This window comes from Leuresthes tenuis, unplaced genomic scaffold (genome assembly GCF_036924035.1).
Source record: "Leuresthes tenuis unplaced genomic scaffold, fLeuTen1.0.hap1 SCAF_23, whole genome shotgun sequence".
NCBI lineage: Eukaryota > Metazoa > Chordata > Actinopteri > Atheriniformes > Atherinopsidae > Leuresthes > Leuresthes tenuis.
In genome coordinates this window covers 1,266,640-1,408,057 of record NW_027325377.1, presented here as the reverse complement: position 1 = coordinate 1,408,057, position 141,418 = coordinate 1,266,640, and the positions used below count along the sequence as shown (strand labels likewise).

The following is a 141,418-nucleotide window of genomic DNA, read 5'->3' as shown; positions in this document are numbered from 1 at the left end:
CTGGGAAAAGTAATCACACGTGGCTGTACAGTACACAGTGTGTGCTCACCTCCACACACACTCTCATAAATCAGAGCTGGGATCCTTTAGAGTGCAGAGTTTTAATCAGGAAGGTTTTAATGAGGCGAACCGGTTAAACTCAGCCGGTACCGTCTGAAGAGCTGTGGTCCAGCTGTTTTCAGGAGTCTCCCTGAACAGGGAAAGCAGCTCAGCCTGGTTGGGAACGGGTGAATCAGCGGGTGATTGGCTGAATTTAGGGCTGAGCAGGAACATGGATGATGCTGTTGAATGTAATCTGATTACTGTTGACGTCTGTGTGTTGCAGGATGAACGGATACGAACCTTCAGCTCTCGCCTCGGGGGTTTTCAGCTCCTACAGCTCGCCCATCAAGTGAGTCCTCAATGGTTCACACATCAGTGTTTTTATGGAAGTTATACATTGAATAAACAGTGTTTTTATTTGAAAAACCTTGGCTACAGATGGTTATTTTTCAACTTGGACAAAGAAAGTTTTGGATAAAACTGGGCTGCAGCAGACGGTTATTTAGGTAATCGATTCTTCTTCTTCCCTCGATCAGGGCCACAGCGAGTCGATCTCGATGACCCGTAATCGATTATTCCAGAGTAATCGGACGATAAATACTTGTTTAAAAGCATGAACCACTGGTTTAAACTTTCAGCTGCAGGTGAAAAGAACAAGAGGACGATATAATGCTGGTGTTAGAGTAGTTCTGCTGACATTTAAACAGAAATTAGACACAAAAGTTGTCCGACAAGTTGCTTTTTCAGAAAGAAAAAGTGTCTCTCTGCACAGTCCAAGCCTCGGCTTCCTTCTCAGTTTTAAGAAAGAGGACCAGAGAGTGTGTCCCAGCTTCAGGGCATCAGATACTCAGCCTCCCTGGAAAAGCTGAGTCCAGGGTTCTGGAGAGGTGGTTCAGACCGATTATCTGACCTCAGATCAGATCTTTACCCTCTGAGTCACTGAGGCATCATGGGAGTTTAACCAGAACAGTCTACATGTGTTTGTGACTTAAAGAAGGTTCATGATCCCTGATCTATCCTCATTCTGGGTCCAACCATCCAACACATTTAAACTTTCAGCTCTTATCACCTCTCAGCTGAGTTATCAGTGTTCTGTAGCTCATATTCTCCTGTTGGGTTTTCAGCAGATGCATCAGTTCAGTGTGAGCAGGACAGGACGGACAGCCTCTGTCCGAAGGTCCTAAAGCTTCATCAGTCCATCTGTTAAAATCTGTTTAACCACATCTGCCTCCTGAGAAAGTTTGTGAAAACACTGGATGAAAAATGAGCCGGGTGTTGATGGTGGTCCTGAAGACATTAAGCAGCGGCTTTGAAGCTAAGTCTAAGCTAATTAAGCAGCTTTACAGTTGTTGTTATGGCGATTTTAGCTGTGAAAAGCAATGTTTGGCTTTCAAAATGTCTTAAAATGGCCAGAGAGCACTTTATACAAGCTAAACATCCATCCATTTATCCATTTACCCATTTAATTCAACTCAGGGCCGTCCCAGCCCTGTCCCAGCTGTCATTGGGTGAGAGGTAGAGAAGAAAAATGAGCCGGGTGTTGATGGTGGTCCTGAAGACATTAAGCAGCGACTTTGAAGCTAAGTCTAAGCTAAGCTAAGCTAATTAAGCAGCTTCACAGTTGTTGTTATGGCGATTTTAGCTGTGAAAAGCAATGTTTGGGTTTCAAAATGTCTTAAAATGACCAGAGAGCACTTTATACAAGCTAAACATCCATCCATTTACCCGTTTAATTCAACTCAGGGTCATCCCAGCCCTGTCCCAGCTGTCATTGGGTGAGAGGTAGAGAAGAAAAATGAGCCGGGTGTTGATGGTGGTCCTGAAGACATTAAGCAGCGGCTTTGAAGCTAAGTCTAAGCTAAGCTAAGCTAATTAAGCAGCTTCACAGTTGTTGTTATGGCGATTTTAGCTGTGAAAAGCAATGTTTGGGTTTCAAAATGTCTTAAAATGACCAGAGAGCACTTTATACAAGCTAAACATCCATCCATTTACCCGTTTAATTCAACTCGGGGTCATCCCAGCCCTGTCCCAGCTGTCATTGGGTGAGAGGTAGAGAAGAAAAATGAGCCGGGTGTTGATGGTGGTCCTGAAGACATTAAGCAGCGGCTTTGAAGCTAAGTCTAAGCTAAGCTAAGCTAATTAAGCAGCTTCACAGTTGTTGTTATGGCGATTTTAGCTGTGAAAAGGAATGTTTGGCTTTCAAAATGTCTTAAAATGGCCAGAGAGCACTTTATACAAGCTAAACATCCATCCATTTATCCATTTACCCATTTAATTCAACTCAGGGCCGTCCCAGCCCTGTCCCAGCTGTCATTGGGTGACAGGTAGAGAAGAAAAATGAGCCGGGTGTTGATGGTGGTCCTAAAGACATTAAGCAGCGACTTTGAAGCTAAGTCTAAGCTAAGCTAAGCTAATTAAGCAGCTTTACAGTTGTTGTTATGGCGATTTTAGCTGTGAAAAGCAATGTTTGGCTTTCAAAATGTCTTAAAATGGCCAGAGAGCACTTTATACAAGCTAAACATCCATCCATTTATCCATTTACCCGTTTAATTCAACTCAGCCAGCCCTGTCCCAGCTGTCATTGGGTGGGAGGCAGAGATAAAGTGCTTTGTGTAGGCTTTAAATCACAAGAGACTGAGGTTATCCAAGTTAAACCTGTTGAATAACGACTTTAGTTTTCTTATTTTATTTTAGGCCGAAATGTCTCTGGTCTGAGAATAAATTGCTTTTAATTTCTGCCTAAATGAACGTTTTCTTTAGATTAACAGCGAAATTTATCTCAGATGAAATGATGGATCGATTCTGGACTTGTGTTGGTGTCCCTCTGAGGAGCAGAAGTTAAATGTTGTTGCAGCTCAGTTTCTTTCCAAGAAAACTTCAAATGAATTTTTAATGAAACTGAAACCTGAGACGAAACTGTGTCAGTTTGTGTTTAACTGATCTGTTAAACCGGCTCCTGTTTTAAAGTTTATTTAAACTTAAAGTTTAAACCTTAATTTGAACTTCTTTGTCTTTAGAAAATAAAATAAAAGTAGAATCCGATGCAGCAAAAGTTGTTCTGGAGCCAAAGAAAGTTCTCAGGTTTCCTGGTTCTGGTTTGAACTTCTCCAGGAGGATCTTCCTCAGTAATGATGTCATATAAAAGGATCCAGTAGGATCTTCCTCAGTAATGATGTCATATAAAAGGATCCAGGAGGATCTTCCTCAGTAATGATGTCATATAAAAGGATCCAGGAGGATCTTCCTCAGTAATGATGTCATATAAAAGGATCCAGGAGGATCTTCCTCAGTAATGATGTCATATAAAAGGATCCAGGAGGATCTTCCTCAGTAATGATGTCATATAAAAGGATCCAGGAGGCTCTTCCTCAGTAATGATGTCATATAAAAGGATCCAGGAGGATCTTCCTCAGTAATGATGTCATATAAAAGGATCCCGGAGGATCTTCCTCAGTAATGATGTCATATTAAAGGATCCAGGAGGATCTTCCTCAGTAATGATGTCATATAAAAGGATCCAGTAGGATCTTCCTCAGTAATGATGTCATATAAAAGGATCCAGTAGGATCTTCCTCAGTAATGATGTCATATAAAAGGATCCAGGAGGATCTTCCTCAGTAATGATGTCATATAAAAGGATCCAGGAGGATCTTCCTCAGTAATGATGTCATATAAAAGGATCCAGGAGGATCTTCCTCAGTAATGATGTCATATAAAAGGATCCAGGAGGCTCTTCCTCAGTAATGATGTCATATAAAAGGATCCAGGAGGATCTTCCTCAGTAATGATGTCATATAAAAGGATCCCGGAGGATCTTCCTCAGTAATGATGTCATATTAAAGGATCCAGGAGGATCTTCCTCAGTAATGATGTCATATAAAAGGATCCAGGAGGATCTTCCTCAGTAATGATGTCATATAAAAGGATCCAAGAGGATCTTCCTCAGTAATGATGTCATATAAAAGGATCCCGGAGGCTCTTCTTCAGTAATGATGTCATATAAAAGGATCCCGGAGGCTCTTCTTCAGTAATGATGTCATATAAAAGGATCCAGGAGGCTCTTCCTCAGTAATGATGTCATATAAAAGGATCCAGGAGGCTCTTCCTCAGTAATGATGTCATATAAAAGGATCCAGGAGGATCTTCCTCAGTAATGATGTCATATAAAAGGATCCAGGAGGCTCTTCCTCAGTAATGATGTCATATAAAAGGATCCAGGAGGATCTTCTTCAGTAATGATGTCATATAAAAGGATCCAGGAGGATCTTCCTCAGTAATAATGTCATATAAAAGGATCCAGGAGGCTCTTCCTCAGTAATGATGTCATATAAAAGGATCCAGGAGGATCTTCTTCAGTAATGATGTCATATAAAAGGATCCAGGAGGCTCTTCCTCAGTAATGATGTCATATAAAAGGATCCAGGAGGATCTTCCTCAGTAATGATGTCATATAAAAGGATCCCGGAGGATCTTCCTCAGTAATGATGTCATATAAAAGGATCCAGGAGGATCTTCTTCAGTAATAATGTCATATAAAAGGATCCCGGAGGATCTTCCTCAGGAGGGACAACTGCAGTTTTTAAAGATTTGGGGAAAGTTTGGTTGGTAGAGCTTCTAAACACGGTTTTAATGAGGTCGTGGCTGAAGTTTAGTGGATTTCTCAGCATCACACTGATGAGCTGTGTGCTGGTGTCAGATTGGACGGCTGTCACCAGTGTTAATCGCCCCCGTTCATTATGAATGAACTCAGAATAAGGTGTGAACATCTCCAGTTTCCTGCCGTCGTGTCGCACGTTACTTAGTGCAGAGCTGGTCTGAGATCAGCACCAAGTTTACTTCACATGGGATCAGTCAATCTGACCGGAACCAGAACAATATTATCAAAATAATGGGACAGGGTTCATGAACAGAGCTGGTTAGAAATATAATGATCAATAATCAGAACCAGTTTGGTTAAAGGTGACATATTCTGCCTTTTTTTTAACCATTTTAAACAACTTTCTGAGGTTTTATTGAGACGTTTGAGACAGACTTTGGTGTAAATACTGCTGGTTTAAGCTCAGCAGCTCTCTGTCTCAGCCCTGTTTTAACACCTCTTTATCTGTTTTCCGGGTGGAGACTCAGTTCGTTTGTTATCCAGAGATAATGAAGCTGTTCCTCCAGTCACACCAGAAACACTCCAGCTCTACAGATATAGTTACTCTATTGATCCCAGAGGGAAATAGTTTAGCAGTTAGCTGTAAGTTAGCAGTTAGCTGTAAGTTAGCAGTTAGCTGTAAGTTAGCAGTTAGCTGTAAGTTAGCAGTTAGCTGTAAGTCAGCAGTGAGCTGTAAGTCAGCAGTGAGCTGTAAGTTAGCAGTTAGCTGTAAGTCAACAGTTAGCTGTAAGTTAGCAGTTAGCTGTAAGTTAGCAGTTAGCTGTAAGTCAGCAGTGAGCTGTAAGTTAGCAGTTAGCTGTAAGTTAGCAGTTAGCTGTAAGTTAGCAGTTAGCTGTAAGTCAGCAGTGAGCTGTAAGTCAGCAGTGAGCTGTAAGTTAGCAGTTAGCTGTAAGTCAGCAGTGAGCTGTAAGTTAGCAGTTAGCTTTAAGTTAGCAGTTAGCTGTAAGTCAGCATTTAGCTGCAAGTCAGCAGTGAGCTGTAAGTTAGCAGTTAGCTGTAAGTTAGCAGTTAGCTGTAAGTCAGCAGTGAGCTGTAAATCAGCAGTTAGCTGTAAGTTAGCAGTTAGCTGTAAGTCAGCAGTTAGCTGTAAGTCAGCAGTTAGCTGTAAGTCAGCAGTGAGCTGTAAGTTAGCAGTTAGCTTTAAGTTAGCAGTTAGCTGTAAGTCAGCATTTAGCTGTAAGTCAGCAGTGAGCTGTAAGTTAGCAGTTAGCTGTAAGTTAGCAGTTAGCTGTAAGTTAGCAGTTAGCTGTAAGTCAGCAGTGAGCTGTAAGTCATTAGTTAGCTGTAAGTCGGCAGTTAGCTGTAAGTTGGCAGTTAGCTGTAAGTTGGCAGTTAGCTGTAAGTCGGCAGTTAGCTGTAAGTCGGCAGTTAGCTGTAAGTCGGCAGTTAGCTGTAAGTTAGCAGTTAGCTGTAAGTCAGCAGTTAGCTGTAAGTTAGCAGTTAGCTGTAAGTTAGCATAAGATGCTAGCAAACAATGCTTTCTCATCAACCGTAATGGACCAACACATTGAGAGTAATCTTAGCTTAGCAGAGGAGGCGGAGCCAACTTAAGGAGTGACGTACTTTACAAATGAAAATCAGAACGACTCGTTAAATGAGGAACTTTCAAACAAAGAAGAACTAAATAAATCCCAGGGTTGTGTTTTTGGGGAGTTTTACACCTGCTGGTGACCTCAGATGCCCTGATATATGCTCCCAGGAGCAGGAAGAAGGGATTTTTCCCATATAGGAGGTGCTGCACATATATTTAACTAAAATAAATTAGACTTTAGTCACATTTAGTTTTTGATGACAGCAAAACTGTTAATTTTGTGTTAAGCTGTAGCCTGTTGCACATGATGCTGAACAGTAGGGCTGTAGTGATACACTCATCTCATGATACGGTACACGGCATTCAGCCAATGATTCGATACGATTAGATTCGATACACATCATTTTCTGAAAGATTTTAAAGGGACGGTGTGATTTGACATGAATCGTTGCTGATTGGACCGGTGACCTTTGAACTGAGAGGAAAACACCGGCAGACAAATGGAAACTAACAAACATGTCTTCAGCTACTCATGTTTATGTTGTCAATATTACATCATCAACATGCTTGTTTTACTTGCTAAATACCATAAACAAAAATCCTAATTCTCTAATCACAAACCATCTTTTTTTTTATTTTAGAGGACCTAAAACAACATTACAACGATCCCACATTCTATAAACAGAAAAGCCATAAAAACACAGAGCTATGCACTCTATTTAACATTTTTATGAACTAATTTATCACTGTTTTGTATAATGTGGCCCCCCCGGGCATTGTTTTGTATTATGTTAATGTTCTGTGTTTTCACTAATTTTGAAGAAAATTTGCTAAAAATATATATCGCGATATATATCGATATATATCGCGGTATCGATAAAATCGCTTTTTCACAAATTTTTAAGAAAGTTTGCTAAAAAAGAGAAAAAAATTCAAAAACGATACTTGCAGCTGAAAAATCGACTTTATCGGGAAACAAAATATCGATATATATCGCGATATATATCGCGGTATCGATAAAATCGCTCAGCCCTACTGAACAGATCATAATTCCATTGATAATTTTTACTGGTTCACGTAGAGAATGTAAAAACACGTGGTTTTCTAAATGAAAATAAGGTTTTATCTCTATTTTTATGATGAAATTATTAGTTTTACTTTCTTTACCACAGAAAACTGTCCTCAGTTTCTTGTTTTAAGTGTTTTTTCGGGGGTTGGTCACTGTATTTGGGGTTACGTTTTAGGTTGGGTTACCGTTTTTTTTTTTTTTTTTTTTAAACTATTTTTTTGTGTTTTCGGTTTCTTTTTAAGGGGAAATCACTGTATTTAGTTTATTTGAATTTGTTCTATTGTTTTTTTTTCTCCATTTCCATTTTTATTCGTCTTCTTTTTGTTGTTTTTATATTTACTTTTTCCTCTTTTTACATCAGTTTTTTTACGTCTGTTTTAGCGCGTCTGTTTTAGCGCGTCTGTTTTAGCGCGTCCGTTTTAACGCGTCCGTTTTAGCGCGTCCGTTTTAGCGCGTCCGTTTTAGCGCGTCCGTTTTAGCGCGTCCGTTTTAACGCGTCCGTTTTAGCGCGTCTGTTTTAACGCGTCCGTTTTAGCGCGTCCGTTTTAGCGCGTCCGTTTTAGCGCGTCCGTTTTAGCGCGTCCGTTTTAGCGCGTCCGTTTTAACGCGTCCGTTTTAGCGCGTCCGTTTTAACGCGTCCGTTTTAGCGCGTCCGTTTTAGCGCGTCCGTTTTAGCGCGTCCGTTTTAACGCGTCCGTTTTAGCGCGTCTGTTTTAACGCGTCCGTTTTAGCGCTGAAGCATCAGCCAATTAGTCTTAGTAACAACCATCCATATGATGGACGATGACCAAACCCGCCTCCCAGCCAATCAGAAGCCAGCGATGACTGTTGAATCTGTAAAATCAGTTTTTATTGGCAGTCTAACACCGTCTGTGTGTGTTTCAGTGGCCACGACTCTCCGTCTCCGGAGCCTCCCAGGAACAAAGCCAAGTCCAGTGCCAAAGCTCTGTACGGTGAGTAGTTCTGCTTCAAACACACCTTTACAGATGTTGGCTTCATCAGACCGACACGAGCTTTGGGTGGCGCTGGTACCGAACCAGATCGGCTGTTTTAAATCTGAACCATCTGTCGTTTGTCAGCAGGATCGGATGAAATGTATTTCCTGCGTCCATCTTCCAAACATAAAAAGAAAAGTAAAAGTGAGACATCAGAGTGTGTGTGTGTGTGTTGTTGGTCTTTTGGACGTTTAATTCTGTGGGAAAATGTATTTTTTTCTTGAAATTAAGCCGAACAAACGTCCAAACCGACCAAATTGTTGCTTCTGTTGTTCGATCTGAATGTGGAGCTGAAACATCTAACGTTTCCATTTCTTCCTGCTTAAAGCAGCTCTGTGCAGAAGTTTGAGCTCCTAATCAATAAGTTTGAACTTCTCAGCCATTTTACTGGTTTTCTGTGCAAACGTTCCTCTTGGAAAAGTCCAAAGTGGGCTGAATGGATGTTTGTATCAGCTCCAGCTTGAACCCTCCATGCTGCTGTGGTTTGATTCCTCTTAAAGTTCAGCTTTCTTTGCTGTTACTTCTTCTTTTTGACGTGTTCTTAGCTCATTTTTGAAGTCGTAAAACTGTTGCAGTGTTGGTTTTCGTCACAGTTTACACCCACAGCAGCACGCCTCACATGTGAGCTTCACTTCATTACAGGAAGCAGATGGCATTCGAATCAAATCGGAGCAAAAAGAAACCCTCCCAGCTAAGTCTGTCAAAGACTGAGGGTAAAACCGCTCATAGAAAGTCCAACATGAAGACAAAGCCGAGGTTTTTAGCTCCTTTCAGATGTGACCTTGGGTTCTTTAGCTTGTTAAAGGTTAGGGTTAAGCTTCTGATTGGGAAGGTTATCAGAAGGTTATACAGCAGGGTTGCTAAAGGCTGCAGATTAAAAGTGCTCAGAGATAAAGTGACACTTTGAACGTTAAGATACTTTAATTCAGGGATAATTCGGATAAAACACGTCTGTTATCTGTTTGGAAGTGAGTAGAAACTAGGTTTGAAGTGTTATGTGGGACTTTTTGACCAGTGTGGGGGTGGTGAAGGGGTTAAAAGAGGTAATAATTCATCTGAAGCTGCACCACTGAAAGTCGCTGGTTCATTCGGACCAAGTCACACAAACTGGGTTTGGTCACTTTGGACCTTTTTGTTTCCTTGGAAAAATGGAACCACAACTTCGTTCAAAGAAATTGGCCTTTAGCACAACAGATGGGATTAGAACCAGGAGTCTGCCCCCCCCCCCCCCCCCCCCCCACTGTGCAGCTGTTATTACAGATGAATAACAAAATAAAACATAAATCAGCTGACAAACGTGTAGAAAGCTGAAGTGCAGCAGAGAGGAAGGTGTGGTAGGAACCTTCAGATCTATATCAATGGGTTGGGCTGTTGTTTCTGTTGCTTAGCAACAACTCAGCTGATGATGTCACACACGGCGTCAGCAGGTAACTCAGGTGAAGTCTCAGCAGACAACATGGACAGAAACTCACAGCCAGCAGTTCAACATCTGGGCTGCAGAGACGCTCCAGGATTCCACCATCTGTGGTTAACCAGCTCTGTGATCCTCCTCCTTTACTGTTAGCGCTCTGTCTGCAGTCTCTGTCTGCCCGGATAGTCTTAAAGCTGAGCAGAGAGCTGTTAGAGTTGTTCCTGCAGCCAGGTCCAGGATTCCACCATCTGTTGTTAACCAGCTCTGTGATCCTCCTCCTTTACTGTTAGCGCTCTGTCTGCAGTCTCTGTCTGCCCGGTCCAAGCTCGTCCATTTTATCCACCAGAGATCTCATATTTCCCCTGATGATTAAAGGAAGAAATGGTTTAAACTTCCTCCTTTTCCTCCATTTTGTTCCTGCTCTGATCTCCTCTTCAGCTCATCTTGAGTTCATGCTTCTAGTTTCTAACCTTAAAAAGTTTACAGGAAAGCTTCAGGTCTTTAAATAGCTTTAAAAAGACGGTCTGTAGAATAATTTGGTGACTGTTTGTCACCTCGAAGCGTTCAGAGGGTAAAAATGTCCGGTCAGGGTTACGGAGTGTCTTTGAACACATCAGCTGAGCCTGTTTCCAGGCAGAGACGCCTCAGGTGAGCTGGGTCCCGCAGAGTCGTGGACATCAGGCTTTTTTATCTTCAGCTGATAAATTCTCAGCTGACCCAATGACGGCTTCTTTTTCTGGAGGGTCGTGAACAATGTGGAGCAGCTGCTGAGGGCAGATAGTGAAACAGTGACTGATTTATTGATCCGTGTGGACGAGATGCGACTTTGTTGATGTCATTAAGGTTGTCGTGTGACTGCTGCAGTTTGTTTAGAGCAAAGATAAAGAAGAACCCAGAAATAAAAACCCTGAGAACAAACGAAACTAACAGACATGAACACCAGTTCTTGGCCTGTTTCTAATCTGCAGCCTGTTGGATGGGAGGTTTTCTTTAAAAACACCAGTTTAAATGGTTAAAAGTTTAACTTTAATCAGTTTGTGAAGATGAAGTGTCCTGTCAGAGGTGCTCTTAAACTAGCTTAAACGCTTCTCATCTCCTGCCTTGGTGGAGGATCATAGTTTCCCAGAGTCTCTGGGCCTAACCCTAACTGTTTGTTCTGTTCTCCCACCAGAACAAAGAAAACATTTCACCAAAACCAGCATCAACAGCCTGACGGACACCTCTCAGTACCACGTGGAGGTGAGTACCGCCACCCGCCACCGCCAGGATTTCCCAGTGGAACGCAGAATGACGCTCGCTCTGTTTCAGCACCTGACCACGTTCGTGTTGGACCGCAAAGACGGGATGATCACGGTGGACGACGGGATCAGACGACTGCGCCTGCTGGACGCCAAAGGGAAGGTGTGGACTCAGGAGATGCTGCTGCAGGTGGAGGAGCGGGCGGTCAGTCTCATTGACCTGGAGACAAAGGTGAGACTGTAGAGGTTCTGCAGAAATCTGCCAATCTTAGCACAAATGAACCAGAACCTGCAAACGGATCTTTACTGAGGCATCATGGGAGTTTAACCAGAACAGTCTACATGTGTTTGACTTAAAGAAGGTTCATGATCCCTGAGGGATTGTGTTGGGGGGGGGCTGTGAGGTCCGATCTATCCTCATTCTGGGTCCAAAGTGGTTCTGGTTCACGTCGGTGTTGGACTCCACTTTCAGCTTTCAGGTTCCTGCTCCATCTTTGTTCCAACCCTCACCTGTACTCACAGATCTGGGTTCTGACCCAAAGAACGAGGTCGTGGTTTCCTTCAGAGGGGGGCGGGGCTCAGCCTTAGAGACAGGGGGAGGAGCTCCATCGTTTAGAGGGAGGGGCTCCATCATCCAGTGGGGAGGAGCTCCATCATTCAGGGGGAGAGGCTTCATCGTTCAGGGGGAGGAGCTCCATCATCCGGAGGGAGGGGCTCCATTGTTCAGGGGGAGGGGCTCCATCGTTCAGGGGGAGGGGCTCCATCGTTCAGGGGGAGGGGCTCCATCGTTCAGGGGGAGGGGCTCCATCGTTCAGGGGGAGGGGCTCCACCGTTCTGGGGGAGGGGCTCCACCATCCAGGGGGAGGAACTCCATCATCCGGAAGGAGGAGCTCCATCGTTCAGGGGGAGGGGCTCCACCATCCAGGGGGAGGAGCTCCATCATCCAGGGGGGGAGGGGCTCCACCATCCAGGGGGAGGAGCTAAATCATCCAGTGGGGAGGAGCTCCATCATCTGGAGGGGAGGAAGCTCAGAGTAGAGCCGCTGCTCCTCCACATAGAAAGGAGTCAGCTGAGGTGGTTCCTCGGGTCAGAACCAGAACTCACTGGACGGATTATATATCCCATCTGACCTGGGAACACCTCAGGCTGCTCCAGGAGGAGCTGGAGCGGGATGTCTGGACACACCCACATTAGACCTGATAAATGGACTAATTATACAGCACTTTTCTGGTCTTTCACACCACTTCTTTGTTCCACATGAACCTCATGAAACTGATGGACGCATCAGTTTCATGAGGTTCAGTGTTTTGTCCAAGGAACCACCGATCCTGTGACTGGCTCCTCCTCTTTTTTGTGTTTTTAGTGTAAAAACCGACTGTTGTTGATGTTTCTGATGAATGGACTGAAGTAATTCTTGCTGATATGAGCTTCATCAGTCCGTTCGGTTCAGTCTGACCCGACTGTTTTTCAGAACGAGCTGGAGAACTTCCCCGTCAGCTCCATCCAGCACTGCCAGGCGGTGATGAACGCCTGCAGCTACGACTCCATCCTGGCTCTGGTGTGTAAGGAGTCGGGTCAGAGCAAACCGGACCTGCACCTGTTCCAGTGTGACGACATCAAGGTAAACATCAGACATGAACCCTAACCCTGACCCTCAGGTTGAGACGGTTTGTTGCTACAGCAGAGAAAGTCCGAGTCAAAAACCCTCAAAACGTAAGAAAAAGAAAATGATTTGGGACGAAAGTGACCTTAAGGGTCCGAGAGCAGAGCCCTGTGGTTCTCCACAGATTCATAAACCTGCAGCTTGACCAGACGAATAAAGCTGAGATGTTTCAGAGTTCCTGTTTGATCCTGATAAAAGAGAGAAATCCTGTTTCCAACAGGCGAATCTGATCCACGCGGACATCGAGAGTGCCATGATCGACGCCAAAGGAGGGCGAGTGAAGAAGCGACCGGAGGCTCTGAGGTAAGAACGCTGCTTTGGTGCTTCAGTGTTTAATGCTGGCGTCTGATTGGCTGATCCGTCTGCCTGTCTGCAGGATGATCCTGAAGAGCGACGGCGTGATCCCGCCTCCCCCCTCAGCGCCCGCCCCTGAACTGCCGCCACCGTGCAACCTGATGGACCACAAGGGTCGGGCGACCGCCTGGTCGGCCTGGAACCCTGGACTCAATGAGCAGCAAGACAGTGAGTGATGTCACAGGAAGGGTGACCAATGAGGGGGTCAATGGTTCTGGATATTTGGAGCCACTAAGTGGCCTTAAAAGCTTCCTTTTGGAGGTTTTGGTCGAGCCTTCCAGCTGAAAACTGACTCATGTTACATCTCAGGGACAGTTTAAGGTACAAAACCTGTGGCAACATACGGAGGAAGCCAAGAAAAGGGCTGCTCTGACTCTGTTTTACTCTTATTTAGAGAACAAACAGCAGAATCAGAGTATTAAACACACCATGAAGCAGTTCAAACGTGGTTCACAGCCACAGTAACGGCCAATAACTTCGGTCTGATCTGGAGAAGCTTTAAAGAGCTTTAAAGGGGAACTCCCCATTCAAAGGACCCTTGTTTTTATCCACAGGGTTGCATCCCTTCTTCATTTCCCAAGCCAGGGGGCGGGGCCAAGGGTCACCTGTCAGTTTAACTCCGCCCTCACCTGGAGAAACGTTCCACAGGAAGCTGGAGAAAAGTTACAGATGATTAAAAATACTGCAAAACACATAAAAAGTATAAAACAAAAATAAAACCCTGCTAAAGTAATCAGACCCTGACCCTCAGCTTCATTAATGCAGCTCACAACTACATTACCCACAATGCCCTCTGCTTACTGGTGTATTTCAAACAGATTTTGGACAATTTAAATTGGAATTAATCCCTTTTTTAGGTTTTGTCTCTTTGAATAAAAGAGAACTTTTGTGTTCAAGAAACGTTTCCTGATAAAAGACGTGAATCTGACCTTTGACGTGCTGTCAGACGGGTCGTTTCCTGCTCACTGAACTCGGTTATACATCATTTCCTTTGTTTGGTGTCTGATGTTCTGGTCGTTTCAGGCGAGAAGCAGCAGCCGCTCTCGCAGGACGACGGGCCGAGCTTTAAAGGGGAACTCCCCATTCAAAGGACCCTTGTTTTTATCCACAGGGCTGCATCCCTTCTTCATTTCCCAAGCCAGGGGGCGGGGCCAAGGGTCACCTGCAGGTTTAACTCCGCCCTCACCTGGAGAAACGTTCCACAGGAAGCTGGACAAAAGTTACAGATGATTAGAAATACTGCAAAACACATAAAAAGTATAAAACATATCTGCTAAAGTAATCAGACCCTGACCCTCAGCTTCATTAATGCAGCTCACAACTACATTACCCACAATGCCCTCTGCTTACTGGTGTATTTCAAACAGATTTTGGACAATTTAAATTGGAATTAATCCCTTTTTTAGGTTTTGTCTCTTTGAATAAAAGAAAACTGAGTTTAACTTTGTGTTCAAGAAACGTTTCCTGATAAAAGACGTGAATCTGACCTTTGACCTGCTGTCAGACGGGTCATTTCCTGCTCTCTGAACTCGGTTATACATCATTTCCTTTGCTTGGTGTCTGATGTTCTGGTCATTTCAGGCGAGACGCAGCAGCCGCTCTCGCAGGACGACGGGCCGAGCTTTAAAGGGGAACTCCCCATTCAAAGGACCCTTGTTTTTATCCACAGGGCTGCATCCCTTCTTCATTTCCCAAGCCAGGGGGCGGGGCCAAGGGTCACCTGCAGGTTTAACTCCGCCCTCACCTGGAGAAACGTTCCACAGGAAGCTGGAGAAAAGTTACAGATGATTAAAAATACTGCAAAACACATAAAAAGTATAAAACATATCTGCTAAAGTGATCAGACCCTGACCCTCAGCTTCATTAATGCAGCTCACAACTACATTACCCAGAATGCCCTCTGCTTACTGGTGTATTTCAAACAGATTTAAATTGGAATTAATCCCTTTTTTAGGTTTTGTCTCTTTGAATAAAAGAGAACTTTTGTGTTCAAGAAACGTTTCCTGATAAAAGACGTGAATCTGACCTTTGACCTGCTGTCAGACGGGTCGTTTCCTGCTCACTGAACTCGGTTATACATCATTTCCTTTGCTTGGTGTCTGATGTTCTGGTCGTTTCAGGCGAGAAGCAGCGGCCGCTCTCGCAGGACGACGGGCCGAGCTTTAAAGGGGAACTCCCCATTCAAAGGACCCTTGTTTTCATCCACAGGGCTGCATCCCTTCTTCATTTCCCAAGCCAGGGGGCGGGGCCAAGGGTCACCTGCAGGTTTAACTCCGCCCTCACCTGGAGAAACGTTCCACAGGAAGCTGGAGAAAAGTTACAAAACACATAAAAAGTATAAAACAAAAATAAAACCCTGCTAAAGTAATCAGACCCTGACCCTCAGCTTCATTAATGCAGCTCACAACTACATTACCCAGAATGCCCTCTGCTTACTGGTGTATTTCAAACAGATTTTGGACAATTTAAATTGGAATTAATCCCTTTTTTAGGTTTTGTCTCTTTGAATTAAAGACAACTTTTGTGTTCAAGAAACGTTTCCTGATAAAAGACGTGAATCTGACCTTTGACCTGCTGTCACACGGGTCATTTCCTGCTCTCTGAACTCGGTTATACATCATTTCCTTTGCTTGGTGTCTGATGTTCTGGTCGTTTCAGGCGAGAAGCAGCGGGACGACGGGCCGGTGGACGTGGCGGCGGCCCGGGTGGACCGAGACGTGGTGAGTCTCTGCTTTGAAGCTGATCCCAGAGCAGCTGGAGGTTGCTCCAGTTCGCAGCACAATGGATGAGAGTTAAGCCGATTGAAGGGGCGGTTTGATGTAAACATAATCAGAGTTTGGAGGCTTTGGAGGGAAAATCTGCTTACATAAAGAAGTTTCTGGTGTTTTCACAGCAAATCCTCAACCACATCCTGGACGACATCGAGTTCTTCATCACCAAGCTTCAGAAGGCCGGCGAGGCGTTTAACGAGCTGTCCAAGAGGAAGAAGGTGAAGAAAAGCAAGAAGAAGAGTCCCGGAGGTGAGGCACGCCATTCAGGAAGGGTTCCACTTATTTTAGTGAATTCATCTGCTGTTTGTTTTCACATGAAATCATTTTTAGAACAAACCTCCATCTAATTCAATTCAGTTTTATTTATAAAGCGCCAGATTACAACAACTATCATCTCAAGGCACTTAAGTAATATAGTCCAATTCAAGCCAATTGGAATTCAATTAATTGTAATCATAATCCAATTAATTCATATGGAGCCAATTCAAAAATAATATCCGATCTAAGGAAACCAACAGATTGGACCGAAACTGGTCTTCAGTCCAATCTCCCGTCCTGAGCCTGAGGGACTGTGGAAAGGAACGACTCCCTTTAACAGGAAGAAACCTCTGGCAGAACCAGAACCAGGAAGAACCCTCTAGCAGAACCAGAACCAGGAAGAAACCTCTGGCAGAACCAGAACCAGGAAGAAACCTCTGCCAGAACCAGGAAGAAACTTCTGGCAGAACCAGAACCAGGAAGAAACCTCTGGCAGAACCAGAACCAGGAAGAAACCTCTGGCAGAACCAGAACCAGGAAGAAACCTCTGGCAGAGCCAGGAAGAAACCTCTGGCAGAACCAGAACCAGGAAGAAACCTCTGGCAGAACTAGAACCAGGAAGAAACCTCTGGAAGAACCAGACTCAGGAAGAAACCTCTGACAGAACCAGGAAGAAACCTCTGGCAGAACCAGAACCAGGAAGAAACCTCTGGCAGAACCAGACTCAGGAAGAAACCTCTGACAGAACCAGGAAGAAACCTCTGGCAGAACCAGACTCAGGAAGAAACCTCTGGCAGAACCAGACTCAGGAAGAAACCTCTGGCAGAACCAGGAAGAAACCTCTGGCAGAACCAGACTCAGGAAGAAACCTCTGGCAGAACCAGACTCAGGAAGAAACCTCTGGCAGAACCAGACTCAGGAAGAAACCTCTGGCAGAACCAGAACCAGGAAGAAACCTCTGGCAGAACCAGGAAGAAACCTCTGGCAGAACCAGAACCAGGAAGAAACCTCTGGCAGAACCAGGAAGGGTGTCCATCCGCCTCGACCAGCTGGGGTTTGAGAAGACAGAAAAGAGGGAAAAGAGGGGGGAAAAACACCATAACACCATTCAAAGGATACCTGCTGGAACAGGGAAACACAAGTTAATAACCACAATAATGTCACATGGACATAAAATCATCTGAGAAATTAAACAGGGGGGAAAGAGAGAAGAAGAATCTTAAATTCTATTCTTTATCGTGGTCAGAACTGTTCAAATCAAAGCTGATTAACTGCAGTGTTCTAAAGTTTGTTCTGGTTTGTGTCCACCAGAGGGCGTCCTGACGCTGAGGTCCAAGGCTCCCACCGAGGAGGAGTTCATCGACTGTCTGCAGAAGTTCAAACACGCCTTCAACCAGCTGGTACCTGTGGCTCCTCCCACTCTGATCACACATTCACACACGGACCTTTGAACCGATTAGTTTCACCTGCTGCTTTAAGGAATTATTGGGTGTTTTTATCATAGATTTGATCATTTTTATGGGGAGAGACTTTAGAGAAACTGTTACTGAGGTTGAACCAGAAACATATTGGACCTGACATGTTGTTCACAGACAGAAATGTAGAACCCGCTCAGTGTGAGTTTGTTCTGACCCGCAGGGGAAGCTGAAGGACCAAATCCAGAACCCGAGTGCCGTGGAACTGGTTCACTTCCTGTTCGCCCCACTGGGGATGGTGAGTCACAGTTTACCTGTCCAGACTGTGGTGGTTGGGATGAAACGTTCCACCTGCTGATAGGAGGATGAGGGTGGAGGTGTGGGACCCCGAGGGTGGAGGTGTGGGACCCCGAGGGTGGAGGTGTGGGACCCCGAGGGTGGAGGTGTGGGACCTGTGGGTGGAGATGTGGGACCCCTGGGTGGAGATGTGGGACCCCGTGGGTGGAGGTGTGGGACCCCGAGGGTGGAGATGTGGGACCCCGTGGGTGGAGATGTGGGACCCCGTGGGTGGAGATGTGGGACCCCGAGGGTGGAGATGTGGGACCCCGAGGGGGTAGATGTGGGACCCCGAGGGTGGAGATGTGGGACCCCGAGGGTGGAGATGTGGGATCCCGAGGGTGGAGATGTAGGACCCTGTGGGTGGAGATGTGGGACGAGATGTGGGACCCCGAGGGGGTAGATGTGGGACCCCGAGGGGGAGATGTGGGTGGAGATGTGGGACCCTGAGGGGGTAGATGTGGGACCCCGAGGGTGGAGGTGTGGGACCCCGAGGGTGGAGATGTGGGATCTGTGGGTGGAGATGTGGGACCCCGAGGGTGGAGATGTGGGACCCCGAGGGGGTAGATGTGGGACCCCGTGGGTGGAGATGTGGGATCCCGTGGGTGGAGATGTGGGATCCCGAGGGTGGAGATGTGGGACCCTGAGGGGGTAGATGTGGGACCCTGTGGGTGGAGATGTGGGACCCCGAGGGTGGAGATGTGGGACCCAGAGGGTGGAGATGTAGGACCCCGAGGGTGGAGATGTAGGACCCTGTGGGTGGAGATGTGGGACCCCGAGGGGGTAGATGTGGGACCCCGAGGGGGAGATGTGGGTGGAGATGTGGGACCCCGAGGGGGAGATGTGGGTGGAGATGTGGGACCCCGAGGGGGAGATGTGGGTGGAGATGTGGGACCCCGAGGGGGAGATGTGGGACCCCGAGGGTGGAGATGTGGGACCCCGAGGGGGTAGATGTGGGACCCCGAGGGGGTAGATGTGGGACCCCGAGTGTGGAGATGTGGGACCCTGAGGGTGGAGATGTGGGACCCCAAGGGTGGAGATGAGGTCACTTATTGTGATTTACACCTGAAGAGAAAAACACGAGAACGGTTGTGATTAGAGCCCAAACTGAGGCTTCAGAACACCTTCTCCTCCTCTTTCTGCTCAGGTGATTCAGGCGTCTGGTGGTGCGGACCTGGCTCGGAGCGTTGTGGTTCCACTGCTTACCAGAGATGCCATCGACTTCCTCCACGCCACGGGGACGGCGGAGGAGAGACACCTGTGGGTGACTCTCGGAGACGGATGGACCAAATGCAGGTGAGTGTAGCTGAGCAGGCCGTGTTCTGCTGGGTTCACTTTGTCATGTTCTGTTGTTTCCGTGAGGTTCTCTCCCTGTTTTAGTCCACAGCGTCTGCTAATGTTCTCATGTCAGGACGTTCTCTCATCACGTTATGTTCTCCTTATCTGCCGTCCCCTCGTGGCGTGCAGTTTCCACCATATCAACGTCAGGTTCTCATTCCCGTGTCCTTCAATCATCTTTTGTCGTGTGTCTCGTGTTCTGCTCGTTTCAAAATTGTTCTCATGATGTCATCATGTTCTCTTTGTCGGTGTCTCGGGGTTCTCATCGTGTTCTCGTTGTCGGTTTCTCTGGGTTCTCATCGTGTTCTCTTTGTCGGTTTCTCTGGGTTCTCATCGTGTTCTTGTCGTCTGTGTCTCTGGGTTCTCATCGTGTTCTCGTCGTCGGTTTCTCTAGGTTCTCATCGTGTTCTCGTCGTCGGTTTCTCTGGGTTCTCGTCGTCGGTTTCTCTAGGTTCTCATGTTCTCGTCGTCGGTTTCTCTGGGTTCTCATCGTGTTCTCGTCGTCGGTTTCTCTGGGTTCTCATCATGTTCTAGTCGTCGGTGTCTCTGGGTTCTCGTCGTCGGTGTCTCTGGGTTCTCATCGTGTTCTCGTTGTCGGTTTCTCTGGGTTCTCATCATGTTCTCGTCGTCGGTTTCTCTAGGTTCTCATCGTGTTCTCGTTGTCGGTTTCTCTAGGTTCTCATCATGTTCTCGTTGTCGGTTTCTCTGGGTTCTCATCGTGTTCTCGTCGTCGGTGTCTCGGGGTTCTCATCGTGTTCTTGTCGTCTGTGTCTCTGGGTTCTCATCGTGTTCTCGTCGTCGGTTTCTCTAGGTTCTCATCATGTTCTCTTTGTCGTGTCTCTGGGTTCTCATCATGTTCTCTTTGTCGGTTTCTCTGGGTTCTCATCGTGTTCTCGTTGTCGGTTTCTCTGGGTTCTCATCGTGTTCTCGTCGTCGGTTTCTCTGGGTTCTCATGTTCTCGTCGTCGGTTTCTCTGGGTTCTCATCGTGTTCTCGTCGTCGGTTTCTCTGGGTTCTCATCATGTTCTAGTCGTCGGTGTCTCTGGGTTCTCATCGTGTTCTCGTCGTCGGTGTCTCTGGGTTCTCATCGTGTTCTCGTTGTCGGTTTCTCTGGGTTCTCATCGTGTTCTCGTTGTCGGTTTCTCTGGGTTCTCATCGTGTTCTCGTTGTCGGTGTCTCTGGGTTCTCATCATGTTCTAGTTGTCGGTGTCTCTGGGTTCTCATCGTGTTCTCGTCGTCGGTGTCTCTGGGTTCTCATCGTGTTCTCGTCGTCGGTGTCTCTGGGTTCTCATCGTGTTCTCGTTGTCGGTTTCTCTGGGTTCTCATCGTGTTCTCGTTGTCGGGTTCTCTGGGTTCTCATCATGTTCTCTTTGTCGGTGTCTCGGGGTTCTCATCGTGTTCTCGTTGTCGGTTTCTCTGGGTTCTCATCGTGTTCTCTTTGTCGGTGTCTCTGGGTTCTCATCGTGTTCTCGTCGTCGGTTTCTCTAGGTTCTCATCGTGTTCTCGTCGTCGGTTTCTCTGGGTTCTCGTCGTCGGTTTCTCTAGGTTCTCATCGTGTTCTCGTTGTCGGTTTCTCTGGGTTCTCATCATGTTCTCGTCGTCGGTTTCTCTAGGTTCTCATCGTGTTCTCGTTGTCGGTTTCTCTAGGTTCTCATCATGTTCTCGTTGTCGGTTTCTCTGGGTTCTCATCGTGTTCTCGTCGTCGGTGTCTCGGGGTTCTCATCGTGTTCTTGTCGTCTGTGTCTCTGGGTTCTCATCGTGTTCTCGTCGTCGGTTTCTCTAGGTTCTCATCATGTTCTCTTTGTCGTGTCTCTGGGTTCTCATCATGTTCTCTTTGTCGGTTTCTCTGGGTTCTCATCGTGTTCTCGTTGTCGGTTTCTCTGGGTTCTCATCGTGTTCTCGTCGTCGGTTTCTCTGGGTTCTCATGTTCTCGTCGTCGGTTTCTCTGGGTTCTCATCGTGTTCTCGTCGTCGGTTTCTCTGGGTTCTCATCATGTTCTAGTCGTCGGTGTCTCTGGGTTCTCATCGTGTTCTCGTCGTCGGTGTCTCTGGGTTCTCATCGTGTTCTCGTTGTCGGTTTCTCTGGGTTCTCATCGTGTTCTCGTTGTCGGTTTCTCTGGGTTCTCATCGTGTTCTCGTTGTCGGTGTCTCTGGGTTCTCATCATGTTCTAGTTGTCGGTGTCTCTGGGTTCTCATCGTGTTCTCGTCGTCGGTGTCTCTGGGTTCTCATCGTGTTCTCGTCGTCGGTGTCTCTGGGTTCTCATCGTGTTCTCGTTGTCGGTTTCTCTGGGTTCTCATCGTGTTCTCGTTGTCGGGTTCTCTGGGTTCTCATCGTTTTCTCGTTGTCGGTTTCTCTGGGTTCTCATCATGTTCTCTTTGTCGTGTCTCTGGGTTCTCATCATGTTCTCTTTGTCGTGTCTCTGGGTTCTCATCATGTTCTCTTTGTCGGGTTCTCTGGGTTCTCATCATGTTCTCTTTGTCAGTTTCTCTGGGTTCTCATCATGTTCTCTTTGTCGGTTTCTCTGGGTTCTCATCATGTTCTCTTTGTCGGTTTCTCTGGGTTCTCATCATGTTCTAGTCGTCGGTGTCTCGGGGTTCTCATCATGTTCTCTTTTTCGGTTTCTCTGGGTTCTCATTGTGTTCTTGTTGTCGGTTTCTCTGGGTTCTCATCGTGTTCTAGTTGTCGGTGTCTCGGGGTTCTCATCATGTTCTCTTTGTCGGTTTCTCTGGGTTCTCATCATGTTCTAGTCGTCGGTGTCTCGGGGTTCTCATCATGTTCTCTTTTTCGGTTTCTCTGGGTTCTCATTGTGTTCTTGTTGTCGGTTTCTCTGGGTTCTCATCGTGTTCTAGTTGTCGGTTTCTCTGGGTTCTCATCGTGTTCTCGTCGTCGGTGTCTCTGGGTTCTCATCGTGTTCTCGTCGTCGGTGTCTCTGGGTTCTCATCATGTTCTCTTTGTCGGTTTCTCTGGGTTCTCATCATGTTCTAGTTGTCGGTGTCTCGGGGTTCTCATCATGTTCTCTTTGTCGGTTTCTCTGGGTTCTCATCATGTTCTCTTTGTCGGTTTCTCTGGGTTCTCATCATGTTCTCTTTGTCGGTTTCTCTGGGTTCTCATCGTGTTCTTGTCGTCGGTGTCTCTGGGTTCTCATCATGTTCTAGTTGTCGGTTTCTCTGGGTTCTCATCATGTTCTCTTTGTCGGTGTCTCGGGGTTCTCATCGTGTTCTCGTCGTCGGTGTCTCTGGGTTCTCATCGTGTTCTCGTCGTCGGTGTCTCTGGGTTCTCATCATGTTCTCTTTGTCGGTTTCTCTGGGTTCTCATCATGTTCTAGTTGTCGGTGTCTCTGGGTTCTCATCATGTTCTCTTTGTCGGTTTCTCTGGGTTCTCATCATGTTCTAGTCGTCGGTGTCTCGGTGTTCTCATCATGTTCTCTTTGTCGGTTTCTCTGGGTTCTCATCATGTTCTAGTCGTCGGTGTCTCGGTGTTCTCATCATGTTCTAGTTGTCGGTTTCTCTGGGTTCTCATCATGTTCTAGTCGTCGGTGTCTCTGGGTTCTCATCGTGTTCTCGTCGTCGGTGTCTCGGTGTTCTCATCATGTTCTCTTTGTCGGTTTCTCTGGGTTCTCATCATGTTCTAGTCGTCGGTGTCTCGGTGTTCTCATCATGTTCTAGTTGTCGGTTTCTCTGGGTTCTCATCATGTTCTAGTTGTCGGTTTCTCTGGGTTCTCATCATGTTCTCTTTGTCGGTTTCTCTGGGTTCTCATCATGTTCTAGTCGTCGGTGTCTCGGTGTTCTCATCATGTTCTCTTTGTCGGTTTCTCTGGGTTCTCATCATGTTCTAGTCGTCGGTGTCTCGGTGTTCTCATCATGTTCTAGTTGTCGGTTTCTCTGGGTTCTCATCATGTTCTAGTCGTCGGTGTCTCTGGGTTCTCATCGTGTTCTCTTTGTCGGTGTCTCTGGGTTCTCATCATGTTCTCTTTGTCGGTGTCTCTGGGTTCTCATCATGTTCTTGTCGTCGGTGTCTCTGGGTTCTCATCATGTTCTTGTCGTCGGTGTCTCTGGGTTCTCATTATGTTCTTGTCGTCGGTGTCTCTGGGTTCTCATCATGTTCTTGTCGTCGGTTTCTCTGGGTTCTAATCATGTTCTTGTCGTCAGTGTCTCGCGGTTCTCATCATGTTCTCTTTGTCAGTTTGTCTGGGTTCTCATCATGTTCTCTTTGTCGGGTTCTCTGTGTTCTTATCATGTTCTCTTTGTCGGTTTCTCTGGGTTCTCATCATGTTCTCTTTGTCGGTTTCTCTGGGTTCTCATCATGTTCTCTTTGTCGGTTTCTCTGGGTTCTCATCATGTTCTAGTCGTCGGTGTCTCGGGGTTCTCATCATGTTCTAGTTGTCGGTTTCTCTGGGTTCTCATCATGTTCTCTTTGTCGGTGTCTCGGGGTTGTCATCGTGTTCTCGTCGTCGGTGTCTCTGGGTTCTCATCGTGTTCTCGTCGTCGGTGTCTCTGGGTTCTCATCATGTTCTCTTTGTCGGTTTCTCTGGGTTCTCATCATGTTCTAGTTGTCGGTGTCTCTGGGTTCTCATCATGTTCTCTTTGTCGGTTTCTCTGGGTTCTCATCATGTTCTCTTTGTCGGTTTCTCTGGGTTCTCATCATGTTCTAGTCGTCGGTGTCTCGGTGTTCTCATCATGTTCTAGTTGTCGGTTTCTCTGGGTTCTCATCATGTTCTAGTTGTCGGTGTCTCGGGGTTCTCATCGTGTTCTAGTCGTCGGTGTCTCTGGGTTCTCATCGTGTTCTCTTTGTCGGTGTCTCTGGGTTCTCATCATGTTCTCTTTGTCGGTGTCTCTGGGTTCTCATCATGTTCATGTCGTCGGTGTCTCTGGGTTCTCATCATGTTCTTGTCGTCGGTGTCTCTGGGTTCTCATTATGTTCTTGTCGTCGGTGTCTCTGGGTTCTCATCATGTTCTTGTCGTCGGTGTCTCTGGGTTCTCATCATGTTCTTGTCGTAGGTGTCTCGCGGTTCTCATCATGTTCTCTTCGTCGGTTTCTCTGGGTTCTAATCATGTTCTCGTCGTCGGTTTCTCTGGGTTCTCATCATGTTCTCTTTGTCGGTTTCTCTGGGTTCTCATCGTGTTCTCATCGTCGGTTTCTCTGGGTTCTCATCATGTTCTCTTTGTCGGTTTCTCTGGGTTCTCATCATGTTCTAGTCGTCGGTGTCTCGGTGTTCTCATCATGTTCTCTTTGTCGGTTTCTCTGGGTTCTCATCGTGTTCTCATCGTCGGTTTCTCTGGGTTCTCATCATGTTCTCGTCGTCGGTTTCTCTGGGTTCTCATCATGTTCTAGTCGTCGGTGTCTCGCGGTTCTCATCATGTTCTCTTTGTCGGTTTCTCTGGGTTCTCATCGTGTTCTCATCGTCGGTTTCTCTGGGTTCTCATCATGTTCTCTTTGTCGGTTTCTCTGGGTTCTCATCATGTTCTTGTCGTCGGTGTCTCTGGGTTCTCATCATGTTCTTGTCGTCGGTGTCTCGCGGTTCTCATCATGTTCTCTTTGTCGGTTTCTCTGGGTTCTCATCGTGTTCTCATCGTCGGTTTCTCTGGGTTCTCATCATGTTCTCTTTGTCGGTTTCTCTGGGTTCTCATCATGTTCTTGTCGTCGGTGTCTCTGGGTTCTCATCATGTTCTTGTCGTCGGTGTCTCGCGGTTCTCATCATGTTCTCTTTGTCGGTTTCTCTGGGTTCTCATCGTGTTCTCGTTGTCGGTGTCTCTGGGTTCTCATCATGTTCTCTTTGTCGGTTTCTCTGGGTTCTCATCATGTTCTAGTTGTCGGTGTCTCAGGGTTCTCATCATGTTCTTGTCGTCGGTGTCTCTGGGTTCTCATCATGTTCTTGTCGTCGGTGTCTCTGGGTTCTCATCATGTTCTTGTCGTCGGTGTCTCGCGGTTCTCATCATGTTCTCTTCGTCGGTTTCTCTGGGTTCTAATCATGTTCTTGTCGTCGGTGTCTCTGGGTTCTCATCATGTTCTTGTCGTCGGTGTCTCTGGGTTCTCATTATGTTCTTGTCGTCGGTGTCTCTGGGTTCTCATCATGTTCTTGTCGTCGGTGTCTCTGGGTTCTCATCATGTTCTTGTCGTCGGTGTCTCTGGGTTCTCATCATGTTCTTGTCGTCGGTGTCTCGCGGTTCTCATCATGTTCTCTTTGTCGGTGTCTCTGGGTTCTCATCATGTTCTTGTCGTCGGTGTCTCTGGGTTCTCATTATGTTCTTGTCGTCGGTGTCTCTGGGTTCTCATCATGTTCTTGTCGTCGGTGTCTCTGGGTTCTCATCATGTTCTCTTTGTCGGTTTCTCTGGGTTCTCATCATGTTCTTGTCGTCGGTGTCTCTGGGTTCTCATCATGTTCTTGTCGTCGGTGTCTCGCGGTTCTCATCATGTTCTCTTTGTCGGTGTCTCTGGGTTCTCATCATGTTCTTGTCGTCGGTGTCTCTGGGTTCTCATCATGTTCTTGTCGTCGGTGTCTCTGGGTTCTCATTATGTTCTTGTCGTCGGTGTCTCTGGGTTCTCATCATGTTCTTGTCGTCGGTTTCTCTGGGTTCTCATCATGTTCTCTTTGTCGGTTTCTCTGGGTTCTCATCATGTTCTAGTTGTCGGTGTCTCAGGGTTCTCATCGTGTTCTCGTTGTCGGTTTCTCGGGGTTCTCATCGTGTTCTCGTTGTCGGTTTCTCTGGGTTCTCATCATGTTCTCGTCGTCTGTGTCTCGCGGTTCTCATCATGTTCTCTTTGTCGGTGTCTCTGGGTTCTCATCATGTTTTTGTCGTCGGTGTCTCTGGGTTCTCATCATGTTCTCTTTGTCGGTGTCTCTGGGTTCTCATCATGTTTTTGTCGTCGGTGTCTCTGGGTTCTCATCATGTTCTTGTCGTCGGTGTCTCGCGGTTCTCATCATGTTCTCTTTGTCGGTTTCTCTGGGTTCTCATCGTGTTCTCATTGTCGGTTTCTCTGGGTTCTCATCATGTTCTCTCTGTCCTCTCCAGGTTGGAGTGGCCGAAGGACCACTACTTTCCTCCCTGTGAGCTGCGGTTCCGTGACGGTTGGGAACCTCCGGTGTTACTGGACGTGACTCCGGGTCGAGAGCTGGATCTGATGCAGCTCGCCGAAAGCCTCGTCGGCGCCGACATCACGAGGCAAGACGACCTGCGGCTGCGACTGGCTCAGGAGGTGAGCGACCAGAACCAAACGCTGACTTACCGCCGCTGTTTACGCCGCTGTTAACTCCGCTGTTTACGCCGCTGTTTACGCCGCTGTTTACGCCGCTGTTTACGCCGCTGTTAACGCCGCTGTTTACGCCGCTGTTTACGCCGCTGTTAACTCCGCTGTTTACGCCGCTGTTTACGCCGCTGTTTACGCCGCTGTTTACGCCGCTGTTTACGCCGCTGTTAACTCCGCTGTTTACGCCGCTGTTTACGCCGCTGTTAACTCCGCTGTTTACGTCCCTGTTAACGCCCCTGTTTACGCCGCTGTTTACGCCGCTGTTTACGCCGCTGTTAACGCCCCTGTTAACGCCGCTGTTAACGCCGCTGTTTACGCCGCTGTTTACGCCCCTGTTTACGCCGCTGTTTACGCCGCTGTTTACGCCGCTGTTTACGCCGCTGTTTACGCCCCTGTTTACGCCGCTGTTTACGCCGCTGTTTACGCCCCTGTTAACGCCGCTGTTTACGCCGCTGTTTACGCCGCTGTTTACGCCCCTGTTGACGCCGCTGTTGACGCCGCTGTTTACGCCGCTGTTTACGCCCCTGTTGACGCCGCTGTTTACGCCGCTGTTTACGCCGCTGTTTACGCCCCTGTTTACGCCGCTGTTTACGCCGCTGTTTACGCCGCTGTTTACGCCGCTGTTTACGCCCCTGTTTACGCCGCTGTTTACGCCGCTGTTTACGCCCCTGTTAACGCCGCTGTTTACGCCGCTGTTTACGCCGCTGTTTACGCCCCTGTTGACGCCGCTGTTTACGCCGCTGTTTACGCCGCTGTTTACGCCCCTGTTGACGCCGCTGTTTACGCCGCTGTTTACGCCGCTGTTTACGCCGCTGTTTACGCCGCTGTTTACGCCCCTGTTAACGCCGCTGTTTACGCCGCTGTTTACGCCGCTGTTTACGCCCCTGTTGACGCCGCTGTTTACGCCCCTGTTTACGCCGCTGTTTACGCCGCTGTTAACGCCGCTGTTTACGCCGCTGTTTACGCCGCTGTTAACGCCCCTGTTAACTCCGCTGTTTACGCCGCTGTTTACGCCGCTGTTAACTCCGCTGTTTACGTCCCTGTTAACGCCCCTGTTTACGCCGCTGTTTACGCCGCTGTTTACGCCGCTGTTAACGCCCCTGTTAACGCCGCTGTTAACGCCGCTGTTTACGCCGCTGTTTACGCCCCTGTTTACGCCGCTGTTTACGCCGCTGTTTACGCCGCTGTTTACGCCGCTGTTTACGCCCCTGTTTACGCCGCTGTTTACGCCGCTGTTTACGCCCCTGTTAACGCCGCTGTTTACGCCGCTGTTTACGCCGCTGTTTACGCCCCTGTTGACGCCGCTGTTGACGCCGCTGTTAACGCCGCTGTTTACGCCGCTGTTTACGCCGCTGTTTACGCCGCTGTTTACGCCGCTGTTTACGCCGCTGTTTACGCCCCTGTTGACGCCGCTGTTGACGCCGCTGTTAACGCCCCTGTTTACGCCGCTGTTAACGCCGCTGTTTACGCCGCTGTTTACGCCGCTGTTAACGCCCCTGTTTACGCCGCTGTTAACGCCCCTGTTTACGCCGCTGTTAACGCCCCTGTTAACGCCCTGTTAACGCCCCTGTTAACGCCGCTGTTTACGCCGCTGTTAACGCCGCTGTTAACGCCGCTGTTTACGCCGCTGTTAACGCCGCTGTTTACGCCGCTGTTAACGCCGCTGTTTACGCCGCTGTTTACGCCGCTGTTAACGCCGCTGTTTACGCCCCTGTTAACGCCGCTGTTAACGCCGCTGTTAACGCCGCTGTTTACGCCGCTGTTTACGCCGCTGTTTACGCCCCTGTTTACGCCCCTGTTTACGCCCCTGTTAACGCCGCTGTTTACGCCGCTGTTAACGCCGCTGTTAACGCCGCTGTTTACGCCGCTGTTAACGCCGCTGTTTACGCCCTGTTAACGCCGCTGTTAACGCCCCTGTTTACGCCCCTGTTTACGCCCCTGTTAACGCCGCTGTTAACGCCGCTGTTTGCGCCGCTGTTAACGCCGCTGTTAACGCCGCTGTTTACGCCGCTGTTAACGCCGCTGTTTACGCCGCTGTTTACGCCGCTGTTTACGCCGCTGTTAACTCCGCTGTTTACGCCGCTGTTTACGCCGCTGTTAACTCCGCTGTTTACGTCCCTGTTAACGCCCCTGTTTACGCCGCTGTTTACGCCGCTGTTTACGCCGCTGTTAACGCCCCTGTTAACGCCGCTGTTAACGCCGCTGTTTACGCCGCTGTTTACGCCCCTGTTTACGCCGCTGTTTACGCCGCTGTTTACGCCGCTGTTTACGCCGCTGTTTACGCCCCTGTTTACGCCGCTGTTTACGCCGCTGTTTACGCCCCTGTTGACGCCGCTGTTGACGCCGCTGTTAACGCCGCTGTTTACGTCGCTGTTTACGCCGCTGTTTACGCCGCTGTTTACGCCCCTGTTGACGCCGCTGTTGACGCCGCTGTTAACGCCCCTGTTTACGCCGCTGTTAACGCCGCTGTTTACGCCGCTGTTTACGCCGCTGTTAACGCCCCTGTTTACGCCGCTGTTAACGCCCCTGTTTACGCCGCTGTTAACGCCCCTGTTAACGCCCTGTTAACGCCCCTGTTAACGCCGCTGTTTACGCCGCTGTTAACGCCGCTGTTAACGCCGCTGTTTACGCCGCTGTTAACGCCGCTGTTTACGCCGCTGTTTACGCCGCTGTTAACGCCGCTGTTTACGCCCCTGTTAACGCCGCTGTTAACGCCGCTGTTAACGCCGCTGTTTACGCCGCTGTTTACGCCGCTGTTAACGCCGCTGTTAACGCCCCTGTTAACGCCCCTGTTAACGCCGCTGTTAACGCCGCTGTTAACGCCGCTGTTTACGCCGCTGTTAACGCCGCTGTTAACGCCGCTGTTTACGCCGCTGTTAACGCCGCTGTTAACGCCGCTGTTTACGCCGCTGTTAACGCCGCTGTTAACGCCGCTGTTAACGCCGCTGTTAACGCCGCTGTTAACGCCGCTGTTTACGCCGCTGTTTACGCCGCTGTTTACGCCGCTGTTAACGCCGCTGTTTACGCCGCTGTTAACGCCGCTGTTTACGCCGCTGTTAACGCCGCTGTTTACGCCCCTGTTAACGCCCCTGTTAACGCCGCTGTTAACGCCGCTGTTAACGCCGCTGTTAACGCCGCTGTTTACGCCGCTGTTAACGCCGCTGTTTACGCCCCTGTTAACGCCGCTGTTTACGCCGCTGTTTACGCCGCTGTTTACGCCCCTGTTAACGCCGCTGTTTACGCCCCTGTTAACGCCGCTGTTTACGCCGCTGTTAACGCCGCTGTTTACGCCGCTGTTGACGCCGCTGTTAACGCCGTGTTGCTTGTGTCTCCGCAGCAGACGGCGGTCCAAAGGTTCCCTCCAGCTGACGGGTACGCCTTCTCCAACTCCTCCTACAAACGCTTGCAGATGCTGGATCAGGACACGGCCATGGCTGCTTTTAAACACGCCGTCAGCCGCCGTGTGGACCGGTAACTCCTGGGTCACATGACGCCCTGGAGAACTGATCCCATCGTGTTAATCGGTTCATCTTTGATTCATCAGAAAATTAATCTGATCATTGATTTTCAATCTTTACAATGAAAATCAATAAGTATGATTTTAGCAGTAATTAGTTACAGAAAATGATGATTATTTCCATCATTAATAGTTTAAAATAAATCCATTAAATAATAAATGAATTGAAGGTTGATCGTCACCATGGTGATGATGAGTTTATGATGAATATTAATGAAACATTTAAACTGATGAAGATTAAATAATATCCTTTTTTAAATTAAAAACAGAGACTCGTATATTAAATAATCACAAATAAACAAAAGTTTTGTGTTTTTATAAATATAATAAGTTTAGATATGAAATGTATAATAATCTATGAAAGATTGCGCTTCTTTATAATTACTTTTTATTCTAATTCTACATTTTATTTCCAAAACATTTCCTAATCTCAGTATTTCTAATTAAACCGAGTTTCTCTTCTGCTTCCTGTGGAAACTTCTTTCACTTCTTCTTCTTTGCTGCTGATTCGTTTCTTCTTCTGGGATTTTTCAGACTGATTTGCTGATTCAGCCCTTAAAATCTAACCTTTTTTCTCACCTCTGAGCCTGAAACTGGGCGATTTCCCTCTCGTTGAACTTTGGGACGTTTCTCCACGGCCGGAAATGTGTTCGCATCAAACAGAAGTTCACTTTCAAATAGTTTTATCTAGTTCTCTGTTGGACTTTGTGACTCATTTGAGTTTTATTTACCGTAAGTAGAACTGATTCACAGTGAAAGAGGTTTATCCAGTTGATTAAAGAACCTTTTAGAGGTCATTTGTGATGCTTGTTGGTCTGATTCTGAAGCTGAGGCGCCTGCTGCTCTCTGCTTTTTCTGTAATTATCATCTGCTTGTGTTGCAGAAGTTTTGATGCCGACAGCAGAGTTCACCAGAAACTTTTTGCCAAATCCGGATACGACTTTGTGGCGAGGAACCACTCGGAGCTGTCGGTCCTGAAAGACGAGGTGGTCGAGGTAAACGCCAGAATCCTCCGTTTGAAATGAGACAGAAGTGGAGAAAGAACAGACCTTCTGTCATAAAATGAAGAAATTCTGGTGGCCGGTGGTTCTGTTTATATCCTATGTCTTTGTTTAACTGAAGGAAACATCTGGATCATCCAGATGTTTAAAGCCCCGAGGCCCACAGAGGTCAGAAATGGGCCCAGACTGATGACAGAACCAGTCACATGACAAAGTTAACGGGTTCTGGTTCAGTTGTAACCGACCTCGGGTCAGATTTACTCACATTTTTAAACGTTCCTCTTTGTCTCCAAAGACCAAAAACCTCAGTTTAGTCTTTGTTTAACTGAAGGAAACATCTGGATCATCCAGATGTTTAAAGCCCAGAGGCCCAGACTGATGACAGAACCAGTCACATGACAAAGCTAACGGGTTCTGGTTCAGTTGTAACCGACCTCGGGTCAGATTTACTCACATTTTTAAACGTTCCTCTTTGTCTCCAAAGACCAAAAACCTCAGTTTAGTCTTTGTTTAACTGAAGGAAACATCTGGATCATCCAGATGTTTAAAGCCCAGAGGCCCAGACTGATGACAGAACCAGTCACATGACAAAGCTAACGGGTTCTGGTTCAGTTGTAACCGACCTCGGGTCAGATTTACTCACATTTTTAAACGTTCCTCTTTGTCTCCAAAGACCAAAAACCTCAGTTTAGTCTTTGTTTAACTGAAGGAAACATCTGGATCATCCAGATGTTTAAAGCCCAGAGGCCCAGACTGATGACAGAACCAGTCACATGACAAAGCTAACGGGTTCTGGTTCAGTTGTAACCGACCTCGGGTCAGATTTACTCACATTTTTAAACGTTCCTCTTTGTCTCCAAAGACCAAAAACCTCAGTTTAGTCTTTGTTTAACTGAAGGAAACATCTGGATCATCCAGATGTTTAAAGCCCAGAGGCCCAGACTGATGACAGAACCAGTCACATGACAAAGCTAACGGGTTCTGGTTCAGTTGTAACCGACCTCGGGTCAGATTTACTCACATTTTTAAACGTTCCTCTTTGTCTCCAAAGACCAAAAACCTCAGTTTAGTCTTTGTTTAACTGAAGGAAACATCTGGATCATCCAGATGTTTAAAGCCCCGAGGCCCAGACTGATGTTAGAACCAGTCACATGACAAAGCTAACGGGTTCTGGTTCAGTTGTAACCGACCTCGGGTCAGATTTACTCACATTTTTAAACGTTCCTCTTTGTCTCCAAAGACCAAAAACCTCAGTTTAGTCTTTGTTTAACTGAAGGAAACATCTGGATCATCCAGATGTTTAAAGCCTGAGGCCCAGACTGATGTCAGAACCAGTCACATGACAAAGCTAACGGGTTCTGGTTCAGTTGTAACCGACCTCGGGTCAGATTTACTCACATTTTTAAACGTTCCTCTTTGTCTCCAAAGACCAAAAACCTCAGTTTAGTCTTTGTTTAACTGAAGGAAACATCTGGATCATCCAGATGTTTAAAGCCCCGAGGCCCAGACTGATGACAGAACCAGTCACATGACAAAGCTAACGGGTTCTGGTTCAGTTGTAACCGACCTCGGGTCAGATTTACTCACATTTTTAAACGTTCCTCTTTGTCTCCAAAGACCAAAAACCTCAGTTTAGTCTTTGTTTAACTGAAGGAAACATCTGGATCATCCAGATGTTTAAAGCCTGAGGCCCACAGAGGTCAGAAATGGGCCCAGACTGATGTCAGAACCAGTCACATGACAAAGCTAACGGGTTCTGGTTCAGTTGTAACCGACCTCGGGTCAGATTTACTCACATTTTTAAACGTTCCTCTTTGTCTCCAAAGACCAAAAACCTCAGTTTAGTCTTTGTTTAACTGAAGGAAACATCTGGATCATCCAGATGTTTAAAGCCCCGAGGCCCACAGAGGTCAGAAATGGGCCCAGACTGATGACAGAACCAGTCACATGACAAAGCTAACGGGTTCTGGTTCAGTTGTAACCGACCTCGGGTCAGATTTACTCACATTTTTAAACGTTCCTCTTTGTCTCCAAAGACCAAAAACCTCAGTTTAGTCTTTGTTTAACTGAAGGAAACATCTGGATCATCCAGATGTTTAAAGCCTGAGGCCCACAGATGACAGAACCAGTCACATGACAAAGCTAACGGGTTCTGGTTCAGTTTTAACCGACCTCGGGTCAGATTTACTCACATTTTTAAACGTTCCTCTTTGTCTCCAAAGACCAAAAACCTCAGTTTAGTCTTTGTTTAACTGAAGGAAACATCTGGATCATCCAGATGTTTAAAGCCCCGAGGCCCACAGAGGTCAGAAATGGGCCCAGACTGATGTCAGAACCAGTCACATGACAAAGCTAACGGGTTCTGGTTCAGTTGTAACCGACCTCGGGTCAGATTTACTCACATTTTTAAACGTTCCTCTTTGTCTCCAAAGACCAAAAACCTCAGTTTAGTCTTTGTTTAACTGAAGGAAACATCTGGATCATCCAGATGTTTAAAGCCCCGAGGCCATATGGTGACGTAGAAGGTGGATGAAAAAGGGTTTTAAAGAAAGAACTTCCATATTTATCCAAGTATAGGCTGGTTTTCTCATGTCAAGTGATGATTTCAGCAAATTTTAGTTACTTTTATGGAAATGAGCAGGTTCCGTCTCTGATGCCCTGAGCTTTGTCTGTCAGGTTGTTGATGACAGGAAGCAGTGGTGGAAGGTTCGTAACGGCTGTGGGGCGACTGGCTATGTGCCAAGCAACATCCTGGAGATCACCAAAGCGTTGGACATGAACAGCCGAGGAGAACCCATCTACAGCCACACCATACAGGTAGCACAGACTGACCGCGGTTTGGCCCCTGATTCATCTTTCCGCTGCCGCCTCACCTTCATTCGTGTTTTATTTCTCATAATTAAAGCTCATGATGCCAAAGAAGGAGTTTGAGCTGTTTAAGGTAGGACGAGTCGGGCTGTGTGGTTCTTAGTTTGCAGGTTTCTGTCCAGTAGTTCCACCTCCTGTCGTTTGCTTTGCTGTGAACCTTTAAAGGAACAGTCCAACATTTTGGGGGCATATTGCTGTCATGTTGGTGCTAATGTGATGCCAATTTCAACTAAATTTGAAGCAAAAGGTCCAGATAAAGAAGGCAGCTGATCCCTGGCGGTGGATGTTTGAAGTCCTTTGTCCTGGTCTTGGGGGGCAGACTAAGACCACGATGGAGCTCAGCTGGGCTCAGCCTAAAGAATCAGTATGAACTGGGTGCCAGGCGACGGATTCTGGCTCTTGGGAAGTGGAATGATGGCCGAGAAAGTGTGTAAGGTGGAGCGGTACCAACTAGATATGGTTGATAACTCCTGGGGAGGGGTTGGATTCGCTGATTCTCCAGAGTTTCCCTGGGGGAGAGGTGTCCAGCATGTTTGGGGAACCTTACAAGCACCCGGCTTAGAGCCTTGGGGTTGGGGGTCTCCTCGGTGTGCCACAGGGTCGCAGTTTCAGCTCAGATTACCCGGCCTGGAGGGGGGATTCCTGGGGATTCCTTTACTCTTCTGGGGGACTTCAATGCCCATGTTGGCAATGATGGCGTGACCTGGAAGGGTGTTGGGGTACCATGGCTACCATTCCCTCCATCCAGGGGGAGGAGCTTCACCATCCAGGGGGAGGAGCTTCACCATCCAGGGGAGGAGCTCCACCTTCCAGGGGGAGGAGCTGAGGTGGTTCCTCTGGTTAGGATGCCTCCTGGGAGGTATAACCCGGCCTTCTTGGAGTCTCTGGGTGGTGTCCTGGAGGGGGGGATTCCTGGGGATTCCATTACTCTTCTGGGGGACTTCAATGCCCATGATAGCGTGACCTGGAAGGGTGTTGGGCTACCATGACTACCATTCCCTTCAGAGGGTGGCTGAGATGGAGGAGCCCCACCATCTCTGGTTAGGATGCCTCCTGGGAGGAGGCCCCGGGTCAGAACCAGGACTGGAGGAGTTCCCATCAGGCCTGGGATCGCCTCAGGATCCCCAGGAGGAGCTGGAGAGGGATATCTGGGTCTCAGATAAGCTTAAGATAATGGCTGGACATATAAAAACACTCCTGACAGGAATGATTAACTGAATGTGGGACTGTTCCTTTAAGAGCTTTTGAATGATAAACTACTAAACTGTAGAACGCAGTAGAACGCCTCCGATGATGGTCAGAGTGAATCTGTAGTTTGTACTGTAGTTATTACGGCATGTTGCTCCATCTCACCACCATCTTTGTTTCATTTTACATCAGCAGCAGTTACTGGGGGAGTTAAACGAGGTAAACAGACTCTGAAAAGAAACTTTGTTCATGTCTCAGTCTGTGTGGACAGAGATGCTTTTTCTGTTTGGTTCGTCTTTGCTCTGACATGATAAATCCTTTCCCACGTTGTCATCCCTTTAAAATGTGCTGCAAAACATGCAAAGGTTAGCATTTAAATACTTTCCTGCTCTATATTTAGATTCTGTGGCTTCCTGTTTTCCAGTTTTTCTCCTCACGGTCATTGGCTTTGTTTTTAATGAGCTCCTGTCTCTTTAAGTTTAGCCAAAGGGGGCATTTGGTGCATTTTATCAGCTTAAACTTTACTCGTTAGCATGCTAATGTGTGCACACTTAGCATTTCAGCTTTCCAACTTGAGGGAATAAACATTTTTATGAGATCCGGCACGTTGTCTGTCTGTTGTCAACTAACGGCTAACTAACAGCAGACGCTACGTTTGTTAGCATGCTACTTAGCATGTGTTCAGTAACACGTTTGCATCATTATCGTGAAGATTGAGTTTGAGGATATCAAAGGTTCTGATCAGCTTAAACCAACCAGCTCGGTATGAAAATGACTCATTAGCATGCTAATGTGTGCACAGTTAGCATTTCAGCTTTCCAACTTGAGGGAATAAACATTTTTATGAGATCCGGCACGTTGTCTGTCTCTTGTTAACTAAACGTCTAAAGTTTGGCAGTAAAAACAGCAGACGCTACATTTGTTAGCATGCTACTTAGCATGTGTTCAGTAACACGTTTGCATCATTATCGTGAAGATTGAGTTTGAGGATATTGTTCTATATCAAAGGTTCTGATCAGCTTAAACCAACCAGCTCGGTATGAAAATGACTCGTTAGCATGCTAACATTCAATTAACAAGAATAAACTCATTTTCACGGATGATGATGATGGAATATTTTTGTAGTATTTAGAGATGTGTTGCGCTTGTTTTATGACAAAGTAATTGAACTTACTGCATTTAACAGGCTATTAGCACAGCTAGAAGGTTGTTGTTTACATGGTGAAACACAATAAGTCCTGTTTAGTTTGTGATGGAGCTCCATCATTAGCATTATGCATTAGCATGCTAATGTGTGCACAGTTAGCATTTCAGCTTTCCAACTTGAGGGAATAAACATTTTTATGAGATCCGGCACGTTGTCTGTCTGTTGTTAACTAAATGGCTAAAGTTTGGCAGTAAAAACAGCAGACGCTACGTTTGTTAGCATGCTACTTAGCATGTGTTCAGTAACTTCTCGTGCTGCTTGACTTGTGACACGTTTGCATCATTATCGTGAAGATTGAGTTTGAGGATATCGAAGGTTCTGATCAGCTTAAACCAACCAGCTCGGTATGAAAATGACTCGTTAGCATGCTAATGTGTGCACAGTTAGCATTTCAGCTTTCCAACTTGAGGAAATAAACATTTTTATGAGATCCGGCACGTTGTCTGTCTCTTGTTAACTAAACGGCTAAAGTTTGGCAGTAGAAACAGCAGACGCTACGTTTGTTAGCATGCTACTTAGCATGTGTTCAGTAAGACATTTGCATCATTATCGTGAATATTGAGTTTGAGGATAACGAAGGTTCTGATCAGCTTAAACCAACCAGCTCGGTGTGAAAATGACTCGTTAGCATGCTAACATTCAATTAACAAGAATAAACTCATTTTCACGGATGATGGAATATTTTTGTAATATTTAGAGATGTGTTGTCTTTGTTTTATGACAAAGTAATTGAACTTACTGCTTAACAGGCTATTAGCACAGCTGGAAGGTTGTTGTTTGCATGGTGAAACACAATAAGTCCTGTTTGGTTTGTGATGGAGCTCCATCATTAGCATTATGCATTGGCATGCTAATGTGTGCACAGTTAGCATTTCAGCTTTCCAACTTGAGGGAATAAACATTTTTATGAGATCCGGCACGTTGTCTGTCTCTTGTTAACTAAACGGCTAAAGTTTGGCAGTAGAAACAGCAGACGCTACGTTTGTTAGCATGCTACTTAGCATGTGTTCAGTAACACATTTGCATCATTATCGTGAAGATTGAGTTTGAGGATATTGTTCTATATCTAAGGTTCTGATCAGCTTAAACCAACCAGCTCGGTATGAAAATGACTCGTTAGCATGCTAACATTCAATTAACAAGAATAAACTCATTTTCACGGATGATGATGGAATATTTTTATAGTATTTCGAGGTGTGTTGCGCTTGTTTTATGACATAAAGTAATTGAACTTACTGCATTTAACAGGCTATTAGCACAGCTGGAAGGTTGTTGTTTGCATGGTGAAACACAACAAGTCCTGTTTGGTTTGTGATGGAGCTTCATCATTAGCATTATGCATTAGCATGCTAATGTGTGCACAGTTAGCATGCATTAGCATGCATCAGTTTGATTTAACCTCCAGCAGACGTTCAGCTCTACTTGTGTCCTCCGACAGAAGCAGACCTCAAAGACAGACCCCCTCCCGGCTAAACCTGCAGCCGCTCCGGTGCCCCTTCCCCCCACTCCACCGCCTCCTGCCCCTGCCAGACTCCCCACGCCACCGCTGCCTCCTCCAATCCCAGAGCCCGCCAAGCCGGCCGCCGGCAGCAGCTCCATCAGCCGGCAGAACAGCAGCACGTCCAGCGACGCCGGCAGCGTCGTCACGAGGGAGCGAAGCAACCAGAATCCTGCAGCTGGAGGCCGTGAGTATTTAGGAAAATGACTTTTTAATGACTCGTTATTAGGCTTCCTTCACTTTCTCCCATATTAGGATGATGACATTTCTGTAAACGATGAGAAATAAAGCGAAGGTCATGAAGCTGTGATTTAGTTTGGTAATAAAATTGGAACATAAACGTTCAAAGTTATGGGAAAAGGCATTTCTCGCCATTCATTATTATGGGAAGAGACGTTCAATGTTATGGGAAAAGGCATTTCTCGCCATTTAATGTTATGGTAAGAGACGTTCAATGTTATGGGAAAAGGCATTTCTCGCCATTTAATATTATGGGAAGAGACGTTCAAAGTTATGGGAAAAGGCATTTCTCGCCATTCATTATTATGGGAAGAGACGTTCAATGTTATGGGAAAAAGCATTTCTCGCCATTTAATGTTATGGGAAGAGACGTTCAATGTTATGGGAAAAGACATTTCTCGCCATTTAATATTATGGGAAAAGGCATTTCTCGCCATTCATTATTATGGGAAGAGACGTTCAAAGTTATGGGAAAAGACATTTCTCGCCATTCATTATTATGGGAAGAGACGTTCAAAGTTATGGGAAAAGACATTTCTCGCCATTTAATATTATGGGAAAAGGCATTTCTCGCCATTCATTATTATGGGAAGAGATGTTCAAAGTTATGGGAAAAGGCATTTCTCGCCATTTAATATTATGGGAAGAGACGTTCAAAGTTATGGGAAAAGGCATTTCTCGCCATTTAATATTATGGGAAGAGACGTTCAATGTTATGGGAAAAAGCATTTCTCGCCATTTAATATTATGGGAAGAGACGTTCAAAGTTATGGGAAAAGGCATTTCTCGCCATTTAATATTATGGTTTGGTAATAAAGTTGGAACATAAACGTTTCTAAATGCTAAATTACAGCTTCTCTCTAATGTAGTTTTATTCTTTCTTTTAGTTTCCTCATTAAGATAAAACCTTTTTATCCATAAATGTAGAGATTTTTAACTCTTCCAGACTAAAAAGAACAAAAATCATCTGAAATATATTTGATATTTTAAGATCCTGAGTTTTTTTCCACGTGTTATGGGGCTGGTAGAGGCTCCTCGTCCTTCTCCGGTGAGGTTTCACTTCTCCGTCTGTTGCTCGTCTGCAGGCAGGAAGTCCAACATGGAGGAGGTTCAGGACGAGCTGGTGCACAGGCTGACTTTGGGTCGCAGCGCTCAGAAGAAGTTTCAGATTCCGTCTCGCAGCAGCAGCCTGCCGGGCATCAACATCAGCTACGACTCGTCTCCAGATGAAGTCAAAGCCTGGCTGGAGGCCAAAGGCTTCAGCCCAGTGTGAGTGTGTCGGTGTGTCAGAGTCCACCTTAAAACGTCTTCTTCACGCTAACGTGGCGCTTTGTGCGTGCAGCACCATCAGCAGCCTCGGCGTGCTGACCGGAGCTCAGCTGTTCTCCCTCAACAAGGAGGAGCTGAGGACGGTTTGTCCCGACGACGGAGCGCGAGTCTTCAGTCAGGTCAGCGTGCAGAAGGCGGCGCTGGAGGTGGGTGTCACATGACTGCTGAGATCACATGACTAAAGTGGAGTAAAATCTCATAAAACCAGCTGCAGGTTTCCAAATAACTCAGTTTTCAGACTGAGCCATAAAATTAGGATTAAATCTGTAAAACGATGAAGTCCTGACATGTTAACAAGCATCTGAAAAAGGTATATTTAAACAATAATAACTGTAATATTCAGTAGGTTCATTTTTAGAGCCGGAAAAGATGAAACTGGAAAAGCTGCAGTGACTCGGTTTGAATAAAATATTTAAGATTCAGGAAAAAATGTGTCAGAATTTCCAGGTTTTAGTTGGAAAACTTTCATAATCTGAGAAAGCAGCTGGAATATTTAAAAAAGAACCATAAAAAAGACCCAGTTTCATCAGCTTTAATGAGCTGAAAACACCTTCTGCTGCAGAAAAAGGTCCAAACATCTGAATCTTTAGTAAACGTGGGGATATGGGAAGAGACGTTCAAAGTTATGGGAAAAGGCATTTCTCGCCATTTAATATTATGGGAAGAGACGTTCAAAGTTATGGGAAAAGGCATTTCTCGCCATTTAATGTTATGGGAAGAGACGTTCAATGTTATGGGAAAAGGCATTTCTCGCCATTTAATGTTATGGGAAGAGACGTTCACTGTTATGGGAAAAGGCAATTCTGGCAATTCATTATTATGGGAAGAGACGTTCAATATTATGGGAAAAGGTGCATTTCTCGCCATTTAATATTATGGGAAGAGACGTTCAAAGTTATGGGAAAAGGCATTTCTCACCATTTAATATTATGGGAAGAGACGTTCAAAGTTATGGGAAAAGGCATTTCTCGCCATTTAATGTTATGGGAAGAGACGTTCAATGTTATGGGAAAAGGCATTTCTCGCCATTTAATGTTATGGGAAGAGACGTTCAAAGTTATGGGAAAAGGCATTTCTCGCCATTTAATATTATGGGAAGAGACGTTCAAAGTTATGGGAAAAGGCATTTCTCGCCATTTAATATTATGGGAAGAGACGTTCAAAGTTATGGGAAAAGGCATTTCTCGCCATTTAATGTTATGGGAAGAGACGTTCAATGTTATGGGAAAAGGCATTTCTCGCCATTTAATGTTATGGGAAGAGACGTTCACTGTTATGGGAAAAGGCAATTCTGGCAATTCATTATTATGGGAAGAGACGTTCAATATTATGGGAAAAGGTGCATTTCTCGCCATTTAATATTATGGGAAGAGACGTTCAAAGTTATGGGAAAAGGCATTTCTCACCATTTAATATTATGGGAAGAGACGTTCAAAGTTATGGGAAAAGGCATTTCTCGCCATTTAATGTTATGGGAAGAGACGTTCAATGTTATGGGAAAAGGCATTTCTCGCCATTTAATGTTATGGGAAGAGACGTTCACTGTTATGGGAAAAGGCAATTCTGGCAATTCATTATTATGGGAAGAGACGTTCAAAGGCATTTCTCACCATTTATTAATATGGGAAGAGACGTTGAAAAATGAAATTTTTACGTTTGAAAAATGTTGCAGCGTTGGAATGTTTTTACTCATGAGTTTTAGAGCCAGAAACATTCCTGATATTTAAAGGATGTTTTGTAATGTAATAAATGAGATAATCTGAGAACACGTTTTTAATTTTCCTTCCTGCTCAGCACATCTGTCAGTCATCATGGGAAATGCTGTTTGTTGGATGTTTCTGGATTTATTGGCTCTTTTTGTTGTTGTTTTCTGATGCGAGTCGAGACCGAGCTTCCAGCCCGCTGATTGGTTCATCAAACACGACCTGCGGCGAACAGAGACGAGCTCAAACAGGCGTTTTCAACCAGGACTCCAAGTCTAATCAATTATTATCTGATCAGGAGAGAGGATCAGATGTAGTTCCACATTTTATAGAAGAATTTGTCAAAATGTTTCCTGTGTGTGAAAAATCATTTGTCCACCAGGGGGCTCCAACGAGTTCAGACTCAGGTGATGAGGGAGGAGCTTATCTCTAAGTTAAGGGGTAAAGAATGAAGGCTTTTAGCCTTTTCTATTTGTTCAATGTTGAGTTAAAAACTTTTATCCCATCATAGATCAGTTTAATGAATAATTACAGCTGTGATCCTGGTCTGAGACGCTTAATGTCCTGGAGGTAAACGTGACCTCGGCCCTGTTTGCTGCAGAGTGTTGGTCCCTGGAAGCTGAAGGCCTCTTTTCTGTCTTTAAGCTTTCTATCCCCCAACTCTGCCAAGGTCTGGTGTGTGGTGTCTATTTCCCACCTGCAGGTTTTCTTCTGACCCTCCTTTGATCTTCTGATTGTGTTACCACATTCATTAAGGTATCGTTTCACATCACCGTGTTCACAGCCTCGTTCTGTTGGCCAGAGCTTATTTTAAAGTGACTCAGCAGATTTTATGTGGGGTGAGTCGGCTCCTCTGATTTAAAATTAGAAATATAGAAGAGCTCTTAAAGTAAAAGCAGCACGATTCGTGACTTTACTTTGACTTGAGCCTTTTGATGGGAAATAACTCCTAAAGCCAAAGATTAAAAACCCAGGCAGCGGTTCTACTCTTACATACGACTTTCACCTTGGACTCGACTTCGGTGACAAACAGGACGTGGGAATGACCGGACAGGACTCGTTGGTTTTGACTCGTCTGGACTTGTTTTTGGTTGCTGGCTTGTGGGCCAACAACCTACCAAGGAGGCAAAGTCACCTTCTTTTTTGATTTTTGGATCTCCGGATCTTTGGATCCCTAGATCTTTAGATCTTTGGATCTCTGGGTCTTTGGATCTTTGGATCTTTGGATCTCTGGATCTTTAGATCTCTGGGTCTTTGGATCTTTGGGTCTTTGGATCTCTGGATCTTTAGATCTCTGGGTCTTTGGGTCTTTGGGTCTTTGGGTCTTTGGATCTCTGGATCTCTGGATCTTTGGATCTCTGGGTCTTTGGATCTTAGGATCTTTGGATCTCTGGATCTTTAGATCTCTGGATCTTTAGATCTTTGGATCTCTGGGTCTTTGGATCTCTGGGCCTTTGGATCTCTGGGCCTTTGGATCTCTGGATCTCTGGATCTTTGGATCTCTGGGTCTTTGGATCTTAGGATCTTTGGATCTCTGGATCTTTGGATCTCTGGGTCTTTGGATCTTTGGATCTTTGGATCTTTGGATCTCTGGATCTTTAGATCTCTGGGTCTTTGGATCTTTGGGTCTTTGGATCTCTGGATCTTTAGATCTCTGGGTCTTTGGGTCTTTGGGTCTTTGGATCTCTGGATCTCTGGATCTTTGGATCTCTGGGTCTTTGGATCTTAGGATCTTTAGATCTCTGGATCTTTGGATCTTAGGATCTTTAGATCTTTGGATCTCTGGGTCTTTGGATCTCTGGGCCTTTGGATCTCTGGGTCTTTGGATCTTAGGATCTTTGGATCTCTGGATCTTTAGATCTTTGGATCTCTGGATCTTTGGATCTCTGGATCTTTGGATCTCTGGGTCTTTGGATCTTTGGATCTTTGGATCTTTAGATCTTTGGATCTCTGGATCTCTGGGTCTTTGGATCTTTGGGTCTTTGGATCTCTGGATCTTTAGATCTCTGGGTCTTTAGATCTCTGGGTCTTTGGATCTTTGGGTCTTTGGATCTCTGGATCTTTAGATCTCTGGGTCTTTGGATCTTTGGGTCTTTGGATCTCTGGATCTTTGGATCTTTGGGTCTTTGGATCTCTGGGCCTTTTGATCTCTGGGTCTTTGGATCTCTGGGTCTTTGGATCTCTGGATCTCTGGGTCTTTGGATCTCTGGATCTTTGGATCTCTGGGTCTTTGGATCTTAGGATCTTTGGATCTCTGGATCTTTAGATCTCTGGATCTTTAGATCTTTGGATCTCTGGGTCTTTGGATCTCTGGGTCTTTGGATCTCTGGATCTTTAGATCTCTGGATCTTTAGATCTTTGGATCTCTGGGTCTTTGGATCTCTGGGCCTTTGGATCTCTGGATCTCTGGATCTTTGGATCTCTGGGTCTTTGGATCTTAGGATCTTTGGATCTCTGGATCTCTGGATCTTTGGATCTCTGGGTCTTTGGATCTTTGGATCTTTGGATCTTTGGATCTCTGGATCTTTAGATCTCTGGGTCTTTGGATCTTTGGGTCTTTGGATCTCTGGATCTTTAGATCTCTGGGTCTTTGGGTCTTTGGGTCTTTGGATCTCTGGATCTCTGGATCTTTGGATCTCTGGGTCTTTGGATCTTAGGATCTTTAGATCTCTGGATCTTTAGATCTTTGGATCTCTGGGTCTTTGGATCTCTGGGCCTTTGGATCTCTGGGTCTTTGGATCTTAGGATCTTTGGATCTCTGGATCTTTAGATCTTTGGATCTCTGGATCTTTGGATCTCTGGATCTTTGGATCTCTGGGTCTTTGGATCTTTGGATCTTTGGATCTTTAGATCTTTGGATCTCTGGATCTCTGGGTCTTTGGATCTTTGGGTCTTTGGATCTCTGGATCTTTAGATCTCTGGGTCTTTGGATCTTTGGGTCTTTGGATCTCTGGATCTTTAGATCTCTGGGTCTTTGGATCTTTGGGTCTTTGGATCTCTGGATCTTTGGATCTTTGGGTCTTTGGATCTTTGGGTCTTTGGATCTCTGGATCTTTAGATCTCTGGGTCTTTGGATCTTTGGGTCTTTGGATCTCTGGGTCTTTGGATCTTAGGATCTTTGGATCTCTGGATCTTTAGATCTCTGGATCTTTAGATCTTTGGATCTCTGGGTCTTTGGATCTCTGGGTCTTTGGATCTCTGGGCCTTTGGATCTCTGGGTCTTTGGATCTTAGGATCTTTGGATCTCTGGATCTTTAGATCTCTGGATCTTTAGATCTTTGGATCTCTGGATCTTTGGATCTCTGGATCTTTGGATCTCTGGGTCTTTGGATCTTTGGATCTTTGGATCTCTGGATCTTTGGATCTCTGGATCTCTGGATCTTTGGATCTCTGGGTCTCTGGATCTTTGGATCTCTGGATCTTTGGATCTCTGGATCTTTGGGTCTTTGGATCTCTGGATCTTTGGATCTCTGGATCTTTGGATCTCTGGGTCTCTGGATCTTTGGATCTCTGGATCTTTGGGTCTTTGGATCTTTGGATCTTGTTGGTTCAGACTTGGGAACGACAGTGTTTCTGACCTAAGAGTTGGGTTCTTGACTTGAGAAAGTTGGTCCTGACTTGGACTGTTTCGTCATGAACGTTTTGCAATAATAATTATTATTCATAATTATTTTTTAATAAGTGCATGAAATCCTGTATCTGGCCATCAGAATGAGGCTCCATGTCTATCAGCATTTAAGGTAACGCCAGTATGTCCCGCTGTGGCTGTGCAGTAAGTCCGCCTTAAGCTCCCTAAGAACCAGCTCCAGAACTTCCCCTTTATCTGGAACCCCACCCCCCACCCCTGCACCCCCACCCACCTGTACAGGATGTAGATGTATTCACTGGCAGGAGTGAAATGTGAAGAGACAAACCTGATTCTGTCTGAATTAGCTTAGATCTCATGTCTTCTGTGGTGTAAGTTTAAGTAAAACCAACTTTAGAGAAATTCCCTGATTGTGAGGGTTTGTGCTGAAGATGGTAAGTATGGTTGGTTTGTATCTGGTCTGATTTCTGGATCAGGAGTTCACCTGAAAAGCTTTTTCACCTGCTGCTGGTTGCACAAAGATCAGATTCAGTCATAATTCAGACATTTTCGCTTCACATTCTCCTCCTGGTCTGGGTAAGAATGTCGAGCTCTGCAACTAAACTGGTGAAACTCGGATGTTTGTGCAGCCAGTGGTAAGAAGTCCTCCAGTTACCCAGCATGCCTCCTGACTCACCAGCTGACCCACGCTGTAGATAATCTCATCCACATGCTCCTTGCAGCTCGCAGCAGCCGTCACCGAAGGCTTCCTGAGGTTGGTTGAGGCCCCTGGCTGAGATTACATGGAGTTACCTTCAGTTGAAACACCATCTAACCGCAGCCAGTGCTGTCAGGCTCCGACTCAGGAGACTTTGCTGATAAAATCTTCTGGTTCAGTGTGTAAAGACGCAGCAGAGGCGCTCAGTAGATCTTTGTCTAACAGACGCTCAGTCGCTTCAGAAGCAGTGAGGAGGTCTGGGGAGACTCTCTGGGGGTGCCACGACTTATTGAGGCAGCCCAACAAATCTGTCAGAGGCTTGTAGGAGAACGCCTGGTAGGAAACTGTTTTAGAGACGGTGAGAGTGTGAAGGAGCAGCGCTCAGTCCACAAGTACCACAAACAATCTACAAAAAGTCGTAACTTTGCGACGCAGAAGTTCAGGAGACTGAAAGTCCAACATGGATGCAGCTCAGTTCGGCAAAAATTAAAAACCAACACGTTCTGGATTGATTTGCTTTTATTTAACAGTTAACGTCACGTTAACTCACTGCTCTGAAGTCGGAGTCGACTCAGCATGTCGAATGAAGCCATCGACGAGTTCTGAGGCCCAACAGAACAAACAAACGGCACCACTGCAGGTTATATGACTCAATACTGAGTGAATGAAGAGGAATTCTGCACTTTTAGTCAGTTACACCAAAGCAGTCAGTCATTGAACAGTTTAAACTGGTCTAAACTGGTTTAAGCTGGTGTAAACCGGTTTATTCTGGTGTAAACCGGTGTAAACTGGTGTAAAACAGTTTAAACTGGTCTAAGCTGGTGTAAACCAGTTTAAAATGGTATTCACCTACATTCAGTGAAGAGGAATTCTGCACTTTTAGTCAGTTACACCAAAGCAGTCAGTCATTGAACAGTTGCTGGTGTAAACCGGTTTAAACTGGTGTAAATTGGTTTTAACTGGTGTAAACTGGTTTTAACTGGTGTAAACCGGTGTAAACTTGTGTAAACTGGTCTAAACTGGTTTAAACCGGTGTAAACCGGTTTATACTGGTGTAAACCGGTGTAAACTTGTGTAAACTGGTGTAAACCGGTTTAAAATGGTATTCACCTACATTCAGTCGAGTCAGACAGGAGTATATAAATCAGTTGTTTCCCCCTGAGAGTCTCCTCAGATCAGATCTACATTTTGAGGTTGTATTTCTGCCTTCTAACCATCTCTCATCCCCTCTTTCTCTCTCTCTCCTTGTCTTCCTGGACTTCTCTGCTCCTCCAGAAGAGTTCAGGCTCTGAGCTCCAGGAGATCATGAGGAGGCGGCAGGAGAAACTGGCAGCCAGTACCTGTGATTCAGGGGTGGAGTCTTTTGATGAAGGCAGCACCCACTGAGCACCACGAGCCTTCGTCCCTTTACTCTTTATCTGTTCAAACTGCAGCCTGCTGTCTTCTCACGCTCTTGATCCTCAGGCGGCGGCGGACCGCGCAGAGTTCGTGGAGATCATGCGGCGCAGGCAGGAACTCCTCAGCTCGTCTCCGTAGAACAAACTCAAACTGACCGGCCGACTGACCTCCGGACGTCCTGTATGTTCGAACCACAGAATATTCTGCCATGTTTGCCTGAAGTTCACATGAACACTTTGGGGACTCGTTTGTTGGTAAAAAGTGGAGAAAAGCCGATTTATTTTCCAAAGCAAAGCCTCTCAGTATTAATGTTAGAACGGCTGGAAGCTCCTCAGCTTCACGTTGTGCCTCTCAGCTTCTATCCTGCGTCCAGTCACCATGTGGAGAATCTGTTCTCTGATCATCTGGATCAACGAATATTCATCCTGCTGCATCCCCTCCATTTTACTTTTCATAACAGTTACCTTAAATTTATCATATTCCTCCAGTACTTCATTTTATACAAACATTTTTCCTTCGGTTTCCAAACCAACAACAACCGCAGATTTATGCAAAGCTTTTTCTGAAGTTTGAATTTCACGGAGCTGATGCAATAAGGTGGGCGGAGCCACTGGATCAGACCACTGCAGCTGACCAATCAGAGCAGACCGGGTCATCTGGGGGGCGGGGCCTCGGCAGCTGCTGTTGCTACTCATTAATGTGTGAAGCAAATGGCTTTAACTGAAGGTAAATGAGGCAACATTTTTTTTTTTTTTACAAATGATTGTTTATTATGATTGTGACAAATTGATTTAAATTTTTCACAGTGACTGAATGTAGTAAAAATCCTTGAGAGGCACAAACTGAGGCTGATAGTTTATATAATAACCGACGAGTGAATATAGTATTGTAGAAAATGCACGAATAGACTGATAAAATATGTGTTTCAGAGTTCTGGGGCCAAGCGCTATATCATATTCATATAATATAACCTTATTTTAAGATGATCTGAAAAACTTTTTAAACTAATTGATAGAGCTGATGATGAAATGCACAAGAAGTTTCTGATGATTTATGATCAATATGTGCTGTAGAGGAGTGATCAATCTAACCGATAAGATGTTTTAAGGCTGCTTCATCGAAATCAAAGGTTGTTAAAGTGCTTCATCGACGTTTCCTTCAAGCTCCGCCCACCTCAACAGGTAACCGCACAGCCCGAGAAAAATGGTGTCGCGAATAACTTCCCATCGTATTGATGATCAGAGCAAAGCAGAAGGTGTTCCAGAGCCTTTGGTTCCAGGAACCATCGTCATCTTTGATTAACCTCGGAGGTGGCTGAGCTAAAAGCTGAATTCCCTGCCCTGTTTTCATCGGGTTCTTTCTTTTCTCGGTCGGATATAAGACACTCGCAGAGCTTCCCAACGAGCTCAAAGCCAAAGAAGCGTCGCATCAGTCTGATTCCAGGAGGCTCTTTTCGTGAGTCAGAACTTCACGGAGCGTTTCGTCCCTTTTATTACAACTAAAAAGCTGAAAAACATCATTTATGTGCTAGCTGAGACTCTTCTTCTACTTTGTCTTTTTCTGAGACAAAGTACAGATTTATACAGATGTTTTTTGGCATTTGAAACATCTGTGTCGTCAGTGTAAGCCTTCGGCCTCTGAGCTGAACCAAAGGAAGAAGTCAGAAAAGCCAGATGAAAGCACATCACGATCATCAGAGCTCTGCTCAGTGACGCTTCAGGACATAAATCTGTACTTTTTGCTTTAATGCAGGAAATCCTCCAAAGCCTTGAGTGATCCAACATCTGGAAACACGAATCTGAACGAGGACATGAGCAGCCACCTTTGTTTGCTCTATTTCTGACCACGTTCGTTCGTTCAGTTTCTCTGTTTCTGACCACGTTCGTTCGCTTTCTGTTTGTTTCTGACCACGTTCGTTCGCTCAGTTTCTGACCACGTTCGTTCGATCTGTTTCTGTTTCTGACCACGTTCGTTGGCTCAGTTTCAGTTTCTGACCACGTTCGTTCGCTCTTTCTGTTTCTGTTTCTGACCACGTTCGTTTGCTTTCTGTTTGTTTCTGACCACGTTGGTTCGCTCAGTTTCAGTTTCTGACCACGTTCGTTCGATCTGTTTCTGTTTCTGACCACGTTCGTTCGTTCAGTTTCTCTGTTTCTGACCACGTTCGTTCGATCTGTTTCTGTTTCTGACCACGTTCGTTCGATCTGTTTCTGTTTCTGACCACGTTCGTTGGCTCTTTCTGTTTCTGACCACGTTCGTTCGCTCTTTCTCTTTCTGTTTCTGACCACGTTCGTTCGTTCAGTTTCTGTTTCTGACCACGTTGGTTCGCTCAGTTTCAGTTTCTGACCACGTTCGTTCGTTCAGTTTCTGTTTCTGACCACGTTGGTTCGCTCAGTTTCTGTTTCTGACCACGTTGGTTCGCTCAGTTTCAGTTTCTGACCACGTTCGTTGGCTCTGTTTCTCTGTTTCTGACCACGTTCGTTGACTCTGTTTCTGTTTCTGACCACGTTCGTTCGCTCTTTCTGTTTCTGTTTCTGACCACGTTCGTTTGCTTTCTGTTTGTTTCTGACCACGTTCGTTCGCTCTGTTTCTATTTCTGACCACGTTGGTTCGCTCTGTTTCTGTTTCTTACCACGTTCGTTCGCTCAGTTTCTATTTCTGACCACGTTCGTTGGCTCAGTTTCTGTTTCTGACCACGTTCGTTCGCTCTTTCTGTTTGTTTCTGACCACGTTCGTTCGCTCAGTTTCTATTTCTGACCACGTTCGTTTGCTCTGTTTCTATTTCTGACCACGTTGGTTCGCTCAGTTTCAGTTTCTGACCACGTTCGTTCGCTCTGTTTCTATTTCTGACCACGTTCGTTGGCTCTTTCCGTTTCTGACCACGTTCGTTGGCTCAGTTTCAGTTTCTGACCACGTTCGTTCGTTCAGTTTCAGTTTCTGACCACGTTGGTTCGCTCTTTCTGTTTCTGTTTCTGACCACGTTCGTTCGTTCAGTTTCTGTTTCTGACCACGTTGGTTCGCTCAGTTTCAGTTTCTGACCACGTTCGTTCGTTCAGTTTCTGTTTCTGACCACGTTGGTTCGCTCAGTTTCAGTTTCTGACCACGTTCGTTGGCTCTGTTTCTCTGTTTCTGACCACGTTCGTTGACTCTGTTTCTGTTTCTGACCACGTTCGTTCGCTCTTTCTGTTTCTGTTTCTGACCACGTTCGTTTGCTTTCTGTTTGTTTCTGACCACGTTCGTTCGCTCTGTTTCTATTTCTGACCACGTTGGTTCGCTCTGTTTCTGTTTCTTACCACGTTCGTTCGCTCTGTTTCTGTTTCTTACCACGTTCGTTCGCTCAGTTTCTATTTCTGACCACGTTCGTTTGCTCTGTTTCTATTTCTGACCATGTTGGTTCGCTCAGTTTCAGTTTCTGACCACGTTCGTTCGCTCTGTTTCTATTTCTGACCACGTTCGTTGGCTCTTTCCGTTTCTGACCACGTTCGTTGGCTCTTTCTGTTTCTGACCACGTTCGTTGGCTCAGTTTCTATTTCTGACCACGTTCGTTGGCTCAGTTTCTGTTTCTGACCACGTTCGTTCGCTCTTTCTGTTTGTTTCTGACCACGTTCGTTCGCTCAGTTTCTATTTCTGACCACGTTGGTTCGCTCTGTTTCTGTTTCTTACCACGTTCGTTCGCTCAGTTTCTATTTCTGACCACGTTCGTTGGCTCAGTTTCTGTTTCTGACCACGTTCGTTCGCTCTTTCTGTTTGTTTCTGACCACGTTCGTTCGCTCAGTTTCTATTTCTGACCACGTTCGTTTGCTCTGTTTCTATTTCTGACCACGTTGGTTCGCTCAGTTTCAGTTTCTGACCACGTTCGTTCGCTCTGTTTCTATTTCTGACCACGTTCGTTGGCTCTTTCCGTTTCTGACCACGTTCGTTGGCTCAGTTTCAGTTTCTGACCACGTTCGTTCGTTCAGTTTCAGTTTCTGACCACGTTGGTTCGCTCTTTCTGTTTCTGTTTCTGACCACGTTCGTTCGTTCAGTTTCTGTTTCTGACCACGTTGGTTCGCTCAGTTTCAGTTTCTGACCACGTTCGTTCGTTCAGTTTCTGTTTCTGACCACGTTGGTTCGCTCAGTTTCAGTTTCTGACCACGTTCGTTGGCTCTGTTTCTCTGTTTCTGACCACGTTCGTTGACTCTGTTTCTGTTTCTGACCACGTTCGTTCGCTCTTTCTGTTTCTGTTTCTGACCACGTTCGTTTGCTTTCTGTTTGTTTCTGACCACGTTCGTTCGCTCTGTTTCTATTTCTGACCACGTTGGTTCGCTCTGTTTCTGTTTCTTACCACGTTCGTTCGCTCTGTTTCTGTTTCTTACCACGTTCGTTCGCTCAGTTTCTATTTCTGACCACGTTCGTTTGCTCTGTTTCTATTTCTGACCATGTTGGTTCGCTCAGTTTCAGTTTCTGACCACGTTCGTTCGCTCTGTTTCTATTTCTGACCACGTTCGTTGGCTCTTTCCGTTTCTGACCACGTTCGTTGGCTCTTTCTGTTTCTGACCACGTTCGTTGGCTCAGTTTCAGTTTCTGACCACGTTGGTTCGCTCTTTCTGTTTCTGTTTCTGACCACGTTCGTTCGTTCAGTTTCTGTTTCTGACCACGTTGGTTCGCTCAGTTTCAGTTTCTGACCACGTTCGTTCGTTCAGTTTCTGTTTCTGACCACGTTGGTTCGCTCAGTTTCTGTTTCTGACCACGTTCGTTCGCTCTGTTTCTATTTCTGACCACGTTGGTTCGCTCTGTTTCTGTTTCTTACCACGTTCGTTCGCTCTGTTTCTGTTTCTTACCACGTTCGTTCGCTCAGTTTCTATTTCTGACCACGTTCGTTTGCTCTGTTTCTATTTCTGACCATGTTGGTTCGCTCAGTTTCAGTTTCTGACCACGTTCGTTCGCTCTGTTTCTATTTCTGACCACGTTCGTTGGCTCTTTCCGTTTCTGACCACGTTCGTTGGCTCTTTCTGTTTCTGACCACGTTCGTTGGCTCAGTTTCAGTTTCTGACCACGTTCGTTCGCTCTTTCTGTTTCTGTTTCTGACCACGTTCGTTCGTTCAGTTTCTGTTTCTGACCACGTTGGTTCGCTCAGTTTCAGTTTCTGACCACGTTCGTTCGTTCAGTTTCTGTTTCTGACCACGTTGGTTCGCTCAGTTTCTGTTTCTGACCACGTTGGTTCGCTCAGTTTCTGTTTCTGACCACGTTGGTTCGCTCAGTTTCAGTTTCTGACCACGTTCGTTGGCTCTGTTTCTCTGTTTCTGACCACGTTCGTTGACTCTGTTTCTGTTTCTGACCACGTTCGTTCGCTCTTTCTGTTTCTGTTTCTGACCACGTTCGTTTGCTTTCTGTTTGTTTCTGACCACGTTCGTTCGCTCTGTTTCTATTTCTGACCACGTTGGTTCGCTCTGTTTCTGTTTCTTACCACGTTGGTTCGCTCTGTTTCTGTTTCTTACCACGTTCGTTCGCTCAGTTTCTATTTCTGACCACGTTCGTTGGCTCAGTTTCTGTTTCTGACCACGTTCGTTCGCTCTTTCTGTTTGTTTCTGACCACGTTCGTTCGTTCGTTTGCTTTCTGTTTGTTTCTGACCACGTTCGTTGGCTCAGTTTCCGTTTCTGACCACGTTGGTTCGCTCTGTTTCTGTTTCTTACCACGTTGGTTCGCTCTGTTTCTGTTTCTTACCACGTTCGTTCGCTCAGTTTCTATTTCTGACCACGTTCGTTGGCTCAGTTTCTGTTTCTGACCACGTTCGTTCGCTCTTTCTGTTTGTTTCTGACCACGTTCGTTCGTTCGTTTGCTTTCTGTTTGTTTCTGACCACGTTCGTTGGCTCAGTTTCCGTTTCTGACCACGTTGGTTCGCTCGGTTTCTCCATTTCTGACCACGTTCGTTCGCTTTCTGTTCAAGTTCGTTGGCTCTTTCTGTTTCTGACCACGTTCGTTGGCTCTGTTTCTATTTCTGACCACGTTCGTTCGCACCGGTCACCAACTCGCTTCCATCATTTAATTTTGGGGTTTTTCCAGCACCTTTGTCTGTCTTTGATCCCGAGCAGCCTGAACACACAGAAACGCTTCCATGTAGGATCAGATCAGGTTGGACTTATGCACTTATTGTTCTCGGGCCGTCTGCTGAGGTCGAGTTTAAAGGATGAAACGGTGGAAAAGATTTATTTGTTTGATCTGTAGCTCAAAGCCGTAATGAGACTCATGATTAAAGTAGTTTCAGTTTCTGATGCAGCAGATTAAAGAGTAATAAGAGATCTGACTTTGTACCTAAACAGGTGTAGAGGCCAATCAGGAAGAAATGTCACTACAGAATCTGTGTTTGTATGTGGATAGTTTTCATCGTGCCTTTTTCCATATAACTCTGCTCATTCTGCAATAAAAGATTTATAGAAATCATGTTCTGGTTAGTTTTTCTTTCGGAGCATCTCTGGCGTTCAGGTGAGTTTTCTTTGATAATAAAGTTACAGTTGGAGAAAAAGCTGTAATTATCTTTGGCATCATGAACACTTTCAGGCTTTAACAGGTTAAAGTTTAGCTTCTTTCATTCAGAACGTAACACACGAGGAGATAAATTAGAACAAATGAAAGCAGAAATGACTTAAAAACGAGTTAATAAAAACAACCTAATACTAAGATGAAGAAATAATTCATAAATCACAGCAGTGCAGTAACAGGACGTCGGACACATTGTGGTTGTGAGGAGATGGCGGCCTCCTGCCAGAAGGGGGCGGAGCCAATGGTGCATGTTGAGGTTCTTCCTGTTTCTGCTGATGGAAGATGGTGTGAATTCTGAAGAATTACCAAACTGTGATACAGGAAGTGACGCCATGGTACCGGTTCTCCTCAGCATCAGAGGAAATTCACATTTATGAATCACAGTTAGTGCGACTGGATGAAAATGATGGAGCGTCGCTATAAAAGCTGCAACTGCAAGGAATTGTGGGACAGAATGAGCTCCTTTCTCTCCTGAAGGACGGTCCGGTGTTTCCTAAAGGAGATCCTTAAGGAAGCGTCGGAGCTCCTTTCTCTCATGAAGGACGGTCCGGTGTTTCCTAAAGGAGATCCTTAAGGAAGCGTCGGAGCTCCTTTCTCTCAGGAAGGACGGTCCGGTGTTTCCTAAAGGAGATCCTTAAGGAAGCGTCGGAGCTCCTTTCTCTCAGGAAGGACGGTCCGGTGTTTCCTAAAGGAGATCCTTAAGGAAGCGTCGGAGCTCCTTTCTCTGAGGAAGGACGGTCCGGTGTTTCCTAAAGGAGATCCTTAAGGAAGCGTCGGAGCTCCTTTCTCTCCTGAAGGACGGTCCGGTGTTTCCTAAAGGAGATCCTTAAGGAAGCGTCGGAGCTCCTTTCTCTCCTGAAGGACGGTCCGGTGTTTCCTAAAGGAGATCCTTAAGGAAGCGTCGGAGCTCCTTTCTCTCATAAAGGTCCGGTGTTTCCTAAAGGAGATCCTTAAGGAAGCGTCGGAGCTCCTTTCTCTCAGGAAGGACGGTCCGGTGTTTCCTAAAGGAGATCCTTAAGGAAGTTTTGGAGCTCCTTTCCTTAGTATTTGGAGGATTCAGACAGCTCTGATCATGGCTGCTTCCAGCTCATTTTACTCAGTCAGGAAGGTTCTGAACACACCTGAAGGGTCTGACTGGACCCAATCTTTAGCTGTTTGTGAAGGAGACACTTAGTTGTGTTAAAGGGCAAAACTGAAGCCCAGGAGGAGAAATCTCACCCGAGACCCTTCATTTTAATTTGGATATTTTGCATGTGTTTGAGCATGTATTTAAATGTAGAAATCAGGGCTGATTTTAGGCCTTTTGCTAAACAAACACATAAAAATGTTTGGACAGCCGCCTTAACTGCAACATTTTATTTAGTTCAAACACACATTACAACTCTGTGACAATGATCGATCATACAAACTGTAAGTGACACAATGCACAAGAATGGCACCAATGACGTACAAGTTTGACTGGACACACACGAAGCAAGAGAAAGAAGCGTAAAAGTGTTCAGTGCTGAGCTTTCAGAAAGCTTTCCAGGATGTAGACGGATCCGGAGGATCCACTCAACACTTGAAACATCAAACCGTCGTAGTTTTAAGCTTCTGGCTCAGAATAATGATTCACAACAACTTCCAAAAACAAAATCTAAAGCAACATTTCCACAAGAATTACTTAGTAATGACGAGTAGAAACGCAGTAGTTAAGCAGTAGTAGTATGCATGTATAGTACAGATGTGAAATGTAACCTAGTTCAGATGGAGTGGCGACCGGACCTCAAAGCATCTGAGACAACAAACAAGACTTCAGGTGCTGGAACCACAAGGCCACGATGACCAATCGTTTCACAACTGTCCAAACGGCCTTTTTACACATTCATTGAGTATTTAAACATTTGTACAATTAGATGCACGGTGTCGCCAAAACACTGCCAGCACGATACTTTCTGTTCCCTCTGAAACGAGCACAAGATGCTGTTTTAAAACCAGGATTCAGGATGTGAAAAAGGACGAAATCTGCCTGTGATGTGATAAATCTGTGCTCTGACCAGCTCAAAATATGACAAAGAGCTTTAATTCTATCAGCTGGTAATAATTCATGATTCCCCTCAAACAGTTAACGGCAGATTTTAAGGGTAAAAAGTCTGATTCTAAACATATTCTGAGTTTATATAAAAATGTAAAAGCAGGAAATGAACAAAAACCCGTTAAAATCGTCTTAAAATGAACATGAAGGAGTTCAGCTCAGTTCAAAGGTTCGTGACCTCTGACCTCTGGGCTAACGAGTGTAAACCGAAGTGTTCCAGAACCAGTTTGACGACACCGTGCACATCCTGAATAAAGTGTAAAACTTTGGGTTCAGTGAGGTCGACCGCTCATCTGTTCAGTAAACATTCTCTACAGTCATCAATCACAAAGAGTGGATTTAAAAAACCTTTTTCAAGTCAGATATTCAGTAAAACAAACTGACGAAGAGGAGCTGATATGATGAAAGAAGCAGAGAACGGCTCACACCTGGGATCAGATGAGATGAGTCGGATCGTGTCGTCAAACAGCCAACGGAGCCCAAAGCAACCAGGAAGTAAACTTTTAGCTTCGTCTCATATGTGATAGGTTTCACTTTAAAGCCGGCACGGTGCTCAGAGTGATCCAAGAGGTTCTGATTCAGGGAAAACATTCATGAACCACACGTGTCGGCGCCACATTTACTGGGAGGAGGGGACTACTTTACTACGGTGGCTCTGAGAGCTCATAACAAACTCCCAAAAAGGCTTCTGGCTCTGCAGAAAATGCACCTGTGTGACATAATGTTTATTTTTGATGATGTGGGACAGACTTGGCGAGTCTTAAAGAGATATTCAGTTTCTTCTGAAGTCAGAGTTTGGAGAACCAGGGTTCTGATGGGGAGGTAACGGGTAAAACAACTCAAACCTCAGTCTAAAAGTGCTTCAAGCTAACATTTAAGGTGACCAGACGTCCCGTTTTCCAGGGACAGTCCCCGATTTTGACACTGAAAATGCGCGCAGACTGAAAATAACTCCAGTTATTACGGTAGACATTGAACGCATCGCCAGAGACGACGTCATATGACGTAAAGACGCAGCGGCGTCAACAACAACAATCTAGAGGCGGCGAAAAGGAAAGAAAAGGAGACCAGCGGCCGCCATAAAAGGTATGTTGTGTTTTAACTTTGTTATTTTGTGTGAACTGGCAGGTTTTTTTTGGCAGATTTTTCATTGAAAATGTCCATTTCAGAAACCTGGTCACCTTAATTCATTGGAGACTTTTACGCTGCACAGGGAGCTAACTACGGCGGCTGCTAGCTCCCGCGGTGCTGCGCGACGACAGGTACACGCTGTGGCACTCTGACCCAAGCTCAAACAGATGATTTCACTCTGATAGCTGCTGGGTTAGCTAGCTTAGCTAGCTTCTGGTACCAGGCTTCTTTCTCACTTGGCCTTGCCACAAACTCAGCTAGCACCGAGCTAGCTAGCAGCTCGGACTCGGGTCATGCTAGTCATGCTGGTCATCCTAGAGCGAGCAGCCCCCAGTTAGCTGAAAGTAAACACATTACCAGCCTGATGCTGCATACAACCTTTTAGAATTCAGCTACATTTCTGTCTATGCTTTCTCCTTCCTGTCGCAGGATATGTGATTAGCTGGAAATGCTGGTGCACTTTGGGTCACTTTCACTGTTTCTAACAAAGACTTTTATGTGACTGAACACAGTCGGCTGCTGTGGACAGATTATCATATCTAAGAACACAGAGTCTGAACAGATCAATCTTTAGATGATTTCTAACTGAGTTGCCTTTAAATCTCCTGACTGATGGACAACATGTTTGCTTTGAGTTGTTTTAGATCCGTCCGGCACAGATTTCTTCCCTGATTCTCCAAACTGAGCTCATTCTGACCGACGTTTCACTTTAGATCCCTTTAATCTCAAACTTATTCCCCTCATGGTGAGAGCTACAAAGGTGTGTGAATACCAGATTAAAGGGGAACTGTAGGTCCAGGAACCAGACTGTTGTTTTCAAAGCATAAAAACTCATTTGGGACTAAGTTTGTGGGGAGTTAATTACCTGGAATTGGCCTGGAACTAAAGATATGTTCTGGTGTGTTGCAGATCTGTGATATTTCGGTTCTATTTGGGCTCCTGAAGGGCTTGGACCGGCCCTGCAGATATGTTTGAGCTGTTTCCCAACAGCAGCAGCGTGAAGGGAAAGCGGTTGGGTTCAGTTCGGCTGCTTCAGATAAGCGTGTCGCCGTCAGATATGATCCGTTTCTCTGCTGGATTGTTGCAGCTGATCTAAAGTTGACCTTCGGGTTCTTCGGCTGCCATCGCAGCGCAGGATGAGCGTCGTCCGTTAGTCCTTCACAGTCAGAAGCAGCAGGAACTCTTCCCTTCTTCTTGTTCAGCAGCTCCGAGGCCTCAGTGCAAATACAAACTACAGCTTTACAACCAAAGTCTAAACCGGCCCCGAACACGCCGAGGCGCCAGGCACCAGGCGCCCTCCACCGGCAAACGTTCAGAGGCCTGATCCCATTTAAAAAGTTCACGTGCCGTTTGAACTCTGGAAGGTGTTGAAAATTTGAGAGAAACGTTGAATTCTGTCCCGGTTTGGAGGGGGTTCCTTAGGGTTTGTTGACCGGGTCGGTCCTGGCAGGTCATGCTACATCCAGTGTTCAGTACGTATGGCAGTGTGGAACAAAACGCCAGGACAGCTGCACCCTGCGGAGCGATGCAAGCGGAGGAAGAGGCCGGTGTGCTTGCTGGTTTTTCAGCGACTCCTGAGATTAAAAAACATAAATAAAATGACAAACTGCTGACTCAGTCCCACCAACTTGCGTCTGGACGGTGCGATCACTGGACAGAGCGGGTTCCCGCTCCTCTGAGCCCACGTTGGCGTGAATCAGTCCGGTTCAGGGTTGTGGTTGAACATGTTGGGCAGTCAGTAAAGGCTCCTTAAGGCAAAACTCCATCCCATGCTTTAACACCAATTCAAATAAAAGACTGGATAATAGTGCCCTCTCTTGTTGAGACTTTCTGCGGTTGGTTTGGATACTGAAGATGAAGCGGGTCTTCTGCACAGAATGGATGCCTGAAGCACAGGAGGTTGGGCGTGGTCACAGCCTGCAAGACAACGACAAGGGTTCAGAGATCAACCCGAGTCAGTGGGAGGTTTCAGGATCTGAACCGGCTGTAATTCAGGAGGAAAACGCTCCTGACCTGACGTGGCGTCTCATTATGTCTTGCTGGCGTTCTCGTAGATGACGTCTGAGGTGATGGTCTGCTGCTTCTTCTTCTGCCACATTAACAGGACGCACTGATGGATGAAGACGTACTGCTCCTGCACACAACATCAAACAGAAAGCTTTTAACAATGTTTTTATCATTATATTGCGAGATTCTGGTTTTAATGCAAATTCTAAATTCAAACCTTGAACTTAAAAGCTTCCAAATTCAGTAATAATCCCTCCTTCCTGTTCCTGGGAGCATAAATCAGGGTAAAACTCTCCAAAAACACAACCCTGGGATTTATTTAGTTCCCTTTGTGTGAAAGTTCCTCATCTAACTTCATTTCTTAAGTACGTCACTCCTTAAGTTGGCTCCGCCTCCTCTGCTAAGCCCCGCCTCCTCTGCTAAGCCCCGCCCACTCACATCCACCCTGCTGGGCGGATGAAGCCAGCTTCTGGTGGAAATGTTCTGCTGTCAGCTGCACTGAGGAGCATGCATCTTCCATCCAGCAGCAGCCTCAGAGGATATAAGAGCCCAGTGGATAAACTATATCTGAGGCTAATGTTCCAGCAGAGTTAGCTAAAGACTGTGAATGTGCAGCAAACACTTTTCATCCCACTGTTTTAACAACTTGGTCCAGTTCAACGCTGGACTGAAGGAACTGAGCCACAAAGAGGATCAGTTCCAACTCTCAGAGCCTGAACTTCAGAGCAGGGAAATGGAAGCATCTGAGAAATAACTCCTCATGGTTTATTTACTGATTTATTTCTTCCTTTAGCAGCAGCTAACGCTAACAGCTTAGCTAATGAAATAACTCCTCATGGTTTATTTATTGATTTATTTCCTCCTTTAGCAGCAGCTAACGCTAACAGCTTAGCTAATGAAATAACTCCTCATGGTTTATTTACTGATTTATTTCTTCCTTTAGCTGCAGCTAACGCTAACAGCTTAGCTAATGAAATAACTCCTCATGGTTTATTTACTGATTTATTTCTTCCTTTAGCAGCTGCTAACGCTAACAGCTTAGCTAATGAAATAACTCCTCATGGTTTATTTACCGATTTATTTCTTCCTTTAGCAGCAGCTAACGCTAACAGCATAGCTAATGAAATAACTCCTCATGGTTTATTTACTGATTTATTTCTTCCTTTAGCAGCAGCTAATGCTAACAGCTTAGCTAATGAAATAACTCCTCATGGTTTATTTACTGATTTATTTCTTCCTTTAGCAGAAGCTAACGCTAACAGCTTAGCTAATGAAATAACTCCTCATGGTTTATTTACTGATTTATTTCTTCCTTTAGCAGCAGCTAACGCTAACAGCTTAGCTAATGAAATAACTCCTCATGCTTTATTTACTGATTTATTTCTTCCTTTAGAAGCAGCTAACGCTAACAGCTTAGCTAATGAAGTATCTCCTCATGGTTTATTTACTGATTTATTTCTTCCTTTAGCAGCAGCTAACGCTAACAGCTTAGCTAATGAAATAACTCCTCATGGTTTATTTACGGATTTATTTCTTCCTTTAGCAGCAGCTAACGCTAACAGCTAACGCTAACAGCTTAGCTAATGAAATAACTCCTCATGGTTTATTTACTTCTTTATTTCTTCCTTTAGCAGCAGCTAACGCTAACAGCTTAGCTAATGAAATAACTCCTCATGCTTTATTTACTGATTTATTTCTTCCTTTAGCAGCAGCTAACGCTAACAGCTAACGCTAACAGCTAACGCTAACAGCTTAGCTAATAAAATAACTCCTCATGGTTTATTTACTGATTTATTTCTTCCTTTAGCAGCAGCTAACGCTAACAGCTAACGCTAACAGCTTAGCTAATGAAATAACTCCTCATGGTTTATTTACTGATTTATTTCCTCCTTTAGCAGCAGCTAACGCTAACAGCTTAGCTAATAAAATATCTCCTCATGGTTTATTTACTGATTTATTTCTTCCTTTAGCAGAAGCTAACGCTAACAGCTTAGCTAATGAAATAACTCCTCATGGTTTATTTACCGATTTATTTCTTCCTTTAGCAGCAGCTAACGCTAACAGCTAACGCTAACAGCTAACGCTAACGTTCTGTAACTCAGACAACCTGCAGCTGTGTTTAAGGTGTGTTTCCAACACAACACCGGTCCTCTCCTCACTCTCGGTGTGCTAACGTTACATTATCGGCATGTTTCTGATACAGATGGAGGTCTCCAGGTATAATTGGTGTTAAAACAGGGCTGAGATGGAGAGCTGCTGAGCTTAAAGCAGCAGTATTTAGACCAAAGTCTGTCTCAAACGTCTCAATAAGACCTCAGAAAGTTGTTTCAAAAGGTCATATCCCCTTTAAATATAAATACATTATTACTTGGTTTGATTTTCTTCATATTTTTATTCTGATCGTTTGCACAATAATTGATTTTGTTATTCTACTCTTAAACAGACCTGATTTTATTCACAAACTGACTTTCTTATTACGTGTTCTGATCACTTTGAGCCATAAAATGGTTTATTTTGTGATTTTATTCATGATTGATTAACAAGCTGAATGTAAAAAGTTTGTCTGACCCAATGATGCTCGATTACTTCAACAGTTTTACAGCAAACTGGGTAAAAATGTGTATTTTAAACACTTTAATGATCCAAGGCTGAAAGTGAGAGAGTTCTGGAGAGCTTCCAGAACCAGGAGCGACCCGGCGAAGGCGTTTGTGTTGCCAGCTCTGACCTCGGTCTGCACCATGGACACTCGGTGGGATCTCATCTCGGACACCATGCCCAGGATGTCGATGAACTCGTGCTCTCTGATGTGCTGCATGAGGCGATCCAGAGCGATGAAGGTCCCGGTTCTGCCGACCCCGGCACTGAAACAGGAAGCTTCTGTTAACCACACAAGTCACCCGGAGTTTGACCTGTTTTTATAGAGAATTAACACATCTATTGATTGTTTTCTGTAGCAACAGAGCCTCGGGAGGCCCCTCCCTCTTCTGAAGCCTGCTCTGATTGGTCAGCTCCTGTGGCCTGATTAGGCCCCGCCCACCAATATGTATCAACTGGCATTTTAAATTCCAGGAGGCATTTCATTGGATGGAAAGTTGTTTTGCCCCGACTGAGTCATGACGACAGCAGCTTGTTCCTTCAGGGGCGTAACTTCACAAACTGCTCGTCACATCCAGGTGATAAACGCGTATAATTGATTAAAAACAAGTATGTTCTTGGTCTAAAAGGATTTTTTTGTTGTAAATGTGATGAATGTGAAGCATGAGATCACACAAAGACACCATTTAAAGGGTCTTTAAGTAGAGAACATGGCGGTGATGAGGGCTGAAAGCATCGTTCTGGTTGTAAACTGACGCGTTTAGTCAACTAATATCTGACTCTGCGCCACAGAGCAGACCGAAAGAAGCTATTCTTATCATTTTATCCATCAGAAACACAAAGAGGACGTTTAAAGTGTCTGATCTTCACCCAGAGATCCGACACATTTCTGAGCCTGGACTCCAGCTGTCTCTGATCCATTTGGCTCCGTCTCGTCATCATTTCAGACGCCTTTTACCTCGTTATGATGACATCACATATCACCATCAGAAGGAGCAACATAAAGCACATCTCGTGACATCACTGATGAGCTGTAAAACATGGCGGCACCACGAAGATCCGTTTAAGGAGTGAGCCACAGTCAGTCTGACTGGATGAAAAGATCTAATTATCTCTTTTCCTTTCATCCAGAGCTCAGAGATCACTCACAGACTCAGGGAGGAACCTCCAGAGAATAAAAAGATGCCATCTTTTTGGGTCTGAACAAAGGCTCAGCAGCAGTGACCCCTACTGGCAGAAACGGTGAACTGCAGCTGGATTAATACCACTGAAACTGCCATAATCAGAAATAAATGAGTTTCTATGGTAATAAATGCTGCTGGGATTCATTTAGAAAAAGAAAACTTCTGTAAAACTTATAATATAAAACATAAAATCTTTCTACTTTTATTTTAAACTTGAATACTGAACCTGGTGAAATCAGACTACAGGAAAGAAAGAAATACACATTCAATTAAATGTCCAAAGAAAGGAAATGAAAATGTGTGCAAATGAAAAAATAAATGAACACAAACTTAAATCAATGCAGTTTTTCTTCTCCACTTTATACCATTATTTTTCCATAAATTCCTTTCTGGAATGACTTTTAGAAGCATCAATGAAACCTGTGGCAGTTTCAGTCCTCCATACCAAACCAAATACCAAACTTTCCAGGCGTTTCCAAGGCGACGCCATGCTTTACTGACCTGCAGTGGACGATGACGGGGTCTTTGGTCCTGTTGGCCTGCTGACGGACGATGTGGACGAACTGAAGGATGCTCTCGATGGCGTTGACCGTGGGGACGCCGTGATCCGGCCAGGAGGTGTAGTTCAGATGGAAGACGTCCTGAGTCTCGTCGGCCTGCGACAACGACAACGATTCGTGTTAAATGAGCCTTCTCCTCGGTCCAGGAGGTGTCCTGCAGGTGAGGAAACTCACGTATCCGAGTCTGAACTTCCGGATGATCCACTCTGGAGACTCGCTCTCAGACAGCATCTCCACGCTGATCTCGCCGTACATCACAGGCTCGTCTGTAAACGGCCAGTAGTGATCGCACTTCACCTGAGAGGAGGAGGAGATCGGCGTGACTGACCAGCAGGTGGCGCTGCAGAGCACCACAGTTTCACTGGGTTTCCACAGTGTCAGATACTTCTGGAGTCTCTAGTTTCTGCTCCTTCCACATCTGAATTACCTCGAATGCGACTCGTCGTTTGACCTGATAATTTACATTTAGTCACAGCTGGACAAACACTGCAGAGTTTCACTGTTGCTACAGCAATTAAAGCCACACTTGGGAAGTTTGTGAACCTTAAAACTGTGTTTCTGACTCGTTTTGCGATACTTCTGGAGTCTCTAGTAGACTCTGCTCCTTCCACATCTGAATTACCTCGTCGTTTGACCTGATAATTTGCAGTGTTTGTCCAGCTGTGACTAAATGTAGAGTTTCACTGTTGCTACAGCAATTAAAGCCACGCTTGGGAAGTTTGTGAACCTTAAAACTGTGTTTCTGACACGTTTTGCGATACTTCTGGAGTCTCTAGTAGACTCTGCTCCTTCCACATCTGAATTACCTCGAATGCGACTCGTCGTTTGACCTGATAATTTACATTTAGTCACAGCTGGACAAACACTGCAGAGTTTCACTGTTGCTACACCAATTAAAGCCACACTTGGGAAGTTTGTGAACCTTAAAACTGTGTTTCCGACTCGTTTTGTGATACTTCTCGAGTCTCTAGTAGACTCTGCTCCTTCCACATCTGAATTACCTCGTCGTTTGACCTGATAATTTGCAGTGTTTGTCCAGCTGTGACTAAATGCAGAGTTTCACTGTTGCTACAGCAATTAAAGCCACACTTGGGAAGTTTGTGAACCTTAAAACTGTGTTTCTGACTCGTTTTACGATACTTCTGGAGTCTCTAGTAGACTCTGCTCCTTCCACATCTGAATTACCTCGAATGCGACTCGTCGTTTGACCTGATAATTTACATTTAGTCACAGCTGGACAAACACTGCAGAGTTTCACTGTTGCTACAGCAATTAAAGCCACACTTGGGAAGTTTGTGAACCTTAAAACTGTGTTTCTGACTCGTTTTGCGATACTTCTGGAGTCTCTAGTAGACTCTGCTCCTTCCACATCTGAATTACCTCGTCATTTGACCTGATAATTTGCCATAGTTTGTCCAGCTGTGACTAAATGCAGAGTTTCACTGTTGCTACAGCAATTAAAGCCACACTTGGGAAGTTTGTGAACCTTAAAACTGTGTTTCTGACTCGTTTTGCGATACTTCTGGAGTCTCTAGTAGACTCTGCTCCTTCCACATCTGAATTACCTCGAATGCGACTCGTCGTTTGACCTGATAATTTACATTTAGTCACAGCTGGACAAACACTGCAGAGTTTCACTGTTGCTACAGCAATTAAAGCCACACTTGGGAAGTTTGTGAACCTTAAAACTGTGTTTCTGACTCGTTTTGCGATACTTCTGGAGTCTCTAGTAGACTCTGCTCCTTCCACATCTGAATTACCTCGTCATTTGACCTGATAATTTGCCATAGTTTGTCCAGCTGTGACTAAATGCAGAGTTTCACTGTTGCTACAGCAATTAAAGCCACACTTGGGAAGTTTGTGAACCTTAAAACTGTGTTTCTGACTCGTTTTGCGATACTTCTGGAGTCTCTAGTAGACTCTGCTCCTTCCACATCTGAATTACCTCGAATGCGACTCGTCGTTTGACCTGATAATTTACATTTAGTCACAGCTGGACAAACACTGCAGAGTTTCACTGTTGCTACAGCAATTAAAGCCACACTTGGGAAGTTTGTGAACCTTAAAACTGTGTTTCTGACTCGTTTTGCGATACTTCTGGAGTCTCTAGTAGACTCTGCTCCTTCCACATCTGAATTACCTCGTCGTTTGACCTGATAGTTTGCAGTGTTTGTCCAGCTGTGACTAAATGTAGAGTTTCACTGTTGCTACACCAATTAAAGCCACACTTGGGAAGTTTGTGAACCTTAAAACTGTGTTTCTGACACGTTTTGCGATACTTCTGGAGTCTCTAGTAGACTCTGCTCCTTCCACATCTGAATTACCTCGAATGCGACTCGTCGTTTGACCTGATAATTTACATTTAGTCACAGCTGGACAAACACTGCAGAGTTTCACTGTTGCTACAGCAATTAAAGCCACACTTGGGAAGTTTGTGAACCTTAAAACTGTGTTTCTGACTCATTTTATGATACTTCTGGAGTCTCTAGTAGACTCTGCTCCTTCCACATCTGAATTACCTCGAATGCGACTCGTCGTTTGACCTGATAATTTACATTTAGTCACAGCTGGACAAACACTGCAGAGTTTCACTGTTGCTACAGCAATTAAAGCCACACTTGGGAAGTTTGTGAACCTTAAAACTGTGTTTCTGACTCGTTTTGCGATACTTCTGGAGTCTCTAGTAGACTCTGCTCCTTCCACATCTGAATTACCTCGTCATTTGACCTGATAATTTGCCATAGTTTGTCCAGCTGTGACTAAATGCAGAGTTTCACTGTTGCTACAGCAATTAAAGCCACACTTGGGAAGTTTGTGAACCTTAAAACTGTGTTTCTGACTCGTTTTGCGATACTTCTGGAGTCTCTAGTAGACTCTGCTCCTTCCACATCTGAATTACCTCGAATGCGACTCGTCGTTTGACCTGATAATTTACATTTAGTCACAGCTGGACAAACACTGCAGAGTTTCACTGTTGCTACAGCAATTAAAGCCACACTTGGGAAGTTTGTGAACCTTAAAACTGTGTTTCTGACTCGTTTTGCGATACTTCTGGAGTCTCTAGTAGACTCTGCTCCTTCCACATCTGAATTACCTCGTCGTTTGACCTGATAATTTGCAGTGTTTGTCCAGCTGTGACTAAATGCAGAGTTTCACTGTTGCTACAGCAATTAAAGCCACATGTGGGAAGTTTGTGAACCTTAAAACTGTGTTTCTGACTCGTTTTGCGATACTTCTCGAGTCTCTAGTGGACTCTCCTCCTTCCACATCTGAATTACCTCGAATGCGACTCGTCGTTTGACCTGATAATTTACATTTAGTCACAGCTGGACAAACACTGCAGAGTTTCACTGTTGCTACAGCAATTAAAGCCACACTTGGGAAGTTTGTGAACCTTAAAACTGTGTTTCTGACTCGTTTTGCGATACTTCTCGAGTCTCTAGTAGACTCTGCTCCTTCCACATCTGAATTACCTCGTCGTTTGACCTGATAGTTTGCAGTGTTTGTCCAGCTGTGACTAAATGTAGAGTTTCACTGTTGCTACACCAATTAAAGCCACACTTGGGAAGTTTGTGAACCTTAAAACTGTGTTTCTGACACGTTTTGCGATACTTCTGGAGTCTCTAGTAGACTCTGCTCCTTCCACATCTGAATTACCTCGAATGCGACTCGTCGTTTGACCTGATAATTTACATTTAGTCACAGCTGGACAAACACTGCAGAGTTTCACTGTTGCTACAGCAATTAAAGCCACACTTGGGAAGTTTGTGAACCTTAAAACTGTGTTTCTGACTCATTTTATGATACTTCTGGAGTCTCTAGTAGACTCTGCTCCTTCCACATCTGAATTACCTCGAATGCGACTCGTCGTTTGACCTGATAATTTACATTTAGTCACAGCTGGACAAACACTGCAGAGTTTCACTGTTGCTACAGCAATTAAAGCCACACTTGGGAAGTTTGTGAACCTTAAAACTGTGTTTCTGACCCTTTTTTAGTACGTTGACCTCCTGAAACTGACCTGGAGCGCCCCGACGGCTGAGATACCGCCGTTTTACGGGCGCTTGACCTCTTTGTGGGTTGTTAATGGCGTCTTCACCATGACAACCGATTCAGTGTACGGCTGTGCAGATGTACAGATGTTTTATTACATCCACAGCTGTAGGGGGAGCTCTCGTGCTCTTAAACATCTTATCTGAGCTTTTTCACCATCTCTGCTGGTCATAATTTTGACAAACTTCCCTAAATATTTCTTCACTTGTACTGTGATTGGCTACTGCTGGAGCAGACATCCAATCACAAAGCAGATCTGTTAAAGCTCTGCTGCACACTTTGGGACGAGCGGCTGGCGCTCCCTCACCCGCCGCCGCTCGTTGCACTGAGTCAGCATGACGACGATGGGCGACTTCTGCTGCAGCACCATCTTCCAGAAATCGTTTCGGGTCTCGGGCAGCGGACCCTGAGTGGCGATGTACTCCCTGGAGTGTTTGTAGCCCTGAATAAAAAGAATAAAGACAGTTAAAAGTCAAATCTGGCTCAGGGTTAACCCTAACCCGGTGCTGTTGGACTCACAGGTATGTAGTTGGCGTTGATGTAGTCGGCACCTTCATCGTTGTGCATGGAGATCAGCTTGACCCGACTGAAGTCGTCTGAGTGGAGGTTAAAGCACGTTGGTCAGAAGGTAAACTGCAGCTGATCGTCACATTAAAGAGAAAACAGGAAGCATTTCAGGGTGAAACGGGGTGAAAGTGACTCACAGGGCAGGATGTTGGTGTATCGGTTCTTGGGCCTGTTGACCGGCAGGTCTGCAGCATCGTGGGACAGGTCCACCCCAACGCTCTTCAGCTCCTGAAAGACATTCAGCCTTCAGGTCACACAGGTGGAAACATGTTCATTTAGTTTTAGGAGCAGCTCGTGAAGTACAGAACAACCGCCTGTTGGGGCTCCTGGAGACCTGACGCCGACCTGCTGGTGGTTTTGTGGAACCTCGGAGTGATTCAGTAAAGGTTTTCATGTCTTTGTGTTCGTCCATCAGCGCTGGACCTGGAGCAGCTGGCAGAGATAGGTGAGTTCACCTGGAAACTGTCTCAGCTTCCTCATTCCTTCCTGCAGGTGATTTACAGCAGAGACCTCATGTTGAAGGAAAACTACTGTTTTCTGCAGGTGTTTTATGTTGAACAGCGATCCAGACAGAATCTCTGACATATTTATCCATAAAACCAGGAAGCAGCTGCAGAGATTCACTGAAACATGTTCAAACATGAACATAAACCCAGAATCTGAGGCAGAACCAGAGTTTTTTATTCATTATTCTGTATATGTCTGCACAAATATCACGACGAGAGCAAAAAAACAAACAGTGGCGTCCCTCAAGGCTCGATCCTGGGGTCCCTGCTTTTTAAAATTTACATGCTGCCACTTCACAGAACAGTTCAACGAAGCTAAAGTTAAGTTAAATGAAGTCCTGATCAGCCATCATTTCTGCTACATTTTATATAAAACCAGGAAGCAGCTGCAGAGATTCACTGAAACATGTTCAAACATGAACATAAACCCAGAATCTGAGGCAGAAACAGAGTTTTTTCTCAGTTCTCAGCAGCTTTAAAGTGAATCTCTGGTCTGAGCTCCTTTATTCTCCAACACAGCCTGAACCCTCGGAGACAAGCTTTCTGTCATTTCTTTAAGGAGTCTTCAGGAATAGTTCTCCAGGCTTCTTGAAGGACATCCCAAAGCTCTTCTTTGGATGTGGGCTGCCTTTTGTTCCGTTCTCTGTCAGATGATCCCACACTGCTTCAATAATGTTGAGGTCCGGGCTCTGGGGAGGATTCATCCCTCCATAAGACCTGTTGCCACTGATTTTCAGTCCACTTCTTGTGTCATTTGGCACAGCTCAGCCTTTTCTCCCTGTTTCCCTTCCTTAAGAACGGCTTCTTGACAGCCACCCTTCCATGGAGACCATTTCTGATGAGGCTTGGGCCAACAGTAGATGGATCAGCTGAAGGTCCAGATGCATCTCTCAGGTCCTGTCAGGTCACAGCTGGATTTTTTCCTCTTTCTTAAGGACATCACTTTCAGATCCTGTTCATCTGCTGGAGATAGTTTTTATCTTTGCTGTTTTTCATAGATGCAGCTAAAGAAATGGGAACAAATGATGTGTCTTTGTGACAGGCTGCTGGTAACAAAGTGCCTAAAGATCCAGTTTAAAATGGCTTCTTTGCTAAGTTGTCTGTTCTGTGTCGACACAACACTGGTTCATCCCTTGAGTTAGGAGCCTTTTTTCTGCCTGAATGGGTCAAAGGTCAGAGTTAAGCGGCTGAACAAAGAAAAAACACATTCCTCTTGGCGAAGAACCAGTTTTAAATTGCATCTTTAAGTACTTTGAAATGCCTTCAGAAAGCCAGATGCATCTCTCAGGTCTTGTCAGGTCTTTGCTCAGTTAGAAACACTGCAGTGGGACTACTTCTAATTATTTACTCTCAGTGGTGCGAACACAACCCAAGAAGAAGAAACCCATAAAGTAAAGCTGGTAAGAATCAGAAGGTTTCCGGACACAGAAACTAAAAAGATTAAAGCAGCCTTCAGGGGATTCTCTGTCACATGATGGCTGGACTGAGGGTCTCCGGGGGGGCGAGGTCGTTCTGTTTCAACAGGAAGAGGATAATCGGACCTACCTCGAACTGCAGAGAGAACTTGTAGGCAGAGTCTTTGCTCATATCTTTGAAGAAGGCGTCGAAGTCGTCCAGCTGCACGGGGCTGAAAGCAGAAAAACAGCCGTCAACACCTTCTTCTTCACGGCTTTTAACCTCCGACAGTCATGAGAAGAAACAGAACCTCCAACACTTGCACTGAACTTCTCCTCCCAACAGAACCAACCTTTACTTTCTATACTTTCTTTATTCCCTTAAAACACCTTAAACTAACGTACGAGCCTGAATAAAAGTAAAGCTACTCGTGCAGAAAGATCCATTTTACAGTCTGAGCAGTGAACCTGCCGGTTAGAGCTGGAGCTCCTGCAGTAAGTAAGTGAATACAGCTGTGGGGTTAGTTTCATGTAACTCTGCTGGATTAGTGATGGCAGCGCACGCACACACACGTGCACGCACACACGTGCACACACACACACACACACACACCCTGAGTCGTGTTACCTTGTTAGCTTCCGTTTCTTTAAAGCTGTCTTGCTCCTATAAAATAAAACATGTGAAGTCCTCATGATGACCTCTGACCTTCAGCAACATCATCATCGTCACATTCAGCTCTGACCGATGAAGGGTTCTGACTGTCAGTGCAGCAGCAGTGGCGCCCCCTGCTGTCCGTTTAGCACAACTACAGCTTCCACCTTTATCCTCAAATCACCCTCTACAGATTCTGGTAGATTCTTTAGTTTAATCACGGCTGAGAGCGACTTCCTCAGAACTAATTAAAAGAAAGTACACCCTCTACAGATTCTGAAGTTTTACATAATGAACATCATCTGCTCAGAAAATCAAACCTCACAGGACATGTTAGCATTATTGTTCATTATTTACTGAACAAAACGCAGAAGCAGGCTGTGAGAAACTAAGTGAACCCTCGCTGCTTCCACGGGAATTAAGAGGGGAAGTGAAAAGGGACAAACTTTCTTCTTCATGACGGTAAAATCAGGAGGAAACAGCTGCTGCAGAGACGAGTGGAAACTAAAACGGGGGGGTCTGATTGGTTCAAAATGTTTAAACATGAGGAAATATTCTAAAAATCCTTCTCATGAGGAACATAAAACCTTATTCTAAGTAAGCAGGATTTCAGAAGTCTGTGGCTCAATTGAACTTCCTTTTCCACACAAACTGGAGTTTTCTTTTAGTGAATCGGGTTCCATCTCAGATCTGGAACTGAGGCCTTTAAATTAGATTATTCATATGTCAAATACTACATCAATACATCAAATTTAGCAAAAGATTTAAACAAAAAGATGAGGGGAAACCCATTAAATCGTGGAAAATTAAATTTTCTTTAACACCAGCAGCCACAGACTTCCAGAGAGGAACCCAAACATCGGTCCGACCCGGCAGAACAACAGACGTCATGCTCAGAACTGTGTCCCGCTTCATTCACATCGGTCATGCAGCTGTTTGACCATCTCAGATATTCACCTTTAACTCATGCATTTACACTGAAATTAGCCAAATTTTCTCCAGAAGCACTCGTGATGTTCTGACTCAGAACATCCAGTGGGAGGAAATGTGGAGGCGCTACAACACATTCAGCTACTCCATCTGTACGCAACAACGTGCACTGGAACAAAGTGACGGCATGCAGCACAGCGGGGTTAGCATCATGCTACGGGACATCCAACAGGTTAGTAGTTCCACCACAGACACAGCACGACAGGACAAAGTTCAACATGTCACTTCCTTTTAACTGTTAAAGACCAGTCTGGTGTTTTTCTTGTCAATGTGATCGAAAAATCAGGGGCCCCACAGTGGCTCCCTGTGGAACTCCAGCCTCATGTCTCTGTGGATAAAGCTAAAGCACCTTATAGTTTCCACTGTTTTTCTTTTCAAAGACTTTTTGTGTTTAGGAATCTTAAAAAATCTGCTAAAGTAAACACGAACTAACTAACCACGTAAGTAACTAAGTAACTATTTGAGTTTGAATGTTAGAAATGAAAGAAGAACAGTTTTGTTTTCTAAATATTAGGCTTTTTTTAAGTCCTGATCCAGCCTAATTTCTTCATGTAAGTGTCCTGATCAACAGTTCTCCAGCTCCAGTTTTTCTTTGGACATTTTCTACTTTTTCCCTCATCTTCAGTCCTTGTTCCTGAGTATTTTCAGTGTTTTTTCTTCATTCAGCCACTTAACTCTGACCTTTGACCCATTCAGGCAGAAAAAAGGCTCCTAACTCAAGGGATGAACCAGTGTTGTGTCGACACAGAACAGACAACTTAGCAAAGAAGCCATTTTAAACTGGATCTTTAGGCTCTTTGTTACCAGCAGCCTGTCACAAAGACACATCATTTGTTCCCATTTCTTTAGCTGCATCTATGAAAAACAGCAAAGAAAACACAGTTTGACAGATTTCTGTAACCTTTAAAGTGTCCTGATCAACAGTTCTGCAGCTTTCTGAAGCTCTTTAAGAGTTTTTCTTTGATATTTTCTGCTTTTCCCCCCCATCTTCAGTCCTTGTTCCTGAGCATTTTCAGAGGAATGTGTTTTTCTTTGTTCAGCCACTTATCTCTGACCTTTGACCCATTCAGGCAGAAAAAAGGCTCCTAACTCAAGGGATGAACCAGTGTTGTGTCGACACAGAACAGACAACTTAGCAAAGAAGCCATTTTAAACTGGATCTTTAGGCTCTTTGTTACCAGCAGCCTGTCACAAAGACACATCATTTGTTGCCATTTCTTTAGCTGCATCTATGAAAAACAGCAAAGATAAAAACTATCTACAGCAGATGAACAGGATCTGAAAGTGATGTCCTTAAGAAAGAGGAAAAAATCCAGCTGTGACCTGACAGGACCTGAGAGATGCATCTGGACCTTCAGCTGATCCATCTACTGTTGGCCCAAGCCTCATCAGAAATGGGCTCCATGGAAGGGTGGCTGTCAAGAAGCCGTTCTTAAGGAAGGGAAACAGGGAGAAAAGGCTGAGCTGTGCCAAATGACACAAGAAGTGGACTGAAAATCAGTGGCAACAGGTCTTATGGAGGGATGAATCCTCCCCAGAGCCCGGACCTCAACATTATTGAAGCAGTGTGGGATCATCTGACAGAGAACGGAACAAAAGGCAGCCCACATCCAAAGAAGAGCTTTGGGATGTCCTTCAAGAAGCCTGGAGAACTATTCCTGAAGACTCCTTAAAGAAATGACAGAAAGCTGGTCTCAGAGGGTTCAGGCTGTGTTGGAGAATAAAGGAGCTCAGACCAGAGATTCACTTTAAAGCTGCTGAGAACTGATAAAAAACTCTGTTTCTGCCTCAGATTCTGGGTTTATGTTCAGGTTTGAACATGTTTCAGTGAATCTCTGCAGCTGCTTCCTGGTTTTACAGGAAATATGTAGAGAAATTAAGCTGATCAGGACTTCATTTAACTTAACTTTAACTTCGTTGAACTGTTCTGTGAAGTGGCAGCATGTAAATTAAAAAAAGCAGGGGCCCCAGGATCGAGCCTTGAGGGACGCCACTGTGATATTTGTGCAGACATATACAGAATAACACCAGACTTGTCTGTTAGTTGTGGATCAGAGGAGGGTAAAACTTTGTCTCTGATCAGTACTGTGGGCTGTGGCTCTGACTGGACATGCCCCTGAAGTGCAGCAGGTGCTTACTTACCACAGATTAATATAAAAAGCCAAAAGATAGTCAGTCCAAAGGCAGGATGGCAGTAGGGTAAGGAAGGCAAAGAGGCTTCTTCGCCTGAAGGGTTCAAATAAACACAAAAATAAAAAACACAAACAAACAAGAGAAAATAAAGAAAACGGACACCAGGGGGCGACAGGTTGGGACAGAACATGGTGCTCCATTAGTAAAGAGCTTCACATTAGTGCTGAACACAGAGTTAATGCATCATGCAGCCGCTCAGAGAGGCCGTTGTCCCCGCTGGACAACAGCAGCCTGTCTGCCGCCGCTCCTCAATGGCCGCTCTGTCTCAACTCAACAGGGTCCGTGACATCACCGCGTCCTCCCAGCCCACAATGCATCACTCATCACCATGAGTCAAAGACAGCTTGTCTCCCTGTGCTGACGCCACCTTCACAGAGCTGATGACCTCACTGATGCCGAAGGCGGGAACGGTTGTTTAACCACACCGAGCGAGTTCATCAGATTCATATGTTCGGCTCTCTATTGTCTTACTGACGGCTTCCTGCTTGGACCTCCGGCGCCGTGGCCCCTTAAACGTTGAGTTTACATTAAAATAACAGTTCTTGTGAGCGTTTATGGGGGTAAAAAAAACCTCCAGCTCCTAAACCTCCAGCTCCTAATCCTCCAGCTCCTAAACCTCCAGCTCCTAAACCTCCAGCTCCTAAACCTCCAGCTCCTAAACCTCCAGCTCCTAAACCTCCAGCTCCTAAACCTCCAGTTCCTAAACCTCCAGCTCCTAAACCTCCAGCTCCTAAACCTCCAGCTCCTAATCCTCCAGCTCCTAAACCTCCAGCTCCTAAACCTCCAGCTCCTAAAGCTCCAGCTCCTAAACCTCCAGCTCCTAAACCTCCAGCTTTTAAACCTCCAGCTCCTAAACCTCCAGCTCCTAAACCTCCAGCTCCTAAACCTCCAGCTCCTAAAGCTCCAGCTCCTAAACCTCCAGCTCCTAAACGGCCAGCTCCTAAACCTCCAGCTCCTAAAGCTCCAGCTCCTAAACCTCCAGCTCCTAAACCTCCAGCTCCTAAACCTCCAGCTCCTAAACCTCCAGCTCCTAAACCTCCAGCTCCTAATCCTCCAGCTCCTAAACCTCCAGCTCCTAAACCTCCAGCTCCTAAAGCTCCAGCTCCTAAACCTCCAGCTCCTAAACCTCCAGCTCCTAATCCTCCAGCTCCTAAACCTCCAGCTCATAAACCTCCAGCTCATAAACCTCCAGCTCCTAAACCTCCAGCTCATAAACCTCCAGCTCCTAAAGCTCCAGCTCCTAAACCTCCAGCTCCTAAACCTCCAGCTCCTAAACCTCCAGCTCCTAAACCTCCAGCTCATAACCCTCCAGCTCATAAACCTCCAGCTCCTAAACCTCCAGCTCCTAAAGCTCCAGCTCCTAAACCTCCAGCTCCTAAACCTCCAGCTCCTAAAGCTCCAGCTCCTAAAGCTCCAGCTCCTAAACCTCCAGCTCCTAAACCTCCAGCTCCTAAACCTCCAGCTCCTAAAGCTCCAGCTCCTAAACCTCCAGCTCCTAAACCTCCAGCTCCTAAACCTCCAGCTCCTAAAGCTCCAGCTCCTAAACCTCCAGCTCCTAAACCTCCAGCTCCTAAAGCTCCAGCTCCTAAACCTCCAGCTCCTAAAGCTCCAGCTCCTAAACCTCCAGCTCCTAAACCTCCAGCTCATAAACCTCCAGCTCCTAAACCTCCAGCTCCTAATCCTCCAGCTCATAAACCTCCAGCTCATAAACCTCCAGCTCCTAAACCTCCAGCTCCTAAACCTCCAGCTCCTAATCCTCCAGCTCCTAAACCTCCAGCTCCTAAACCTCCAGCTCCTAAACCTCCAGCTCCTAAACCTCCAGCTCCTAAACCTCCAGCTCCTAATCCTCCAGCTCCTAAACCTCCAGCTCCTAAACCTCCAGCTCCTAAAGCTCCAGCTCCTAAACCTCCAGCTCCTAAACCTCCAGCTTTTAAACCTCCAGCTCCTAAACCTCCAGCTCCTAAACCTCCAGCTCCTAAAGCTCCAGCTCCTAAAGCTCCAGCTCCTAAACCTCCAGCTCCTAAAGCTCCAGCTCCTAAACCTCCAGCTCCTAAACCTCCAGCTCCTAAAGCTCCAGCTCCTAAACCTCCAGCTCCTAAACCTCCAGCTCCTAAACCTCCAGCTCCTAAACCTCCAGCTCCAGCTCCTAAACCTCCAGCTCCTAAACCTCCAGCTCCTAAACCTCCAGCTTTTAAACCTCCAGCTCCTAAACCTCCAGCTCCTAAACCTCCAGCTCCTAAACCTCCAGCTCCTAAACCTCCAGCTCCTAAACCTCCAGCTCCTAAACCTCCAGCTCCTAAACCTCCAGCTCCTAAAGCTCCAGCTCCTAAACCTCCAGCTCCTAAACCTCCAGCTCCTAAACCTCCAGCTCCTAAACCTCCAGCTCCAGCTCCTAAACCTCCAGCTCCTAAACCTCCAGTTCCTAAACCTCCAGCTCCTAAACCTCCAGCTCCTAAACCTCCAGCTCCTAAACCTCCAGCTCCTAAACCTCCAGCTCCTAAACCTCCAGCTCCTAAACCTCCAGCTCCTCCAGCTCCTAATCCTCCAGCTCCTAAAGCTCCAGCTCCTAAAGCTCCAGCTCCTAAACCTCCAGCTCCTAAACCTCCAGCTCCTAAACCTCCAGCTCCTAAACCTCCAGCTCCTAATCCTCCAGCTCCTAAACCTCCAGCTCCTAAACCTCCAGCTCCTAAAGCTCCAGCTCCTAAACCTCCAGCTCCTAAACCTCCAGCTTTTAAACCTCCAGCTCCTAAACCTCCAGCTCCTAAACCTCCAGCTCCTAAACCTCCAGCTCCTAAAGCTCCAGCTCCTAAACCTCCAGCTCCTAAACCTCCAGCTCCTAAAGCTCCAGCTCCTAAACCTCCAGCTCCTAAACCTCCAGCTCCTAAACCTCCAGCTCCTAAACCTCCAGCTCCAGCTCCTAAACCTCCAGCTCCTAAACCTCCAGTTCCTAAACCTCCAGCTCCTAAACCTCCAGCTCCTAAACCTCCAGCTCCTAAACCTCCAGCTCCTAAACCTCCAGCTCCTAAAGCTCCAGCTCCTAAACCTCCAGCTCCTAAACCTCCAGCTCCTAAACCTCCAGCTCCTCCAGCTCCTAATCCTCCAGCTCCTAAAGCTCCAGCTCCTAAAGCTCCAGCTCCTAAACCTCCAGCTCCTAAACCTCCAGCTCCTAAACCTCCAGCTCCTAAACCTCCAGCTCCTAAACCTCCAGCTCCTCCAGCTCCTAAACCTCCAGTTCCTAAACCTCCAGCTCCTAAACCTCCAGCTCCTAAACCTCCAGCTCCTAAACCTCCAGCTCCTAAACCTCCAGCTCCTAAACCTCCAGCTCCTAATCCTCCAGCTCCTAAACCTCCAGCTCCTAATCCTCCAGCTCCTAAACCTCCAGCTCATAAACCTCCAGCTCCTAAACCTCCAGCTCCTAAACCTCCAGCTCATAAACCTCCAGCTCCTAAACCTCCAGCTCCTAAAGCTCCAGCTCCTAAAGCTCCAGCTCCTAAACCTCCAGCTCCTAAAGCTCCAGCTCCTAAACCTCCAGTTCCTAAACCTCCAGCTCCTAAACCTCCAGCTCCTAAACCTCCAGCTCCTAAACCTCCAGCTCCTCCAGCTCCTAAACCTCCAGCTCCTAAACCTCCAGCTCCTAAAGCTCCAGCTCCTAAACCTCCAGCTCCTAAACGGCCACAGAAATGAACATGATTACAGCCTGGAGCACAAGCTTCTGGGTCCAAACTCTGAACTTCAGAGGGATTCAGGACTGATCTGAGAGCAGAAAAAGATTAAAAACTGACCCTGTGAGTGGGTGGAACCAACAGAACTGAGACATCACTTCTGCACAGGTGAATTTTCCAGGTTTTCCATCTTAAGTTCACTGCATCTTATGTTTCTGTAACCATTTCCTGTAAAGATCGTGTGCTCATGTGATGTTTAAATAAAGATTTACTGATTGTCTGGAACACATCTAAGACCTAATCAGCCCGTTAAACGTAAATAACTCGTGTGCAGGCGACCCTGAACCGGATTGGGCGGATGGACGGTCACTATGACGATGCCCCACAGCCCAAACAGAGGGGCTCCCTTCTTTTTTTACTTTCCCCTGAGAGCTGTGAAATATCTGGGCCTAAAAGAATGGTCTGAACATTGGTTTTCCACGCCTTCAGCCTCCAACCGAACCACGGCTCCAGAGGTGGAGCTCCTTGGCGGCGCCAACATGCACAGTCAAAGCAGAAACAGTAAGAAGACTGATGGAGATGTGCGTTTAGTGATGGGGGGTCAAATATGACAGCAGATGGAAGCCCAGGTTCTGCCTCAACTGACCGTCTTTCAGCTGTTATATTAATCAGAAATCTGCGGGTCGGAACATGCACGACGGAACCGGGTCCTTCAGCCACGCCGCCGCCTCTTCTGTCAAAGCCTCTCACCTTGAAAGGTTAACGACGGCCAATTTCTGTTTGATCAAATCTGAAACGACTGACTCCAAAAGCAACACTCTGGTTCTTCCTCTTCATCAAACTTCCTCCCTGAGCTGAGCTCACCATCATCAAGTCCTGATCTGCCTCGCCAGCCGCCGCCTGCTAATCTGCCTCTGATTGGGTGTTTTTGCCGTGAAACGGCTGCCGGGCGCCGCCGCCAGTAACTGCGATGTGAGGATGAGCGAACAGAGAGGAAGAGGAGCTGCTTACCAGTTGTAGGGAAGCTTCCCGTCTCTTTCAAACGAGGCGAAGTTGACGAAAGTCTCGGCGCCACACTCTCTGAAACACAGCAGAACGTGTGGTGAGAACAGTTTGGGGAAGTCAGAGAGAGGTTTGATGACTTCTCAGGAGAAACAGGAAGTGAGCTCAAAGGACCGGTGCGCCAGACGTGACACAACATGTGTTCACAAACCCAAGAAGAAGAAAAAAGGAGAGAAAAAGAATAAGAAAAATCTTCAAAAAAAAAAATTTAAACCCAAGAAAATCAAATTCAACAAAAACATAAAAAAAAACCAGTTAAAGTCTAAGAAAATAAGAAATATTTTCTAAAAAAAACTAAGAAATTTAAAAATTCTAACAAAATATTTCAATAAAACTTTGGAAAATCAGAATTTTTTTTTACAAAAAAAAAAAATGTTAAAAATCCAAATAAACAGTTAAAAGATCAAAAACCCTAACCCTTTAATACCCTTAACACCTGGAATACCCTTAACACCTGGAATACCCTTAACACCTGGAATACCCTTAACACCTGGAATACCTGTAACAACTGTAACAAACAGAAGAAGAATAAGAAAAATCTTCAAAAAAAAATAATTTAAACCCAAGAAAATCAAATTCAACAAAAACATAAAAAAAAAACAGTTAAAGTCTAAGAAAATAAGAAATATTTTCTAAAAATAAAAATTTAAAATTCTAACAAAATATTTCAATAAAACTTTAGAAAATCGGAACATTTTTCTACAAAAACAAAATTTTTAAAAAAAAATCCAAATAAACAGTTAAAAAAGACCAAAACCTCTAATATAAATAAAGTTATCAACATTAAAACTTTTGAGATGTTTTAATCACAAAATAAAAATGGAAGAAAAGTAAGATCATCACAGCAAGCTGAGGAAACAGCAGAATTACTAATAACTTACTTTATGACTAAAGGAGAAAAAATCACCCAGGTGATCAAAGTCTTTCTATTTCAGTCTGATTTAATCATTTAAAGATGTTTAAAAAGCAGCCGAGACGCTCCAACATCCTAACTGAAACACACTGGCAGCTGCTGAGTTTGGTTTGACCCTTCAGGGCTTCTGTAGGAGGGAACCCTTAACACCTTTAACACCTTTAGCACATTTAACACCTGTAACACCTGGAATACCCTTAACACCTGGAATACCCTTAACCCCTGGAACACCTGTAACACCTTTAATACCCTTAACACCTGGAATACCCTTAACACCTGGAACACCTTTAATACCCTTAATACCTGGAACACCTGGAACAACTGTAACAAATTTAATACCCTTAACACCTGGAATACCCTTAACACCTGGAATACCCTTAACACCTGGAATACCCTTAACACCTGGAATACCTTTAACACCTGGAATACCCTTAACACCTGGAATACCCTTAACACCTGGAATACCTGTAACAACTGTAACAAATTTAATACCCTTAACACCTGGAATACCCTTAACACCTGGAACAAATTTAATACCCTTAACACCTGGAACACCTGGAACAACTGTAACAAATTTAATACCCTTAACACCTGGAATACCCTTAACACCTGGAATACCTGGAATACCTGTAACAAATTTAATACCCTTAACACCTGGAATACCCTTAACACCTGGAATACCTGGAATACCTGTAACAACTGTAACAAATTTAATACCCTTAACACCTGGAACACCTGGAACAACTGTAACAAATTTAATACCCTTAACACCTGGAATACCCTTAACACCTGGAATACCTGGAATACCTGTAACAACTGTAACAAATTTAATACCCTTAACACCTGGAATACCCTTAACACCTGGAATACCTGGAATACCTGTAACACCTGTAACAAATTTAATACCCTTAACACCTGGAACACCTGGAACAACTGTAACAAATTTAATACCCTTAACACCTGGAATACCCTTAACACCTGGAACACCTGGAACAACTGTAACACATTTAATACCCTTAACACCTGGAATACCCTTAACACCTGGAATACCTGGAATACCTGTAACAACTGTACCAAATTTAATACCCTTAACACCTGGAATACCCTTAACACCTGGAACAAATTTAATACCCTTAACACCTGGAATACCCTTAACACCTGGAATACCCTTAACACCTGGAACACCCTTAACACCTGGAATAAATGTAACAACTGTAACAAATTTAATACCCTTAACACCTGGAACACCTGGAACAACTGTAACAAATTTAATACCCTTAACACCTGGAATACCCTTAACACCTGGAATACCTGGAATACCTGTAACAACTGTAACAAATTTAATACCCTTAACACCTGGAATACCCTTAACACCTGGAACAAATTTAATACCCTTAACACCTGGAATACCCTTAACACCTGGAATACCCTTAACACCTGGAACACCCTTAACACCTGGAATACCCTTAACACCTGGAATACCCTTAACACCTGGAATACCCTTAACACCTGGAATAAATGTAACAACTGTAACAAATTTAATACCCTTAACACCTGGAATACCTGTAACAACTGTAACAAATTTAATACCCTTAACACCTGGAACACCTGGAACAACTGTAACAAATTTAATACCCTTAACACCTGGAATACCCTTAACACCTGGAATACCCTTAACACCTGGAATACCCTTAACACCTGGAACACCCTTAACACCTGGAATACCTGTAACAACTGTAACAAATTTAATACCCTTAACACCTGGAACACCTGGAACAACTGTAACAAATTTAATACCCTTAACACCTGGAATACCCTTAACACCTGGAACACCTGGAATAACTGTAACAAATTTAATACCCTTAACACCTGGAATACCCTTAACACCTGGAATACCCTTAACACCTGGAACACCTGGAACAACTGTAACAAATTTAATACCCTTAACACCTGGAATACCCTTAACACCTGGAACAAATTTAATACCCTTAACACCTGGAATACCCTTAATACCTGGAATACCTGGAATAACTGTAACAAATTTAATACCCTTAACACCTGGAATACCCTTAACACCTGGAATACCCTTAACACCTGGAACACCTGGAACACCTGGAACAAATTTAATACCCTTAACACCTGGAATACCCTTAACACCTGGAACAAATTTAATACCCTTAACACCTGGAATACCCTTAATACCTGGAATACCTGGAATACCTGTAACAACTGTAACAAATTTAATACCCTTAACACCTGGAATACCCTTAACACCTGGAATACCCTTAACACCTGGAACACCTGGAATAACTGTAACAAATTTAATACCCTTAACACCTGGAATACCCTTAACACCTGGAATACCCTTAACACCTGGAACACCTGGAACACCTGGAACAAATTTAATACCCTTAACACCTGGAATACCCTTAACACCTGGAACAAATTTAATACCCTTAACACCTGGAATACCCTTAATACCTGGAATACCTGGAATACCTGTAACAACTGTAACAAATTTAATACCCTTAACACCTGGAATACCCTTAACACCTGGAATACCCTTAACACCTGGAATACCCTTAACACCTGGAACACCTGGCATACCTGTAACCCCTGACTCTACAGGTGTGTTACCTGCTCAGCTGCAGGTGCTTCTTACGCAGAACCAGCAGGAACAGAAGCAGCAGGCTGATGAGCAGGATGCTGAGGACGGCGAGCGCCGAGATGGCGGCGACGCTCGGGTTCATCTCCTTAGCTGCAGACGCACAAACAGACAGGTTACCATCGAGTCCGTTTTCAGGTCGTCCACATTCACCTGCTGTCCATCAGGTTTGTCTATTTATTTGAACACGAATCACTTCCTGCAGCACTTTCACAATAAAAGCCTCCTGCCGGCTTTTATTGTGAAAGTCCTGCAGGAAGTCAACATAAATTTAAATAAAAAATGGTCTTTATTGAGGAAACAATGAGCCGATTCTGTTGAAACGTGTTAATTTCTCATAAAAACATCTTTTAACACCCTGTTATCAGACTTCCTGTGCAGTTAAACTGAGGCGTGATGTCATAACCACGCCGACCCGCTCCCACCTACCGACGGTGCTGACGGCGATGTGCGCCGGCCGGCTGGGCGTGCTGTAGCTGAAGCTGGTGACGGTGCAGTTGTAGCTGGACGATGGTGTCAAACCAGAAACCGTGAGGACGTGGGAGGTGGCGGTGAGCGGCTCGCGGGCCTGAAGGAGGAGAAGTTGAAGCTTTAGCTTCTGAGCCACTGTTTCCTGCTTCTGTCACAGTAACAAAGTCTCTGAGAGGCTCACTTTAGACCCACAGAGGCGGGTTCTGGTGTCCTCTGACAGCCAAAGGACACATAACTCTGCTCTGAGCTTCCTTCATTGGCTTCCAGTCTGTTTTCAGATTGATTTTTAAGGTTTTATTGCTCACTTTAAGGTTTTAAATGGACCGGCTCACAGAAGCTTCACAGTTAATAAATCACCGCCAGACGTTTGTCTGCCAGTTAAAGCTGAGCTACATCTCCCATCTGATCTCACTTTCATCTCAGGTTTAAATGAAATAATCTGCAGCCTGCTGGGACCAAAGCTTCAGGACTGAATCATTTCCACAATCCTTCATCTCTCTGAGTGGAAAACCTTCTTCAGACGCCCTAAAAACTAAGTTTCTGCTCTGAAATTGCTTCCTTTCGCCCGTCTCTTGTGTGCAAAGCTCTCAGGAAACAGCTGGATGACAGCAGTGACAGATGTGGCTTTACCTTCAGCTCCTTGCCGGCTTTGCAGGGTCTGCAGACGACCTGGTAGTAGTCGACCACTCCGTCCTCGGTCCACAGCAGAGTCACTGATGAGTGTGTGGCGTTGACGGCGAACAGCGCCCGGGGAGGAGCCGGCTCTGCAGGAATGAAAGTTGAGCTTAAAGGAGAAGAAAAGCTGCGAGCTAAAAACAGCCAACTTCCGCTAACAGAAGACTTTAAGGCGCTCAGAAGGGGAAGTCTGAGTCTGGAGTTTCTTTTTCACTTTCAGGGTGAAAACAGAGCAAAGAGTGCGAGAGAAGACCTGGAGGTGTGTGTCACCTGTCAGGAGGAAGTGCCTCACGCAGCGCCAGCCGCCATCAGAAAACACACAAAAGGACGTTTGCCATCAGTTTCATTTCCTCTGAAAAATCCCTGAAAACAGGATCCTGAGAGCTGCTCAACACAGAGTCTGACAGGTTTACGGCTGATTTAAGGAGGCAAAGTTTTATGGTTCTGTGGGTACGGAAGCCCGGAAGGCAAAGAATAAGGAAATAAATACTCTGCCCACCAGTTTCTGAGGTGAGTCTGCTCTTAAAGACACGAGCAAAAGATTTTAAACTTTACATTGATATATAGCTTTTAAATGTTAAAAGTTATTTTTTACCCTTCAGGTTTATTTATTATTTATTATTCCTCCTGTTTCAGGGATAATTAGGAACTCCTACCTCGGAAAGATTTATTATTTATTTTTATTTATTTATATATTTATTTATTAGAACGCCTTTATTTATTTATTTATTAGAACACCTTTATTTATTTATATATTTATTTATTAGAACGCCTTTATTTATTTATATATTTATTTATTTGAACACCTTTATTTATTTATTTATCTGAACACCTTTATTTATTTATTAATTTATTTATTAGAACACCTTTATTTATTCATTTATTTATTTGAACACCTTTATTTATTTATTTATCTGAACACCTTTATTTATTTATTAATTTATTTATTAGAACACCTTTATTTATTTATTCATTTATTTATTTATTAGAACACCTTTATTTATTTATACATTTATTTATTTGAACACCTTTATTTATTTATTAGAACACCTTTATTTATTAATTTATTTATTAGAACACCTTTATTTATTTATACATTTATTTATTTGAACACCTTTATTTATTTATTTATTAGAACACCTTTATTTATTTATTAGAACACCTTTATTTATTTATTTATTTAAGCACCTTTATTTATTTATTTATTAGAACACCTTTATTTATTCATTTATTTATTAGAACTTCTTTATTTATTTATTAATTAATTTGTTTATTAGAACGCCTTTATTTATTTATTTATTTATTTATTTGAACACCTTTATTTATTCATTTATTAGAACACCTGTATTTTTATCTGTATTAAAACCATAAAAATAATGAAAAATATATAATTTTCTCGCCTGCCTCTCAAGATCCATTAAAACCCTCCAAATTTGGGGATGAAAATCAATGGACGCCTATCAGAGATCATTGATGTGGAAGCAGGTGTCCGCCTTGGGATGATGAGGCAGTTAAAGCCTGCAGACGATGTACTGCTGATGGTGACCGTTACTCTGGATATGAGCTGAATGTCCTGAAAACAACACTACTTTCCACAGAGTGACAGATTAAATAGATCTAAATGGAAGCCATGAACCAAGAGATGTTTCCAAAGCAGATATTTAGGATCTGCCCAGTTATTAAAAAGTGAATGAAAGGTTGGTGCTGACCCAGCTTGATGATGTTGGGCGTGGACATGTTCCTGCTGCGCTCGGTGCACGCCGTCACCGTCAGGTTGTAGATGTCTCCGGGAGGCAGAGGGAGGCTGGCCCGCATCACGTTACGAGTCACCTGGGCACAGAGTTCGAGGATCTCGTTATCTGATCTCAAACGTCCCTGAAATGTTCCAGCTTCACTTCTGTAACGGCTCTATAAGTGTTTTTTACCTGCTAGCATGAGATATAAGGAAGGATTGACAGATTCATGCTCACTAAACAGAGGCCAGGACTGTCCATTACCTGCTCAGCAGCCATTGGTGTAAAAGATGGCCCCGCCCCCTACTACTGTAAGATCTCCCTCCATCCAGACTCCGCCCATTCTCACACTCATCAGGTCTTAAATCACTTTCATCAGGTGTTTAATCTCCTTTGTTTGCACTTTGAGACTTTTATTTTGTAAAGTGACTGACAATAAAGTGTTTTATCATCTTTATTATTATGTAACGAGCAGTCGGAGCAGCTCAAACACCTTCAGGCAGGTAAACTCACGTCGATGGAGTAACTCTTCTCGGGGCCCTTCTTGCCGACAGCCACCACCTGCCAGTGCAGCATCCTGGAGTGGGACAGGTCGATGAAAAGCTCGCCGTACGTCCAGCGGACAAACAGAACGCCGTGAGAGTAATCCACCGTGGAGATGTGAGGCGCCTCGGGAGCTGCAGGAGAACAGGTCTGTTAGTGACATCACGAGACACCTGAGCAGAGCGGAGAGAGTCCGACTCTGACCCGAAACACTCAGAGAAACTGTGATTAACGACAGGATGAATTCAGTTTATCAAACTAAAAACTATCGAAAACAAGGAAAAATAAAGTAAAGATTTGTTTTAAAACCTAAAATGATGAAAGCCACAGGTGAGTGCGTACCTGTGACGAAGCTCACTGTGGTGCTGTCGCAGCAGCTGAGGGGTGGGTCACCCCACGTCACCATGGAAACGCGGAAGTTGTAGTACCAGGCCGGCAGCAGGTCGGTGACCCTCTGAGAGGAAACAGAGAGACGGTGAGAGGAGGAGCTGGAAGCATCACGACACGTTCACTGCCACGAAGCCAACAAACTGCGCTACCACAGAGGCGATGACAGAGGCGGTGGCGGCGATCTCGTAGTAGGTGGTCCACTCGGACGCCAGCGTGACAGGGTTGAAGAAGAAGGTCTGCAGGATGTACTTCCTGAAGGCCACATGGTACGGACGCTGCCAGCTCAGGATCACTGCCGTCGGGCTCAGAGGGTAAACAGCTAGCTCGCGCACACCTGTGGGCTCTAACACACACACACCTGTCAAGTGGGAGGAGCCTGCGGAGTCAGTTTCACTTACGTTCAGCTCCTATCTGCTGATAATCACCGATGTCGATGATGACAGGTTCTGACGGCGGACTGATCAGAGGTCCGTTGGTGTGATAGACAATGACTCTGTACTGAGCGCCGGGCATCAGGTTAGTGATGATGTCACTTGTTGAGTTCTCCTGTAAAAACGTAAAAAAGATAAAGATCTGAGCATCAGTAAAGTTAGAGCGGGGGAAACGTCACATCTGTAAAGCTAGAGCGGAGGAAACGTCACATCTGTAAAGTTAGAGCGGAGGAAACGTCACATCTGTAAAGTTAGAGCGGAGGAAACGTCACATCTGTAAAGCTAGAGCGGAGGAAACGTCACATCAGTAAAGTTAGAGCGGAGGAAACGTCACATCTGTAAAGTTGGAGCGGAGGAAACGTCACATCTGTAAAGTTAGAGCGGAGGAAACGTCACATCTGTAAGGTTAGAGCGGAGGAAACGTCACATCTGTAAGGTTAGAGCGGAGGAAACGTCACATCTGTAAAGTTAGAGCGGAGGAAACGTCACATCTGTAAAGTTAGAGCGGAGGAAACGTCACATATGTAAAGTTAGAGCGGAGGAAACGTCACATCTGTAAAGTTAGAGCGGAGGAAACGTCACATCTGTAAAGTTAGAGCGGAGGAAACGTCACATCTGTAAGGTTAGAGCGGAGGAAACGTCACATCTGTAAAGTTAGAGCGGAGGAAACGTCACATCTGTAAAGTTAGAGCGGAGGAAACGTCACATCAGTAAAGTTAGAGCGGAGGAAACGTCACATCTGTAAAGTTAGAGCGGAGGAAACGTCACATCTGTAAAGTTAGAGTGGAGGAAACGTCACATCTGTAAAGTTAGAGCGGAGGAAACGTCACATCTGTAAGGTTAGAGCGGAGGAAACGTCACATCTGTAAAGTTAGAGCGGAGGAAACGTCACATCTGTAAAGTTAGAGCGGAGGAAACGTCACATCTGTAAAGTTAGAGCGGAGGAAACGTCACATCAGTAAAGTTAGAGCGCAGGAAACGTCACATCTGTAAAGTTAGAGCGGAGGAAACGTCACATCTGTAAAGCTAGAGCGGAGGAAACGTCACATCTGTAAAGTTAGAGCGGAGGAAACGTCACATCTGTAAAGTTAGAGCGGAGGAAACGTCACATCTGTAAAGTTAGAGCGCAGGAAACGTCACATCTGTAAAGTTAGAGCGGAGGAAACGTCACATCTGTAAAGCTAGAGCGGAGGAAACGTCACATCTGTAAAGTTAGAGCGGAGGAAACGTCACATCTGTAAAGTTAGAGCGGAGGAAACGTCACATCTGTAAAGTTAGAGCGGAGGAAACGTCACATCTGTAAAGCTAGAGCGGAGGAAATGTCACATCAGTAAAATTAGAGCGAAGGAAACGTCACATCTGTAAGGTTAGAGCGGAGGAAACGTCACATCTGTAAAGTTAGAGCGGAGGAAACGTCACATCTGTAAAGTTAGAGCGGAGGAAACGTCACATCTGTAAAGTTAGATCGGAGGAAACGTCACATCTGTAAAGCTAGAGCGGAGGAAATGTCACATCAGTAAAATTAGAGCGAAGGAAACGTCACATCTGTAAAGCTAGAGCGGAGGAAACGTCACATCTGTAAAGTTAGAGCGGAGGAAACGTCACATCTGTAAAGTTAGAGCGGAGGAAACGTCACATCTGTAAAGCTAGAGCGGAGGAAATGTCACATCAGTAAAATTAGAGCGAAGGAAACGTCACATCTGTAAAGCTAGAGCGGAGGAAACGTCACATCTGTAAAGTTAGAGCGGAGGAAACGTCACATCTGTAAAGTTAGAGCGGAGGAAACGTCACATCTGTAAAGTTAGAGCGGAGGAAACGTCACATCTGTAAAGCTAGAGCGGAGGAAATGTCACATCAGTAAAATTAGAGCGAAGGAAACGTCACATCTGTAAAGCTAGAGCGGAGGAAACGTCACATCTGTAAAGTTAGAGCGGAGGAAACGTCACATCTGTACAGTTAGAGCGGAGGAAATGTCACATCTGGAAAGTTAGAGCGGAGGAAATGTCACATCTGTAAAGTTATAGCAGAGGAAACGTCACATCTGTAAAGTTAGAGAGGAGGAAACGTCCCATCTGTAAAGTTAGAGCGGAGGAAACGTCCCATCTGTAAAGTTAGAGCGGAGGAAACGTCACATCTGGAAAGTTAGAGCGGAGGAAACGTCACATCTGGAAAGTTAGAGCGGAGGAAATGTCACATCTGTAAAGTTATAGCGGAGGAAACGTCACATCTGTAAAGCTAGAGCGGAGGAAACGTCACATCTGTAAAGTTAGAGCGGAGGAAACGTCACATCTGTAAAGCTAGAGCGGAGGAAACGTCACATCTGTAAAGCTAGAGCGGAGGAAACGTCACATCTGTAAAGTTAGAGCGGAGGAAACGTCACATCTGTAAAGTTAGAGCGGAGGAAACGTCACATCTGTAAAGTTAGAGCGGAGGAAACGTCACATCTGTAAAGTTAGAGCGGAGGAAACGTCACATCTGTAAAGTTAGAGCGGAGGAAACGTCACATCTGTAAAGTTAGAGCGGAGGAAACGTCACATCTGTAAAGTTAGAGCGGAGGAAACGTCACATCTGTAAAGTTAGAGCGGAGGAAACGTCACATCTGTAAAGCTAGAGCGGAGGAAATGTCACATCAGTAAAATTAGAGCGGAGGAAACGTCACATCTGTAAAGCTAGAGCGGAGGAAACGTCACATCTGTAAAGTTAGAGCGGAGGAAACGTCACATCTGTAAAGTTAGAGCGGAGGAAACGTCACATCTGTAAAGCTAGAGCGGAGGAAACGTCACATCAGTAAAATTAGAGCGAAGGAAACGTCACATCTGTAAAGCTAGAGCGGAGGAAACGTCACATCTGTAAAGTTAGAGCGGAGGAAACGTCACATCTGTACAGTTAGAGCGGAGGAAACGTCACATCTGGAAAGTTAGAGCGGAGGAAATGTCACATCTGTAAAGTTATAGCAGGGGAAACGTCACATCTGTAAAGTTAGAGCGGAGGAAACGTCCCATCTGTAAAGTTAGAGCGGAGGAAACGTCACATCTGGAAAGTTAGAGCGGAGGAAACGTCACATCTGGAAAGTTAGAGCGGAGGAAATGTCACATCTGGAAAGTTAGAGCGGAGGAAATGTCACATCTGTAAAGTTATAGCGGAGGAAACGTCACATCTGTAAAGCTAGAGCGGAGGAAACGTCACATCTGTAAAGCTAGAGCGGAGGAAACGTCACATCTGTAAAGCTAGAGCGGAGGAAACGCCACATCTGTAAAGTTAGAGCGGAGGAAACGTCACATCTGGAAAGCTAGAGCGGAGGAAACGTCACATCGGTAAAGTTAGAGCGGAGGAAACGTCACATCTGGATATTTAGAGCAGAGGAAACGTCACATCTGTAAAGCTAGAGCGGAGGAAACGTCACATCTGTAAAGCTAGAGCGGAGGAAACGTCACATCTGTAAAGTTAGAGCGGAGGAAACGTCACATCTGTACAGTTAGAGCGGAGGAAATGTCACATCTGGAAAGTTAGAGCGGAGGAAATGTCACATCTGTAAAGTTATAGCAGAGGAAACGTCACATCTGTAAAGTTAGAGAGGAGGAAACGTCCCATCTGTAAAGTTAGAGCGGAGGAAACGTCCCATCTGTAAAGTTAGAGCGGAGGAAACGTCACATCTGGAAAGTTAGAGCGGAGGAAACGTCACATCTGGAAAGTTAGAGCGGAGGAAATGTCACATCTGTAAAGTTATAGCGGAGGAAACGTCACATCTGTAAAGCTAGAGCGGAGGAAACGTCACATCTGTAAAGTTAGAGCGGAGGAAACGTCACATCTGTAAAGCTAGAGCGGAGGAAACGTCACATCTGTAAAGCTAGAGCGGAGGAAACGTCACATCTGTAAAGTTAGAGCGGAGGAAACGTCACATCTGTAAAGTTAGAGCGGAGGAAACGTCACATCTGTAAAGTTAGAGCGGAGGAAACGTCACATCTGTAAAGTTAGAGCGGAGGAAACGTCACATCTGTAAAGTTAGAGCGGAGGAAACGTCACATCTGTAAAGTTAGAGCGGAGGAAACGTCACATCTGTAAAGTTAGAGCGGAGGAAACGTCACATCTGTAAAGTTAGAGCGGAGGAAACGTCACATCTGTAAAGCTAGAGCGGAGGAAATGTCACATCAGTAAAATTAGAGCGGAGGAAACGTCACATCTGTAAAGCTAGAGCGGAGGAAACGTCACATCTGTAAAGTTAGAGCGGAGGAAACGTCACATCTGTAAAGTTAGAGCGGAGGAAACGTCACATCTGTAAAGCTAGAGCGGAGGAAACGTCACATCAGTAAAATTAGAGCGAAGGAAACGTCACATCTGTAAAGCTAGAGCGGAGGAAACGTCACATCTGTAAAGTTAGAGCGGAGGAAACGTCACATCTGTACAGTTAGAGCGGAGGAAACGTCACATCTGGAAAGTTAGAGCGGAGGAAATGTCACATCTGTAAAGTTATAGCAGGGGAAACGTCACATCTGTAAAGTTAGAGCGGAGGAAACGTCCCATCTGTAAAGTTAGAGCGGAGGAAACGTCACATCTGGAAAGTTAGAGCGGAGGAAACGTCACATCTGGAAAGTTAGAGCGGAGGAAATGTCACATCTGGAAAGTTAGAGCGGAGGAAATGTCACATCTGTAAAGTTATAGCGGAGGAAACGTCACATCTGTAAAGCTAGAGCGGAGGAAACGTCACATCTGTAAAGCTAGAGCGGAGGAAACGTCACATCTGTAAAGCTAGAGCGGAGGAAACGCCACATCTGTAAAGTTAGAGCGGAGGAAACGTCACATCTGGAAAGCTAGAGCGGAGGAAACGTCACATCGGTAAAGTTAGAGCGGAGGAAACGTCACATCTGGATATTTAGAGCAGAGGAAACGTCACATCTGTAAAGCTAGAGCGGAGGAAACGTCACATCTGTAAAGTTAGAGCGGAGGAAACGTCACATCTGTAAAGTTAGAGCGGAGGAAACGTCACATCTGTAAAGTTAGAGCGGAGGAAACGTCACATCTGTAAAGTTAGAGCAGAGGAAACGTCACAGTTTTAAAGTTATAGCGGAGGAAACGTCACATCTGTAAAGTTAGAGCGGAGGAAACGTCACATCTGTAAAGTTATAGCAGAGGAAACGTCACATCTGTAAAGTTAGAGCGGAGGAAACGTCACATCTGTAAAGTTAGAGCGGAGGAAACGTCACATCTGTAAAGTTAGAGCGGAGGAAACGTCACATCTGTAAAGCTAGAGCGGAGGAAATGTCACATCAGTAAAATTAGAGCGAAGGAAACGTCACATCTGTACAGTTAGAGCGGAGGAAACGTCACATCTGTAAAGTTAGAGCAGAGGAAACGTCACATCTGTAAAGTTATAGCAGAGGAAACGTCACATCTGTAAAGTTAGAGCGGAGGAAACGTCACATCTGTACAGTTAGAGCGGAGGAAACGTCACATCTGTAAAGTTAGAGCGGAGGAAACGTCACATCTGTAAAGTTAGAGCGGAGGAAACGTCACATCTGTAAAGTTAGAGCGGAGGAAACGTCACATCTGTAAAGTTAGAGCGGAGGAAACGTCACATCTGTAAAGCTAGAGCGGAGGAAATGTCACATCAGTAAAATTAGAGCGAAGGAAACGTCACATCTGTAAAGCTAGAGCGGAGGAAATGTCACATCTGTAAAGTTAGAGCGGAGGAAACGTCACATCTGTAAAGTTAGAGCGGAGGAAACGTCACATCTGTAAAGTTAGAGCGGAGGAAACGTCACATCTGTAAAGCTAGAGCGGAGGAAACGTCACATCTGTAAAGTTAGAGCGGAGGAAACGTCACATCTGTAAAGTTAGAGCGGAGGAAATGTCACATCTGGAAAGTTAGAGCGGAGGAAATGTCACATCTGTAAAGTTATAGCAGAGGAAACGTCACATCTGTAAAGTTAGAGCGGAGGAAACGTCCCATCTGTAAAGTTAGAGCGGAGGAAACGTCCCATCTGTAAAGTTAGAGCGGAGGAAACGTCCCATCTGTAAAGTTAGAGCGGAGGAAACGTCACATCTGGAAAGTTAGAGCGGAGGAAATGTCACATCTGGAAAGTTAGAGCGGAGGAAATGTCACATCTGTAAAGTTATAGCGGAGGAAACGTCACATCTGTAAAGCTAGAGCGGAGGAAACGTCACATCTGTAAAGTTAGAGCGGAGGAAACGTCACATCTGTAAAGCTAGAGCGGAGGAAACGTCACATCTGTAAAGTTAGAGCGGAGGAAACGTCACATCTGTAAAGCTAGAGCGGAGGAAACGTCACATCTGTAAAGCTAGAGCGGAGGAAACGTCACATCTGTAAAGCTAGAGCGGAGGAAACGTCACATCTGTAAAGTTAGAGCGGAGGAAACGTCACATCTGTAAAGTTAGAGCGGAGGAAACGTCACATCTGTAAAGTTAGAGCGGAGGAAACGTCACATCTGTAAAGTTAGAGCGGAGGAAACGTCACATCTGTAAAGTTAGAGCGGAGGAAACGTCACATCTGTAAAGTTAGAGCGGAGGAAACGTCACATCTGTAAAGTTAGAGCGGAGGAAACGTCACATCTGTAAAGCTAGAGCGGAGGAAACGTCACATCTGTAAAGCTAGAGCGGAGGAAACGTCACATCTGTAAAGCTAGAGCGGAGGAAACGTGTTGGCATTACCTCGCTGCAGTAGGTGTTCTCCATCCTCTGGCTGAGGCTGGGCTTCAGGCAGGTGGTGGAAAGCACCGACACCAGGCTGCCGTTGTGGTTCTGGCTGGACGCCCAGGAGACAGCGGCGGTGCTGGAGTCCAGCAGTCTGACACTGACGGCCTGAGGACGCTCCCGGAGCTCCTCCAACAGCTCGCCATCGGGACCTGAACGGGTTCACACCAACAGATCAGCAAACACATGCAGAGCCAGACGACGTTGCTTTGGACTGATGATAGAGTTATTGATCTGTTCTTCATAGCGCTGATAGGATTGATCTGTACTGAGCTTAACGAATCTTTGGTTTCTTGGCGGCAGAGGGTGACCTTTACCCAGTTACCCGCTCTTTTTGATTGATTGGTTTGGTTCCCTTGCCTCTACATGCATCACTCCTGACGGTCTTACTTTGGCTTACTTTTGCAAAGTGATTGATCTGTTGTTTCAGATCATTTTAGTAATCAAGATTGAAATATTTTGGGGAGAATGTTCTAATATCATGAGGTTAATGTGGCCTATAAAGGGATTCCTGTGGTCTAACTGGACTCACTGAAGTAGAAGGTGAAGCCCGTGTCGCCGCTGCTCTCTCGGGCTTCGCAGTCGCCCGTGGAGCTCAGCGTGGTGACGTGCACTCGATATGTTCCCGGCTCCGTTAACTCGGTGAAAAACTCGTGGGTGTTCTCATCCACCGTCGCCGTCTCTGTGGCGTTACCTGGGGAACAGATGAGGAAATGAACAGATTTCAGACATCTCTTCAGAACTGAGGCGCTCTTGCTGCCGATCTTAGGGTTAGGCCCTGATGTGATGCTATCCGTTTACCGTCTCTGTAGATGAAGACGTTGAAGCCGTCGTAGCTGGTTGGCGGTTTCGGGGGCAGCCAGCGCAGCTCCAGCAGGACGGGGGGCAGGCTGGTGGGCAGGACCGAGGCCTCGGCCGGGACTCCCATGGCGGACCCCGGCTCATTGGAGTCCTCGTACTCGGACACCATGGCGTTCACAAACTCTTCGTCCGTGCTGTCGACAGGAGACGGCTCCGTCGGATCCAGCCAGTAGCTCTGAGGCTCCGCCTCCTCCGTCTGGCTGCTGTTTGCGTAGACGGCGGCAATTCGTGTCAGGTTGTGTTTTGCGTTGAAGGGAACGTGAGAGGCTGAGGACACCTCCTCAGAGACGCTCTCCTCCTCGGGCTGCTCCTCCATCAGTGGGACGTCCCGGGTCTGACGAGAGGACCGCTGGCCCCCCTTCCCATTGGCGACTTCACCTGGAGCCGCCCTCTGGCTCAGGTGGATGATCTTATGGGAGATATTGAGGGGAGGGTAGGGCACTGTGGGGGAGAAAGGAGAACATGCCTGAATACCTCAGGGTCAGTAAGATAAACTCTGCTGAGAGCCGTTTGGATCATCATATTATCATCATTAATCTGCTGCTATGACAACAAGGCGTTAACGTGTTGTCACCCCTCAGTCAGCAGCTGCTCCTCGTCCTCTGTGATGATTAACAGCAGCATCTCTCAGACTGTGGCTGCTAAATCTGATCATTCAATAGAGCCGATTCTTACAGGAAAAATGCATAAATCTGATCTGGGGCCTCACCTGTGCGGTGGTGCAGAGAGGTGTGTGTGATGTCACTGTGGGTCACCAGAGGGGTCTGGTAAACGGTGGCCTCAGAGATGAGCTGGAAGGTGATGTTACGGTAACACACTCCTGGTAACCAGTGTTTAAACACCGTCTTCCCTTTGTAGAAATCTACAAACAACAAGTACAAACAAACCGCTCAGAGTTCTGAGTTTATATGAATGATTTTAGCAGCTAAAATTAGGTTTGGAGCTCCGCAGGGATCAATACTGGGTCCACTTCTCTTTTTGTTTGACTTTGTCCCTGTAGAAGTTAAATAAATAACAAAAAGTTGTCGGAATTTATGGATTTAACAGTACTGATTTACACATTTCTCCAAGTTTGGACACAGGGAAGCGAACACTTCATTGTTTTTTAGGATTTCCTATCCAGGGGCACCAGCGTTTCACCTTTATAGAGCATCGAACGGCGCTCCTGTCCTTCGGTGTAGCTGATGTTCACTCTGCTGAAGACGGTTCTGGATGGAGGGTCGATGTCGAACACCACGCCGGTCTCTGGGGCCTCCTTATAGTCCGATATGTAAGCGTTGCGAACAGGAAGCGGTTCTGACAGGAAAAAAACAAAAACTGGTCAAACTTTAACCCTCTAAGCGCAATTTACAGTGTTGGTTTACTCTTTGCTATTTCCCTGAACATTTTGCATTGTCTAGCGCATTGAATATAGAATATAGAATATATCACAGACATTCTTAGGGGCATATTTGGGGAAAAAGGCTGCATTTCATCATTGAAACATGAAAATTTCATAAAAATTCTATAATCCAAGATGGCCGCCACCCCATGACGTCATAATATGCAAATTAGGTGTGTCAATTTGCTTCCTACATAAACTTTGGGTCATCCTTAACATTTCTCTAATTTACAGAAAGTCTCTATCTCCAATTAGTTTTAAGATATTTGAGATTTATTTGTCAAAATCGAGGATTTTCGAAAAAAACCTCTGGCGCCTAAAGGGTTAAGGCTGGAAATTACAAATATCCCACAGATTAACTGTATTTTTTTATCTATGAAAAACACTCAATAAAAGGCATCGATTCCTCTAACAGTTTTACTTGTTCGGCAGTTTAAAAACACCTGAAGCACGTTGAAATATGATCAAATAATTAAGGTTTTAAAGGACTGAAAAAGGGAAGAAACAACATTACAGATAAATTAGTTCAACTTAACATCTGAAATATCAACTGCATCAACATAGCAGTTAGTTACCTGCAGAATTTATTTTAAGAGTTGAAATAAACAATATAAATTAGATAGATTCTAATAATGACATTTTTATATCAGCACCAAGCTGTATCGGCACCAGTCAGGCTGGTTTCTTCCTGGTTTCTTCTTGGTTTCTTCCTGGTTTCTTCCTGGTTCCTTCCTGGTTTCTTCCTGGTTCCTTCCTGGTTTCTTCCTGGTTTCTTCCTGGTTTCTTCCTGGTTCCTTCCTGGTTCCTTCCTGGTTTCTTCCTGGTTTCTTCCTGGTTCCTTCCTGGTTCCATCCTGGTTTCTTCCTGGTTTCTTCCTGGTTTCTTCCTGGTTCCTTCCTGGTTTCTTCCTGGTTTCTTCCTGGTTCCTTCCTGGTTCCTTCCTGGTTTCTTCCTGGTTCCTTCCTGGTTTCTTCCTGGTTCCTTCCTGGTTCCTTCCTGGTTTCTTCCTGGTTTCTTCCTGGTTCCTTCCTGGTTTCTTCCTGGTTTCTTCCTGGTTCCTTCCTGGTTCCTTCCTGGTTTCTTCCTGGTTCCTTCCTGGTTCCTTCCTGGTTTCTTCCTGGTTTCTTCCTGGTTCCTTCCTGGTTTCTTCCTGGTTCCTTCCTGGTTTCTTCCTGGTTTCTTCCTGTTAAAAGGCAGTTAAAATGCTCTTACTTGTCAGAACCGGCACGCTCTTCACGGGTCTGGACCAGTTCTGTCCCAGTTTGACCAGCAGTCCCACGGTGTAGCAGAGGCCGTGGAACGAAGCGTTGAACAGCAGAGGCTCGCTGGTGTTGGCGAACTGAACCAGGAACAGTCGAGGTTCTCCGGAGATCTGCACCGCGTACGCCGAGACGTTCTCCTGAAGGTCCGACTGCTCAAGGGTCGCCACAATCAAACCGTCTTCGTTCACGGACGCCTGGAACGCCGACAAACTCTGAAAGATATACCAAAGAATTGAATGATTTCATGAGACAGATGTCAGTCAACAATAAAACAACTAAATGTTCCTCAAAATTGTGTCAAAAAACAGTGAGAAAGCAGCTGGAATTCACTTTTATTTCAACAGAATTCAAAATGACATCAGATCTTTTCCAACCTTACAAATTAACAGCATATTGACATGAAACAGGCCCCCGTCACAGCAGTTTGAACCAGGACTATCCTTTTAGATCCTCCAGATAGGTTGACTGACCTTAAACCTGAGAAGTGGCATTAATTAAAGACCTGGAAACTAAATACTGAAGGGAAAAAAAACAAGAACTGAAGAGATAACAAAACAGAACCATCAGCTGACGAAATGTGTTTCATTCATTGTTGTTTAGACAACAGGAAAAAGCTGAAGAAAATGCTGATTTACTTTCTGTCATATTCTTCCTGTTATGAGTAAAAAAAAAGGTAGAAAAAAGTTTAATTCATCAACCCTTTCAGACCTGATCATAAAAAACTCCAGAAGTTCATTAGTTTGAACCTTAATTTAACAGATAAAAGTCCAAACAATTGATTCTCAGAGTCTTTTCTGACCAAAAGAACCAAAAGTAGAATCTGAAGCAGCAGTAAAAGTTGTTCTGGAGCCATTATCAGACTTTATTACAGACACACTGTGTAGACATCTCCTCTTCAACTCTTCAAGGCATTATTTAGGCTCAGTTAGCTGCTCCAACAGGTTAACAGCTTTACTGTTGCCATGGTTACGCATCATAAGGGATGCTAAAAAACAGAAAAAAAAGTGCCAGTAACCAGCAGAAGTTCTTCCAGCAGCATTCAGACCTGCAGAAAAGTTGGACGATTGTTCTAAAATGCAATAGAAATGGGTTTTTTTTAACAAACACAAGTCCAAAGAACTGATTCTCAGAGTCTCAGTGAAAGTTATCTGTAAAAACCGACATCTGTGATCAGGTGATTGGGCTAGGAGTTGAAATCTTTATTTATACTTGCTTTTAGATCAGATCCTGGGTGACAAAACCCTCCCATCTGTACTTTAAAAAGCTGAAACATGTCCACAGAACTGATTCTCAGAGTCTTCACCGACCAAAAGAACCAAAAGTAGAATCTGCTGCAGCAGTGAAAGTTGTTCTGGAGCCAAATAAAGACAGAAAGTTTATAGAATCTACAGCAACAGCTTCTGGAGCTTCTCCAAGCAGCAGGTTACCTGCTGCCAGGTGAGGGTGTCAGGATTGGGTATAAAAGCAGCTTCCACCAAAGGTTCAGCCTCTCCAACAAGGATGGGTCGTGGCTCACCGCTTTGGGCCAAACTCCATCAGAGAATCATCAATAAGTTCAGGAAATATTCCTCAGAGTCAGACTGGAAAGAACTTTGGTCTTTCAGCATCTACAGAGCAGAATATTGGGAACAGATTCAGGGAGTCTGGGGAAGTCTCAGTGTGGAAAGGCCAAGGACAGAAAGCCCTGTTGGATGTTGAGATTCAGCAGGAAAGGACACAGATTCCTGTGAAAAACTCAGTTCAAAGCGTTAAAAAGAGTCATTAAAGGAACAACTTTTACTGAGTGTTGATGCTTCAGATCCTGGATCTGGTTCTGTCTTCAGTGAAGATGTTCCAGAGTCCAGAATAACAAGCATCCCAAAGAACATACAGCCCTGCAAAGCTGGTCCGATGGCCCCGTAATCCTGTCATCTATACATTAGAAGAAGCCTTAATGATGCTCCAAAATCTGCCGAAAACCAACACCAAAACATCCAGAATTACGTCTACAATCGCAGCCAAAAACAGCAGGAATACAGTTTGTCCAAAACCTTTTAAACATTTTACCAAGCATCACAAGGTCTAAATGATGTGGCAAAACCAGCCTAAAACCAGCCTAAAACCAGCCTAAAACCAGCCTAAAACCAGCCCAAAACCAGCCTAAAACCAGCCTAAAACCAGCCTAAAACCAGCCCAAAACCAGCCTAAAACCAGCCTAAAACCAGCCTAAAACCAGCCTAAAACCAGCCTAAAACCAACCTAAAACCAGCCTAAAACAGCAGGAATACAGTTTAAATAACAGTCATGAACCAAGTCTGATGTCCAGAACCTTTTAAACATTTTACCAAGCATCACAAGGTCTAAATGATGTGGCAAAACCAGCCTAAAACCAGCCTAAAACCAGCCTAAAACCAACCTAAAACCAGCCCAAAACCAGCCTAAAACCAACCTAAAACAGCAGGAATACAGTTTAAACAACAGTCATGAACCAAGTCTGATGTCCAAAACCTTTTAAACATTTTACCAAGCATCACAAGGTCTAAATGATGTGGCAAAACCAGCCTAAAACCAGCCTAAAACCAGCCTAAAACCAGCCCAAAACCAGCCTAAAACCAACACCAACAACAAGAGGAGAACCAGACAACAGCAACCAGGAACTGCTGAGCAGCTGGAATCTGGGATTCAGCAGGAATGGACTCAGATTCCTGTGAAAAACTCAGTTCAAAGCATGAAAAAGAGTCATTAAAGGAAGCTGAAGGAACAACTTTTACTGAGTGTTGATGCTTCAGATCCTGGATCTGGTTCTGTCTTCAGTGAAGATGTTCCAGAGTCCAGAATAACAAGCATCCCAAAGAACACACAGCCCTGCAAAGCTGCTCCGATGGCCCCGTAATCCTGTCATCTATACATTAGAAGAACCCTTAAGGATGCTCCAAAATCTGCCGAAAACCAACACCAAAACATCCAGAATTACGTCTACAATCGCAGCCTAAAACAGCAGAAATACAGTTTAAATAACAGCCATGAACCAAGTCTGATGTCCAAAACCTTTTAAACATTTTACCAAGCATCACAAGGTCTAAATGATGTGGCAAAACCAGCCTAAAACCAGCCCAAAACCAGCCTAAAACCAGCCTAAAACCAGCCTAAAACCAACCTAAAACCAGCCTAAAACCAACCCAAAACCAGCCTAAAACCAACCTAAAACCAACCTAAAACCAGCCTAAAACCAGCCTAAAACCAGCCTAAAACCAGCCTAAAACCAACCTAAAACCAGCCTAAAACCAGCCTAAAACCAGCCTAAAACCAGCTTAAAACCAACCTAAAACCAACCTAAAACCAACACCAAAACATCCAGAATTACGTCTACAATCGCAGCCAAAAACAGCAGGAATACAGTTTAAATAACAGTCATGAACCAAGTCTGATGTCCAGAACCTTTTAAACATTTTACCAAGCATCACAAGGTCTAAATGATGTGGCAAAACCAGCCTAAAACCAGCCTAAAACAGCAGGAATACAGTTTAAATTACAGTCATGAACCAAGTCTGATGTCCAGAACCTTTTAAACATTTTACCAAGCATCACAAGGTCTAAATGATGTGGCAAAACCAGCCTAAAACCAACCTAAAACCAGCCTAAAACCAGCCTAAAACCAGCCTAAAACAAGCCCAAAACCAGCCTAAAACCAGCCTAAAACCAGCCTAAAACCAGCCTAAAACAAGCCCAAAACCAGCCTAAAACCAGCCTAAAACCAGCCTAAAACCAACCTAAAACCAGCCTAAAACCAACCTAAAACCAACCTAAAACCAACACCAAAACATCCAGAATTACGTCTACAATCGCAGCCTAAAACAGCAGGAATACAGTTTAAATAACAGTCATGAACCAAGTCTGATGTCCAGAACCTTTTAAACATTTTACCAAGCATCACAAGGTCTAAATGATGTGGCAAAACCAGCCTAAAACCAACCTAAAACCAGCCTAAAACCAGCCTAAAACCAGCCTAAAACAAGCCCAAAACCAGCCTAAAACCAGCCTAAAACCAGCCTAAAACCAGCCTAAAACAAGCCCAAAACCAGCCTAAAACCAGCCTAAAACCAGCCTAAAACCAACCTAAAACCAGCCTAAAACCAACCTAAAACCAACCTAAAACCAACACCAAAACATCCAGAATTACGTCTACAATCGCAGCCTAAAACAGCAGGAATACAGTTTAAATAACAGTCATGAACCAAGTCTGATGTCCAGAACCTTTTAAACATTTTACCAAGCATCACAAGGTCTAAATGATGTGGCAAAACCAGCCTAAAACCAGCCTAAAACCAGCCTAAAACAAGCCCAAAACCAGCCTAAAACCAGCCTAAAACCAGCCTAAAACCAACCTAAAACCAACCTAAAACAAGCCCAAAACCAACCTAAAACCAGCCTAAAACCAACCTAAAACCAACCTAAAACCAACACCAAAACATCCAGAATTACGTCTACAATCGCAGCCTAAAACAGCAGGAATACAGTTTAAATTACAGTCATGAACCAAGTCTGATGTCCAGAACCTTTCAAACATTTTACCAAGCATCACAAGGTCTAAGCATTAAAAAGAGTCATTAAAGGAACAACTTTTACTGAGTGTTGATGCTTCAGATCCTGGTGAAGACTCTGAGAATCATTTCTTTAGACATCAGCCTTAATGATGCTCCAAAATCTGCCGAAAACCAACACCAAAACATCTAGAATTACGTCTACAATCGCAGCCAAAAACAGCAGGAATACAGTTTAAATAACAGCCATGAACCAAGTCTGATGTCCAAAACCTTTTAAACATTTTACCAAGCATCACAAGGTCTAAATGATGTGGCAAAACCAGCCTAAAACCAGCCTAAAACCAGCCTAAAACCAGCCCAAAACCAGCCTAAAACCAACCTAAAACCAGCCTAAAACAGCAGGAATACAGTTTAAATTACAGTCATGAACCAAGTCTGATGTCCAGAACCTTTTAAACATTTTACCAAGCATCACAAGGTCTAAATGATGTGGCAAAACCAGCCTAAAACCAGCCTAAAACCAACCTAAAACCAGCCTAAAACCAGCCTAAAACCAGCCTAAAACCAACCTAAAACCAGCCTAAAACCAGCCTAAAACCAGCCTAAAACCAGCCTAAAACAAGCCTAAAACCAACCTAAAACCAACCTAAAACCAGCCCAAAACCAGCCTAAAACAGCAGGAATACAGTTTAAATAACAGTCATGAACCAAGTCTGATGTCCAGAACCTTTTAAACATTTTACCAAGCATCACAAGGTCTAAATGATGTGGCAAAACCAGCCTAAAACCAACCTAAAACCAGCCTAAAACCAGCCTAAAACCAACCTAAAATCAGCCTAAAACCAGCCTAAAACCAGCCTAAAACAGCAGGAATACAGTTTAAACAACAGCCATGAACCAAGTCTGATGTCCAGAACCTTTTAAACATTTTACCAAGCATCACAAGGTCTAAATGATGTGGCAAAACCAGCCTAAAACCAGCCTAAAACCAACCTAAAACCAGCCTAAAACAGCAGGAATACAGTTTAAATTACAGTCATGAACCAAGTCTGATGTCCAGAACCTTTTAAACATTTTACCAAGCATCACAAGGTCTAAATGATGTGGCAAAACCAGCCTAAAACCAGCCTAAAACCAACCTAAAACCAGCCTAAAACCAGCCTAAAACCAGCCTAAAACCAACCTAAAACCAGCCTAAAACCAGCCTAAAACCAGCCTAAAACCAGCCTAAAACAAGCCTAAAACCAACCTAAAACCAACCTAAAACCAGCCCAAAACCAGCCTAAAACAGCAGGAATACAGTTTAAATAACAGTCATGAACCAAGTCTGATGTCCAGAACCTTTTAAACATTTTACCAAGCATCACAAGGTCTAAATGATGTGGCAAAACCAGCCTAAAACCAGCCTAAAACCAGCCCAAAACCAGCCTAAAACCAACACCAACAACAAGAGGAGAACCAGACAACAGCAACCAGGGACTGCTGAGCAGCTGGAATCTGGGATTCAGCAGGAATGTACTCAGATTCCTGTGAAAAACTCAGTTCAAAGCGTTAAAAAGAGTCTTAAAGGAAGCTGATCCTGCTGTTAAGCAGGAGGTGAACATGATGCTCCTCTCTGGCCTCCATCCAGACTCACACCGACTCAAACTCATATGAGCACCTGCTGTTTCTGAAGCAGGTGAGTCTGTGCTTTCATTAAATCTGACGGCAGGAGTCGCCTCCTCATCCGATGAGTCACGTCAGAAAGCCTCTGATACTGGACTCTGATTTAAACACAGAGAGCTGGTTCCTCCTTTCAAACAGATAAGCCACAGATTAACATTCCTCATTGATCTTCCATCTCATTTCGAAATGAATTCACATCAAGTTTCACCAAACCAGCATCAGAATTACTGACTGGTACTGATAATAGATGCTTTAAGGGTAATACTGATGCATAAAGAGTACAGCTCCACCTGTCAGACTCCATCAGCTTCATGTCTGGAACCTTTGAAGACGTCTAAGTATACTTTAACAGCAGAATACCGAACATCCACCTCATGTAGCTCATCAACGCGCTGCTCTCTGCCCTCAGGCTGACTCAAACACATCTATGATCTGAATATTAACCTCCTGTCACACCAGCAGCTTTTCCACACGTTGTTGTGACAGCACCAAACAAAGAGTCCATATCAACTCTTCCACAGTAGCAGATTATCCATCCTGACCCACATTTCTAATCTGAGAGTGGCAGAGTGGGTCTCTGAACATGATGGGATTTATCCACGCTGTGCGAGGATACGGAATATTTAGCTGCAAACAGACAAAGAGGAGGAGGATTCGGCGTCTGCTCTGATTTACAGTTTCTCCTTCGTTTTGACCCACTTCCACAGCAGCTAAATATCTTTAGTTTAGTTTCTCAACCTCCATCAGAGCTCCTTCAAAAAGACTAACAGGAGGGGTTTGTTGGCTGTGTTTCAGCCATAAGAAACTCGTGTTTTAAACCAGTGACACCTCCATCTTTTATATTCCCTGAGTGTTCCTGATGCTCACAACACGACGCCAACAACAGTAAAACCACAAAGGAGACTGACTGATGCTCGGTCTCATAAAGCCGGACCTTTCCTGCTCTGCTGCGACCTTTGAAAAGGTCGAGCCGCTGCTCTGGTTCAATGAGTGGAGGTGATATTTGGAGCTGCAGTGTGTCTCAGTCAAAACTGCAGGAGAAACTGCACTGAGGAGCACCTCAAGGCTCACTGTTGGGCCCGGTCTGGTTGTTGAAAACCAGTCGAAACTGCAGGAGAAACTGCACTGCGGAGCACCTCAAGGCTCACTGTTGGGCCCGGTCTGGTTGTTGAAAACCAGTCGAAACTGCACTGAGGAGCACCTCAAGGCTCACTGTTGGGCCCGGTCTGGTTGTTGAAAACCAGTCGAAACTGCACTGAGGAGCACCTCAAGGCTCACTGTTGGGCCCGGTCTGGTTGTTGAAAATCAGTCGAAACTGCACTGAGGAGCACCTCAAGGCTCACTGCTGGGCCTGGTCTGGTTGTTGAAAACCAGTCGAAACTGCACTGAGGAGCACCTCAAGGCTCACTGTTGGGCCCGGTCTGGTTGTTGAAAATCAGTCGAAACTGCAGGAGAAACTGCACTGAGGAGCACCTCAAGGCTCACTGCTGGGCCCGGTCTGGTTGCTGAAAACCAGTCGAAACTGCACTGAGGAGCACCTCAAGGCTCACTGCTGGGCCCGGTCTGGTTGCTGAAAACCAGTCGAAACTGCAGGAGAAACTGCACTGAGGAGCACCTCAAGGCTCACTGCTGGGCCCGGTCTGGTTGCTGAAAACCAGTCGAAACTGCACTGAGGAGCACCTCAAGGCTCACTGCTGGGCCCGGTCTGGTTGCTGAAAACCAGTCGAAACTGCAGGAGAAACTGCACTGAGGAGCACCTCAAGGCTCACTGTTGGGCCCGGTCTGGTTGCTGAAAACCAGTCGAAACTGCACTGAGGAGCACCTCAAGGCTCACTGTTGGGCCCGGTCTGGTTGTTGAAAACCAGTCGAAACTGCAGGAGAAACTGCACTGAGGAGCACCTCAAGGCTCACTGTTGGGCCCGGTCTGGTTGTTGAAAACCAGTCCAATACCAGTCACCAAAACAACATCCCAACTCGAAGTCAGAAATCAGTCCAATGCTAATTTAAACTAATACAAATTCATCAAAAATCCATTCAAATCAGGTCAAAACCAAGACCAAAACAAAATGTCAGGACAGGCTTAGCTTTGCTGCCTCCTATGAGTGATGTTGCTGATTGATACTATTATTATTATTATTATTATTACTTCATAATGCAGCAACATAATGTGTGTTTTGGGATAATCATCGTTAAGTTCAGTTCAGCGATCAATAAAGACTCAGAGTTCAAGCTTTTCTGTGACAGATAACTGATTTAAAGAAATGAGAACCTCTGAAGTAAGGACAGTCGATACTGTTTGCTTTTTCATTTTCAGCCATCTGTAAAGTCTTACACTGCTGGGAGCAGAGCTAAGGGACCCATCACAACCCTCAGAGGAAAAAAATGGAAAAAATTTCAATTCATTCATTCGCCGCTGTCGCCGTGGCAACAGAGATGAAAGGAGAGCCACGTTTGTGGTGGGAGGAGATGCTCATTATGTCTGTCTGATTCCAGGATTACCATGGACACGGAGCCTCGGGGGGCGACCCAGGATGAATGCTAATGTTCCCCCACGTGCGCTCGCAGGTTTAAAGACACACAGTGTGCACACTGAGAAAAGTGCACGAGGACAGAAGCAAACAAACACACCAGTTCTCCCCGTTTTAAACAACAAAACACACACAGAAAGCATCACTCTTAACAATTTAAGTCAGTTCAATAAAACTTTATTAGTCCCTGATGGTAAATTACATCACTGCAAGTGCAGCAGAGAGGAAGGTAGCTTAGCAACAACTCAGCTGATGATGTCACACTCAGGTGAACTCTCAGCAGACAACATGGACAGAAACTCACAGATCCTCCTCCTTTACTGTTACTCTGTCTGCAGTCTCTGTCTGCCCGGATAGTCTTAAAGCTGAGCAGAGAGCTGTTAGAGTTGTTCCTGCAGCCAGGTCCAGGATTCCACCATCTGTTGTTAACCAGCTCTGTGATCCTCCTCCTTTACTGTTAGCGCTCTGTCTGCAGTCTCTGTCTGCCCGGATAGTCTTAAAGCTGAGCAGAGAGCTGTTAGAGTTGTTCCTGCAGCCAGGTCCAGGATTCCACCATCTGTTGTTAACCAGCTCTGTGATCCTCCTCCTTTACTGTTAGCGCTCTGTCTGCAGTCTCTGTCTGCCCGGATAGTCTTAAAGCTGAGCAGAGAGCTGTTAGAGTTGTTCCTGCAGCCAGGTCCAGGATTCCACCATCTGTTGTTAACCAGCTCTGTGATCCTCCTCCTTTACTGTTAGCGCTCTGTCTGCAGTCTCTGTCTGCCCGGTCCAAGCTCGTCCATTTTATCCTCCAGAGATCTCACATTTCCCCTGATGATTAAAGGAGGAAATGGTTTAAACTTCTTCCTTTTCCTCCATTTAGTTCCTGCTCTGGATCCCAGACGTCTCCTCTTCAGCTCATCTCGATTTGGGGTCTTATTCCAGATGTTACTCATTTATTTTTCAGTTAGCTGCTCTAACAACTTTCCTGTTGCCATGGTTACGCATCATAACAGATGTGAATAAACTGCCAGAGTTCCCAACTGAGGTCCTTCCAGCAGCATCCAAACCAGCTCAGAAACATGTTTCAGACTAAAAGATTCAAAGAGATACGTCGCCTCGTGCAAACGAGAATCAATTTACTGTCACATGTCGGCGCTTTTAGAAGATTTAACGTATTTACAACACTGATATAAGGGTGAAACCTTTATACTCAACATGGTTAAAAATCAGAACCTGAAAATAAATTAAAAACAATGTCCCTGAGCCTCCAGATCTGTCACTGTAAGACCACAGCTAGATTTTTCTGAGGTTATTTCCCATCATGCACCTGGTGGAGATTCCTAACAACAATGAAGTTGACCGATTGACTTTTAGCCACAGCTGTATGAAAAATCGTAGAAACATTCGCGCTTCCATAATGCAGTTAGCTGCTCCTCCTTTTGTCGCCATGGTTACTGTGAGCCACAGCTTCCCCTGCTTCCTGTTTTGGACAACAGCGCACGTGTTGTTTCAAAAACGCAGAATGAGTCACTGAACGACACTATTAGCATGAGTAAAGACTTACTCATGCTAAAGACATAAATGATAAATTGATCATCTCAGATGATTCAAATCAACTCGTATAGTTAGAAAGTAATAAAGACTAGAAACTGGCGCTTCTTTAGGCTTAAGCATATCAGACTTTAATAAATTCATCACAGTTCTGGGTCACATTTTGATGCTAAAGCCTGAATATTCGAATTAAAACCAAATGAATCTCAGATTCATGTGGAAATAAAAGTTAAAGTTCTTCCTTTCAGACTGAAGAAGAGAAAAACATCCTTATTTAACATTTAAACACTGTCGTATTCAGTTTTTTTCCATTGTCAAAAAGTCAAAGCACGAGAAAAACAACCAGAAATGTCAAAAACAGCAGCAAAAATGAAGTTCATTGTCATGTATTTATTGCTCGCTGCATCCAGAAGGAGAAAATGTTCCCATTTCTCGTGAATGAAACACGTTCTCTGTGTCAGTCTGAAGGAAACGGAGTGAAAAATAGAGCAGATCAGCGGTTACCCTGATGAGGAAACAATCCCACACTCATCCAGCACACAGGCGGTTTCAGTGCTGGTGAATAAATCCAGTATCTGATCCCATGAAAGCGCAGAGGACGGGGGGTCAGGAGGCGTCGCCCCCAGGCAGCTGCCAACATTATCATGCAAACCTCCAGAGTTTTGTCTTCCTCTGCGGAGGAAGGCGGGGGGGCAGTGCAGAGAGGACGCACTCTGACAGCTTCAACCAGCAGACGTCCACAGTCCATTAGACTATGAAAGGGAGCGATGAGGTCCACACTAACGGCCTTTACAACACTCCTCTGTCCTGCTTTCAAAGCCCAGTGACAGCTCAGCAAAATGTCCTCTTTTCTCTGTGAGGTTTGGTGAAGGTTTAGAAACAGAGTTTGTTCTGAGCTGAGCCCAAACAAACCAGCTCTTTCCAACTAAACAACACTGAGCTCCACTTGCTCTAAACTTTTCTCCATCACGTTTTCAACACTAGTTTCAGGCCTTTTCTTGATAAGTTTGGCAGTTCCATCACTCTCAAAACAACTATGACTCATCCTGAACTTTGGGGGCCTAATTTAGCCTTAAACTAAACTATGAACCGATGGGCCTCATCAGGGGTTGAGCTGGACTTTGTATTTGTATGACCTAAAGCTCAGGCAGCACCGCAGGGCTGAAAAGTTAGAGCAAAATCTAGTTGCAAAGTTGGGAAGAACAGCCACCATTTTTTATCTTACTTTTTTGTTTAAGTATGCATCAAATCTGCTTTGTGTTCAAAGAATTTCATAGTTTTCATAGTCATAGCTTGTATCTGCTCATACTAATGACTTGGCACACCACTGAATTCTTCTGTAAGTGTCAAAGTAAAGAAGAAGAAAGAAAAACACCTTTGCTACTACTTCAGCGAACTGTTAGTTAGTCGGACGCAACCTTTGGAGCACCATTTTAGATTAATTTATGTTTCAACTTGAATTGAACTTTACTATTTCGACTTAACTTCAAAACGATATGTGCAACATATTAGCTTAAAACTAACTTTTGTTTACATACAACCAACCCGTATTAACAAATATGCATTAGCTTGAAATTAGCCTTCACTGACAGATTGTGTTATCTTGTGTTAGCTTAGAATTTGCCTGATTAAAAACTAACTTGTATTAACTTAAAACCAACTAGTGTCAACAAACCCATGTTAGCTTAAAATTAGCCTGCGTTAACGTGCTGGTGTTAGCTTAAAATTAGCCTGCATTTACATGCTCGTGTTAGCTTGAAATTAGCCTGCGTTAACTTGCTTGTGTTAGCTTGAAATTAGCCTGCGTTAACATGCTCGTGTTAGCTTGAAATTAGCCTGCGTTAACATGCTTGTGTTAGCTTGAAATTAGCCTGCGTTAACATGCTTGTGTTAGCTTGAAATTCGCCTGTATTAACAAAAAACAGAACCTGTTTTAGCAACAACTAATCTGCCTTAAGAAATTTAAAGCAAACTTGCATGAACTTAAAATTGATCTGAGCTAAGAGATTAAAACTAGCTTGCCAATCTCTGTACAGTAACCCGCGTCAACAGATTTACGTCAGCTTGAACATTACTTGCATTAACCATCTTGTGTAAACTGGTCGAGGCAGATGGCCGCCCTTCCTGGTTCTGGTTCTGATGGAGTTTTTTCTCTCCACAGTCGCCTCGTGCTCCGGATCAGAGAGAAGTTTCAGTGCAATCTGTTGATTTCCTTAGCTCAGAAAATGTTTTTAAATTGGCTCTGTTTGTAAAAATTGGACTAATTTTTAAACAAATTTATTGGATTTGATTGTGATTCCAATGAATTGGACTCTAATTGGCTTGAATTGGACTGTATCATTGAAGTGCCTTGAGATGACATTTGTTGTGGTTAGCCGTTAAAAACAAACAATTCACCATAGAACCTATATTTGTGTATTTTGGCAGACGCTTTTATCCAATCTAGTCATTTTAACTTGCCACCATCAGTGGATTTACTTCTGTTCAAAGCTTTGAGTCCAAACTGCCTGCAGTTGTGTTGATAATTATGGTATTGCTGCTGCTCTGTTAGCGGCTGAGCTAACAAACATGACACTTTGGAAGCAGTGTCATTTACACACATTTACATAAGATGAATTTTAACCTGCAACACTCCCAGCGACATGTGACGAGCAGCAGTTGAGATGTTTCAGATCCTCATGGAGCAACAAAACAGCTGGAACCCCTGATGCTAAATATTTTCACACATATTAAACTGATAATGATCTTAATGCCAGTGGAGGGTTCTCACCCTCTGATATGGAAACTAAAAAAACTCAATAAACACCTCCAACACCAAAGGTCTGATAATGAGGTAAAAATACATCTCAGCAGTGAGAATGAAGCACATTTATAGCTTAGTTCAAGCTGTTAGCTGTTAAAGCAGCATTTCTGATGGAAGTCTGTAAAAAGAGGTTTCCTGCTCTGTTTCCAGGTGTTTGATCAGTTATTGATCAGCAAACGGATTCATTTTAAAAGCGGACTGACATCCTCTCCTTTTGCTGCTTTGGGGGTTTGGAGAAGCAGCGTGTTGGTGGGGGGTTGCTTTACATTTGAAGGAGGAGCTGCTGTCACCAGAGCCGCTGCTGTTATCTTGTGTTAGCTTAGAATTTGCCTGAATTAAAAAAAAAAAACTTTAAAAACTAACTTGTATTAACTTAAAACCAACTAGTGTCAACAAACCCATGTTAGCTTAAAATTAGCCTGCGTTAACATGGTCATGTTAGCTTAAAATTAGCCTGAATTAACACGCTTGTGTTAGCTTGAAATTAGCCTGTGTTAACATGCTTGTGTTAGCTTAAAATTAGCCTGAATTAACATGCTTGTATTAGCTTAAAATTAGCCTGCGTTAACATGCTCATGTTAGCTTAAAATTAGCCTGAGTTAACATGCTTGTGTTAGCTTGAAATTAGCCTGCGTTAACGTGCTTGTGTTAGCTTAAAATTAGCCTGTGTTAACAAAAAAACAGAACCTGTTTTAGCTTACAACTAATCTGCCTTAAGAAATTCAATTAAACAGATTTAGAAAATTTAGCTAAAACAGGTTCCAACACCAAAAGTCTGATAATGAGGTAAAAATACATCTCAGCAGTGAGAATGAAGCACATTTATACAGTTTAGTTAAAGCTGTTAGCTGTTAAAGCAGCATTTCTGATGGAAGTGTGTAAAAAGAGGTTTCCTGGATGTTTGAGAGAAGTAAGATTGAGACTGAACAGCTGATCAGTTATTGATCAGCAAACGGATTCATTTTAAAAGCAGACTGACATCCTCCTTTTGCTGCTTTGGGGGTTTGGAGAAGCAGCGTGTTGGTGGGGGGTTGCTTTACATTTGAAGGAGGAGCTGCTGTCACCAGAGCCACTGCTGTTATCTTGTGTTAGCTTAGAATTTGCCTGAATTAAAAAAAAAAAACTTTAAAAACTAACTTGTATTAACTTAAAACCAACTAGTGTCAACAAACCCATGTTAGCTTAAAATTAGCCTGCGTTAACATGCTCATGTTAGCTTAAAATTAGCCTGAATTAACATGTTTGTGTTAGCTTGAAATTAGCCTGTGTTAACATACTTGTGTTAGCTTAAAATTAGCCTGAATTAACATGCTTGTGTTAGCTTAAAATTAGCCTGCGTTAACATGCTCATGTTAGCTTAAAATTAGCCTGAATTAACATGCTTGTATTAGCTTAAAATTAGCCTGTGTTAACATACTTGTGTTAGCTTAAAATTAGCCTGAATTAACATGCTTGTGTTAGCTTAAAATTAGCCTGCGTTAACATGCTCATGTTAGCTTAAAATTAGCCTGAATTAACATGCTTGTATTAGCTTAAAATTAGCCTGCGTTAACATGCTCATGTTAGCTTAAAATTAGCCTGAGTTAACATGCTTGTGTTAGTTTGAAATTAGCCTGCGTTAACATGCTTGTGTTAGCTTGAAATTAGCCTGTGTTAACATTATTGTGTTAGCTTAAAATTAGCCTGTGTTAACATGCTTGTGTTAGCTTAAAATTAGCCTGAATTAACATGCTTGTGTTAGCTTAAAATTAGCCTGCGTTAACATGCTCATGTTAGCTTAAAATTAGCCTGCGTTAACGTGCTCATGTTTGCTTAAAATTAGCCTGAGTTAACATGCTTGTGTTAGCTTGAAATTAGCCTGCGTTAACATGCTTGTGTTAGCTTAAAATTAGCCTGTGTTAACATGCTTGTGTTAGCTTAAAATTAGCCTGTGTTAACAAAAAAACAGAACCTGTTTTAGCTTACAACTAAGCTACAACTAATTAAACAGATTTAGCAAATTTAGCTAAAACAGGTTCCAACACCAAAAGTCTGATAATGAGGTAAAAATACATCTCAGCAGTGAGAATGAAGCACATTTTTACAGTTTAGTTCAAGCTGTTAGCTGTTAAAGCAGCATTTCTGATGGAAGTCTGTAAAAAGAGGTTTCCTGGATGTTTGAGAGAAGTAAGATTTAGACTGAACAGCTGATCAGTTATTGATCAGCAAACGGATTCATTTTAAAAGCAGACTGACATCCTCCTTTTGCTGCTTTGGGGGTTTGGAGAAGCAGCGTGTTGGTGGGGGGTTGCTTTACATTTGAAGGAGGAGCTGCTGTCACCAGAGCGCTGCTCAGTTCTCTTTGTTTACTTTCATTAAATGCCAAAGCAGCAGGGCGGAGGTGGAGCTGGAGGTGGAGGAGCTTTCTTTAATGACCTCCCTGGTTCCCTTCATAAAGGCTGTGTTTGTGCTTCTGTACGGCAGCACAGCGTGGACAAAAAGGTGGAAAACATGGAGTCAGCTTCCGTTTTCATGCCTCTCTGTTGTGAGCTTTAAAAACAGAATCAGCTTCATTTTGTTCCACTTTCATTTTGCCCTTTCACATTTCTGCTCAGGCTGATGTAGGTGTGCTGCTCGTCTTCAGTGAGTCACACAGGCCAGTCGGATCGGGCCAGTCGGATCGGGCCAGTCGGATCGGGCCAGTCGGATCAGGATCAGGCCAGTTGGATCAGGATCAGGCCAGTCGGATCAGGATCAGGCCAGTTGGATCAGGCCAGTCGGATCAGGATCAGGCCAGTCGGCTCAGGCCAGTCGGCTCAGGGCAGTCGGATCAGGCCAGTTGGATCAGGATCAGGCCAGTTGGATCAGGATCAGGCCAGTCGGATCAGGATCAGGCCAGTCGGCTCAGGCCAGTCGGATCAGGATCAGGCCAGTCGGCTCAGGCCAGTCGGATCAGGATCAGGCCAGTCGGATCAGGATCAGGCCAGTCGGATCAGGGCAGTCGGATCAGGATCAGGCCAGTCGGCTCAGGCCAGTCGGATCAGGATCAGGCCAGTCGGATCAGGCCAGTTGGATCAGGATCAGGCCAGTCGGATCAGGATCAGGCCAGTTGGATCAGGCCAGTCGGATCAGGATCAGGCCAGTCGGATCAGGCCAGTTGGATCAGGATCAGGCCAGTCGGATCAGGCCAGTTGGATCAGGATCAGGCCAGTCGGATCAGGATCAGGCCAGTTGGATCAGGCCAGTCGGATCAGGATCAGGCCAGTCGGATCAGGCCAGTCGGCTCAGGATCAGGCCAGTTGGATCAGGCCAGTCGGATCAGGATCAGGCCAGTCGGATCAGGCCAGTCGGCTCAGGCCAGTCGGCTCAGGGCAGTCGGATCAGGCCAGTTGGATCAGGATCAGGCCAGTTGGATCAGGATCAGGCCAGTCGGATCAGGATCAGGCCAGTCGGATCAGGGCAGTCGGATCAGGATCAGGCCAGTCGGATCAGGCCAGTCGGATCAGGATCAGGCCAGTCGGATCAGGCCAGTTGGATCAGGATCAGGGCAGTCGGCTCAGGCCAGTTGGATCAGGATCAGGCCAGTCGGCTCAGGATCAGGCCAGTTGGATCAGGATCGGGCCAGTCGGATCAGGCCAGTCGGCTCAGGATCAGGCCAGTCGGATCAGGCCAGTCGGCTCAGGATCAGGCCAGTCGGATCAGGCCAGTTGGATCAGGATCAGGGCAGTCGGCTCAGGCCAGTTGGATCAGGATCAGGCCAGTCGGCTCAGGATCAGGCCAGTTGGATCAGGATCGGGCCAGTCAGCTCAGGCCAGTCGGCTCAGGATCAGGCCAGTTGGATCAGGGCCGCATCAGTGTGTGCTGACACAAATCCAGCCGGCGCTGCAGAACAAGTTGAAACTCAACAGCATTCTTGGCTCGGGCCGACTGTTCCCTGAAGTCGACTTGTTCTCACACACAAAGCTCCTTTGGCCTCCGGAACCACCTCCCCTGATGGGTCAGAGAAGCATCAGCGGTGGATCCACTTTGACTCTCGATCCTGCACCACATGACACCGTGGAAAGGCCCGAACTCTCAGTGCTGAAGACAGGTTTATCTTATTAAACAAAAATGGAAATAAAATAGTCAAAGCTGAGGGAATTCAGTTTTTTTAGACAGAAGAAGTGAAAGCTGTAGTAATAGAGCTGGTCCGGCTGGATCTCCCGGCTCTGACATGACTTCTGCTGTTTCAGTGATTATTATTCACTGATTGTTAGCTTTCTCCCACATAGATCACCAAACATTTGGCCATTTTCTTTCCCTGAGCCATGGGAAATCTTATTCCCACTGAACCCACTAATCCCTCCTGATCCATTTGCTGCCAGTTACTTCCCCAGTAATATGAACTGCTGATGGCTGATAAATCCCTTTAAATCTTTTCAACGCCGGACCTGAATAAAGCGCAACAACGGACACAAGTCTGAAGCTCGATGGTCCTGCTCCATGTTTCTCTCTCTGGTTCGGTTAGGTCTCAGCTCCTCGGTTCTGTGTTCCTGTTTGATATTTCCTCTGTTTTCAGTGTTGGATTCTTGTTTCTTGTCGCCACTCGTAGATTTCCTCGGGTCTGTCCCCTGGTCTCACCCACACCTGTGTCCTGGTAACCTGCCCATCAACCTCCGGTATCTGTAGCTCACCTCTGTGATTTACCAGATCGTTGTTGCTGTTATTGCTTCATGGATCTGTTGCCTGTGGTTTCTCTTCCTTTCATCCTCTTTCGTTCGTTCTTGTACTTTGTGTTCATGCTTTTGCTTAAACTGACCTTAGTTCTTTTCCTGAAGTGTGAATCTATTTGGAAAAGTTAAAACATCGGTACAAACCCGAACCCTCAGACGATGGGCCGTACAAACAGATACGTCAGACCAATAGAAATCATCTGTGATTCGTCTTCTGTCCCAACTGGGTCCCTCCGTTGGTCCCAGGATTGTCGTCTAGCAGCTCCTACACCACGCCTAAGACAATCCAAACTCTGTTCATGTGTCGTCCCACGATGGTGGAATGACCTACCGAGCGCTACCAGAACAGGGGCGTCCCTGTCTATCTTCAAGAAGCTCCTGAAAACCCAGCTCTTCAGAGAGCATCTCCTATCCCAGCACTTACCTTGTACTTCCCTCCCCCCTCTATCTCTGCACTTTATCTTTCTGCACTTCCTTCTATGCCTGCACCCGATCTCTACTCTGTCCCCTCTGACAGAGTCGGACTCCTGGGTTCCTTCTATGTAGCTTATTGTTAGCTTTTTATAAAGCTGTTATATCTTCATTTGTTATCTTCATTGATAAATACAGAAACAGAAACATGAACATAAACATAAACACTGCTAAAGAAAGCTCCTAAAGAAGCTGCTAAAGAAGCTCCTAAAGAAGCTGCTAAAGAAGCTGCTAAAGAAGCTGCTAAAGAAGCTCCTAAAGAAGCTGCTAAAGAAGCTCCTAAAGAAGCTCCTAAAGAAGCTGCTAAAGAAGCTCCTAAAGAAGCTGCTAAAGAAGCTGCTAAAGAAGCTGCTAAAGAAGCTGCTAAAGAAGCTGCTAAAGGAGCTGCTAAAGAAGCTCCTAAAGAAGCTGCTAAAGAAGCTCCTAAAGAAGCTGCTGAAGAAGCTCCTAAAGAAGCTCCTAAAGAAGCTGCTAAAGAAGCTCCTAAAGAAGCTGCTAAGGAAGCTGCTAAAGGAGCTGCTAAAGAAGCTCCTAAAGAAGCTCCTAAAGAAGCTGCTAAAGAAGCTCCTATAGAAGCTGCTAAAGAAGCTCCTAAAGAAGCTGCTAAAGAAGCTCCTAAAGAAGCTCCTAAAGAAGCTCCTAAAGTCAACACAAAAAACCGGTGAAGCTAGCTTGCTAACAATGGATTTAATTGTCTTAAGTGTGTGGATCAGAGTCTTTACATCAGTGTTTAGGGTCAGTCGGTCAGTATTTTGGCTGCTTAGCGTCACATTCAGGGTAAAATAACGTAGTTAACTGCTTTTCCTTTTGGTCTAATGAAGCTGTTCGGAGGGCTGACATCACTGCTCATCGAGGGTCATTCCACAGCTGGGGAAACGTTAAACCTCCAGAAACCATGGGCTGGACGAGAAGTCCTTAGTTTTGTTCTCACTGCAGGATGAAACGCATCAAACCTTCGTATCGTGAGCAGAAGCCATAGAAATTATAGCTCCTGATTTCATTCCTCCTTCACTGGGGCCCAGTTAAGAGACCCCAGGTCTCCTCTGAGGGCGACCATTAGGGCTGTGAAGAAGCCCAGGAGAAATAAGCTCTCTGTTTATGGTCATTACAGAAACATCGTCTTACTGTAAAACACCAAATCTGAAGACTCACCACACAAATGACTCAGCAGAGCCACCACGAATATGTGAATGTGTCACCCGACTGCCTGCTGTTCGGCACAGTCAGCTACACCAGAGGCTCGAAAACAAGCATTATCAGCAGCATTTATTCTATTCTATTTAGATAAAAGAACTGTGTGCTGATGTCAAAGCTTTGAGATGGTAAAGAAGGTGAAGAATGAGCCCAAACAGCAGCTCAGCCTCAATCCTCAGAGTTTTACTACGGCTGTGGTTGGAAACATGTGGCTGTCGAACATTAGCTCTAAACAGACTGAAAAGAATCATCTGGAATTTGTCAAAAGGTTTGTGAAAAACAAAAATCCTTCCTGCTTTTCAGAGACACCATTACTAAGAGCTAAAGTATGGGTTCACTGCAGGTTTAGACAAACACCAGCGAGGAAAACCTCCTAAAACCCTCAGCTGCTATGCTCCACATGTCTGGAACAAACTCCTCAGATCAGCTGAAACATCAGTGACCTCCTGACCCAGTGTGAACCTCCCAGACCCCTCAGGTCATCTGGATCCGGTTCTTTATCAGTTCCCAGAGTCAGAACCAGACCTGGAGAAGCTGCATTCAGCTTCTATGCTCCACATGTCTGGAACAAACTCCCAGAAAGCCTCAGATCAGCTGAAACTCTCAGGATTTAAGTCCAGGTTGAAGAAACATCTATTTTCAGCTGCTTTTGAATAAGCTTGAGTTTCAAAACGGAATCAGATTTTATCTATTGTTCTTATTTCTTTCTTTTGCTTAAATTTTAAATCCTGCTTTTTATTTCTTCTGTTTTAATGTCTCTGTGTCTCACCTTGTTGTTGAATTATACAAATAAACTTTCCTTGCCTAAAACTGAGCGGACGGCTGGGGAAAAGAACAACTCAGCTGTCTTAAAACTGCTGGAGCAGCCTTGGAAATGTGTGGTTTTTATTACTATCTGAGTCTCTGCTACTTCCAAAAACAGTTTCAAGTGTTTCAGGTAAAACTCAAATGACCCAAGTTAGACTAAAGGAGTCAGAGTTCGAGCCGAAATGAATCTGAAGCTGTAGAAACCAGTAAGAAATAAGAATAATTCCAGTTTAAATAAACCCACAGCGGTTATCTGCAAATAAAACCTCTGTTTCCAGCAGATGGGTTATTATATAGAATATAATAAGCCTAAATGTGCCTGGAGGCCGGGTTTAGCTGCTCTCCTATTTCTCTGTGGGCCAAACTTTGGTGTAATGAGGAAAGTTTGGCTGCTGAACAGTCGTTGTTATTCTGCTGGTCTCGGCCGGAGCATCACTTAACTGTGTCCTGGCAGCAGAGAGAAAGCGCCCAGTGTTTCCCTCTGTGTGTCTAATTCTCTCATTAAACGCTGGAACCTCCTCCACAGAAACACACTGATTACATCTGCAGATTATCACGGCACTCCGGCTGCTCCTCAGCCCATTCAAACAATGCAAACTGAGCTTTTACTGAGAAAGAGTAGATGTTTTAATGCAGCTGCAGAATGTATCCCAACTCTGGAGTTAAGAGGCTTACAGCAGGATTAGAAACAAATCGCTGCAGGAAGAAGACCTGATGATTTACTGGTGTCATTAAGCATTAATCTGACTGTAAACTAACTGCTTTATTACTGGGTAATAACACACCCGTTGTTGTTTAATTAGGGGAGCTCACTTATTACTAAATATAATATATGCAGCTGTTTTACAAATAAAAAACAGTCATTTCTTAAAGGAACAGGAGAGAATTTGACCATTTTATTTGCTCTTTGGCTCCCCCTGCAGGTGTGGGGTGTAACACCATCCTGTGAACCCTGCACATGCACAGCTGCACACATCTGTCTGTGAACCCTGCACATGCACAGCTGCACACATCTGTCTGTGAACCCTGCACATGCACAGCTACACATCTGTCTGTGAACCCTGCACATGCACAGCTGCACATCTGCCTGTGAACCCTGCACATGCACAGCTACACATCTGTCTGTGAACCCTGCACATGCACAGCTGCACATCTGTCTGTGAACCCTGCACATGCACAGCTGCACATCTGTCTGTGAACCCTGCACATGCACAGCTGCACATCTGTCTGTGAACCCTGCACATGCACAGCTGCACATCTGTCTGTGAACCCTGCACATGCACAGCTACACATCTGTCTGTGAACCCTGCACATGCACAGCTGCACATCTGTCTGTGAACCCTGCACATGCACAGCTGCACATCTGTCTGTGAACCCTGCACATGCACAGCTGCACATCTGTCTGTGAACCCTGCACATGCACAGCTGCACATCTGTCTGTGAACCCTGCACATGCACAGCTACACATCTGTCTGTGAACCCTGCACATGCACAGCTGCACATCTGTCTGTGAACCCTGCACATGCACAGCTGCACATCTGTCTGTGAACCCTGCACATGCACAGCTGCACATCTGTCTGTGAACCCTGCACATGCACAGCTACACATCTGTCTGTGAACCCTGCACATGCACAGCTGCACACATCTGTTTGTGAACCCTGCACATGCACAGCTGCACATCTGTCTGTGAACCCTGCACACGCACAGCTACACATCTGTCTGTGAACCCTGCACACGCACAGCTGCACATCTGTCTGTGAACCCTGCACATGCACAGCTGCACATCTGTCTGTGAACCCTGCACATGCACAGCTACACATCTGTCTGTGAACCCTGCACACGCACAGCTACACATCTGTCTGTGAACCCTGCACACGCACAGCTGCACATCTGTCTGTGAACCCTGCACATGCACAGCTGCACATCTGTCTGTGAACCCTGCACATGCACAGCTGCACATCTGTCTGTGAACCCTGCACATGCACAGCTGCACATCTGTCTGTGAACCCTGCACACGCACAGCTGCACATCTGTCTGTGAACCCTGCACATGCACAGCTGCACATCTCTGTGAACCCTGCACATGCACAGCTGCACATCTCTGTGAACCCTGCACATGCACAGCTACACATCTGTCTGTGAACCCTGCACATGCACAGCTGCACACATCTGTCTGTGAACCCTGCACATGCACAGCTGCACACATCTGCCTGTGAACCCTGCACATGCACAGCTGCACATCTGTCTGTGAACCCTGCACATGCACAGCTGCACATCTGTCTGTGAACCCTGCACACGCACAGCTACACATCTGTCTGTGAACCCTGCACATGCACAGCTGCACACATCTGTCTTTATACTTCAAAACAAGTGAGAAGCAGATAGTTTTAAGGTGCACAAACTTCTCCCGTGTTCTTCCAACGTATGAAATGAAAAATCAGGGATCTGCTTTAAAAAATATCTAAAAACTTTCTAGTTTTATTTAATTTTCACTTATTGTAAAACTTCTGGTTCACTTTTGCATTTGAATGAAAACTTGAATTCAGTCTAAAGCTTGTTACAAACTGAATCCATGAGTGAATTAATTGTTTTTTTCGTCGTTTCTCTCGTTGAAGCTTGACTCAAATCGCTCAGAAGCTCAGAGGATGTTTTATGTTTCCAGCAGAAACAACTTTTCACTAAACGCTGACACTCAGAACACATTTCACCAGGATTAGCAGTAAAATAAACATGTGACCTGAACTCGACCCAGCAGCTCTGCATTATTAACCTCCCTGCTGCACAGATACCTTCCTGTGGACCAGAACCTGTTAAAACTCTGAGTTTCCTGAAGTGAAGCCTGATCCAGCAGCTTCTGCAGCAGGAAGTCGAAGGAAGGGTTTTCTGGGGGACGTTATCAGTCTCTCTCATGTTTGAGGAGGACTTTTCTTTCCAGAATTTACAGGAAAGATGAGACACAAACTGCAGGAAGCTGTGTTGGATGCACAAAAGCTCGGTCAGGCCCAGACTGTGGGGTTTTCCTACTGTTTCTTTCTTCCTTTGGATCCTCAGTTTAATACAAACCAACAGCAATAAAACCCTGTGGTGGACGGCGAGGAGGAAATTGGAAACTGAGCCATCAGATAAACCGAAGCTCTGTCATCATCATATTAATCAAACACTGAGATCCTCGTGGTACAGAACATGCTCTCAGGCAACTGGACCTCTGCATTTCAGTCCAATGGGATTCAATTAAACAAATAAGAATCACCTCGAAAACTTCAATTCCACCGTCTTTGTTCCTTATCCGATGTGCTGAGGTCGAGTTATCAGCTCATCAGTGATTTATTAGTGACCACAGCCATTCAAAGCATAACTGAAGAGATTAGAGTTATGATTTGAACGATGGGCTGCGGTCACTAATAAATCACTGATGAGCTGATAACTCCATAACACTCAGTCTCGAGCGTGATTAAAAGTTTCTGCACACTGGTTAGTTTTCATATTCACACACAGATTCAACAGCTTTCATCCTGGACTGAACTCATCAGGACAGACAAAGACGTCGGTGTCTTCAGTGTTTGAGTCTGAGGCAGATTTAAGCCTCTTTTACTGAAGGTGAGCAGATTTCCAGGGACGGTCCCCCCCGAAAACGCCCCCGATTTAATCCAATTTTTCAATTCAGTTTATTTATAAAGCGCCAGATTACAACAATTGCAGTCATCTCAAGGCACTTAAGTAATATAGTCCAATTCAAGCCAATTGGAATTCAATTCATTGTAATCATTTAGACACCGAATGGAGGAAAATGTGCGCAGACTCAAAGTAACACCAGTTATTACGGCAGCCATTGAACGCATCGCCAGAAAAGACGTCGTATGATTGCGAGCAAAGTCTTAAAGAGATATTCAGTTTCTTCAGAAGTCAGAGTTTGGAGAACCAGGGTTCTGATGGGGAGGTAACGGGTAAAACAACTCAAACCTCAGTCTAAAAGTGCTTCAAGCTAACATTTATTGTAAAGTGACCAGAAGTCCCGTTTTCCAGGGACAGTCCCTGTTTTGGGTGACCTGTCCCTAAAAATGTCCCCGATTTAGACACTGAATGGAGGAAAATGCACAAGACTCAAAATAACACCAGTTATTACGGTAGCCATTGAACGCATCGCCAGAGAAGCCGTCATATGACGTATAAACTCAGCAGTGTCAACAACAACAATCTGGAGGCGGCAAAAAGGAAAGAAAAGGAGACCAGCGGCTGCCATAAATGACATGTTGTGTATTAACTTTTCCAGGTTCTGCTCAGTTTTTCTCAGTCTTCAAATTTTGAAACCAACAAGTCAGAGACTTTATCTGGATCCAGAGGAGTCCCAACCCAACACCAAGCAGCTGACCTAAGACTAAAATATATATATATAGTCTGTGGCCGTCAGTCTCAGGTAAAAAGTGATAAAGGTCAGCAGGCGTCCCAGTTTTGGGTGACCTGTCCCCGAAAACGCCCCTGATTTAGACACTGAATGGAGGAAAATGCACAAGACTCAAAGTAACACCAGTTATTACGGTAGACATTGAACGCATCGCCACAGAAGACATCGTATGACGTAGAGACGCAGCAGCGTCAAAAACAACAATCAGAGGCGATAAATGACATGTTGTGGATAACTTTTCCAGGTTCTGCTCAGTTTTTCTCAGTCTTCAAATTTTGAAACCAACAAGTCAGAGAGTTTATCTGGATCCAGAGCAGGAGACAGAACCGTCCCAACCCAACACCAAGCAGCTAACCCGAACCCCTAACCCCTAACCTCTAACCCCTAACCTCTAACCCCTAACCTCTAACCCCTAACCTCTAACCCGAACCAAAGACAGTTGATGAGCAAAGCTGCTTCACATGTTGGAACACTAAAATATAGTCTGTGGCCATCAGTCTCAGGTAGAAAGTGATAAGAAAGCAGCTCAAACCAGCAGAGTCGTACCTCAGAGGCTCAATAAGCTGCTCTGGGCCTCGGAGCTCTTAGGTTCAAGTCCTATGAGCTGCTTAAAGAGTTTAAATGTCTTCAGGTTTCAGAGGCCAAAGTGAGAAGTTTTAAGGTGGAAAGTCTCTGATTTAAAGGCTCAAAGTGTTACTGAGCAGCTTTTAGTTTGTGAAGATGATCAAAGCTCTTAAAGGAATAAACTCTGCAGCTCAGCATCCGAACAGAAGGATGGAAGCAGCTCAGAAAGGAGGCTGAAGCTGTGGTTTGGTGGTTCAGGCGGATATGGAGCAGCTTCTGGAAGCAGAGGGAGAGGGTTCAACTCCTGGGGATGGCTTTTATAGAAGGAGGCAGGTTGTTCAGCTCAGAGTCAGCCGGGCTTTTTGAAGCCAAAATAACAAGAGAAACTTTAGGATTCAACCTTTCACTGTGCAGCTGAACAGCTCAGGATGATGGGTGAAAGCTTTGAGCCTCTGAGACGTGGAAACTATGATCTCAGTCTTTTAAAGTTCAGCAGAGATGCTCAGGATGATGGGATGCTGCCTGGGGTTGGACTGCTTATGGGTTCAATTCCCTCAGATGGTCTGTGGACTTCCAGCTTTCATTCTTTAAGGAGTCTAATCATCATTTCTTTCAGGGACAGAGACCAACAATCCCTTTAAAACAAAGGGTTTAAGCTATGGGCAGATAGCTCTGACTGATAAACCAGTGAGCTGCTGTTCGTTCAGCTGGGGATCGAAGCCCACAGCTACCCTGACTCAAATAAAACACCAACATGTTCAGGATGCACTCCGTCAGGACATTTGCTCGCTGAGGTGTGCATGTAGCTAGCTTTGTAACAAAGCCATCCATTGAAGATGAACGTACCTTTTTAGCACTGAGACATAACGTTAGAAAACACATGAAATATGTGAGCTAAGGCTGATCGTCATCACTAATATTAACGTTTACAGCTATCAAACGCGGCCAATATGAGTAAATAGCAAGTTAATCCTCTGTTTACACTAATTTTAGCAGCTAACTAGCCAGTTAGCTCTGAAAGAAGCTGCTAAAGAAGCTGCCAAAGAAGCTCCTAAAGAAGCTGCTAAAGAAGCTCCGAAAGAAGCTCCTAAAGAAGCTGCTAAAGAAGCTCCTAAATAAGCTCCTAAAGAAGCTACTAAAGAAGCTGCTAGAGAAGCTCCTAAAGAAGCTCCTAAAGAAACTGCTAAATAAGCTCCTAAAGAAGCTCCTAAAGAAGCTGCTAGAGAAGCTCCTAAAGAAGCTCCTAAAGAAGCTCCTAAAGAAGATGCTAAAGAAGCTCCTAAAGAAGCTGCTAAAGAAGCTCCTAAAGAAGCTGCTAGAGAAGCTCCTAAAGAAGCTGCTAAAGAAGCTGCTAAAGAAGCTCCTAAAGAAGATGCTAAAGAAGCTCCTAAAGAAGCTGCTAAAGAAGCTCCTAAAGAAGCTCCTAAAGAAGCTGCTAAAGAAGCTGCTAAAGAAGCTGCTAAAGAAGCTGCTAAAGAAGCTCCTAAAGAAGCTGCTAGAGAAGCTCCTAAAGAAGCTGCTAAAGAAGCTCCTAAAGAAGCTGCTAAAGAAGCTCCTAAAGAAGCTGCTAGAGAAGCTCCTAAAGAAGCTCCTAAAGAAGCTCCTAAAGAAGCTCCTAAAGAAGCTGCTAAAGAAGCTCCTAAAGAAGCTGCTAAAGAAGCTGCTAAAGAAGCTGCTAAAGAAGCTCCTAAAGAAGCTGCTAAAGAAGCTGCTAAAGCAGCATCAGACTCAGTCTCAGACACATTTCAGAGCTCCGTGTCATCACATTAGTTCTTCTTCTTCATGAGTTCTTCTTCTTCTTCTTCCTTTTATTCATCCTTCAGTTTTACTTCAGTTCCGGTTAATCACAGCTGATGAGGTTCCTCTGGACTTTGGTGGATAATCCTGATCAGGATCTATTAAAACTCTGATGGATCAGGTGTGTTTTCAGCAGTCAGAAGTATTGATCCCTGATGAGTCAGATCAGAAGTATTGATCCCTGATGAGTCAGATCAGAAGTATTGATCCCTGATGAGTCAGATCAGAAGTATTGATCCCTGATCAGTGATCCATCCTCTGCTGCTGTTTGAAATGTTTCAAAGAGCCAGAACTTTGTGTGAAGAAGCTTTGAATCAAGCCAATTGTGCTGATGTTGGCAGGGATTCCTGCTGTGTGTGCGTGCGTGCGTGCGTGTGTGCGTACGTGCGCGTGATCCTCAGTGATGCTGACAGACGTGCAGGATTCAGTGAGGCAGCAGCCGACTGACCCACTTTCCACAGAACACAACGAGCTGCTGCCTGCCTGCCGACCGGACCGCCGGTGCCACAGCGCCACGCGCACAGCAACACGCACCGTGCCTCACACACACGCCCAGCACGCACGGCACCTTTCCGTGCCGTTAAAGCGGTCACCGCGGCGGGTTTCGGCCGAACAAAGCCTCCCGCTGGATGCCGCGCAGCTGCGGCTGCAAACGCGGAAAAAAGCGCGTCCTTACCTGGGTGAAGCAGAGCAGCTGCACCGCGAGCAGCAGCGGGGGCGGCATGGTGCGTGGGGGGGGTCTTGGTGTCTTCGCTACGGCCTCTTTCCTCTCAGTCTGCTGCGCATCCAAACAATGGCGATCTCTGCTGCATCGGAGCGCGGAGCTCCGCGGCGCGCACAGCTTCAGTCTGCGCTTTATTTCCGCTGCGCCTTCATCATCACCATCATCACCCTCATCCCAACTGAGCCCGCTGTGATTCGGAGGAAACTGGCCGGGCTCCGGGGTCCATGCCGCGGCCTGGAGACGAGCAGGAGGTCGGTGTCGGTCAGCGGTGATGAAGCTGCTGCTGCGCGGCGTCGCCCCGCCCTGCGCTCCGGAGGCTGCACGGAGACACGCAGGTCCTCCTCCTCCTCCTCCTCCTCCTCCTCCTCCTCCTCCTCCTCCTCCTCCTCCTCCTCCTCCTCCTCCTCCTCCTCCTCCTCCTCCTCTTCATCACCATCATCATCGTCAGCTTCACAGCACGCGCGGACACGCTGTGCATCACCTGGAGACTCAGAGACCGACAGAAGCTTAAAAGATGTGATTTTAATGAACATTTTGTTCATTTTCTGTCGAGTTTCCAACCAAAGGCTTCATTTCCCACCAGATTTGAGTCAAACCGACTGTTTTAACAGGAACTAACTGCAGATTTCACCATGATCCTGTTTAAACTGTTTCAGATTAATACTCTGAAAGTTCTCAGCTGATCATAAACAGTCTGTTAAGAGCTCATTCATCAGCTGCATGAGGTCCAGCTGAAAACTGGCTGCTTGATCAGCACAGAGGACACAGAAGAGTCTGAAACAAAAAGGCTCATTCTGTGTCAGACACATTAATCTCTTCTCACCTTCACAGACGCCTGCTTTCTCTGAGCATGAAGCTGCAGCCTGAGACGGTTTCTGCCTTCTTTCACCTTCGTAATGTGGTTAAAATCAGAACCAGAACCTTCTGCCCTCAGGCTGTTTTAAACTGGACTTTGGTTGGTTCAGACATGAAAAAAGCTCTCAGTCGGCTGTTTTAAGGCGGTATTTCATGTTTAATATCATCATAAACCTTTAACCAGTTTGTACAATGTTGCATAAATCCAGTAAATCTTTATTCCTGCAGTACGGGTCATACTGATCTGTAATTCTGCATTTCATTCATACATTGTTATATAATCCATCTCCTATTTATCTACTCTTTAGTGAACACTTCTGGTTGGATGTCAGCTGCATTTCATTGGTTCTGCACAATGAGAATCAAGTTGAATCTGATCTGATAGAAACACTGATGCTAACAGCTGACTGTGACCCTGATCTGGTCCTAAAGCAGCCTCCATGACAGTCTGAGCTGCATTCATCGTCATATATTCATGAAAAGTCAGAGAACAATGCTGAAAAAATGCTGATTCTTACAGTAAATTTGACTCTTATGACATCACAGTCAGTCTGAGGTGAAGATTTTTCAAGTTTAGTCTCATCAGCTTCGTTCATTTTTACATTTCAGGCTGAAACAAACACCCAAAAAACGAAAAATTTAAGGAAATTTAGTGGTAATGTCTCCTCAGACAGAGAAAGACTGGAAGGGATCTGCATATTTCTGCCTCTACAGAGCAGAATATCATTAAAGCATTCAGGGAATCTGGAGGAGTTTCAGTGTAAAGGACGAGGGAGCAAGCCTAAGCTGGACCCCGTGACCTCTGACCCCTCAGACGCTGCATCAAGAACCGTCATTCATCAGCAGCTGATAGAAGCACATGGACAAGGGATTACTGTGGAAACCTTTGTCCAGCACCACAATACAGAGTTCCATTCACAAGCTTTACTGTGCAGGAAAGAAGCCTGATGTTAACCTCGTCCACTTCTCTGGGCTCGGAGGCGTCTGGGATGGACCGTCACCGTGGAAACGTGTGCTGTGGTCAGACCCATCAGTATTCCACATCTTTGCTGGAAGAAATGGAGCAAAGAGCAAAAGCAGCATCCAGCCTGCTGTCAGCAGCCAGTCCCTGCAGCCAGGCTCTGTGATGGTATGGGGTTGGATCAGGGGGCAAAGCTCATTTCCACTTCTGTGACGGCAGCATTAATGCAGAAAAGCTCACTGAGATTTTACAGCAACATATGCTGCCTTCAAGGCCACATCTTTTCCTGGGACGTCCCAGCATTGTTCAAGCAGACCATGGAAAACCACATTCTGCCACAGTCCAAAGGCCTGGCTGAGGAAGAAGAGGTACGGGTGCTGGACTGGCTGCCTGCAGTCCTGACCTGTCCCCAGCAGAGAAACAACCGCCCCCCCCGCACTGCTGCACACCTTAAGACCTGTTTAAGGAGGAATGGGACAAAATAACAGCTGGAACTCTGCATCACCTGGTTTCCTCAGAGTCAGAACGGCTTTAAGTGTTGGCAGAAGGAAACTAAGTGGGAAAAGGTTCACTGACTTTATGGGATGCTGCAGGTCTGAGGTGTAGAAATGATGTTTGTTACCAGATTAAATGAAGCTGAACAGGAAACATGTTGAGTTCTGACTGTCTGACAGAAGAAAATGGAAGAATCACTGTTTCATTGTCAGAATATTTATTTTTCAGCTGTAAAATAAAAAGAATCCTGATTGAAAATCAGCTTTGAAACATTCAGCAATAAAAAGCACAAATTCATCCTTTAAATACATTATATATAAATATGTATAAATTCCAGTTTATCTGTCACGTTTCAAATCAATAAAATGATCAATGAGGTAACTCCGCCCCCTGCTGGTGACACCCCCACACAACCTCCAAGTGACGTCACTTCCTGTGCTGGAAGCCGCGTTCACATCTTTCTGAGAAACAAGTTAATCCATCTGTTTCTGCGTCTTTCACAGGAAAGATCTCGTGTTTCTGATAATTCATCTTTAATTCCAACAATCTGAACTTCCTCTCATGAACTTTCTGTAATTATTTACGTTTAATCTCAGATTCATTTACAGATTTAAGATGTGAAAACTTGATTCTCATTTTTAGGGTTACACTGTTTCATTCTGACTGGAAACTTTCTGTATTTTCTTTCTTTCATTACATTTCTAGTTGTTATTCGTACATATAACATATATTGTATTTTATCAGAGTAATAACACATTGACTCAAATTTCAGACTAAAAACAATTTAAATCTGAATCTAATAATCAGTCATCACATTGTAAAGTAAAAGTAAGCTAAAATAAACGTTTAATATAATAAGTTTAATATTAATATAATATTTATGAAACAAACAAACTTTATTCTGTTTCTTTGTAAAAATGATAACTTTTTTATGAATATTTAAGGAGTTAAAGTTAAGTTTCAGGTTCCTTGCTTCTCACCTTATCCTGTTAAAGTTTAGTTTTAATCTCTTTGTGATAAATCACTTTATGTTTCATTTAACACAGTTTTACTTCTATCACCTGAAGACATATTTTTCCCGTTCAATAATTTGATTCTCAAAATTGTTCAAATGTTTAATGATGCAGGTTTCAAAGAATGTTGCTCAGATGTAACTTCAGGACTTTACCTGCTTACAGGTGAAGACATAAAAACAACAGCTCAGAGACATTTCGGTGAAACTCACAGGTTTATCTGAGTTTATTACCATCAGTAATAAAGAGTTTATTATCATCCTCAGGTTCACAACAAAGAAAAGGCTCTTCAGTGCGTCCAGCTGCAGCCTGTGGAACTCATCAGTCCACCTTAAAACCTGCTCATCAACAGAAAGCTGAGTCTGAGCTCAGCTCTGTTCAGGAATTCATGAAGAACACAGAGCAGCCGTGTTCCTCCTGGAGGTGAAACGATGACCGATGACCGCGTTTCAACCTGCAGCAGGGTGTTACAGTGTGTGTTACAGTGTGTTACAGTGTGTGTTACAGTGTGTGTTACAGTGTGTTACAGTGAGTATTACAGTGTGTGTTACAGTGTGTTACAGTGAGTGTTACAGTGAGTGTTACAGTGAGTGTTACAGTGTGTGTTACAGTGAGTGTTACAGTGTGTGTTACAGTGTGTGTTACAGTGTGTGTTACAGTGTGTGTTACAGTGTGTGTTACAGTGTGTTACAGTGTGTGTTAGAGTGTGTGTTACAGTGAGTGTTACAGTGAGTGTTACAGTGAGTGTTATAGTGTGTGTTACAGTGAGTGTTACAGTGTGTGTTACAGTGTGTGTTACAGTGTGTTACAGTGTGTGTTAGAGTGTGTGTTACAGTGAGTGTTACAGTGAGTGTTACAGTGTGTGTTACAGTGAGTGTTACAGTGTGTGTTACAGTGTGTTACAGTGAGTGTTACAGTGTGTGTTACAGTGTGTTACAGTGAGTGTTACAGTGTGTGTTAGAGTGTGTTACAGTGTGTGTTACAGTGTGTGTTACAGTGAGTGTTACAGTGTGTGTTACAGTGTGTGTTACAGTGTGTTACAGTGTGTGTTAGAGTGTGTGTTACAGTGAGTGTTACAGTGAGTGTTACAGTGAGTGTTATAGTGTGTGTTACAGTGTGTGTTACAGTGAGTGTTACAGTGTGTGTTACAGTGTGTTACAGTGTGTTACAGTGTGTTACAGTGTGTGTTACAGTGTGTGTTACAGTGTGTTACAGTGAGTGTTACAGTGTGTGTTAGAGTGTGTTACAGTGAGTGTTACAGTGTGTGTTACAGTGAGTGTTACAGTGTGTGTTACAGTGTGTGTTACAGTGTGTTACAGTGTGTGTTAGAGTGTGTGTTACAGTGAGTGTTACAGTGAGTGTTACAGTGAGTGTTATAGTGTGTGTTACAGTGTGTGTTACAGTGAGTGTTACAGTGTGTGTTACAGTGTGTTACAGTGAGTGTTACAGTGTGTGTTAGAGTGTGTTACAGTGTGTGTTACAGTGTGTGTTACAGTGAGTGTTACAGTGAGTGTTACAGTGTGTGTTACAGTGTGTTACAGTGAGTGTTACAGTGTGTGTTAGAGTGTGTTACAGTGAGTGTTATACTGTGTGTGTTACAGTGTGTGTTACAGTGTGTGTTACAGTGTGTGTTATACTGTGTGTTTGTTGTAGTGTGTGTGTTATAGTGTGTGTTACAGTGTGTGTTACAGTGAGTGTTAGAGTGTGTTACAGTGAGTGTTAAACTGTGTGTGTGTTATAGTGTGTGTTACAGTGTGTGTTATACTGTGTGTTTGTTGTAGTGTGTGTGTTATAGTGTGTGTTACAGTGTGTGTGCTACAGTGTGTGTTTTATAGTGTGTGTTGCAGTGTCTGTTAAAGTGTGTGTGTTACAGTGAGTGTTACAGTGTGTGTTATAGTGTGTGTTAGAGTGTGTCTGTTACAGTGTGTCTGTTACAGTGTGTGTGTTACAGTGAGTGTTACAGTGAGTGTTACAGTGTGTGTGTTACAGTGAGTGTTACAGTGAGTGTTACAGTGTGTGTTAGAGTGTGTGTTACTGTGTGTGTGTTACTGTGAGTGTTATAGTGTGTGTTACAGTGAGTGTTAAAGTGTGTGTTACAGTGAGTGTTACAGTGTGTGTTACAGTGTGTTACAGTGTGTGTTAGAGTGTGTTACAGTGAGTGTTATACTGTGTGTGTTACAGTGTGTGTTACAGTGTGTGTTACAGTGTGTGTTATACTGTGTGTTTGTTGTAGTGTGTGTGTTATAGTGTGTGTTACAGTGAGTGTTAGAGTGTGTTACAGTGAGTGTTATACTGTGTGTGTGTTATAGTGTGTGTTACAGTGTGTGTTACAGTGAGTGTTAGAGTGTGTTACAGTGAGTGTTATACTGTGTGTGTGTTATAGTGTGTGTTACAGTGTGTGTTATACTGTGTGTTTGTTGTAGTGTGTGTGTTATAGTGTGTCTTACAGTGTGTGTTACAGTGAGTGTTATACTGTGTGTGTGTTATAGTGTGTGTTACAGTGTGTGTTACAGTGAGTGTTAGAGTGTGTTACAGTGAGTGTTATACTGTGTGTGTGTTATAGTGTGTGTTACAGTGTGTGTTATACTGTGTGTTTGTTGTAGTGTGTGTGCTACAGTGAGTGTTATAGTGTGTGTTGCAGTGTCTGTTAAAGTGTGTGTGTTACAGTGAGTGTTATAGTGTGTGTTGCAGTGTCTGTTAAAGTGTGTGTGTTACAGTGAGTGTTACAGTGTGTGTTACAGTTTGTGTGTTACAGTGAGTGTTAGAGTGTGTGTTACAGTGAGTGTTACAGTGTGTCTGTTACAGTGTGTGTGTTACAGTGAGTGTTACAGTGTGTGTTACAGTGTGTCTGTTACAGTGTGTGTGTTACAGTGAGTGTTACAGTGTGTGTTACAGTGTGTCTGTTACAGTGTGTGTGTTACAGTGAGTGTTACAGTGAGTGTTACAGTGTGTGTTAGAGTGTGTGTTACAGTGAGTGTTACAGTGTGTGTTACAGTGTGTTACAGTGTGTGTGTTACAGTGTGTGTGTTACAGTGAGTGTTAGAGTGTGTGTTACAGTGAGTGTTACAGTGTGTCTGTTACAGTGTGTGTGTTACAGTGAGTGTTACAGTGTGTGTTACAGTGTGTCTGTTACAGTGTGTGTGTTACAGTGAGTGTTACAGTGTGTGTTACAGTGTGTCTGTTACAGTGTGTGTGTTACAGTGAGTGTTACAGTGAGTGTTACAGTGTGTGTTAGAGTGTGTGTTACAGTGAGTGTTACAGTGTGTGTTACAGTGTGTTACAGTGTGTGTGTTACAGTGTGTGTGTTATAGTGTGTGTTACAGTGTGTGTGCTACAGTGTGTGTTTTATAGTGTGTGTGTTACAGTGAGTGTTATAGTGTGTGTTACAGTGAGTGTTACAGTGTGTCTGTTACAGTGTGTGTGTTACAGTGAGTGTTACAGTGTGTGTTACAGTGAGTGTTACAGTGTGTGTTACAGTGAGTGTTACAGTGTGTGTTATAGTGTGTGTGTTACAGTGAGTGTTATAGTGTGTGTTACAGTGAGTGTTACAGTGTGTCTGTTACAGTGTGTGTGTTACAGTGAGTGTTACAGTGTGCCTGTTACAGTGTGTGTGTTACAGTGAGTGTTACAGTGTGTGTTACAGTGTGTGTGTTACAGTGAGTGTTATAGTGTGTGTTACAGTGAGTGTTACAGTGTGTCTGTTACAGTGTGTGTGTTACAGTGAGTGTTACAGTGAGTGTTACAGTGTGTGTTAGAGTGTGTGTTACAGTGAGTGTTATAGTGTGTGTTACAGTGAGTGTTACAGTGTGTCTGTTACAGTGTGTGTGTTACAGTGAGTGTTACAGTGTGTGTGTTACAGTGAGTGTTACAGTGTGTCTTTTACAGTGTGTGTGTTACAGTGAGTGTTACAGTTTGTCTGTTACAGTGTGTGTTACAGTGAGTGTTACAGTGTGTGTTACAGTGTGTCTTACAGTGTGTGTTACAGTGAGTGTTATACTGTGTGTGTGTTATAGTTGGTTACATTGTGTGTGTTATAGTGTGTGTTACAGTGTGTGTTAGAGTGTGTTACAGTGAGTGTTATACTGTGTGTGTTATAGTGTGTGTTACAGTGTGTGTTACAGTGAGTGTTACAGTGTGTGTTATACTGTGTGTTTGTTGTAGTTGGTTACAGTGTGTGTGTTATAGTGTGTGTGTTATAGTGTGTGTTACAGTGTGTGTGCTACAGTGTGTGTTTTATAGTGTGTGTTGCAGTGTCTGTTAAAGTGTGTGTGTTACAGTGTGTGTTACAGTGAGTGTTATAGTGTGTGTTACAGTGAGTGTTACATTGTGTCTGTTACAGTGTGTGTGTTACAGTGAGTGTTGCAGTGAGTGTTACAGTGTGTGTTAGAGTGTGTGTTACAGTGAGTGTTATAGTGTGTGTTACAGTGAGTGTTACAGTGTGTCTGTTACAGTGTGTGTGTTACAGTGAGTGTTACAGTGTGTGTTAGAGTGTGTGTTACAGTGAGTGTTACAGTGTGTGTTATACTGTGTGTTTGTTGTAGTTGGTTACAGTGTGTGTGTTATAGTGTGTGTGTTATAGTGTGTGTTACAGTGTGTGTGCTACAGTGTGTGTTTTATAGTGTGTGTTGCAGTGTCTGTTAAAGTGTGTGTGTTACAGTGTGTGTTACAGTGAGTGTTATAGTGTGTGTTAGAGTGAGTGTTACATTGTGTCTGTTACAGTGTGTGTGTTACAGTGAGTGTTGCAGTGAGTGTTACAGTGTGTGTTAGAGTGTGTGTTACAGTGAGTGTTATAGTGTGTGTTACAGTGAGTGTTAAAGTGTGTCTGTTACAGTGTGTGTGTTACAGTGAGTGTTACAGTGTGTGTTACAGTGTGTGTGTTACAGTGAGTGTTACAGTGAGTGTTACAGTGAGTGTTACAGTGAGTGTTACAGTGAGTGTTACAGTATGTGTTACAGTGAGTGTTATAGTGTGTGTTACAGTGATTGTTACAGTGAGTCTGTTACAGTGTGTGTGTTATAGTGTGTGTTACAGTGAGTGTTACAGTGAGTGTTACAGTGAGTGTTACAGTGAGTGTTATACTGTGTGTGTGTTGTAGTTGGTTACAGTGTGTGTGTTATAGTGTGTGTTACAGTGTGTGTGTTACAGAGTGTGTGTTATAGTGTGTGTTATAGTGTGTGTTACAGTGTGTGTTACAGTGAGTGTTATAGTGTGTGTTACAGTGAGTGTTACAGTGTGTGTTAGAGTGTGTGTTACAGTGTGTGTTACAGTGAGTGTTATATTGTGTGTTAGAGTGTGTGTTATTCTGTGTCACAGTGTGTGTTAGTGTGTGTTATACTGTGTGTGTGTTATAGTTGGTTACAGTGTGTGTGTTACAGTGTGTGTGTTATAGTGTGTGTTACAGTGTGTGTGTTACAGTGTGTGTGTTATAGTGTGTGCTGCAGTGTCTGTTAAAGTGTGTGTGTTATAGTGTGTGTTACAGTGTGTGTGTTACAGTGTGTGTTAGTGTGTGTTATACTGTGTGTGTGTTATAGTTGGTTACAGTGTGTGTTAGAGTGTGTGTTACAGTGAGTGTTACAGTGTTTGTTACAGTGTGTGTTACAGTGTGTTACAGTGAGTGTTACAGTGTGTGTTACAGTGGGTGTTACAGTGTGTGTTACAGTGTGTGTGTTACAGTGAGTGTTACAGTGAGTGTTACAGTGTGTGTTACAGTGAGTGTTACAGTGAGTGTTACAGTGTGTGTTACGGTGAGTGTTACAGTGTGTGTTACAGTGTGTGTTACAGTGTGTGTGTTATAGTGTGTGTTATAGTGTGTGTTACAGTGTGTGTTACAGTGAGTGTTATAGTGTGTGTTACAGTGAGTGTTACAGTGTGTGTTAGAGTGTGTGTTACAGTGTGTGTTACAGTGAGTGTTATATTGTGTGTTAGAGTGTGTGTTATTCTGTGTCACAGTGGGTGTTACAGTGTGTGTTAGTGTGTGTTATACTGTGTGTGTGTTATAGTTGGTTACAGTGTGTGTGTTACAGTGTGTGTGTTATAGTGTGTGTTACAGTGTGTGTGTTACAGTGTGTGTGTTATAGTGTGTGCTGCAGTGTCTGTTAAAGTGTGTGTGTTATAGTGTGTGTTACAGTGTGTGTTAGTGTGTGTTATACTGTGTGTGTGTTATAGTTGGTTACAGTGTGTGTTAGAGTGTGTGTTACAGTGAGTGTTACAGTGTGTGTTACAGTGTGTGTTACAGTGTGTTACAGTGAGTGTTACAGTGTGTGTTACAGTGAGTGTTACAGTGTGTGTTACAGTGTGTTACAGTGAGTGTTACAGTGAGTGTTACAGTGTGTGTTACGGTGAGTGTTATAGTGTGTGTTATAGTGTGTGTTATTCTGTGTCACAGTGGGTGTTACAGTGTGTGTTAGTGTGTGTTATACTGTGTGTGTGTTATAGTGTGTGTTACAGTGTGTGTGTTATAGTGTGTGTTACAGTGTGTGTGTTACAGTGTGTGTGTTACAGTGTGTGTGTTATAGTGTGTGTTATTCTATGTCACAGTGAGTGTTACAGTGTGTGTTAGAGTGTGTGTTAGTGTGTGTTATACTGTGTGTGTGTTATAGTTGGTTACAGTGTGTGTGTTATAGTGTGTGTTACAGTGTGTGTGTTACAGTGTGTGTGTTACAGTGTGTGTGTTACAGTTTGTGTGTTATAGTGTTTGTTACAGTGTCTGTTACAGTGTGTCTTTTACAGTGTGTGTGTTACAGTGAGTGTTACAGTGTGTGTTACAGTGTGTCTGTTACAGTGTGTGTGTTACAGTGAGTGTTACAGTGTGTGTTACAGTGTGTCTGTTACAGTGTGTGTGTTACAGTGAGTGTTACAGTGTGTGTTACAGTGAGTGTTACAGTGAGTGTTACAGTGAGTGTTACGGTGTGTGTTACAGTGTGTGTTACAGTGAGTGTTACAGTGTGTGTTACAGTGTGTTACAGTGTGTGTGTTACAGTGTGTGTGTTACAGTGAGTGTTACAGTGAGTGTTACAGTGAGTGTTACAGTGTGTGTTACAGTGAGTGTTACAGTGAGTGTTACAGTGTGTGTTACAGTGTGTGTGTTATAGTGTGTTACAGTGTGTCTGTTACAGTGAGTTTTAGAGTGTGTGTTACAGTGAGTGTTACAGTGTGTGTTAGAGTGTGTTACAGTGAGTGTTATACTGTGTGAGTGTTATAGTGTGTGTTACAGTGTGTGTTACAGTGAGTGTTACAGTGTGTGTTATACTGTGTGTTTGTTTTAGTTGGTTACAGTGTGTGTGTTATAGTGTGTGTTACAGTGTGTGTGCTACAGTGTGTGTTTTATAGTGTGTGTGTTACAGTGAGTGTTATAGTGTGTGTTACAGTGAGTGTTACAGTGTGTCTGTTACAGTGTGTGTGTTACAGTGAGTGTTACAGTGTGTCTGTTACAGTGTGTGTGTTACAGTGTGTGTTACAGTGAGTGTTACAGTGTGTCTGTTACAGTGTGTGTTACAGTGAGTGTTACAGTGTGTGTTACAGTGTGTCTTACAGTGTGTGTTACAGTGAGTGTTATACTGTGTGTGTGTTATAGTTGGTTACATTGTGTGTGTTATAGTGTGTGTTACAGTGTGTGTTAGAGTGTGTTACAGTGAGTGTTATACTGTGTGTGTTATAGTGTGTGTTACAGTGTGTGTTACAGTGAGTGTTACAGTGTGTGTTATACTGTGTGTTTGTTGTAGTTGGTTACAGTGTGTGTGTTATAGTGTGTGTGTTATAGTGTGTGTTACAGTGTGTGTGCTACAGTGTGTGTTTTATAGTGTGTGTTGCAGTGTCTGTTAAAGTGTGTGTGTTACAGTGTGTGTTACAGTGAGTGTTATAGTGTGTGTTACAGTGAGTGTTACATTGTGTCTGTTACAGTGTGTGTGTTACAGTGAGTGTTGCAGTGAGTGTTACAGTGTGTGTTAGAGTGTGTGTTACAGTGAGTGTTATAGTGTGTGTTACAGTGAGTGTTACAGTGTGTCTGTTACAGTGTGTGTGTTACAGTGAGTGTTACAGTGTGTGTTAGAGTGTGTGTTACAGTGAGTGTTACAGTGTGTGTTATACTGTGTGTTTGTTGTAGTTGGTTACAGTGTGTGTGTTATAGTGTGTGTGTTATAGTGTGTGTTACAGTGTGTGTGCTACAGTGTGTGTTTTATAGTGTGTGTTGCAGTGTCTGTTAAAGTGTGTGTGTTACAGTGTGTGTTACAGTGAGTGTTATAGTGTGTGTTACAGTGAGTGTTACATTGTGTCTGTTACAGTGTGTGTGTTACAGTGAGTGTTGCAGTGAGTGTTACAGTGTGTGTTAGAGTGTGTGTTACAGTGAGTGTTATAGTGTGTGTTACAGTGAGTGTTAAAGTGTGTCTGTTACAGTGTGTGTGTTACAGTGAGTGTTACAGTGTGTGTTACAGTGTGTGTGTTACAGTGAGTGTTACAGTGAGTGTTACAGTGAGTGTTACAGTGAGTGTTACAGTATGTGTTACAGTGAGTGTTATAGTGTGTGTTACAGTGATTGTTACAGTGAGTCTGTTACAGTGTGTGTGTTATAGTGTGTGTTACAGTGAGTGTTACAGTGAGTGTTACAGTGAGTGTTACAGTGAGTGTTATACTGTGTGTGTGTTGTAGTTGGTTACAGTGTGTGTGTTATAGTGTGTGTTACAGTGTGTGTGTTACAGAGTGTGTGTTATAGTGTGTGTTATAGTGTGTGTTACAGTGTGTGTTACAGTGAGTGTTATAGTGTGTGTTACAGTGAGTGTTACAGTGTGTGTTAGAGTGTGTGTTACAGTGTGTGTTACAGTGAGTGTTATATTGTGTGTTAGAGTGTGTGTTATTCTGTGTCAGAGTGGGTGTTACAGTGTGTGTTAGTGTGTGTTATACTGTGTGTGTGTTATAGTTGGTTACAGTGTGTGTGTTACAGTGTGTGTGTTATAGTGTGTGTTACAGTGTGTGTGTTACAGTGTGTGTGTTATAGTGTGTGCTGCAGTGTCTGTTAAAGTGTGTGTGTTATAGTGTGTGTTACAGTGTGTGTGTTACAGTGTGTGTTAGTGTGTGTTATACTGTGTGTGTGTTATAGTTGGTTACAGTGTGTGTTAGAGTGTGTGTTACAGTGAGTGTTACAGTGTGTGTTACAGTGTGTGTTACAGTGTGTTACAGTGAGTGTTACAGTGTGTGTTACAGTGGGTGTTACAGTGTGTGTTACAGTGTGTGTGTTACAGTGAGTGTTACAGTGAGTGTTACAGTGAGTGTTAGAGTGTGTGTTACAGTGAGTGTTACAGTGAGTGTTACAGTGTGTGTTACGGTGAGTGTTACAGTGTGTGTTACAGTGTGTGTTACAGTGTGTGTGTTATAGTGTGTGTTATAGTGTGTGTTACAGTGTGTGTTACAGTGTGTGTTACAGTGAGTGTTACAGTGTGTGTTAGAGTGTGTGTTACAGTGTGTGTTACAGTGAGTGTTATAGTGTGTGTTACAGTGAGTGTTACAGTGTGTGTTAGAGTGTGTGTTACAGTGTGTGTTACAGTGAGTGTTATATTGTGTGTTAGAGTGTGTGTTATTCTGTGTCACAGTGGGTGTTACAGTGTGTGTTAGTGTGTGTTATACTGTGTGTGTGTTATAGTTGGTTACAGTGTGTGTGTTACAGTGTGTGTGTTATAGTGTGTGTTACAGTGTGTGTGTTACAGTGTGTGTGTTACAGTGAGTGTTACAGTGAGTGTTACAGTGAGTGTTACAGTGTGTGTTACAGTGAGTGTTACAGTGAGTGTTATAGTGTGTGTTACAGTGTGTTACAGTGTGTGTGTTACAGTGTGTGTGTTACAGTGTGTGTTACAGTGAGTGTTACAGTGAGTGTTACAGTGTGTGTTACAGTGTGTTACAGTGAGTGTTACAGTGTGTGTTACAGTGAGTGTTACAGTGTGTGTTACAGTGTGTTACAGTGAGTGTTACAGTGAGTGTTACAGTGTGTGTTACAGTGTGTGTGTTATAGTGTGTTACAGTGTGTCTGTTACAGTGAGTTTTACAGTGTGTGTTACAGTGAGTGTTACAGTGTGTGTTAGAGTGTGTTACAGTGAGTGTTATACTGTGTGAGTGTTATAGTGTGTGTTACAGTGTGTGTTACAGTGAGTGTTACAGTGTGTGTTATACTGTGTGTTTGTTTTAGTTGGTTACAGTGTGTGTGTTATAGTGTGTGTTACAGTGTGTGTGCTACAGTGTGTGTTTTATAGTGTGTGTGTTACAGTGAGTGTTATAGTGTGTGTTACAGTGAGTGTTACAGTGTGTCTGTTACAGTGTGTGTGTTACAGTGAGTGTTACAGTGTGTCTGTTACAGTGTGTGTGTTACAGTGTGTGTTACAGTGAGTGTTACAGTGTGTCTGTTACAGTGTGTGTTACAGTGAGTGTTACAGTGTGTGTTACAGTGTGTCTTACAGTGTGTGTTACAGTGAGTGTTATACTGTGTGTGTGTTATAGTTGGTTACATTGTGTGTGTTATAGTGTGTGTTACAGTGTGTGTTAGAGTGTGTTACAGTGAGTGTTATACTGTGTGTGTTATAGTGTGTGTTACAGTGTGTGTTACAGTGAGTGTTACAGTGTGTGTTATACTGTGTGTTTGTTGTAGTTGGTTACAGTGTGTGTGTTATAGTGTGTGTGTTATAGTGTGTGTTACAGTGTGTGTGTTACAGTGTGTGTTTTATAGTGTGTGTTGCAGTGTCTGTTAAAGTGTGTGTGTTACAGTGTGTGTTACAGTGAGTGTTATAGTGTGTGTTACAGTGAGTGTTACATTGTGTCTGTTACAGTGTGTGTGTTACAGTGAGTGTTGCAGTGAGTGTTACAGTGTGTGTTAGAGTGTGTGTTACAGTGAGTGTTATAGTGTGTGTTACAGTGAGTGTTACAGTGTGTCTGTTACAGTGTGTGTGTTACAGTGAGTGTTACAGTGTGTGTTAGAGTGTGTGTTACAGTGAGTGTTACAGTGTGTGTTATACTGTGTGTTTGTTGTAGTTGGTTACAGTGTGTGTGTTATAGTGTGTGTGTTATAGTGTGTGTTACAGTGTGTGTGCTACAGTGTGTGTTTTATAGTGTGTGTTGCAGTGTCTGTTAAAGTGTGTGTGTTACAGTGTGTGTTACAGTGAGTGTTATAGTGTGTGTTACAGTGAGTGTTACATTGTGTCTGTTACAGTGTGTGTGTTACAGTGAGTGTTGCAGTGAGTGTTACAGTGTGTGTTAGAGTGTGTGTTACAGTGAGTGTTATAGTGTGTGTTACAGTGAGTGTTAAAGTGTGTCTGTTACAGTGTGTGTGTTACAGTGAGTGTTACAGTGTGTGTTACAGTGTGTGTGTTACAGTGAGTGTTACAGTGAGTGTTACAGTGAGTGTTACAGTATGTGTTACAGTGAGTGTTATAGTGTGTGTTACAGTGATTGTTACAGTGAGTCTGTTACAGTGTGTGTGTTATAGTGTGTGTTACAGTGAGTGTTACAGTGAGTGTTACAGTGAGTGTTATAGTGTGTGTTACAGTGAGTGTTACAGTGTGTGTTAGAGTGTGTGTTACAGTGAGTGTTATATTGTGTGTTAGAGTGTGTGTTATTCTGTGTCACAGTGGGTGTTACAGTGTGTGTGTGTTGTAGTTGGTTACAGTGTGTGTGTTATAGTGTGTGTTACAGTGTGTGTGTTACAGAGTGTGTGTTATAGTGTGTGTTACAGTGAGTGTTACAGTGTGTGTTAGAGTGTGTGTTACAGTGAGTGTTATATTGTGTGTTAGAGTGTGTGTTATTCTGTGTCACAGTGTGTGTTATACTGTGTGTGTGTTGTAGTTGGTTACAGTGTGTGTGTTATAGTGTGTGTTACAGTGTGTGTGTTACAGAGTGTGTGTTATAGTGTGTGTTATAGTGTGTGTTACAGTGTGTGTTACAGTGAGTGTTATAGTGTGTGTTACAGTGAGTGTTACAGTGTGTGTTAGAGTGTGTGTTACAGTGTGTGTTACAGTGAGTGTTATATTGTGTGTTAGAGTGTGTGTTATTCTGTGTCACAGTGGGTGTTACAGTGTGTGTTAGTGTGTGTTATACTGTGTGTGTGTTATAGTTGGTTACAGTGTGTGTGTTACAGTGTGTGTGTTATAGTGTGTGTTACAGTGTGTGTGTTACAGTGTGTGTGTTATAGTGTGTGCTGCAGTGTCTGTTAAAGTGTGTGTGTTATAGTGTGTGTTACAGTGTGTGTTAGTGTGTGTTATACTGTGTGTGTGTTATAGTTGGTTACAGTGTGTGTTAGAGTGTGTGTTACAGTGAGTGTTACAGTGTGTGTTACAGTGTGTGTTACAGTGTGTTACAGTGAGTGTTACAGTGTGTGTTACAGTGGGTGTTACAGTGTGTGTTACAGTGTGTGTGTTACAGTGAGTGTTACAGTGAGTGTTACAGTGAGTGTTAGAGTGTGTGTTACAGTGAGTGTTACAGTGAGTGTTACAGTGTGTGTTACGGTGAGTGTTACAGTGTGTGTTACAGTGTGTGTTACAGTGTGTGTGTTATAGTGTGTGTTATAGTGTGTGTTACAGTGTGTGTTACAGTGTGTGTTACAGTGAGTGTTACAGTGTGTGTTAGAGTGTGTGTTACAGTGTGTGTTACAGTGAGTGTTATAGTGTGTGTTACAGTGAGTGTTACAGTGTGTGTTAGAGTGTGTGTTACAGTGTGTGTTACAGTGAGTGTTATATTGTGTGTTAGAGTGTGTGTTATTCTGTGTCACAGTGGGTGTTACAGTGTGTGTTAGTGTGTGTTATACTGTGTGTGTGTTATAGTTGGTTACAGTGTGTGTGTTACAGTGTGTGTGTTATAGTGTGTGTTACAGTGTGTGTGTTACAGTGTGTGTGTTATAGTGTGTGCTGCAGTGTCTGTTAAAGTGTGTGTGTTATAGTGTGTGTTACAGTGTGTGTGTTACAGTGTGTGTGTTATAGTGTGTGCTGCAGTGTCTGTTAAAGTGTGTGTTTTATAGTGTGTGTTACAGTGTGTGTTAGTGTGTGTTATACTGTGTGTGTGTTATAGTTGGTTACAGTGTGTGTTAGAGTGTGTGTTACAGTGAGTGTTACAGTGTTTGTTACAGTGTGTGTTACAGTGTGTTACAGTGAGTGTTACAGTGTGTGTTACAGTGGGTGTTACAGTGTGTGTTACAGTGTGTGTGTTACAGTGAGTGTTACAGTGAGTGTTACAGTGAGTGTTAGAGTGTGTGTTACAGTGAGTGTTACAGTGAGTGTTACAGTGTGTGTTACGGTGAGTGTTACAGTGTGTGTTACAGTGTGTGTTACAGTGTGTGTGTTATAGTGTGTGTTATAGTGTGTGTTACAGTGTGTGTTACAGTGTGTGTTACAGTGAGTGTTACAGTGTGTGTTAGAGTGTGTGTTACAGTGTGTGTTACAGTGAGTGTTATAGTGTGTGTTACAGTGAGTGTTACAGTGTGTGTTAGAGTGTGTGTTACAGTGTGTGTTACAGTGAGTGTTATATTGTGTGTTAGAGTGTGTGTTATTCTGTGTCACAGTGGGTGTTACAGTGTGTGTTAGTGTGTGTTATACTGTGTGTGTGTTATAGTTGGTTACAGTGTGTGTGTTACAGTGTGTGTGTTATAGTGTGTGTTACAGTGTGTGTGTTACAGTGTGTGTGTTATAGTGTGTGCTGCAGTGTCTGTTAAAGTGTGTGTGTTATAGTGTGTGTTACAGTGTGTGTTAGTGTGTGTTATACTGTGTGTGTGTTATAGTTGGTTACAGTGTGTGTTAGAGTGTGTGTTACAGTGAGTGTTACAGTGTGTGTTACAGTGTGTGTTACAGTGTGTTACAGTGAGTGTTACAGTGTGTGTTACAGTGAGTGTTACAGTGTGTGTTACAGTGTGTTACAGTGAGTGTTACAGTGAGTGTTACAGTGTGTGTTACGGTGAGTGTTATAGTGTGTGTTATAGTGTGTGTTATTCTGTGTCACAGTGGGTGTTACAGTGTGTGTTAGTGTGTGTTATACTGTGTGTGTGTTATAGTGTGTGTTACAGTGTGTGTGTTACAGTGTGTGTGTTATAGTGTGTGTTACAGTGTGTGTGTTACAGTGTGTGTGTTATAGTGTGTGTTATTCTATGTCACAGTGAGTGTTACAGTGTGTGTTAGAGTGTGTGTTAGTGTGTGTTATACTGTGTGTGTGTTATAGTTGGTTACAGTGTGTGTGTTATAGTGTGTGTTACAGTGTGTGTGTTACAGTGTGTGTGTTACAGTGTGTGTGTTACAGTTTGTGTGTTATAGTGTTTGTTACAGTGTCTGTTACAGTGTGTCTTTTACAGTGTGTGTGTTACAGTGAGTGTTACAGTGTGTGTTACAGTGTGTCTGTTACAGTGTGTGTGTTACAGTGAGTGTTACAGTGTGTGTTACAGTGTGTCTGTTACAGTGTGTGTGTTACAGTGAGTGTTACAGTGTGTGTTACAGTGAGTGTTACAGTGAGTGTTACAGTGAGTGTTACGGTGTGTGTTACAGTGTGTGTTACAGTGAGTGTTACAGTGTGTGTTACAGTGTGTTACAGTGTGTGTGTTACAGTGTGTGTGTTACAGTGAGTGTTACAGTGAGTGTTACAGTGAGTGTTACAGTGTGTGTTACAGTGAGTGTTACAGTGAGTGTTATAGTGTGTGTTACAGTGTGTTACA

At 44.5% G+C, this 141,418-nt stretch overlaps 3 protein-coding genes across 6 annotated transcripts in view; 1 reads left to right on the top strand and 2 right to left on the bottom strand.

Moving 5' to 3' along the window:
• eps8a (EGFR pathway substrate 8a, signaling adaptor) overlaps positions 1-48,807 on the top strand; it is a 70,407-nt gene extending 21,600 nt beyond the window's left edge. The window contains exons 1-22 of one of the 2 annotated variants that reach the window (XM_072377442.1): positions 295-391; positions 8,185-8,252; positions 10,877-10,944; positions 11,014-11,175; positions 12,415-12,564; positions 12,827-12,909; positions 12,983-13,128; positions 15,081-15,118; positions 15,645-15,680; positions 15,854-15,980; positions 17,301-17,389; positions 17,628-17,702; positions 18,888-19,036; positions 26,088-26,271; positions 29,660-29,793; positions 30,723-30,834; positions 33,517-33,657; positions 33,746-33,781; positions 37,542-37,788; positions 38,927-39,110; positions 39,184-39,316; positions 46,432-48,807. In XM_072377442.1, the coding sequence (XP_072233543.1) occupies positions 327-391; positions 8,185-8,252; positions 10,877-10,944; positions 11,014-11,175; positions 12,415-12,564; positions 12,827-12,909; positions 12,983-13,128; positions 15,081-15,118; positions 15,645-15,680; positions 15,854-15,980; positions 17,301-17,389; positions 17,628-17,702; positions 18,888-19,036; positions 26,088-26,271; positions 29,660-29,793; positions 30,723-30,834; positions 33,517-33,657; positions 33,746-33,781; positions 37,542-37,788; positions 38,927-39,110; positions 39,184-39,316; positions 46,432-46,542 (2,538 nt within the window). In that variant the 5' untranslated portion in view covers positions 295-326 and the 3' untranslated portion in view covers positions 46,543-48,807. Of the gene's footprint in view, positions 1-294; positions 392-8,184; positions 8,253-10,876; positions 10,945-11,013; positions 11,176-12,414; positions 12,565-12,826; positions 12,910-12,982; positions 13,129-15,080; positions 15,119-15,618; positions 15,681-15,853; positions 15,981-17,300; positions 17,390-17,627; positions 17,703-18,887; positions 19,037-26,087; positions 26,272-29,659; positions 29,794-30,722; positions 30,835-33,516; positions 33,658-33,745; positions 33,782-37,541; positions 37,789-38,926; positions 39,111-39,183; positions 39,317-46,431 lie in introns of those variants that run through there. The other variant, XM_072377443.1, reaches the window with a different exon arrangement.
• A 5,605-nt stretch (positions 48,808-54,412) lies between these two features.
• On the bottom strand, positions 54,413-123,800 carry ptpro (protein tyrosine phosphatase receptor type O). 3 transcript variants are annotated; one of them, XM_072377455.1, is made up of 27 exons: positions 123,385-123,800; positions 95,685-95,946; positions 94,232-94,387; positions 93,801-93,953; positions 93,032-93,532; positions 92,763-92,924; positions 92,189-92,382; positions 85,517-85,637; positions 85,241-85,434; positions 85,044-85,155; positions 84,672-84,835; positions 84,135-84,255; positions 82,381-82,514; positions 81,709-81,847; positions 81,252-81,372; positions 77,651-77,719; positions 72,927-73,010; positions 69,771-69,806; positions 69,294-69,375; positions 67,380-67,470; positions 67,195-67,271; positions 66,983-67,117; positions 62,797-62,919; positions 62,564-62,718; positions 61,009-61,144; positions 58,290-58,410; positions 54,413-58,193 (listed from the first exon to the last, which is right to left on the bottom strand). In XM_072377455.1, the coding sequence occupies exons 1-26, from the start codon at positions 123,430-123,432 to the stop codon at positions 58,306-58,308; spliced, it is 3,675 nt and encodes a 1,224-aa protein (XP_072233556.1). In that variant the 5' UTR covers positions 123,433-123,800; the 3' UTR covers positions 54,413-58,193; positions 58,290-58,305. The 3 variants fall into 3 exon arrangements, with proteins under 3 accessions (XP_072233556.1, XP_072233557.1, XP_072233558.1); XM_072377456.1 differs by lacking the exon at positions 69,771-69,806; XM_072377457.1 differs by lacking the exons at positions 69,771-69,806; positions 72,927-73,010.
• On the bottom strand, positions 78,733-81,225 carry LOC140282987 (uncharacterized; the record flags this gene model as incomplete). The annotated part of the gene is made up of 6 exons (XM_072377597.1): positions 78,733-79,079; positions 79,458-79,529; positions 79,629-79,808; positions 79,926-80,123; positions 80,556-80,636; positions 80,673-81,225. Coding segments are annotated over 6 exons (1,431 nt in total), but the record flags the coding sequence as incomplete, so codon positions are not given.
• Positions 123,801-141,418: the final 17,618 nt, after the last annotated feature.

Bases quoted from the DNA above. Each gene is read 5' to 3' on its own strand.
- ptpro (XM_072377455.1), bottom strand. From the start codon at position 123,432: ATGCCGCCCCCGCTGCTGCTCGCGGTGCAGCTGCTCTGCTTCACCCAG. The intron at 94,388-95,684 runs GTAAGAGCATTT...TTTTCCTGTCAG, and splicing joins GAGCGTGCCGGTTCTGACAA to AACCGCTTCCTGTTCGCAAC. The intron at 67,272-67,379 runs GTGAGTCACTTT...ACCTCCACTCAG, and splicing joins ATACACCAACATCCTGCCCT to ACGACTTCAGTCGGGTCAAG.